We start from the raw sequence: 114,988 nt of genomic DNA, 5'->3' as shown, positions 1-114,988 counted from the left end.
GGCAAGGATGCTATTACAATAAAACTCAACCCAGAGGACGGCTTTAAGTTTCCATAAGGTCATGCACACAAACTTCCTGATGCAGTGCATAGCACAGAGAAGGTGACCCGTGACCAGGAAGCATTCTTTTCAAAGATCTCCTGACTCAGGCTGCAGGTGGCCAGGGTGGACGCTCCACCCGTCTCACACCCACTGCCTGCTTTACAGAGTCCCAGCATTGAGCTCCTCTTTTTCGCAGCTGGGGGAACAGATCTTAGAAGATGGGGGGGGGGGGTGCCCTGGGTACCACAGAATCTCCTGGTCCCCACGTCCACAGATTTTCTCCCTCAGTTTCCCCGCCACACCCAGCCATCCTGTGAGCCCCAGAGCCTGGAAGGCCGGGAGGGAGGGCTCAAAGGTCTGTAGGCAGGCTCCCAGACATCCCTGGGTGCAGAGAGAGAAGCATGGGAGAAGTGAATCCTGCTGCGGAGCCCCTCCTACGTCCCCACCCAAGCTGTTCCGTTGCTCCACTGGGACAAAAGCCAGTCACCCCGGAGAGACAGAGCAAGCCAGGCAGATGCCAGAGGGAGTGGAGCCAGTAGAAGGCCTGGGGACCTGGGGTGCTGGGGCATCCGGATCCCCCACCCAGATCCAGAGCCCCTGATAACTAACCTGGACGGGGCGAGGAGACATGAAGCTTGGGCTATCTGCCAGAGGAATGGGATTAAGGTGAGATTCAGGGGTCCAGTTGCCCAAAGAAAAGGGGGATTTCTGTGATGAAGAAAGAAGAGCTTGGATGAAGCCCCATCTCCACTCCCGGGTCCTCCCTCCCTTCAGGCCCGGAGCACAGCCAGTTCCCGGGCCTGTACCTCCTGTTGACCCCTAACTCCCAAGCCACCCTCCGGAACTCAGAGGAACAGCACTTGTGTGGCCCTGGCACTGAGAGAAAGAACCTGGGGGTCAGAGATCCGAGTCCAAGTTCTCTTCCCCCGGTTTGACCTCAGACAAGTGTCGGAACCTCTCCGGGCCTCTGGTTCCCCATCTGAACAATGTAAAGGGCAAATCAGATGGTTTCTGAGAAGAGGCATGGAGGGATTCTGCCCTCACTGTGGCCAGGCTGTGTGAGCAGAGCTGGAGGTCTTGCTAAGGATGCAGTGAAAGAGACATCAGAGGTAGGACGGCAGACAGGGTGCCCAGGCAGCCCCCCAGGGACAGGACCACGCCAAAAGGGGGTGTGGGACGAGGGAGACAGGAGAGATGGTGGCAAGAGCACAGTGATTGATTGGTACCGGAGCTTCATGGAAGGAGAGATGTGAAGGAGAATGCCGAGGTTCCTGGCGTGATGCTGGTGATAACACCCAGGAGGGAACCAGGGCTGGGGAGCCGGCTCTGGTAGGTGGCGTTCAGATTCAAATCTGGACTCGCTGTGTTTGATGCATGTCTGCAGCAGAGCCTGCAGGCAGCTAGATACGGGGTGGGGGGGGGGGCGTGTCCCAGGCAGTCCTCACCCCAACCCTGGAGAGGTCACAGCTCTTTTACTCTAAAGCCTGTAACCGCCACATCTAGGGGGTTTCCTTAACCCTCACGATGGTGAACGTCCATTCGCTGGGCACAGACCAGCTCTGTGTCCCCAGGGAAGCGTCTTCTGACACACCTCCCCCTCTTTCTGTCCTTTGAGGACTCTCCAGGGCAGCCTCTGGCCAGAGCAGGCAGCACGCTGGCTCATGTGGTCCCTTTCTGTCCCTTATTAGGCTGCAGGCATCTTGGTCACGCTTGGTCACACATCCCCAGGGCTAAACACGAGATCTGGAACAGAGAAGGCATCCACCAACGCAGGTTTATGGAATAAAGACATGAATGAGTGTCTGAGTGGTTGAATCTGTGAAAAAATATAGACCTGTGAGTGAGTGAGGGTCCAGGGCTAGCCTCATCGAGGTGACTGCCACCCCATTCATCTGCTGTGACAACGACCGGAAGTATCAGTGCTCTGCCTCAGTTTCTCTGACTTTCCCAACTGAGTCCATGGCGGGCACCCTCAATAGCCTCACAGGCCCAGCTCCACCCCAGGCCCTGAGCCCCTCCCAGCTAAGGTGGCAAGGACCTCCTTCCCTATTCCCCACCTCGGATATGGGCTGGGGTTTCCCTCTGCTTAGCCCCACCCCAGGCTCCACCCTGATCACACACTCTTCCTGGCAACTCTACTGGAAGCCCTAGTAAGGACCTGGATTTTAAAGCTCCTGGAGGCGTCTCACCCCAGATGGGTCCCACTCACTATTTGGAAATCCAGAGCTGACTCTTACCTGAATCACTCAGGGGCCCAGCTCCACCCAGCCCCACCTCCGGAGGCAGCTTCTCAGTCAGGCTGGAAAGCTCTGGAATCAACCCAACATCTCTTCAGATCCCCGTCCCCATTCCTCACAAGCGTTCAGTGTGACCTGAGGCAGCGAACTGCCCTTCCTGGGCCCCAGTTTCCCCATCTTTAAAACAGAGTTCACAATTCCATTCTTGTAAGAGTTATTATACCTTACAAGACTCTTGCTCCTTGGAAGGAAAAACAAACTTTAGACAGTGTATTAAAAAAGCAGAGATGTCACTTTGCCAACAATAGTCAAAGCTATGGTTTTTCCAGTAGTCATGTACGGATGTGAGAGTTGGACCGTAAAGAAGGCTGACCACCAAAGAATTGATGCTTTTGAATGGTGGTGCTGGAAGACTCTTGAGAGCCCCTTGGACTGCAAGGAGATCAAACCAGTCAATCCTAAAGAAAGTCAACCCTGAATATTCATTGGAAGGACTGATGCTGAAATTCCAATACTTTGGCCACCTGATGTGAAGAGCCAACTCATTGGAAAAGACCCTGATGCTGGGAAAGATTGAAGGAAAAGGAGAAGAGGGTGACAGGGCATGAGATGGTTAGATGGCATCACTGGCTCAATGGACATGAATCTGAGTAAACTGTAGGAGATGGTGAAGGACAGGAAAACCTGGTGTGCTGCAGTCCATGAGGTCGCAGAGTCAGACACAATTCAGTAACTGAACAAAAAAGTTATTGTGAGGACAAAATACGATGATGTGCGTGATTCTGAGCAATATTATAGGCATGACCAACCTCCAGCAGGAACCAAATGTTAATTCATTACCTACTCTCCCTAACATTCCCTACCTGAGCAGGAGGGTTTCAGGCAAAACTCTCTGCCTCCTCTTTACCTGCTCAGTGCCAGGTTGGAGCTGGGCATCAGTGGAAATAATAATGATTGTTAATATTTCAAGTCTCTCCTTCGGGCCAGGCAGAGTACCACATATTTCACATGTGCTATCATGTGTCAATTTCCCAACAGCCCTACAAAAAAATGATGACCTTCGTTTCACAGGGAAAGAAACCAAGGCCCCAAAAGCTGACATGGCTTACCCAAGGTTGCACAACTAGTAAGCTGGTTAGGTTTCAAGACCCAATCCCAGCCAGTGTTTGGAGTCAGTTAAAAGAGAGAAATTGGATGGCACAGAGTCAGGGGGAGGCTAGGCGGTCCAATTTAAGCAGCAGAGTCCAGCTGAAAAGCTAAGAACTGAGAATCACAAAATGTTTTTACATTCCTCCCATCCAAATTCTCACAGCTGCTCCGAGAGGAAAATAGCATTATCCCCATAATGCAAAAGAGGAAACCGAGATGCAAAGATTTCCCTCGATCGTGTGGTGAGGCAGGCATGCTAAGAGGTTTTGGTGTAACGTCTCTTTCATAAGTATAACATCTCCCTAAGATCGATTCTCTACTTGTCCCCATGTTCATAAACAGGAAAACTGACTGCTAAAGGCCACGGACTAGTAGGTGGCAGAGCTGGAATCGAAGCCTCCCTGGTCTGTTTGCTGTCAGACTGACAAGGTAACTCCCTGCTGCACCCCATCCCTGGCTCTCTTGGACCCCAAGTCCTGAATCTTTAAAACAAACATCCCCATCCAGGCAGAGGCAGAGCCAAGAAGGCAGCTAAACAAGCAGGAGGTTGGTGAGCGGAGAGTCCTTAGGCTCTTCTGGGGAGTTTCCACTGCAGAGTCCACTGTCCTATGGACCTCACTTCTAGGCAGCTGACGCCATCTGATGAGTAATCTTCGAGGATCAGACATCAGCTCCTGGGATCTGGGGGCCCAACCACCTGTGATGGAAGAGCTGGAGGGGCTTGGAAAGAGCCGTTGTCTTGTGAAGGTACAATAAAGGCTCCCGAGGTTGCTGGGTTGCAAAGTGTCAGTCTCTGCATCCCCCTCCTTCTCCATCAGAACTGAAGAAGGAGGAGCAGTTTCCATGATCCCACTGTGGTAGTGAAATGCTCTCCTAACTGCTCAGAACCTTCAGTAGCTCTCACCGCCCCAGCCCTCGACCTGGCCATCAAGCCACAGCTGAGCAGCAGAATATAGAAAGAGCCCTGGAATGGAGGCCCAGAAGGTGTGGTCCCCGGGCAAGCCGCTCTTCTCCCTCCTGGACCCCAGTTTCCCAACTAAATAATTACTAAATAACCTTCCCTGGTGGTCCAGTGGTTAAGACTTCGCCTTCCAATGCAGGGAGTGTGGGTTCAAACCCCAGCTGGGGAGCTGGGACTGCACATACTTCACCACCGAAAAGCCAAAACATAAAGCAGAAGCCGTATTGGAACAAATTCAATAGAGACTTTTTAAAAATGGTCCACATTTGAACCACAATGGTTCAAAAAAAATTTTTTTTAATAAATAACTAAACATGTTGAATTAGATGGGCTGAAGGAGGGAAACGGGGTCTCAAGGTCAGGCGGCACTGGATATGGAATCCGGCTTCCATGTTCAATATTGCAGCCAGTCATGTATCATTTCTGAGACTCGGTTCCCTCATCTGGAAACAAGGGCCGTAACAATACCTATTTCCTGGGAGCACTGTGAAGATAAGACTACTCAGCTCAATCCCTGGCACTCGAGAGATCCTTGGTAAGTGATCATTACTGAAGGAATTATTATTAGTATTGTTGTCATCATTTGTTACTGTTCAGTCGCCCAGTCGTGTGTGACTCTTTGTGATGCCATGGACTACCACAGGCCAGGTTTCCCTGTCCTTCACCAACTCCCAGTGTTTGCTCAAACTCATGTCCGCTGAGTCAGTGATGCCATCCAACTATCTCATCCTCTGTCGTCCCCTTCTCCTCCTGCCCTCACTCTTCCCCAGCATCAGGGTCTTTTCCAATGAGTTGGCTCTTTGCATCAGGTGGTCAAAGTATTGGAGCTTCAGCATTATTAGTATTGGTATGAAATAATTAACAATAACTAATTTGATTCAATCAGTCTGCATGTGAAGAAAGCTTGTTCTGGACACCAGAAAGAATTTAAGAAAGAATGGTTGCAGGCAGATGCTCACCTAGGGTACATTTGGCTACCTACAGCAGAGCCCCAAACATGGAAGCTTAAAGACACAAATACAAAAAAAAAAAAAAGAGGATTTTTCTGGAATCTCCTAGTGTAGAGGTTAACTCACCCAGGCCCCTTGGCTGCTGGAGAATGCCATCAAAGGCCAGGCTCTGTCCATCTTTCTGTTCCATCACTCTCAGAATGTGTTGTGCCCTCCAGTCTGAGTTCCAGTTGAGTTCCATCAGCACCCTCTTCCCCAGAACTGTGCCACCTCACCCCCCTGGCAAAGGAGATGGGGAACTTGGGTTTGGGGGATTAGGCAGCAAGGGACCCTGAGTTGGAAATGGAGATTGGGCCCCCTGTGTCTGCCAGACTCAGAGGAGTCTCTTTCCGGTATGGGTTGTGGTTTCTGATGTGTGACTTCTCCGGAGAACCCAGGAACGGCTGTGTGCTGCCGACTCCGGAGGTGAGAAGACCTTGCTTGTCCCAGGAGAGGTTCAGAGAATTGAGAACCACAGCCGGTCAGATCCCGGAGCTGCCTGAGAGAAGGTCCAACCCAGCCCAGCTCAGTGTCAGACTCGGAGGCTCAGAGCAAGACAAGGGCTTGCCCAAACAGGCCGGGTGTCTTTTCCTCTGTGTCCTCTGGCCTCGCGTAAAATGACCAACCTGGGAACAAGTCATCTATGAAAGCAGTGCCCCCGTGCAAAGACACCTCTTCCTCTGAAGGTCTGCCTCCAATAAGCTGAAAATGCAGGGAGCAAGAATTCACACTTCCAAACAGCTCTTCAGGACTGTTTCATCCCTGGTGTGGAATGTGTGCTCCTGCCTTAGCACCTCGGTTAATGACCTACGGTCATTCGGCCACATGCAGTTTAGAAAAACATTTTCAGTTACATCATCTTCTCTTTTGATCCACACAGGAACCTTCTGACATAGATGGTTTAGCCCCTGAATAAATCAGGATTATTTCTATGACAAGTGACCCACACTCAACTCCAACGGATTTTTGGCAAAAGAAGAAGTGTTGGTTCCCAAGCTGAAAAACTGGGGACGGGTATGGCTGCATCCAGGTGTCAAGTTTCTCCTCTCTCTCTGTATATCCCTGTCTATCTCTCTCTCTTTCTTTCCTCTCTTTCTCATCCTTTTTTCCCACCTCTACTTGACTTCACTCTCAGGCAGATGCTCCCCAAATTCTGGGGCAGCTCCAGGCTTACACGGTCCTAGTGCCCCAATCCCAAATGAAAAGAGGATGTCTCTTTCCTGGATACTTCTGGTTGCTCCAGCTTAGCTCACATGCCCATCCCTGAACCAAGTACTGTGGGCAGGAGAATGGAATGTCCTCATTCTTACCGGCCAGTCCTAGAGCAGGTGCCCATGTGAACTGAGAAGGAGAGAGGGACGGTCCCCAGAAGGAAACTGGGTACAGAAGACGAGGGAAGGGAGGCAGGACAGGCAGAGGCAACTGATAGCCACCAGCTTTCCGCGTCCCCGTCTGCCAAATGAGGAAGCCCAGGCTCAGGGCAGTAAGTGGCTTTTACCTGAAACCTCAGAGCTGGTAGGAAGAGAGGCTCTCTTGCCTTTGGCCGTGAGCCTGGATGGAGAAAAGAAGGAAAGGTAATGGGGATGAAAAGTCCCCTGCCTTTCCGGAGCCTGACAGGCTACGGAGCCGCCCAGGCAGGGCGGGAAGAGCGTGTGCATGGGATGCTGGAATCCAAAGCTGCTTCTCGGTACTTCCTGACCAGGAAAGGATGTTTGTGTTTGCTGAACAACCAGAGCATGCCAGATATATCTGGGTACTTCGCAGACCATGTTTACCAGAGTTGAGGCTCACAGAGATGAAGCAACTTCGGTTGAAGTCACAAAGTCTTGGAATCACAGCGCTGGGACTCAATCCAGGTCAGGAACGACTCCAAAGCCAGTACTGCTTTCTTGAGTGGTTTCTCAACGGGGCGTTATTGATGTTTTGGGTAGGATTTTCCCCCACATAGGGCAGGAAGTTTAGCTGACTAATAGTAAGCTCAGTCATGGCAAAAAAAACAAAAATTGCTCAATGCATTTCGAACCTCCCGCCTCCCTCCAGGAGGTTACATCTGCCTCTGGCTGAGAACCATAACACCACACTGACCAAGCCTGGGGCTTTTCTGTCGCCTCAGGCCCAGACACAGAGAAAGTACTTAGTGAACGTCTGATGAATGAATGGATGAAATATTCTGGAGTCAAACAGGAGTAGGTATGAAACCCAGCTCTACCACTTCCTAGCCGTATGGTATTAAGCCAGTTACTTAATCCTTCTGTGCCTCAGTTTCCTCATGTGTAAGATGGGGGGAACACCAGCACCATCTTTATAGGGTTGTTATGAGGATTCAATGATTTAATTCTTATAAAATGCTTAGGTCATTGCCTGACATTCCAGTTCTGTAGTCAGTGTTTCTTAAATAAATGAACCCAATAAATGTAGCAATGAATGAATGACTATTGCTTGTACGCACACACACAATCAGGAGTATACAATGTGCAAACACTTGCACATTTGTTATCTCATTTGATTATCTCCCTTACATTTTACAGATGAAAAACCTCACTCAAGAGTTGAGGTGATTTGGCTCAGATCTCCCAGTTGTTCAATCACAGCTCCAGAATTTCAAACTCTGGCTTCTCTGACTTTTCCATCCCCTGCAAATACGTGGCATTTTTATGCCACAAATGATGCGTGAGGGCTCTTCCAAGGGCCTGGACAGGAGGGACCGTCCTGATTCCCTGGCTATAAAGAGCCAGTTTCTCATCCATCCTACCTAGGGCTCTCTCATGGGGCTTCCCTTGCTCTGTGGAGTGTGTGTATATGTGTGTGTGCGCGCGCATGTGCGCACGTGTATGTGAGTTACCAAGGGGTTGGGGATTGAGGAGGCCCAGACATGGGGCCAGGACCACAGGGCCACAAGAAAGAGCTGAGTGGTGAGTGAGGACTGGCCAGCTGCCTGCCCACAGGCCCCCACTCTCTGAGGAGAGGAGCAGTAGCTCAGGGGACACCTCGGAGCCCCCAAACCTAAGGCCTTAGGACAAGAATTGGGGTCTCCCAGGGATTCTGGCACTCAGCACACAGGACTAGACTCCCTGCTCTGTGATTCCTTTCAGTTTCACAGCATCCATCCCACAAACCCTCATGAGATGGCATCTTGGCCAACCTCCAGACGGTCGGCTGGAGACTTCCACTTTTAGGGAGCTCTCAGACGATGGGTGAGCTTCAGAAGAGTAGGAAACAGAGGATGCGGTATTCCTGGGGACACACACACACTTGGGCACACACATTCATGTAATGAGATTCCCCTCTTTCCAGGCCAAGATTTAAGTCACAGCTGCAGTGAGCCTCTACAACACTGGGAGTGTAGAGCGGTAGAAAGACAGAGAAACACTGAGATGGCCCACGCCTCAGCCCCCTCCCCTCATCAGGTCTCTCCTTGCTGGTATCTCAATCCACCTTCCTTCCCTGGCAGCATAACTTAAGATTATGCCAGCTCTAGACTCCTCCTCACTCCTGTCCACTTGGACTTTTCAACTTTCTTATCCAGACCAACCCAACCTATTTCAGCTCAACCCACCTCAGTTGTCCTAAATTCAACTTGTCCACCCAACTCAACTTCTTCCCACCTAAGCCACCCAAATCCAGCCCAGCCCAATGCAACCAAACTCCGCTCCACTCAGCCCCAAGCAACACATCTTGGCTTACTTGACTAATTTCCATTCAAGGAACATCAGCTCAACTCACGGCCACTCAGCCAAATCGGGCTCCATTCAATCCAACCAAACTAAATTTTGTTCAGCAAACCCACCCTAGCACGACATAACACAACTCTATTCCACCCAAACCAAACTCAATACACTCAACCCAACTCAACACAATTCAGCTCAACTAAACCCATCCCTACCCAGCTCTGTTCTCCTTTTGCTTTTCCTCCTTCTGCCCAACACTAAATACTTGCTTCCCAATCCTGCCCCTTTGCCAGATTCCCTATCCTTCCCCAAATAGTGAGACACCGAGTTAATACCTAAACTAAAAAGAAGATGGGCAACCTTTCCTTTGGATTTCCCACCTCCTTTCTTTCCACCCAACCCTAACCATGTCCCCCCTGGTAACAACCTTCATTCACCTCTGATTCCCCACCGCTTGCCCTTACTCTTTTGTAAAAGCCTAAGGCCACGAAGCCTCAGAGACCTCAGCCTACGAGGCCTCTCATCTCTGCACACACTACCCCCAGGGAGGTGGGGTCTGGGGGACATTTAGATCAGGCAGCCGGGAGGGTCCCAGCCCCAGAGGAAATTTGGGGGACCACCAGACATGAGCACCTTGTGGGCAAAAGGATCTGGCTTTTGCAGAGCTCCAGGGAGCAGAAGTCTCTGTGACTGGCTTCCCTGCCACGTCCACCTGGCCCTCTTTCCGCTCCTGGAAGGCCCTGCCTTCCTGTCCCTGCCTTACCGCTCAGTCCCCGCTCATCTCTGTATCTCTTGCTCTCTCCTGGTCCTTATCTCTGTCATCTCTATCTTGGACGCTCTCTTCCTCTTTTACTCTCTCTGTGGTTAATCTTCTTCTTGCTGACCCTCCTCCCATCTCTGTCTCTATTTCTGGTACAATCAGCTTCATGTTAGACGCTCTGGCTGGGGAGGTAACTTCTCCCTCCATCCCCTCTGCCTCTTTCTGATGGAGAAACCTATAGTCACCCTGGGGCTGCCTGGGAACCCCTCCCCGGGGCTGCCTGGGAACCCCTCCTGCTGCTGAGTCAGGCCTGAGGCCACCTGCACATGCGCTGAATCTGCTTCCCTCAGAAGGAAGGAAAGCACAACTCTACACCCTAGAACCTAGAAGGGGCTTTAGGCCCATCTTTCCATTTTATGGATGGGGAAACTGAGCCCTGGAGGCTGCAGGGGCAAAGCCTAAGATCATTCAGAGGGAACAGAGTGAGAACGAGGCCCTCCTGGGCTGGAGACCCCAGACTCTGAACCTACAGGAAGAAGGCAGGGAGGCCAGACTGGCTGAGAGGTGGGTGGGAGAACAGTTGCCTCCACCCTGGAAGTTGTCTCCAGGACCGAGAGAATTTTGTCCCTTCCCAGAGCATCTCAGAGCGGTGCCTCCCTGTCTGTCTGTTTGTCTAACACTTAGGAAAGTGTATTCCCTAAGTGGGGTGGGGAAGAAAGGAGACAAGAGGCAACCTGGGTGCCCCTCTGGTGAGGGTCACTTACTCCTGACCCTGACCTTTCCCACCTCTTGAGGTCGGGACCCAGCCCGGCAAAAAAGCACAATTCTGAAAGAATGATGGGGAAGGCGTCATGGGCCCAGGGGAGAGGAGGAAGCCGGGCTTTGGCCTCCAGCAACAGAGCCTCAGCCTGTGAGGGTCAGCGCCAGGGGATGACCAGGGGTTTCAGCCAGACCAAACCTAGAATCCAGCCACTGGGCCCTTGGCCAGGCACAGCTCCCCCAAACCACCCTGGTCCCGGGGAAGGGTGAGCATGCAGGCCCAGCGCCAGGAGGGCATTTCTCCCTGCCCCCACCCCCGCCCCCAGCCCCTCCAGCCTCCTGGTCAGCTCAGGCTTGAGCAGGAACCAGACCAGGCCTGGCAAGCGAGCGGGCCCTGCCCCAGCCCAGAAGGGAGGCCCCAGCTCTCTCCTCCTTGGCTGGGACCGGCTGCACCTCTAACTGCTCTGAGATGCTCTCTCAGCACCTCTGAGTTCCTGGGCAGGTGCCAGCCCGCCTTCCTCGGAATTCTAGGCTGTCTGAAAATAGCAAGAAGAGGGGACTGTGGTCTGTGTGGTGGGCAGAGAGAAGCCAGACGGGCCGGGATGGGGGCAGGGTGAGATTCTAGGACAGGCACAGACGCCTCCAGGACTGGCGCTGACCTGATCTCAAGTACCCTCCACCCCCTCACATAAGCCCCGCCTTCCTGCTTTTCTGTAGAAAGGGCCCAGCCCTTTCCACTGAACAGATCCGGAGACCCAGAGGGGAAGCAGGGGGCCCTGAAAACACGGAGCAGAAGCTGGGGCTCCTGCCCTCAGACCCCCACTCTGTCCCCAGCAAGCTCTTGGGGTGGAGTTCGGGTTGGGCTCCGAGCTGCCTCGTCGGCACAAGAGGCCCAGTTCAGGGGGTTCTCCCCTCGCTTGAACTGTCATAACCCCTCCCTCCCTCTGCCTTTGCCTGGGCTGGCTCTTCCTTCCTCTTTTCCCCAGCACCCCTCTCCCCACCCTGGGCCCCACAGAGCTGGGGGTGGGGGAACAGAGGGCGAATCTGAGGCCCTGCTGAGCCTCAGGGCAGGCCAGGTCCCCAGGAGCGAGCTCGCCGAGCTGACCTCACGCCCTCCCACCCACCAGGCAGTCTGCATCTTGGATGGTCCTGGGACACTGTGACACTGAAGTCAGCTTCGCGAGCTCCCCGCTGGCTCTGCCGTCTCAGGATCTCGTGGCGTGAGTTGCTTCCTCTGCCCAATGGGCCTCTTGCAGGCAGACCAGCTGCCACCGCCTCCCCTGGCTGGGGGGCCCGTGTGGGTGCCCTGTTATCTCTACCTTCAGTTGATCTTTGTCGGTATCCTTTCCCTGTAAGAAACCACAACCGTGAGTATCAGAGCTTTCAGTGAGTTGTGTGAGTCTTGGTAGGGAATGACCAGACCTAAAGGCACCTCCCGGACTTGCCGTTGGTGGCAGAAGTGATTCAGCAGAAGTGAGGCGGCCTCGGGTGCGGACTGTGCCCTTTGACCTTGTAGTTGGCCCCAGCTTCCTGCAGCTTCACCCACTGACTCCTCACCGTAGCCCTCTGACAGAGGTCCTGTCACCGGGGAGGCTGTTTTACAGACTGGGAAACTAAGTCACCTGACCAAGGGTGCACAGTTGGCGAATGAGAAGCAGGTGAGATTTGAGAGCCGACAGCCAAGCCCTGGGGGCTCAGTCAGTAAAGAATCTGCCTGCAGTGCAGGAGACCGGGGTTCGATCCTTGGGTCGGGAAGATCCCCCGGTGAGGGGAATGGAAACCCACTCTAGTATTCTTGTCTGGAGAATCCCATGGACAGAGGAGCCTAGTAGGCTACAATCCATGTGGTTGAAAGAGTCACACACGACTGAGCAACTAATACACACACACAGCCAAGCTCTGGTGGCTCAGTCAGTAAAGAATCTGCCTGCAATGCAGGATATCGGGGTTTGATCCCCGGATGGGGAAGATCCCCTGGAAAAGGAAATGGCAAACTGTTCCAGTATTCTTGCCTGGGAAATCCCACGGACAGAAAAGCCTGGAGGGCTACAGTCCATGGAGTCACAAAGAATCGGACACGACTTAGAGACTAAACAACAATGAAAATTGCAGCATTAATGATCCTGGAGTCCCCAAGAGGTTAATGCTCCAGAACAGGGCTGACCCTGCCCCATGACACAGGGTCCCTCCTCTAGACCAGGACTGCTGCTAACTCCAGAGCCAAGTGGCTCCCGCCCCTACCTCAGAGTTGCCACAAGGTGGCAGCAGAGGCCGTCTTTTCCCAGGAAGTCTGTCTAGCGAAGGAAGAGGGCAACCTCTGCTGGGGATGATGACTCACTGGGGAGACCTGGGGAAATGGGCCCTGGGCCTTGTCCAGCAGGCTATGAACCTGAATTCCTGCAGGTACAAACAGCCCTGATCTAGGAGGCAGGAATCCTGGGTCCTAATACCGCCTGTGACCCACACCTGCTCCTCTCTGAGGCTCAGGTTTCTCGTCTATAGAGTCCAAGCCCTTCAAGAGAGCCAGAAGCTGACAGAGGTACTTCTAACCTCCTCTCTGGCTTTCTACCCCTAATAGATGAGGCTCTTAAATATATCTGCAGAGGCAACATCTTTTTTTTTTTTAAACAAACAAAATCCTAAGTGCTCTTTACCCATCCCATGAACAGAGGACAGATTTATCCTGATCTGCTCTAGTTGGGGTGGAGGTTGGGGACCCTTACCAAATCACACAGAGGATCATCCAGGCCCCTCACCCTGGCAATCGAGGCCCTTTGCTCCCTCCTCTTCTGATGTCTTCCTTCACTACTCTGCCTTCTCCCCCCTGCTCTGTGGGATCCTACTGTACGAAGGATCAGGACTGGCTACATAATTTGCAGGGGCCAGTGCAAAATGAAATAGTGGGCCCCTCATTCAAAAATTGTTTAAAACTTCACAACAGTGACAGAAGAGCATTAAAGCAAGCACAGGTCACACATCCACGGAGCCACTCACGCAGTCTGTGCACGGTGCTAGGTGTCTGAAATCCAGCCAGCCGGTGCCCAAATGGGGGCTTGGTCTGCCAAGGAGATAGTCACCTTTTTCTTCACACAAGGGTACTTTCTGCTGTCAAGCTGGAGTCCAGCAAGGCTGCATCCTCCCAGAAGGGAGTGCCTTTTCCAAAGTCACACAAAGGTACCGTATTGGCCAGTAGCCACTCTGCCCAAATCCTCTGAGATTCATGACCCTGGCATGTGAAATGTGCTCCTGGACTGCTTGTCGAACCAGAAGATGGACACAGGACACTGGAGGACAGAGATGAGAGCAAAGCCTGGCAAACAACTGTGGCCGATTAATGTTTGATGAATGAATAAATGAATGACTCAGTGAACGCTGAAGACCAGACATATATCTAAGTAACAGCAATGTAGAATTATGAAGCTAAAAGAGACTGAGAAGTCATCACATCTCAGGGTTTCAAACTATAGGGTTCTTCAAAGGTGTGAGTGAGTGAGTCAGAGCTGCTCAGTTGTGTCCGAGTCTTTGTGACCCCATGGACTGTAGCCCATCAGGCTCCTCTGTCCATGGGATTCTCCAGGCAAGAATACTGGAGTGGGTTGCCATTCCCTTCTCCAGGGGATCTTCCCGTCCCAGGGATTGAACCCGGGTCTCCCACATGGCAGGCAGATTCTTTACCATCTGAGCCACCAGGAAAGCCCTTCAAAGGTGCAGAGGACTGCAGAGCTGTGCTGGGGACAAGAGAAGGGCAGATGGCGAAAGCCAGGCACTCAGGGGTCAGGCCCCCTTCCCGCCTTCCACCCTGTTAGGTCTCACATTCCGGGCTCCTATGAAAGCTGTTGTTTGAAGACTTCTGCTGGCTCAGGAAAAGGCAAGAGACTTACCTATTGTCATACAACAGAGGCTGGAGAGAGGAGGGAAAAGAAGAGGGGTCAGAGATGTGAGGTCAGAAGTCACCTGGGAGCTCCCAGCTGAGAGGCTGAGACAGTCAGTACAGGCAGGAGCATCAACTTCCGAAAGTGGAGCTTTGCTAGGATGCACCACATCTTGGGTCACAAATCAAGTTTCAGTAAATAAGAAAATTGAAATCCATATCAAGCATCTTTTCTGACCACACCACTATGAGACAAGATATCAATTACAGGGGGAAAAAAAAAAAAAACCTGTAAAAAATACAAACACATGGAGATTAAACAATACATTTCTAACTAACAAACAAGCTACTGCAGAAATTAAAAAGGAAATTTAAAAATTCCTAGAAACAAATGATGATGAAATCATGATGAGTCAAAACCTATGAAATGCAGCAAAAGCAGTTCTAAGAGGGAAGTTTATAGCAATACAATCCTACCTCAAGAAACAAAAGAAAAATATCGAATAGACAACCTAACTTTACACCTAAAACAACTGGAAAAAAGAACAGAAACACTCCAAAGTTAGTAGAAGGAAAGAAATCATAAAGATCACAGCAGAAATATATGAAAAAGAAATGAAGGAAACAATAGTAAAGATTAGTACAACTAAAAGCTGATTTTTTGAGAAGACAAAGAAATTGACAAACCATTAGAAACTGGAGTTTTGTACCAGAAAAGTGAGATTAAAACCCAGACACACAAGCTCAGAGTGGAGATTCAAGGTTGAGTTCCAAGCTCAGAGGCCAAAGGGAAGGGTTCAATTCACTGATTTTATTTACTGAGCACCTACTATGCCCCAGGCCAAGTTCCTGGCCCCAGAACACCACAGTGAACAAGACAAAGTCCCTTCCCTCAACAGGGCTCAGGTTTGGGATTAGGGGGTGGGAAGTGGAGAAGAAATAAACATTATTATAAGAAAACATAGAAACCCACCAGGTCGAGAGAGATAACGTGATAGGAAGAAAATTCGACAGAGTGACACAGACTGCCTGTAAGCGAGCTAGTTCTTATAGGGTGGTCAGGGAGGGCCTCCCTGAGGAGGTGACATTTGAGCTGAGCTCTGAATGAGCCGGGCCTGCTTGGGGTGAGGGGGTGGAGTTGCGGAGTCGCCGGCCTGGAGAGCCTGCAGATCCACGCTTGGAAGTCGGGCGGGCTGGGCAGGAAGTCTGGCCCCCTGTAACCATATCCCCAGGAAGGAGGAAGCCAGGAAGGCGCTTTCAGCAGTCGTATTCATCAAGGCCGGCTGCACTAACCCCCAGGCAGCACCAGGGGCTGCTCGGGGCCCCTATCCACCTTCAGCCGCCTGGGGAGGAGGCAGCGAGGGGGGTGGGGAGGGAGAGCAGCCTTCAGTGGGCCCTGGATTCTCTTCCAGACAATAAATGCTTCCAGGTTCCTGGGGAGCATTCCATGGGTCACAGCCGCATCTGATCTCAATTACCCCCGGTGTAGGGTTCCCGGGCTGGGCGGGGGTGGGAGCGGAGTGAGGGCTGCTTCTCCGTAATCAGAATCTCCTGGCCCAGGGGGTGAAGGCACCCCATGACAGGTCCCCCAGATTCCAGCACTCAGGGACCGGGTTCTCCTCTGGCTGTTGGGTGAAAGGTCTCTGCATCTGAGGCATTTTGCTGTGTGACCTGGTGCAAGTCACTTAACCTCTCTGGGCCCCTTTTTGAAACAGTGAGGATTCCACCTTTTCCTTCAAAGGCTAGAGTACAGCCCTGGCCTTGGGGGCAAACCTCAGCGCTGTGGGCTGGGCTGGGCTAGAATGGGGTGGGGTTATGTTGATGTTCAGTCACTCACTCATGTCGGACTCTTTGCGACCCTGATGGACTGCAGCACGCCGGGCTTCCCTGTCCTTCACCATCTCCTGGAGTTTGCTCAAATTCGTGTCCACGGAATCGATGATGCCATCCAACCATCTCATCCTCTCTCGCCCCCTTCTCCTTCTGCCTTCAATCTTTCCCAGCATCAGGGTCTTTTCTGCCTTGATTAAATCTTAACCCTCCTGCAAATACAGCCCCACCCAAGAGTATGGTGGCAGAGTCACAGGGATTAATATCTCCTAAAGGCTCAGTGGTAAAGAACCTGACAGCAATGCAGGAGACACAGGATGGATCCTTGGGTCGGGAAGATCCCCTGGAGAAGAGACTGGCAGCCCACTCCAGTATTCTTGCCTGGGAAATCCCATGAACAGAGGAGCCTGGCAGGCTACAGTCCATGGGGCTGCAAAGAGTCCTACAGGACTGAGCACGCAAAACAGACCAGGGACAAGCCCTTCTCCCCCTCCCTCAACCTGCTTATGCAAGACACTTTCAACCTGCTTGTGCAAGACTCTTCACCTCTTCACCCTGCAGTTCACTTCAGCCCACCTCCGGGGGGATCTGAGGATCAAACGAGAAACAAGTGGAAAGCCGCTTTGAAAAGAGCCACACCAGTAACCCTGCTCGTTTGATCGATTTTAAGATGGACAACAATCACAAAAACGACTACCCTTCCAAGCGCCAGAAGAAGGATCCTTTACTTGCATAAATGCGGTTGGATGCTATTTCTGTGATGATCTTGAGCTAGTCTCCGCCCGACCCCGCCAGGCCTCAGTTTCCCCACCCATAACATAACACCCATAACCAAGTTCCATCCTGAAGAGGGTCTTTGGAGGCGTTTGTCGTGGGCAGCGCCTTTTGCACAAAGGGGTGTCGCTCAAGCTACACTGGTGGGTGATCTTTAGTAGATAAAACATTCCCCCTGCAGCCCGGATTTCACCGCCTCCCTTGGGTTCCCGAGGGACTGTGGCGCAGGGCTAGGTTTTCGGTGGGACGAGCAGACTGGAGGGGACAGAGGGCGGGGGCGGGACGCAGGGAGCGCCTGGGTTGCTACGGAGGTGGTCTTCCGGGGGCTTTATTTGCTTTTACACTCGAGGAAACGCAAGCTCGGGAGGCGGCGAGCCGGGATTCGAACCCGCGGACGGCGGGCCGCAGGGGCGGGGCGCATCCCCTGGAGCGGATGCAGGGGTCAGCGGAGCGCGGGGCCGCGCTTCCTCCGGCCGCCCGGGCCGCTGGCCGGCCGGCCGCTCGGCAGGCGCTGCTTTGTCCTTTTATGTCCGCGCGGGGCCGGGAACTCCCTGCCCCGGGCCGCGGCCGGCGAACAATGCGCCGTTTCCTGCCGCCCGGTCCGCCGCGGCCCCGCGCCCGCTCCCCGCCCCGCGGCCGCCGGGAAGTGAGCCGGAGCCCCGCCGGCCGCGCCGGTACAGTGGGTCGCGCCCCGGGAGACGGCTGGGGCCTTGGGAGGGGCCGCGGGCGGGGGCGCAGGCGGCAGCCGGTGGGCGTCCGTCCCTTCCCGGCGCACGGAGCACACGGCTGGCGCAGGTGGGTCGGGTCCCCGCGTGCTCAGAGGCCCGGGCGCGCGGGGCACCCGGGGACCCTCTGAATCCCGCACAGTCCCGCAGCCAGCTGCCCGCGCGTCTCCAACGCCCCCGGCCCGCACTGGGCGCTGCGATTCAGCAGGGAGCAAAACCAGAGACGCCCCGGGCTCCTGCAGCTAACGGTGCAGCCAGGGGGAAAGCACTGAGCATCACACATCACTGAATTATTAATATATTGTGCATTTAAAAGTGACGTACAGACACTACTATGTATAAAATAGATAACCACTGAGCACCCATTGAATAGCACAGGGAACTCTAGTCAGTGCTCTGTGATGACCTAAATGAGAAGGAAATCCAAAAAAGAGTGGATGTATACATACCTATAGCTCATTCACTTTGCTGTAAGCAGAAAACTAACACAATATTGTAAAGCAACTATACTCTGATTAAAAAAAATTTTTTTGAAATGATACTTTTTTTGGAGAAAATAGAGACTGGCATGGGAAACTGGCTCTCTTTTAAATGGGTGGTTATAGATGTTTCTGGAGTAGGAAATAGCAACCCACTCCAGTATTCTTGCCTGTAAAGTCCTAAGGACAGAGGAGCCTGGAGGGCTACAGTCCATGGGGTTGCAAAAGAGTCAGACACGACCAAGCAACTAAACAAAAAAAACATAGATGTTTGGACTTCCTGGTACCTCAGCTGGTAAAGAATCCGCCTGCAATGCAGGAGACCCCAGTTTGATTCCTGGGTTGAAAAGATCCCCTAGAGAGGGTATAGCCTTCCCACTCCAGTATTCTTGGGCTTCCCTGGTGGCTGGGGAAATCTCCTGGGAGAAGGCATGGCAACCCACTCTAGGATACTGGCCTGGAGAACCCCATGGACAGAGAAGCCTGGCGGGCTACAGTCCACGGGGTGGCAAAGAGTCAGACATGACTGAGCGGCTAAGCACAGCATAGATGTTTAGCTGAGAAGCTGACATTTGCGCATAGATACACTGAATATGAGTCATAAACAGACATATACATCTCGAAAGAATATGCAATATATCCCATCTGTGCATCACCCACATGCATGCACTGTTTACATCGATGAGCCTATATACCCCCATGCATAATACATAATATGTGTATACAATACTTTACATACATGTGCACCTATGAGACCACATAGGATGCCGTGTATCTATACAGTATGAGTGTCCTCTACACCATATTTGTATGTATATGTATCACCTCTCTGCACACATATTTGCCTCCATGCCTCAACCCAGATATCCATCATTACTGTATTTACATATATTCTTCAGCTCCCCAGTACAAGGTCTGGTGTACAAGTACAGGCTCATATATATCACATACCTTAAGTATGTGATTTTTCTAATTTCATAAGCCACCTGTCAATATAATGCATCATAACACATCAGAGCCAACTCATTGGAAAAGACCCTGATGCTGGGAAAGATTGAGGGCAGGAAGAGAAGGGTGCAACAGGGGACGAGATGGTTGGATGGCATCACCGACTCAATGGAGATGAGTTTGAGCAAGCTCTGGGAGATGGTGAAGGAAGGGAAGCCTGGCATGCTGCAGTCCATGCGATTTGGACATGACTGAGCAACTGAACAGCAACACTTTATTTACATCTCTTGTGTTCATTAAGTAAAATATATCACATGTGTATATACCTCAGTATGTATATTGTAAACCTTGGAGTAAATGGAGCCCTGCACTAACTCCTCCCACAAACACACCTACACAATTCTCTCCCACACAAATATACTGTATCCATACTTCCGCATATTGCCTTGTACCTGTTTATACATCCCATACACATGTATCAATGTGCAAATAGTAGCAATAATACTTACAGAATACTTACTATGTGCCAGATAGAGTGCTAGGTGCTTTACTTGGATTGAAGTGAAGTTGCTCAGTCATGTCCAACTCCTTGCAACCCCATGGACTGTACCCTGCCAGGCTCCTCCGTCCATGGGATTTTCCAGGCAAGAATACTGAAGTAGGTTGCCATTTCCTTCTCCAGGGGATCTTCCCTACCCAGGGATCGAACCTGGGTCTCCTGCATTGCAGGTAGACTCTATTGTCTGAGCCACCAGGGAATTACTTGGATTATCTTAATGATAACCATGCAAAGTAGTTATTATCTGTCTAACCCAGTCGTTAAAAGCTCTCACTGCAGTCAGATTGCCTGAATTTGAATCCTGGCTTCACCATCATTTAACCTCTGAGAGCTTCCATTTTCTCATCTGTAAAATAGGGACATTAGTTATAATTACTTTTAGGGTTATTGTGAAAAGTCCAATAAGATAATATTAATAATTCATGAAAATTACAGTACCAGGCACATAGTAAGTGCTCAGTGAAAGTTCGCTGTGTTTATTATTATCCATTTTACAGATGAGAAAAGTCAGGCTCTGAGAGGTTAAATGAGTTGCTTGAGAGCACATAATCTGTAAGTGGAGGAGGCAGGCTTGGAGCACAGGTCTGTGTGGTCACACAGTTCAAGTTCAGGCCCTCAAAGTATTCATCATTCTTGCCCCCATATCACACAGTGGGGACAGGTAACATAGCAGGCACACACACCACACAGTCTCCATCTGCTCCTACTTTTTTTTTTTATTTTCAGAGATTGATTTGTCTTTTTTCTTTGTTCCTTTCTTTTTCCATTTTGTCTGCACTGGGCCTTCATTGCAGCCTGCGGGCTCAGGAGTCGAGGCACATGGGTTTAGTTGCCCTGTGGCCTGTGAGATCTTAGTTCCCCCACCAGGGATCAAACCTGTGTCCCCTGCGTTGGAAGGCAGATTCTTAACCACTGGATCACCAGGGATGTCCAGCTCCAACTTTTAATACATGTCACACAGCTCCCGGTGTGTATCTGTCACACAGATGTAAATTCATTCAACAGTTATATATAATCAACATCTATTCACCTAGCCAGGCACCCAGCTAGTGCCGAGGGGCCAGCAGTCAGCATGGTGAACTTGATTCCTGTTTTCACAGCACTTATAGCCCAGGACCTACAACTGTGAACACACACCACATGTAACCTGTGTACCCACAGCCCTGCCACGCGCACAGGTCCACATGGGTAATCCCGTACATATGGCCCCATGTACGAGTCCCCCACACACCTCTATGCTGGAGGAGCTGCATATACTCCACCTAGCACATGCATCATTTACTCGGACTCAGGACATCCATACTACATGTTCCGTATCCACCTCACACATGAGGTCATTCACACATGGCTGGTGTGCACACCCTCCTTAACTTGTGTCCAGGTATTATACACACCCGGCTTGTGTCGCTCAGGTAGGTACCTGTTCCTCTTTCTGCCCCACATGGGCAGCTTGGGAGGCCCAAGGCCCGTCCCTCTAAGTGGGACTGGAGGGGTGGAGGTCAGGGATGCAGGGCTTGGACCCCCATTGCAGAGGAGGAAAGGTGGCCCCTGGCTTCACGGCCGGCGGCCAGGAAATTATAGTCGACACCAAACCAAAGCGGCCCCTTCTCAGGCCAGGTAATCAGGCCTTTCCCGGATTCGGCCTGACAGCTTAAATGTTCTAATTCCGCTGCCAGGGGGCCCAGCTCCCCACTCCGGCCGCGGCTCAGGCCCCGGCCCTCCACGGTAATTGGACCCATGTTTTCATTACCCTGAGATTAGACAGGTCCCCTCCGGGGCTGGGGGGGATGCCTGCAGCTGCAGGGGAACCATCCCCGGCACGAACGCATTTACCTGATTATGGAGTTTATTTTATAGCAATTGTCCAGAGTGCTGGAGGCCTCGTTCCCCCACCCCCCACCCCACCCCCGCCTCCCGCTCCCCTGGCTCCAGAGGCCTCTACCGACCCCTGGACAAGTGGTTTCTGCCTAATGTACTGCCACCTCCCCCGACCCTTCAATCCTGGAGGCTCCCCCCCAGAGAGATCTCCCTGCATTGACTGGGTCCCTTAAAAAAAAATCATTTGTGAAGTTTGGAGGAAGACAGGGAGGTAAGAACATTCCAAGAATCTTCTCCTGGGGTGCATATAGGGGTGGAATCCTCCCTCCAGAGCTGTTTCATTTATTCATTCAACAAACACATTTTCAGCTTCTGTGTTAGTGTCAGTGCCATTGGTGGGTGAGGGGGTTCGTTCATTCACACAAAGTGGATGCCAGAGAAGAATGTGCACATGGTCATGCCTTCCCAGAGATCTCAGTCTAGACAGGGAGACCGGCAATTCTCCCAGCGTATGATTTCTGCTTAGGTGAGGCTGTGACATGTACAGGATGAAACAGTTAAGACAGGGAGCCTGGCACGGAGGCATTTGAAACAGAAATCACAGCAAGTGCAACAGCCTGTGGCAAGAGAGAGAGAACCTGATGTGTCTGAGGAACTGAAAAAAGTTGATGAAGCTAAAAGTTCAGGGTGTGCAGGGTCAGCCCAGAGACTGGAGTTAGAGTTCCCATCACAAAGCGAAAGTCACTCAGTCGTGTCCGACTCTTTGTGACCCCATGAACTATAAAGTCCATGGAATTCTCCAGGCCAGAATACTGGAGTGGGTAGCCCTTCCCTTCTCCAGGAGGTCTTTCCAACCCAGGGATCGAACCCAGGTCTCCCGTATTGCAGGTGGATTCTTTACCAGCTGATCCACAAGGGAAGCCCAAGAATACTGGAGTGGGTAGCCTATCCCTTCTCCAGCGGATCGCCCTAAGCCAGGAATCCAACCGGTGTCTCCTGCATTGCAGGCGGATTCTTTACCAACTGAGCTATCCAGGAAGCCCTCCCATCACAAAGAGCCTCCCTCAAAATTGCTTCCATTTTACCCTAAGGACCTGCGAGCCACAGGAGGGTTTGGGGCAGAAGACGGAGCTACTGTGCAGCACGTGTGAGCCCTCACTGTGTGTGGCTCTGAACACCTTGTGTGTAGTTAACTCATCTTATCCACACGTCAGCCCCATGTGGGTACATACTCCAGGCCCACAATCCTGTCTCCACAATTCTATAAGCTTCAGTGACCAAAAGGTCTTACAGACACTTGGTGACCTGAACTAAAGAGACACTATTTTGGTCTTCATTTCACTACCTGGTATGACTATTCATACACTTTGTTGGGGAAAAAATGTGAATGAGTTTGATTATGAGCAATGCCCCCAGGGACTTCCCTGCTGGTCCAATGGCTAAGACTCCCTGTTCCCAATGCAGAAGGCCTGGGTTCGATCCCTGGTCAGGGAACTAGATCTTGCATGCTGCAACTAAGACCCAGCACAGCCAGATAAATAAATAAAAATATTTTTTTAAAAAATGCGCCAGGCCCCATGGGGAGGTTGTACAATATACAGGGTGTATTGCATAATAGACTTTAGTATCAGACACGCTCTGACAGCATTCAACTTGATAGGTTTTTAGGTAAGGGATTCTGGGCTTCTAGTATAATCTTTATTTTACAGATGAGGAAACTATAGAACTAGGTTAAGTATTCAAGAGCACCCAGCAAGACAGAGTCTGACCACTGCAGTACATACCTTGTCTTTTGGCTTTTGATGTTCTAAATCGGGGGTCTGGGCCTGCTCCAGGGGTTAGGGGCCCCTGAGGTGATGGTCAGGAGCTGACATTGTTCAGCACTCGTTCTGACCTCGGTGGCACCCAGCCGAGTGCCCACAGACACTGTTATCCCATTTCACAGGTGGAGAAAGTAAGGATCAGAAAGGGGAGTCGAACATGGGGCTCAGGTCTGGAGTGGCCAGAAACCCACCGTTCCCACTCTCTGGGGACTGGCAAGAGGAGGCACAAGCTGGGCCAGGTGGGACTGAGGATATGGGCCCCAGTAAGAAGCAGATCCTCGTCAGGAGCCCCAGGCTGTCAGGCACAGAGTCCCTGTGCTCTGGTGTGACCCCAGGGACACCCCCACCCCCAGAGCTGCCTCAGCCTGACTTCTGGGCCGTGACTCTGCCTCCGTGCCCAGCTCGCTCCAGGAGGCCCTCTCTGGCAGGCGGATTCTTTACCACTGAGCCACCGGGGAAGCCCTCTGCCCCGACACTTACACTTGGCTGCCTGTTTATCACTGACTCTCAGCAAGTGCCTATCCTCTGACCATGCCCCCCACCACCACCTGAGACTTCTCTGGGATTTTGCACTTTGCATCCGTCCTGAGCTCATGGCTCCCCGGCCCCTCTCCAGGACCTCTCACCTCCACGCCCTTTCCTGTGCCCTTCCTGACACCTGGCAATCCTTCCCCCAGCCCCCCTTGTACAGGTTTCGATTTTACGATTCATCTGTTATTTCTGCATTCATTTATCCATAACAAATGCTTTACCATGCATTTACTCTGTATCCAGCCCTGGGCCAGGTACTTTCACAGAAGTTACCAACCCTCATGCCAGCTTTCCAAGGGCAAGAGTGTTATCTGCATTTTATGGAGGAAGAAAATGGGGCTCAGAGAGGTTAAGTCACTTGCCTGAGACAACCCGGCTAGCAAGGGGCAGAGCTAGGATTTGGCGCCAACCCGCCAGCCTCTGGAACCCAGCCTTCTCCTCTCTGTCCTGCGGGTGCTGAGGCATGGAGTCAGAAAGCAGGGCCATCAGAGGAAAGCAGGCCTCTGTGCCTGGGTGAGAGACAGGTGAATTGGAAACGGAGAGGAGGTGGCAAGGCGGGTGTAGACCAGATTTCCACAGGGGTGGGGGGACCAGGTTCATTCTACCAGAAGGACCTGGAGGCAAGATGAGCAGTCGTGGAGTTGCCATGGAGGGGAGCCGGACACAGACAGCAGCTGAAAGATGGGGGTCTGGATAGAATGACCCCCATCTGCTTGGGGAGTCAGCGAGAGCCTTCTTTAACACTGCTGCCCCCACCTCCCAGCCCTGCCCCCCCCCTCAACCCCGCCCCCCCACCCCCCCCAGCCCGCCAAGCAGCAGGAGACAGCCCTGTGATGCAAGAGAGATGACTGCTTTCCTACCATCCTTGCCCTGGAGAGAAAATGAATGGCCCAATGCTGGCCACTGCAGAAGGTTCCAAAAAGTTCAGAAACCAACTCCCACCCCAGACCTCTTCCAGCAGCCACAGCTCTAAGGGAGACAGCCCCAGGGACTCTCAGATCTAACAACCCCAGCAGCTGAGAGCAAGGAGCAGATGCAACCTGGCAAAAGGACCAAGCAGCCAGGGGCAGAGAGATGGGGAGCAGGGCTGGGGCAGAGAGAGAAAGGGGAGGAAGGGATCCAGAGACAGAGGGACAGACTCAAGGCTGAAGACAGAGAAAGCTGGCGGGGTGGGGGTGGGGTGGGGGGAATGCACACAGAGATGCAAACAGAAAGAGGAGCCCGGGGAGGCTGAAAAACAGCAAAGAGCAAACACACAGGCAGTGAGAGACAGATCCATTCAGCTGGAGAAGAAGGCGCCTCTATCACTGTGCACAGAAGGACAGGATGACCAGGAATGGCCCTCAGGGGCAGCCAGAGCGGACAGGAAAGCAGCCTTGGACTGCATCTGGAGGCTCTGGCTTCACGCTGTGTGGCCTTCTGCCCTACCTTCCCCTCTCTGGACCACAGTGGTCCCAGCAGTCACATGGGCGCCATATGGGGCTCCTCTACTTCCATCCAGATTCCTGGATCTTTCTAACCCCGATCTGGGAAGCTGAGGGCAGTGAGCGGCAGGGGCCTGAGCCTAGGGCTGCTGTAGCACTGTGGCTCTGGTTCTGTCCATTTCAAGGTTCATGATGAAGACTGCAGCTGATGGGACAGAAACTTGTGAATCCACCTGCTTCTCTCTGGGCCCCTGAACCCCACATTCCCCGTGCCATGTCTGTGTACAAAGGAGCTTTGAAAAAGGACCTGCCTGGAGGAAGTAAGGTTTGAGAAGCACAGACCTCTGTCCTGGCAGACCCTCAGGGTCAAACTTTCCCTTCCCTTCCTGGTTCTTCCCCCCAAGAGAGGTCCACAGCTGTTAGCCTTGGGTCCCCTGACCACACACAGTTTACTCCCTACGTTACCCTCCAACCTTCTGCCTGGTAGTGAGTCCAGGCCTGGACATTGACCGATGACAGCCACTAGGAACATCTGGAGGACCGCTGGGAGGAGACACTGCAGGAGGTTAGAAGCCAGCCCGAAACAAGGGGCCGCAGCAGAGCACAGTCCCCACTGCGGACTCGCGGGTGTCGGGGGCCGAGGGAGCAGAAGGAGAGGTGGGCCCAGAGCACTGGGTGAGGTCCATCCGTCAGCGAGGAGCCGAGTAAGCCTGACCAGGCTGGCAGCAGGTAGGGAGCTCTTTGGCCCAAGGAGAGAACAAGCATAGGCTATGAGATGCGTCCCCAGTTGGGTGGTAGAAAGGATTCAGTTGCAGGATAAAGGAGAGCCTGGGAGCTTTCCAAGGCCCAGTTCTGAGAATACCCTGCCCCCCAGCCAAAAAAGGAGACATCAAGAAAGTGCTGCAAGGGCCACTGCCCCAGGCTCCCAACTTTCCTGTCTGCCTTCTATAGACTTTTGTTGTTCATCCACACAGCCATAGCTGGAGCCCTCCAGGAGAAATGACATGATGACTGATAATAACACTATTAATAATAACAATAACAGCAGCAGCCTTCCTTGGGTCAGAGCTAACATTTACCAGGAATGCACTGTTAAGGTCCTGCTAGTTGTAAAAAAAAATATATTGTAACAGGTCCATACCAGTTGTCAAGTAGCCACCAGGCATCCTGAGTGCACCCCTCCCCACCCCGCCGCCTGGCCTGAAACTCCACATTCCATTTTCTGTCCGGTTCTGAGCATCCCTGGGCCTCAGCTTACCTGCAAGAACATCATCTGAAGGGGGTGTGCCTCCTAGACCTCAGCACGCCCCCTCCTCCCAGGCCCCTCTCCGGAACCTGAGGGCCACCCCCCCAACCGTGGCTCCCTCCCGGACTGGTGCGAATGCCCGCCTCCTCCGGGGCCCCTCTCCGCGGCAGCAAACCCAGCTCATTTGCATGTGGATCGTGCCTGCCACCATGGGTGCTGGGGTCAATTGAAACTCAAGAAAAGAGAAGAAATTTATGCAAAACTGTTGATTGCATTTGTATGTAATGAAATCATCCAATATTCATCTGACTATAGAATCTAATCTGAGAAGAGAACTGAAGGACATGAGTGTCACTGCAAAACCGTAATGAGCCACTGTAGTGATTAAAAAAGCTCTTGAGCCTTCTGAAAATCCAGGCAGAAATAGCGTCTAATCAACTCTGAATATAGGAGGCGAGATTGGGCTGGCGCGTTGCGCACGGCCCGCCGCGGGGCTGGGGGTGCGCGGTAAACCCTGGCGGCCGTGGTCTGTGGGTGCCAGTCGCCCGGCCACAATCAGCCAAGTCCTCGGTGCACAAAGCAATCGCCGCCTCTCGCCTTGCAGAAGGAGCCCAATCATCACTGTTGTGAAGAGCAGCTCCAGGCTTCCGCATCCACCTCAAGACCTTGGCCAAAGGCCTTTTTTGGGTTCCTTTTGCTCCCACCCTGGGAGGCAGGGAGGGTTTGGGAATCTGGGACTGTCATGCCTGGACACACCTAGGGCCCAGCCAGCCCAAGGAAGGCAGAGGCTCTGTGTTTGGCACTGAAATGTCGCCTCCTCCAGGCAGCATTCCCTGACTACCCCTTGGAAACTGGCAACCCCTTCATCAAACCTAAACACACAGGGCTCTTCCCTTTTCCCTGCTTTGTTTTCTTTCATAGCACTTAGCTCTACCTGGTCTTCTGTTACTTCTTTATCTCTCTAACTTTTCCCTTTCTCAAGTAGGCTGAAAGCTCCATGAGGGCAGGGGCTTTGTGGCTGTTTGTTCAACACTGTGAGGGTGTGGGTGACAACCATGCCTGACACATAGTAGCTGCTCAACAAATATTTGTCACATGAATAAATCAATTTCAAAGGAGCCAAATCTATTTATTCAATCATTCAGCAAATACTTACTGAGTATTTGGCACTTACAGTTACTGGCACTTACAGCATGTGTCTGGCTTTGTTCTGGCACTAAGCCTGTATTGGTGAATAAGACTGCCCACTTGGAGCTCATGTCTGGGCAGAAAACAAGCACTGAGGATGCTATGTATAATCAATTGGGATGGTACAGTCCTAGGGACAGACTGCTGGCTGTGAAGAACAGCCAGCGGAGGTATGAAGCCCATCTGGGGAGGTCAGGGGAGGCTGCCTGGAAGCGGTGACATGAGGTTGAGATCTAAAGGATGTATAGGAGTTAGCCAGGCAAGGTAGGGTCTGGAGTGCTCCCAGGCAGGGGGAATGGCATGTCTCTGATGTGACAGGCACATATAGGCACCTAACAGAAGTCACAACCAGAGGTGGCTGGAGCCAGAACCAAGGAGAGCCTGCTGTGAGATAGACAGATGGTCCAAGTTAAACCTTGCAGTTAAGATCTGGGGGTGAGAATCTGGGGCTTTTCCTTGGAGGCAATAGGGAGCTGTGAAGGGGAGCAGTATGATTTGCATTTTGAAGGGTTCACCATATAGACAATGGGTCAGAGGAGCCTCCACCATAATGAAAGAACGAAGGAGGTGATTCAGTTATCCAGGCAATGGGGAGCTACAGGGCTCTTGAACTGAGCCACAATGGCAAAGGCTGGTTTAAGATGATTAATCTGGTTTTTAAAAAGTATTTATTTATTTGGTGGCATTGGGTCTTAGCTGCAGCACAAACAATCTCTATTGCTTCATGTGGGATCTTTCATTGTGGTGCGTGGGATCTTAAGTTTCCTCTTCAAGGATTGAACCCGCATCCTCTGAATTGCAAGGCAGATTTTTAACCACTGGACCACCAGGAAAGTTCCACAGGAAGGGAAACCTGGTGGGAGGCAGAAATCAGCCTGGCGGTCATCCATTCATCCATCCATCCATCCATCCATCCATCCATCCATCCATCCATCCATCCATCCATCCATTCATTCATGTACGTGCATGCATGCCAAGTCATGTCAGTCGTGTCTGACTCTTTGCAACCATATGGACTGTAGCCCGCCAGGCTCCTCTGTCCAAGGGATTCTCCAGGCAAGAATACTGGAGTGGATTGCCATGCCCTTCTCCAGGGGATCTTCCTGGCCCAGGGATCAAACCCACATCCCTTATGTCTCCTACACTGACAGGTGGGTTCTTTACCACTAGTGCCACAAGGGAAGTCCATTCATTCATGTATTCCACATTTAACAGATATCTCTGTGTGGACAACAAACTCCACATTCTAATTTATTGTTTCCAGTCTGCTCCAGGTTTGGCTACCAAGTTAACTATTACTAAAATGGACTCTAAAGTTGGGGGTCAATAGATTCTGAGAACCCACAGGACTCTTTGGGTCATCAGTCACTTGCCTAATTTGGGCCTTAAATTCCTGGTCACTACCAAGAGGGAACCGAGCAAGATGGTCTCCAAGGCCCCTCCCTGCTCCCCAGACCCTACAGTTTTATGTCCCCTGAAGACATAATGACATGGCCAAGCCCCAGCGGATGAAAAATCCTGCTAAATGGTAGACTGCCATGGGCAATCTGCGGCTGGGGGATGGGTAAGCGGTCAGGAACTCTGGGGTCAAATCCCAGCTCTGGCACTCACTTGTTATGCTGTTAATGGATGAGTTCTTCCCCCTCCCGGCCTCAGTATTCCACTTCCCCCTTTTGTACAACGAGGGAGCTGCCTGGAAGGAAGGAGACCTCTGCATCCCCGACACCCAGACCTGAGACTGGGGGCCCAGCACAGCCATCCTGTGACCTGGAGGCCTCCCCTGTAAAACGGGGGCTACTGTGAGAGTTAAATTAGCTAATATGGCTTGGCATAGAGGAGTCGCTCAGTAAATGGCACGGCTGTGACAGATGGAATCACATCTGCCCGGATGGGTGGGCCAGGGCTGGCGGCCTTCCTGCCAGCTCTCCAACAGCTCCATTGTACCAGCAATTTTGAGATTCACTGGCTGGAAATGGGGGGAAGTTTAGTGAGTAGGTTTGGGTAGAAGGAGCCACATGCCTCTCTGCTTCAGTGGGGGCATGGGAGTGGGGACTCTGTTGTAACTCTAGCTTGTTAGCAGTGTCACCACTAACAACCGGTTGATGATGGTGGGGTGATTTTCTGGTCACAGTAGACAAGTTCACCTCTCTTCTTTCCTGAATATATATATGTATACATGTATAAGCCACCCCACACTGTAGGGAGAATCCTAGTTCCCCAACCAGGGATTGAACCTGTGCTCCCTGCAGTGGAAGCACAGAGTCCTAACCACTGGACCGCCAGGGAGGTCCCCTGAATATTTCTGAATGGCAGCTGCTCCCCTCCCTAGATCCCCATTCTGGAAGCCACGCTTTGCCTTTCAGGACCCACCTCCCAACCCCCAACACTGATCATGTGCTGGATCTGAGACATGAACAGAGCTTGGTGGTTTGCCTCCTTCAGTGATGTGAAGGAGGGTGAGGTTCAGACTCACAGATACCCCGGGTTTCGTGGAAGCCCCATGTGGAAGACTGTCCGTGGGAAACACAGTCACAAAGGGAAACACAAGAGGGGAAGCACTGAGAGCCTTGAGAGCCTGGCATGGGGAGAGGGGCGGGGAGACAACATCTGACTGGAGGGTAGGTTCCCAGAGCACTGAGCTGGGTCTGGATGATAACTAGTATGTCTCTGTCTAAAAAAAAAACAAAAACTTAAAGTACAGAAAGAAAAAAAAAGGCAGAAAAGGTAACAACCACTTCTATTTTTACAACCCCAAGTTACCATACTGTCGAGTTTTCAGCTGTATTTATACATGGAAGATGACGTGAGGTACCCTTTAAGCCACCCCCCTACCTACCCCACCCCCAAGTAGCAATCTACTGTTATGAATTTAGGAAGTCTCCCTTCACAACCCTCTCTTTAAAAATACAATTTTATAATGCAAAATAAAGACAAGCATAATTTTAAAAAGAAATGCTTTGTGTTTGAGTCATGCTAATTTACATGAATGGTGTCACACTGTTCATATGACCCCGTGGGCTTTCTCCACTGCCTATTATATGTCAAGGGGGCCCTATGCTTACGGAAATACATGGCCCTGATTCACTGTACTGGATGGATGCACCACATTTATTTATCCCTGGAATGGGTAGGGTTTCCATGGATGCAGATAATCAAGGGGTAACATTTGAGGTAGAGAGAGCAAGAGCGTCAAAAACACGGGGATAGAGAGGCTGCGGCTCCATCTGAGGGCTGGCAGGGGTCCAGGGTGGGGGAGCACAGGGCATATAGGGTGGTGGGGGGCTGGGGGAGGCCCCACGTCTCAGGCCCCAGGCCAGGAATCTGCAGTTGGCATGCTGGACATCTGGGACAGTAGGGACAGCCCCGCCCTCCCTTAGAACCACCGGCTCTGGCCCCACAATAATTCCACTAATCCACTCTCCAAGTCCTCCCTGGGGAGGCCTCTGTTACTCTTTCCATTAATTGTCTCATTAATGACCCACTGAAGTCAAGTACCCATTGTTCTCCAGGGCAGGGGCAGCCTCGCTGGCTTTCTCCCCCCGGGGGATTTGTAAACGTCTTTCCTTCCCCTGCTTTCCTTTGGCAGGCGAGCTTATCTGTCCCCGCAGCCTGGCCCGGGGCTGCTGCGGCCTCTTCCTTCACCCACACCCAGTGCTGCAGGCCTGGGCCCCCACCTGCAAGGCCGCCTGCCGGCCCCCTCTCCTCTCTGTCTGCCTCACTCAGCCTCCATCTGGGTATTTGTCTCTTTCCATTTTTTTCTTTTTCTTTAAACTGTCACTATTTCTCTCCCCGGATTTCTGTCGCTTTCTCTCTTTGTATTTCTCTAGCTCCCTGTGTCTCTGTCTCTCTTCTCTTTTGGAATACCTGTTAACTGTCTCGCTGTCACCATCAGCTGCTGTCTCTGGGACCATCTCCTGCTTCTACCTGCTGATCCCCTGCGCTTGTGCATGTGTGCATGCTAGTATCTCTTTGTCTCTCTGATTCTGCCTCCCTCCCTCTCTCCCTCTGGCCCTGCGTGCATCTCTGTCTCCCTCTCTGCCTCTGTCTCCCTCTCTCCTCTCTCTGACTCACCTCTCCCTGCCTGCCCCTCCTCCCTCGTGGGACTCTGAACCCTGATGATTGACTATTGTCCTGTTCCAACCCCTGCCTCACCGTCACTGCTTGTTCACCCACCGGGTCCCTGACACCCACACAGGTCAAACCGCCCGCTTCGCTTCTCTCCCTGGTTACAGCTCTGGCTTTGTGGGGATGACAGCCCTGGGGATATCAGCTCTAAGAGTAGGTGAGGTCCTACGACTCCCACTCTTTGAGATTCAAGCATCTGTACAGTTAGAAAAAATGGAGGGGACCAACAGAAGGTGACCAACTTTTTATTTTTCTAAATGAGGATTTTTTTTTTTAGAATCACCAACTTCTTATCGTTCCATTAGAGAAAGAATATGTTAACACCAATAACAGAAGTAGGAAGAGCAAGATGTTAAGAATTCAGTCTTTTAGTTAATTGTGTGGAAACGATTGCTACATTGCTTTTATTTCCCCCCAAATGGGTGAACATGTCAGGGAGCAGCAGGGATTCTCTGGCCATGTTTAAAACCGCTGATCCTGTCTAAGCCTCTCCTTGGGACTCTTGGGGAGGTGGAGGAACCTTTATTGAGGACACATGTTAGTCACTCAGTCATGTCCTACTCTTTGCGACCCTATGGACTGTAGCCTGCCAGGCTCCTCTGTCCGTGGAATTCTCCAGGCCAGAATACTGGAGTGGGTTGCCATGCCCTTCTTTGGAAAGCACAAAACTGGGACAGGACCTGTGCGTTCTCTCTGGCCACTTCAGCACCACACAAGGCCTTTCCAGCCCCTCTGGTCTCTTAGTTAAAATAACGTATTGAGGGACTTCCCTGGCAATCTGGTGGTTGAGAATCTGCCTTCCAATGCAAGGGACGCAGGTTTGATCCCTGGTCAAGGAACAAATACCCCATATGACGTGGGTGGGGGAGCTGAGCCTGAGTGCCACGACTATTGAACCTACTGCAACTAGAGAAGCCTAGTGCTGCAACAGAGATACCATGCGCTGCAGCTAAGATCTGACGCAACCAAAATAATTGACTGATTGATTTTAAAAAATAACGTATTGAGGCAGCCTAGCTAGGGGTCAGACACCAGACTCCCTGTGTTCCAAGTCTCCCTCTGGTCTGCCTCTTGGAACAAGTAAGTTCACCTGTCTGTGCTTGCTTCCTCTTTCTTAAAACGAGCAAAATAATAGTTTATCGAGTTGCCTGGTACACAGCAAAGACCCAGGATTTGTTGTTGTTCTCGTCAGCAAAGAGGGGGTGACTTTAGCCGAGGCTGGAGCCTGGAGGGGAGAGAAACCGCGTGTGCCCGGCCGCTGAGGGCAGTTGAGAGACCACATCCGGGGCAGGAGTCAGCCTGTGGAGAAGCCACTGTGCTGCAGCCTTTCGGGGCTTGGCTTCCCCAGTGGCTCAGGTGGTGTAGAATCCGCTTTCAATGCAGGAGACCTGGGTTTGATCCCTGGATTGGGAAGATCCCCTGGAGGAGAATTCCATGGACAGAGGAGCCCGGCGGGCTACAGTCCACAGGGTCAGACATGACTGAGTGACTAAGCGAGCACACACACACATACACACACACACCCCAGGGAGACCACTTTGGAGTTCAGAGGGCCAAGGGCAGCCTGGAATTAGGGAAGAAACCTTTCCCCCTTTTCCTCCCCACCCAACATGCCCAGGCAGCCCAAGTCCACGATCCAGCACTCTTACCACCAAAGCTGACATTCCAGTAGGAATACAGAAGCTCCCCCGCCCCCCAAGTGGCATTCCTGGTCACAGGTGTCAGCAAAGGGGCCTCGGTGGGAGGGGAGTATGGTGGGTACCAGTGACCGTGGACACTCGGGAGGAAGCCGCTAGGAGATGTCCAGAAACTTCCAAGGCTGACTCCGTGGATGAGGCTGGAGATCTGAGCAAGCAGGTGAGAGTGATGAGAGAAAGTCTGGGTTACGATGCAAAGGGACTTCATTTGTATTCACGTCCTGGCAGGTCCGTTACAACTGGCCACCTGCTCTGCGCCCAGCACCATGTCAGTCAGGGGGCCAAAGGTTAAAAAGCACGGGGCTTCCTTTCAAGGGACTTACCCAGGGCTCATCTAATGGCAGTGTCACTCTGCCCCTGAGGGCCAGAGACCCCAGCAAAGCCAGGCGGGGACACGTGCCACATCTGTTCCCAGAAAGGAAAGCAGAGTCAGAAATGACAGGACTTATGACTGGATGAACGGGGTGAGGGAGGCGGAGCCCAGGTGGCTGCCGGTGTCCTGGCTTGGCACCTGAGTGGAGGTGATGCCATTCCAAGAGGAAATGCAGGAGGGGAGCAGGCATGGGGGGCACGAGCAATCCAGATGGGGCCGTGGAGTTGCGGTGCATGAGGAACATTCAAGTGAGATGCTACCTACACACATGTAGGGCTAGGGCTGAGGAGGAACAGGTAGATAAACACATGGGTTTGGGACTTCTCTGATGGTCCAGGGGTTAAGAATCCGCCTTGCTGTTGATGTATGGCAGAAAGGAAACCAATATTGTAAAGCAATTATCCTTCAATTAAAAGTAAATAGATTTAAAAAAAAAATCTGTCTTGCAAAGCAGGGGACATGGGTTCAACCCCTGGTCAGGGAACTAAGATCTCACATACCACTAAGCAACTAAGTCCACACACCACAACAAAAGATTCTGTACAACACAAGTTAAGACCCGAGGCAGCCAAATGAATTAAAAAAAAAATTTTTTTTTTTAAAGAAATGAATAGGTTAGTGTAAGGAAGGACATGGGACCATGGCTTTTGAAGGCTAGATAGAAATTCTGCCTACTGGCTGGGGCAGGGATTTAAAGGAGCACACACCAGGCAAAGAAAATAGCCCAAGAAAAGACAGGGAGGTAGAAGAAAGCAGCAAAAAATTTCAGAAAAGCTATCATTCCACTCAGCGTAAGCACTGGCTGCCGTAGCAGGGAAGCTGTGGGTCGTGTGTCACAGCTAAAGAGAGGGACTGCAGAAGTTACTGGATGCCGGGGAGAAAGAGTTTGACCATAATTCAGCAGCCAACGAGGAGTCATTAAAGGTTTGGGGAAAGAAGAATGAAAGGATAAAGGCTACGTTTCAGGTTGATCTGACCTAACAGTACAGGATGGATTAAAACAGAGACCAGAAGAGAGGAAGAGAAGAGACAAGGATCGTCACTCATTTGTTCATTCAACAAATGGTAACTTCCTCTCTGCAGAAGCAACCCTTCTCCGTCTAATGCTAAGGGTTTCAACACCAAACCAGCTTTTGTTAACACTGCACAGAAAGAAAAAAAAGTAAGTGGGTTCTACTAAACCTAACAGTATTATCAATAAATATAAATGAGTTTAAGTCATCTATTGAAAGGAATCTCATACATACAGACAATAGAACATTTTTCAGCATTAAAAAGGAAAGCTATTCTGACACACGCTACATTATGCTAAGTGAAATAAGCTAGTCACAACAAGACAAATGCTGTGTGATTCCATTTATATGAGGTACTTAGCGCAGTTAAATTCACAGAGACAGAAAGTAAATGGTGGCTGCCAGGGGCTGGGAGAGGGAGGGATGGGAGTTGTTTAAGGGGCTGAGTTTCAGTTCTACAAGGTGAAGAGTTTTGGAAACTGGTTGCACAGCCATGTGAAGGTACTTGACACTCCTAACTCTATATTTAAGAATGGTTAAGATGGCAAACTTTATGCAATGTGTGTTTCACTACAATGAAAAATAAAGACAAAAACTTAAGAGTTTTGGAAGGGTTCACAGGACAAAATCTAACTCTATAAAAGACATACACCTAGAACACTGATTCAAAAAGCCTAAAAATAAATGGACGGGAAAGATACACCAAGCAAATGTAAACAAAAAGAATGCAAGGGCTGCGATCTTGATCTATGACAAGATAGAATTCAGACTCCTGGCACTGAATGAGACGGAGAAGGTGTGACTCAAGCCATCTCTGCAGCAAACAACACACCAGCACTTTCACAGAGCAGAAATTACAGGAAATGCAGAGAGAAATAGAAATGCTAGTAACAGGAGACTGAAACACACCACTTTCAGTCCAACTCTCATCAAAATACAGAAAACATAAACAATGTAATCTATGAAATATATTTTCCATATATATATGGATATATATAGATATATATATATCCATGTATAATGTCCATTTCAAAACTTGCACCCATAAAAATAGAGAATGTACCTGTTTACACACATAATGAAAACTGACCCTTATTAGAGCAAAAGAACTTGCAAAGCTTCGCCCAGTGGTTCCAATGGGATAAAGGATGTATTGATAGAACTTTGAAAACGAAAAAGCACTGAGCCAAATATTAGTTACTGATGCTGTCAATACTATTACTGTGGTTATTATCAGCATTCATTTCTGGGTGGTCTTTCCGCTCGCTCCCTGATTCTCCCATAGGTTCTAGAGGAGGAATAAATATGTAATCTTGACTGTCTCCATAAGAGCTACCATTTCTTCACTGTTGTCTATGTGCCAGCCACCGGACTGTTCTGCATGCAGCCCTTTGCTAGAAAGAGTTTTCTAATCATTTTATAAAAGTGAGCTCTCTGCTTCCCTCATATCACCCTCAGGGCCCAGAAACTGCTGGGCGCATTCTGAGTCAGTACTTAACGAACACTTAAAAAACTGAAGCGCATTGATCAGGGGCCCCACTTAAAAGTTAGATCCGAGTCTCAAACTTCACTCCAGCACTTACTATTAAGAGCTGTGTGTAGCCTTTCTGAACCTTGGTTTTCTAATATGTAATCCCAGATAGGAGTCTTACCTACACCCACTAGGGCTGTTCGGACACTTAAATGTAGTAACACATGTAAAGTTTTCAGCATGTACCTGGTTTACCGGAGGGATTTAATAAATGGTAGTCTGAGGCTGACTAGGGCCTCAAAAGAGATCAATTTAGATGAGGGGTTCTTTTTTCTCAAAATAAATAAATAAATAGAAACATCTTCCAATGCAGTTGAAATTATTTTTTAAAATACCATGGGAGTGATGATAAGTTATATTACATCCTTATTATGGAATACTGTAAGGCAATGAAAAAGGGGCTAGAGGGCCATGATATGTTGAGTTTAAAAAAAAAAAGTCCAGTTTCAGAACAGAAACAGAATGGTGCACATCCCTGTTTTTCAAAAAATCACACACACATAGGGAAAGGTCTGGAAGTACATACATCTAATTGTTAAAGGGGAGTATGCAATTCAGGATTTGTAAGAGATGCTTAACTTTTTACCTTCCAGTTTCTTCTGTAATTTCTAACACACACACATACACATACACAAGAAGAAAAAATAAACATATAAAGAAGTTCCCAAATTCTCTTTGGCCTGTATTTTTCATGGGACTTTGAAAGCCGTTGAACTGAGTAGAGGACGTGGTTAATTTTTCTGGCAAGTGTCAGAATTTCCATACCTGGGTTTTCTTTGTGAAAGAGAGACTCGAGAAGGGAGGATGAATGGCTCCAGCATTGCTCACTCCTCAGCACATCCACACAGGTAGTTTCCCTCTCGTCCCTGCCACCACGGCAGGCCTGACATGCAGGGTAGCAGAGAAACCCTTTGATAAATGTCAACCGAAATAGAGCAATCAGCTGAAAGCCATTTGCTGAGCCGTCTGACTGCCCTGGGCTCGAGGTTTTCCTTTATTCATTTATCATGATATACGGCTTTGGCCAACATACACACAGGAGAGAAATTGTTGACATGTGGAACCCAAGTACAGAAAATCTTTCATTTTCCCCCCCGTCTGTTCACCAAATAAGTTTTTGTTTATTTAAAGACTACAGAGGATTTGGCTGTTAAGAACCAAATGCCTTTGGAGTGGAGTTACAACATAATTTATCATTTCCTCTGTTTATTAAAAAATCCTGCATCTTTGAGCAGCATATTTGTAGTGAGTGGGGGATTTCGGCCACTCACGAAAGACTGTTGCAAAGCCCCTGCCATGTGGCTTACCCCCTAAAAAATATCTCCCTTGATTGCTGTTTCTTTCCCTGTCCCTCCCCCTGGCTGACTTCTGACCGTGCAATGGTTACTCGGGGCTGGTGAATGCAGCTGGACTGAGGACAGGTAAGCAGGGCTGGAGACTGTGTTCCCTTCTTTCGTCTTTGACCTAACTCTGACCTTGAATCCCACTGGCTGTTGTGCAGCGTGTTCTGCCAGTACAAGCAGAGGGAGAAGCGCAACCTTTATTACCTCTCACAGGGGACAGAGTCTGAGGGGAAGCAAACAGCAGAGAGAATGTGGATGCTACTTGGCAGGAATGTACAGGCCCTGCTGCCTCCAGAGAGGGTTCTGTTCTAAAGGCAGACATCTGGCAGAACTAGAATAGACCTTCTACTTTCCAGCCAAGAGACCATAGACAGCAACACAGTCCAGTGACCATGCACCTCTCAAAGACAGGGGCCGTGTCTCCCCCTCTTTGCAGTCCCAGCACGGAGCATAGTACCTGGAGCAAAGTGGGCGCTCCACCGTTTGTGAAGGCAGCAGGATGCGGTGGGCAGAGCACAGGACTCAGAGATCAGGCCTCACTGTGACGCCCAGGTCTGCCCGTTGGTAGCTGTGTAATCCCGGGCAAGAGACTGAACCTCTCTGTAAAATGAGGCTGACAATGAAACCCTCTAACACTTTGGGCAAATTATCTGATATCGTCATGTCTTAGTTTTCCTACTTGCAAAATGGGGATAATCTACATCTTGTGAGTTTACTGTGAGGATTAAAAAGATTACCTAGAAGCGTTATGAATCTAGCTCATGACGGCTAGATTATGAATGAATGACTGAATAAATGAACAAACAAAGGGAAAAGAATTACTGGGGGGACAACATAACTTAACCTAGTACACAAAGATGTGCCACAATAAACAACTTGTCCATCAGTAACAGACAGGCCCTGGGGACAGAGATCTCATTACTGAATAAATGCTGAGGACAGAGGCAAGGGTGAAAAATGACAGAAGAACCGTGTTCAGAGTGCAAAGAAAGGAAAAGCAGCCAGCATTTGTTGAGCAGCTTCTATGTGCCATTCATTCACAACACACTGAATACTCACTATGTTCCAGACATTATGCCAACGTGTAAGGAAACTAAAAATATACAGACTAATTATCAAAAAGAATATTAAGGTTCAGATAAAAAAAAGCAGTGGACAGTGCTAGGAGAGCCAACAACAGGCATCCTAGGTTGGGGTAGGGGGAAAGGACATGCTATCCAAGCTGAGACCCAAGGGTGAACAGGACCGGCCAGCAAGGAGTGGGAGGATGGTAAGGGAAAAGAGCAAGAGCACTGTTCTGGATGCTTTACACACTGTCCTCGGAGATCATGAATCCAGACCGATCCCATCGTTTCCTTTGTGCTTGTTATTCTTTCCAATTTATTTAGGTTTTACTGTTTGGCGAAAATGGGCCTCTAGCAAAGGTATCCAACATGGGTGAAGGCTCACACTGGCTCAAGCAGAGTTCAAAAGTGGGGACAGGGCCTGACTAATTGTCTGAAAAGGAGGCTCCCGAGATGAGGAGCAGACAGTGGCAAGCCTGCCAATGGTCCTGACAGCTTGGTGACGTCACGGTCAAGACAAATCGCCCAAGTGAAGGCCTTCTGTCAGCAACAGAGTGTCTCTAAGGACCACCCATGCCAGAAGGGCCAGAGCAGATACGGTGGTCAGAGGACAGGAGGAAGAGAACAAACAGTGTCCCACTGGAGGGCGGTCAGTCACCAGGACTGACAGCTGCGAGGTGACAACCTTCCGTATGGATGGAATAGAGAAGTGCCGATTTGCCACCCGTGTGGATGGAATAAAGACGTGCCGATCTGCCACCCGTGGGATCCACTGGGAACTGGGCTCTGGAGCACTGCTGCCCCTGCTGGGCTTTCATCCAAGGAGTTCTTTGGTTTTCACGGCCAGATGCCTGTCTAGCTCTGCAACTGTGTCGTCGGCCATTTGGCTGATCTGCAGAAAAACAAAATGAGACAACCTGGTAACTGGGGCTGAGAAGTGGAGGGGGAGAAATGTTTTGGAACTGTGAAGGTTATCTGGGAAATAATAATGGTGACAAAAGCTCATGTGAATTGCATCCCAGCCAGGCACTGAACTAAGAACTTTGTATACATGCTCTTACTGATTCTGGACAGAAGAAATAGACACCATGAGACAGTGTTATGTCCCCATTTCACAGATGAGGAAACTGAGGCAGTTAAAATCATTTGTTCAGGATCCATAGCTGTAAAGTAGCAATGACAAGAATTTAATCCTGGGTAGTCTGACTGCAGAGGCCCCAAACAGTTAACAATTATAACAGTACAGAGAAGTCAGTCTAATCTGTCCCTTAATGAAACTCTATAATTTCCTACACTTCAGACACTCTGCTATATAAGGCCCTCATACCAATTGATAAGGAGAATATTAAGATCCCAATAAACAAGCAGAAAAAAAAAAATCTTGAAAAAAGATGAAGTACATCTGGTTAACAAACATGGAAAATTCAATAGACACTGAAGAAATGCAAATTAAACCAAGATATAATTTTGTTATCACAGTTAACAAAATTTGATGTTGCGGTTTTTAATTATAATAGTCAATACCAGAGCTGTGGTGAAATGGATGAACTCACATATCATGGATAGGAATTCAAATTGATGCAAGTGTTCATATCATTTTTAACCCCAAATTCTCTCAACTGGGAAATTATCACATGAATAGAATCTGAGAAAATGTCCTTAAGGTCTACATACGAAGATATTTATCAAAGCTTATAATCAAAAATAAGAAAATTTTAAATGATAGTATATGTAATTGAATACATATAGTCATTAAAAAGGGTTAAGACTGTCTACTTCTCATGGAGAGGGTAAAAATACAAATAACATTCCAGTATACATTTCTGACATGTCTGTTTTATAACAAGCATGGATTGCTTTTGTAATCAGAGAAAAAGAAATAATGTTTCAAGATATTATTTATAACATCATGGAAACATGCCCATGTTACCCTTGAATTCAAGAAAAAAGAGAATACAAAATGTGTATATACATAGTAGAAATGATCTCAAATATATTTAAAATATGCATATTTTTAAAAACTGGAAGAAAACGTGTCAAAATATTACTAGTGATTATCTTTTAGTGATGGGAAGACAGGAAATGTATTATTCATGTTGGTATCTGTCACATTCAGCATAAAACTTAGTCCATAGCAAGAGCTCAGGAAATATTTCCTAAATGAATAATTATTAGTTTTCTGTGCTTTTCTGTATCCTCCACATTTTCTGTAGGAAACATAAACTCCCTCTAAGAACGAAAAAAGAAACAGTACAACTGAGTGAGTGTTGCAAGCCTGCAGTCCCATGTCTAAGAGGCCTCAGGCAGGAAGCTCTGAAGGCGGCAGTGTGGTCCCCAGTTCTGTGTGCTCAGCGCAGCGGCTGTTTGACATCTTTATTTGCAGACCACAGGCCTTGGCCAGGAACCGGGAAATAAATGCCCTGGAAAGGATAGCAACTAAAAAGGATTTGGAGCAATTGGTCCCAGGCAGGGAGACAGCCAGACTCTTGCCATAGCAACAGCTGCACATTTTGGAGGAGGGGAGAGCAAAGCTCTGGGGCTGCCGGGCACTCCGAACAGGACCAGCTCCCAGTGCCTGCCTGGGATCCTCACTCAGCTGGCACAAGCCCCCGAGAGGCTTCCTGTGCCCCCACCCCAAGCAGCTCCTGTGGTGCCCAGCAGCACTCCGGCACCCGCATGCTGGTAGCCTGAGACAGCCAGGAACGAGGGCTGCAAGGCTCCTCGGGAAAGATGGCGTCTGAGGACAGAGACTGGGACTAAGGGGCGGAAGGGTACCTGGAGGAACCGGCTGGTAACATGGTTCTGGCTTCAGTTCTCAGTGGGGTGACAGGATGCCAGTCATTTCTCCACCCTGAGTCTCAGTTTCCTTATCTCTCCAATGGGGATGTGAGTCCCTCCCTCAGAAAGGAATTGTGAGGGTTAAATAAGATCATGAATATGCAAGTATGTTTAAACTGGTTATTTGCTATGCAAATATTGCTTGTGTTACTCTGATTTTTACTATCACTTTCTGACTTCTTTTTAAATTAATCAATTAATGAAAATATTTACTAACTCTCTGCCATATTACAGGCACAGAGTGCCCTTGGGGACAGTCCACCTTCAAGTTCTTTTCCATCTTAAAATAACAATGATTAACAACAAGGATACAAACAACATCATCTATTTACTAAGGGCCAAACACTGGGCTAAAAACTTTACATGCATCACTTCACATCATGTTCAAAATACAGAAAATACTATTATTATCTCCCTTTGTTGTTGTTCAGTCGCTCAGTCCTGTCCCATTCTTTGCAACCTGATGGACTGCAGCACACCAGGCTTCCCTGTCCTTCACCACATCTCGAAACTTGCTCAAACTCATGCCCATTGAGTCAGTGATGCCATCCAACCATCTCGTCCTCTGTTGCCCACTTCTCCTCCCACCTTCAATCTTTCCCAGCATCAGGCTCTTTTCCAATGAGTCGGCTCTTCCCATCAGGTGGCCAAAGTATTGCAGCTTCAGCATCAGTCCTTCCAATGAATATTCAGGACTGATTACCTTTAGGATTGACTGGTTTGATCTCCTTTTAATATTATTTCACCTGATAGTTGCACAACAGTTCACACTACGCAGAAGTGTTTTGTCCTCTGTGACTTCATTCAGATCCAACAACCTCACATACCTATACCATAAGGCAGATGGGACAGATACTATCTCCATTTTACAGGATAGTAGACCACGGCATGGGATTTTAACTGACCTGCCCAAGATCACATAAAAAGTCAGTGATGTGACTGAGCCAAGAACTCACCCACCCTGGACTGCCAGTGTGGTGCTCCTACTCCCCTCAGGGAGCCCACAGCACCTGGCCTAGCCCTTCTTCAGTCAAAGGAGGCTGTGCTGGACTCATTAAAACCATCCATCCCCATCCCACAGTGAAAGTCACAAGGTTGGGAGAGGAGCAGGATGGACAAATAGGACAAATGACTACTGAAGACCAGCCAGCACACTAGCTGCTTTTAAGTATTCTGTGTCATTTGGTCCTCTTGCCAAATCCTGTGAGACAGGCATTACTGTTTCCCCTTTACAGATGAAGAAACAGGCGCAGGAAGGTGAAGCCATTTGCTGACCTTAAAAGCGGAGACATGAAAGAGCTAGGATTTGAACTCAGGCCAGTCTCCACAGCAGGAGCTCTTTCTATTAGGACCCGCTGCCTCATGAAGATGATAACATCATCAGTGCCATCACTGTCATGGTCATGACTGTCATCAACACTGGCTCCTTATACGTTCAGGACAATGAGAGGCGGAGACTGAAAAGGGGGATGGTAAGAGCCCACCAGACACCCGTAGGGCAGACCTGGGGAGCAGAGCTCAGCACACCCGCAGTGCCGTGGGGTGTGTCTCCCGCCCACTGCCGTGCTCAGCCCAGCCTACCTGCCTGCCTGCCGGCACAGGAGCCCTTCACCCCACGAGCACCCAGCTTCACTTCAGAATGGCTGTGTCTCAGGAAAAGGGAGCAGTGAAAGGATCTTGGCTAGGTTTACTGGGGGTTTCTGCCAAGTGCTTTAATGTTCAGCAGACCCACTTGTAGCAAACTGAAGCAAAGGTGAAACAGCAGGCTGGCAGATGTCAAGAGTCCCAAGTGGGAAGACTCTGGTCCTTCTTCAGCAGAGCTGGCCTGGGTTGGGGGTTGGGAAGGCTGTGGGGGAAGCGATAGGGGTCAGACATGACTGCGTGGAGAGAACATACCACTGAACCCTTTTATTCTTGTATACAAAAGACGAAACACTTTTATAATACAGCTTTTTAAAAAAATCTGACCGCAAAAGAATTTTGGAAAAAAATTTTAAAAAGAAATTTCACTAAGAAAAAAATTACAATTGTTCATAATCCAAGTGACCACCATTAATATTTTGAAGTAAATAAGCTGCCAAACTTTTCACATACATGAAACTTAATAAAAGTGTTTTTGCATCTTACCTTAAAAAGAAAACTCACTGTGGCTGCAAAGTGTTTTTATGTCTATATAAAGAGTCCAGTGAATGGATGTAAAACAAGCTATTTTCCTACTATCAGAAATTTAGACAGTTTTCAGGTTGTTTTTTTCTCTTCCAGCTGCGCCACGCGGCATGTGTGATCTTAGTTCCCTGACCAGGGATGGAACTTTTGTCCCCTGCAGGGGAAGCATGGAGCCCTAACCACTGGACCGCCAGGGAATTCTCCCCAGCTTTCATACATAATACATCAATGGACAACTCTGTAGATAAGATTCTTGATAACTTATTTTGGATAAATCCCTAAGTTGATAAATCAGAAATACATAGGTATATTATCATCTAGAAAGGTTTATGGATTTATAGAAAGAATAAATCTTTTCTGTGGAATGTGGAAGTAAAAGCAATACTTCCAAGGTAAGCAACACTTTAAGTTCACATCAAAAATGCTAGGTTCAAATGTCAAGGATTAGAAAAGGCCAAGAATTTTTAAAATACACATATTCTAAACACCCTGCTAGTGATTTAGACAGTACAAAACAAGAACCTTAAAAATATGCATTTCCCTTGTGCTATAATTCCACACATGAGACTCTATCCTAGGGAAGTCATCTCAACAAAGATCTATGTATAAAAACATTCACTGCAACCTTATTTATAATAACAAAAAAGTTTAAACAAACTAAATGTCCAAAAAGAGGGCTTATGAAAGTGAATTACAGTATAACCACAAGATGGACTATTTTGCAACCATCAGAGTGTGGCTGTTTTTACAAAGAGTTTTTTAAGAAGAAAATGCTAATAATCTTAATGCTAAACAGAAAATAAAAAACTGGATAGAAAGTTGTTTGATCATTTTAAAAACTATGTAGTTAAGTTCCCAAGTTTCCCTGGCAGTCCAGAGGTTAAGACTCGGCACTGCCAATGTAGGGGGTGTGGGTTTGATCCCTGGTCAGGGAACTAAGATATCACATGCTGATCAGCAGGGTCAAACAACTGAAAAATAAATATAACAAATAAAGGATATATTAATAAATAAACTACCAAATATTTTTTAAAAACTAAGTAGTTAAAAAAGGGGGAAAAGGAGAAATATCCCCAAATCCAGGACTATAGGGTGAATTTTCCCCATTTTTAAAGTCTTCTGAAATCTCTACATTTTCTACAATGAACCTACACTGCTTTGATAATCAGAAACAAAATTTAAAAATACATTATAAAAGCTTTTTGATAAAGCAGAAATTAGTTCCTGTCTTGCTTAAACAAATTAATAAATAACAATAAATAAGCACACCCAAAACTCCAGATTGATGCCTTCTATTGGGGAAACAAGAAAAAAATGAAGTGTGCACATGACTCTCTCCTGAATATTTTCTTACCCAAACTTTTAACCATATGACAATAATTAAAGTTATTAACAACAATGGTTAAGAGCTAACATTTAAGTGATAATATCTTAAATAATAAAGATTAATGCACTGGATGTATCATGTAATACTACATATAGCATGACCTTTTTTCTTGTAATATTCCATATATGTTTACAGAGATAACCTGAAGGCCTACACCGAAAATGTGAGGGGAGTGCAAAAGGGTTAAAGGAGGGGTCAATGTGTATGGTGATGGATGGAAACTAAACTTCTGGTGATGAACATACTGTAGTGTATACAGAAGTTGAAAAAGAATGTTGTAGAATAATGTATACATGAAATATACAGTGTTATAAATTAACATTATTTGAATAATATTTTTTCTTAAAGTACAAGAAGACATTTTAAAAAAACAAGTGCAGGTTATGTGATCGTTCTTCCTTTTCCAAGGAGCATGGGCTCTAGTCCCTGAGGCAGAGGCCCAGACTTGCTGAGAGAGTGCCTGAAGGGCATCAGAGGTTACAGGCTCACCACCGGAAAGCAACGAAAAGGCCAAGTGTCTGCTACAGTGATGAAATCCCCTGGGAGATGGATAAGGAGCTGGCCCAGCTGGACTCTTACAAGGCCTAGTGAGTGCTCAGAAGAGGCCAGGCAAGTCTACGAGTCTCTGTGAGCCAATGCAGAGAAAAAGGAGGCCACAGGGCGGGCAGGAGGCGAACCCTGAGGGGCTCAATGTCAGATGCTCGCACTGTGCTTCCAGCATCCCCAGCGCATCCCTTCACAGCGGGAATTCCAAGCCCCTTTTCACAGAAGAAACAGGCTCCAAGAACTTGCCCAAGGTCCCGTGACAGTGAGTGTAGAACCCCTCGCTAACCCGGTGCCACGACAGGGGTGCACTGCCATGCTTCCGCGTCACTACCTCTGCCGTGTTTCCTTGTCTGGGGAGCCTTCCAAAAATACACATTCCTGCGCAGACCTACTCAATCAGAAAACGTAGGAGGCCCAGACATTCATCTAAAATTCTTCCCTGAGTAACTGTTGGGCCTGCTCTATGACTAGCATTCTGTTAGTCTAAGAGGAAGGAATAGTCAATTGAAGGGGTCCTCATGACCCCCTAATGACTCTCCTGGCCTCCCCATCTTCCCTCTTTATGCCCTATCCTGCCCACACTCCTGTTCAATCTTCGTAACATAATGCTTTTATTGTGGATGATGGAGGCTTTGGGAAAGCCCCTTATAATGCTTATAAGCTAAACATTCTGTCTCCCCAATACTGGTAAATCATTTTTCTGTCTTTTTTTTTTTTTTTTTTTAATCTTTCTCTCTTAATTACACGGGTATCACACAAGTTCAGGCCATCATCATTTCCTGGCTGGATTCCTGCAGCAGCCTCCCAACTTCCAGTTATGCCCCTTACAATCTGGTTTCCACCCAGCCACCACAGTCAACCTTCAAACACAAGTGTGATGCTCTGCTGAAAAATAATGCTCTGAAAAAATAATCATTCAAGGGAGTCACTGCATCAGAATCACCTGGGGAGCATTTTAAAATGCAGAACCCTAGGCCCCACCCCTGACTCGCTGACTGAATCTCTGGGAGCAGGGGCCCCATATAACCATATTTTTATTAGCTCCTCAAGTGACTCTAATGCCGCGACAGATTAGATTATTGCTCAAGAAGTATTTACCCCGTCCCCCAGACCTCCATGAACATATATACTTCCCTTCCACAGTGATACTGGGTTTGGCACATGAGATTTGCCTGGCCAGTGGAATGTGAAAAGAGCAGGTGCTTAAAATGTACTTGAGTAGCTTACGCTCTTGCCATCTGCTGTTGCCGTGAAAAGATGCCCTGGGAAGCTTGTTGACTCCAGAAGATTGAGAGAGATGTAGAGCTGACTTTAAGCCCCAAGATCTGAGAAGGTGCATGCTAAGTCACTTCAGTTGTGTCCGACTCTGTGCGATGCTATGGACTGTAGCTCGCCAGCTGTCCATGGGATTCTCCAGGCAAGAATACTGGAGTGTGTTGCCATTTCCTTCTCCAGGGGATCTCCCCGACCCAGGGCTCAAACCTGCATCTCTTACATCTCCTGCATTGGCAGGCGGGTTCTTTACCACTAGAGCCACCTGGGAAGTCCCGATGGCTGAGCCACATCGAGCTCAGCCTAGAAGAGCTACCTCCCAGCTGACCCACAGAGACAGGAATAAGAAAATGCTTGAAATACACATCACTGAATTTCGAGGTAGTATGTTATGCAGCATCAGTGTGGCCACGAATGACCAATAAAGATGCAGAGCCAACACGGGAACCTCTGGACATGTTAAAGTTCAAACTCCTCAGCCTGGTACAGGAGACCCGCAACGAGCTGGCCACTGTCACCTCTGTCCTTTCCCTATGTCATCCTGGGTCCAAGACACAGTCATCTCACTGAACAGTGCCCTTTTCCATCACCACACCTTTGTACATGCTGTTACCCGTTCCCCTTCGTCTCCATTTCGCTCCAGTCGCTCCTTTAAGACTTGTTCAAGTGCCCTCACTCAGCACACTAAAAACAGGGCCAGGTCCTCACTTCTCAGCACCCAGACAACCACGCACAGACAGGAGAGCCCTGGAGTACAGGCCCTGAGAACAGTCTGCTGGTTTGGGTCCTACGGCTACCACTGACCAGCAGGGTGACCTTGGGCAAGTGACCTCCCTCCTGTGAACCTCAGTTTCCTCACCACCCACCCACCTCACTTTGCAGTGACAGGGATAAATTAAGTGTTGTAAAGTGCTCAGGTGAGAGCCTGGAACACAGTAAGGTCAGCAGCTTCCTCTCCCCTCCTCTGTATTCCCAGGGTCCAGCACAGGGCCAGGCCCAGGATAGACTCGGCCAATGCCAATCATGTCAGTGAAAGAACTGGGGGTACTCTGCTTTCGTTTTCTTCACTTCAGATGTGAACAATGATTTTCTGGGTCAGATATGTAAATATGACATCTGTTGGCAACAGTACCTGTTTCTCTATGAGCCTAATGGTGTCCTCAGAGGCCTTGTCCTTTGATTTCTTCACCTTATTTATTGCGTTGGTACGAACCTTCCGTAAAGAGTCTTTGGCCTTGTTCGTGTTCTGTTTAGCCAGCTTCACCAGCATTTCTCTGTGCTCCCGGGTTACTCTGATAAAAGACAAAAAAAAAAGTTCAATAAAATCATCCCATGTACGAACTGCCTGCCAAGAATTCAACATCACTTTATGCACTAGCTCAGCAGTTTGTAACAGTACTCTCCGTCGGTAGAAGATCTTCACATTCCTGACACACGCCCAGGAGGATGCTCAGGGTCAAGGAAGGTTCCTGGTGAGATAACTGAGGACAGCCAGTAAGCGTGCTGCTTAAAATCATGAGCCAGAGAGTCTAGGCAGCCCTGAAGTTAAATCCTGGCCATGCCTCTTACTGGATGCATAACTGACTTCCCTTCCTCAGGGTTCCCATCTGTATAATGGGATTGTCAGTACCTGACTTAAAGGGGTGGTGTGAAGATTATAGGATGGTCTGTGTAACTTGTTTAACATTGACCCTGGCACATTTTAAAACAAAGCAACTATCAGCTGTAATTCCACCCCTTTCTCCCCGACTAAAGAATAAAATGCCAATGAATGAGATGCTACAGAAACAGCATCATCTCTATACCTCTAAATCATCCAAAACAAATAAGTAGTAACCTTCAGAATCTTAACTATTATTATGACAAATTACTTGTGAATCACTTTAGCACTGACCCAGACACAACACATGAGAATACTGTACCATTTAACTTCCTTAAAGTACCCATGAGAGTGTCTGGCATATTAAACATGCTTAATAAATGTCAGTTATTTTAACTACTAATGTCCTTATCATAATAACAACCGTGAGCACACTGAAGGCCTATTATAAATCCCTGGGGCAGGCACTCTAGAACTTTTTGTAAGCTGGCCCTTACAATTGTATGAAGCAGTGATTATTCCTATTTTACACTTAATCATCGCAAAAGCCAACATGTTTGTCCTGTCTTGGCTTCTTGCTCGTGCGCACACTACCACCTGTCAGGACCAGAATGCTGGTTGTACGCCAAGCGTGCCACGATGAAGGTGACAGACCTCTGTCCTGCTCTGAGGGAGCTTAGGTAGGCCGAGAACTAAGTAAAGAGACTTTTACAATAGAGCGTGTCTGTGTTTGGGGAGCAGTCAGTTGGGGGAGGGAAGACTTTCCTGAGGAAACAATATCTGAGTGTGGCTGTCATTAGGTTTGTTCACTGGTATTCTGATTCTTATTCCTTCCGGGAGGAATGCACTTCCTGTCCCCTCTGAAGTTTGGTGTGGCTGCACAACTTGCTTTGGCCAATGAGATGTGAGCAGAATGGGTGTCACCATTATGAGCTCGCATGCACCCTACCACATTTGTTCCTGCTGGCTGCAGTGCAAGTCGAGAGGGAACTTCCATCAGTTTGGGTCCCAGAGAGACAATGGTGAACGGTGCCCCACTTGGCATGAACAAGAAATGTTTCTGTTGTTTGAGCCATGGAAATTTGGGGGACTACTTGTTACCACAGTACTGCTCATCCTATCCTGACTAATAGCTCACAAGGATCTAAAGAATACATGCAAGTTGCCAGTATTGATAGGGATTTCCAGGAGGAAGAAAAAGCATGCACAAAGGCTTTAGGTTACCAGGAGATTGTGGTCATATGAAGAACCAAATGGAGCAGAGATAACAAAGAAGGGAGTAACAGGAAAAGAGGCTGGCAAGCCGTATCATAGAGGGTCTTTTAAGATCATAAACTCCATTTTAGGGATGGAAAAGTTTGGTATCTTACACAAAGCCAAACCTATGTTGGCCTGCTTCAAAAGCCAATGGTGTCAGTATGAACAAAGTCTCTGCCTCCTGAATTCTGAACTGGACATCACTGGCATATGGTTCCTGACCTTTAAGTCAACATGGTTCTGTCTTGTGAAGGATAATCCCAAATCCTGGGTATAAGTGTTCCATGTGAAACAGTGACAAATAGGAGTTACAGATTTAGTGGCATTTACCTAGTACTTTTTCTCTGATAGGATGAGAAAAAAATGAAAGAATTTTGAGACAGGACAAGCTGTGAAGATAAAGTGGACAGCTGAGTGATAAATAAATTCTTCTGGATCCAGCTATTTGAATTCACAAAAATTCTCAAATTCTCAAAATATTCTCAAAATGAATATAATCCTGACTCCTACCAGTATTAAACCCCTCAATGCTAGGTGAGTGCTTTATGCCCTCACTGAACCTCACAACTCATCAAACCAGATTCTAAAACCCCCATTTTCCAATGAGGAAACTGAGGTACACAGGCATTAAGTAACTAGCCTGTGGGCTTGAGTGACAGAATTGAGATTCAAATCCAGATCTTTGCAGGCTGCATTCTTCCCCCTACTCCAGGCTGCCTACCCTTGCAGTCTATTTCAAATAAATTATGTGCTGCTGCCATTACTTCTGCTTCCAGGCAGAAAGCTTTTTTCAAAGTCAGTAATATGAATCTTGGGACTGAAAAGGACAAAACCACCATGTCAGGAGTTTAGGGATTTGGATCAGATCTTGTTACTTTTATGGTTTTTAATTCATTGAACAAAAATCATGCTGACATGTTTAGGTCTCTTTTTTGTTCTGCCAAAGCATATGTCAGTATAAGGAAGGAACAGGAAAATTAAAACTTGATCCGCTGATTCAAAAAACTTAATCCTGCTGAAACACTAGGAGGGGCAGAAAATAAATGAATCTAAGTCTGTAAGAAACCTCTTAAACTTCTTTACAGAGAAGTATTTCAATCTAACATTTCACATATAATTTGAAATAGCTTGCTTTTTAGACAATCTTTAAAAAAATAAAAAAATGTATTTTACTACACTGTTATATTTTACATGGAGGAAAAAAAAAATCCCATGTTCAAAATTATACAAATTGGGACTCAAAAAATCTTGAGAGTAAATGGCTACATAAAGAAAACAAAATCATAATATATGTAATTTGGTCTTAATAAAGTATTTTTTTATATTTATTAATGAAAATGTGACACTATGACACTATTGTCACCAGTTTCCACATATTGTAGTATTTAATTATTGACATTGACAAAAATATGTCAGTTTCAGGATGCAAATACAGAGGCAATAATCTAAGAAAGTGGGGGGGGGTACAGTGAGGGTGTGGGGGGGTACAGTGAGGGTGTGGGGGGGTACAGTCAGGGTGCGGGGGAGAAGGGAGGAGAGGGAGGGGATGCCAGGCACAGGAAGTGCTGAGAGGAAGAGAGGCATCTGCATGCTGGTTCAGGGTGATGCTGAGCTGAACGAATCCAAAATACAAGATTGGAAGCAGTCAGGCTCGATTCTGAAGTGCAGTCAGACCTGTTTTATTCCTGTATCTGTCACTCAGAAGCTGACTGTCCTCGGGCAAGCTACTTAATCTCTCTCCACCTCAGTTTCTTCATCCCTGAAGTGAAGATAATGAAAACACCTTGTCCGGGGGGTTGGGAGAAGCAGACACGACGTATGTAAAGTACCAGTAAAGACAGCAGCATATAGTAGTAGCCTTGAATAAATGATAGCATCTATGAATGTTTTAATCAAACACACTTAATTACTTCCTCATGAAACTACGAGGGCACATCTGTTTTAGAAAAGAAACATACTCTATTATGGAAATATTGTAATGCCTTTCCAAACCAGTGATTAATACATCTGATCATCTCCATCTCGCATTCACGGGGTTCTGTGAGCTCAGGCTAGTTGTATTTCAGGCTCTGGGCTCAGTCAGTTGGTTCTGAGCACCGGCTCTGCACTTGGCCTGCATTCACTCATCAAGCATTGGCGGGAGCCCCAGTGCTCGCTGCCAGATCCCGGGCCGGGCTGAGGAGCGCCAGAGACGAGGGAGGCCTGGTCCAACTTCTCCATAGGCTCAGCCCAGCAGTGCAGACAGACTCATAACCACTGCTGAGGAAGAGCACTGCTGGGATGGAGAGACAGGCTTTCTGCAGGAGGAAGGAGGACGTGGAGAGCACAGCTCATCCTGCCGTGAGGTCTGGGAAGTGCCCTAGAGATGCATAGTGACTCACTGGCTGCAGAATAAAGGACAGGCCACTCCAGGCAGAAGCATGGTAGGAGATATGCTGGCAGGAAGGCGTGAGGCTGAAAAGGAGGCATCAAATTCGTTCTGAAGACCTGAGGTTTTCACATTCTTCTTTAGCCATAAAACTCTGGATTCAAAGAAAACCAAGGCAAACACCCCATTTATAAAAGAGAGAGAAACTGAGTTCTCTCCATTAATGAGGGGAAGGGCGCTAGCAGAGAGGAAGGTGCTCCATCCCGCCCTGACATCCCTCCACTTCTGCACCTGCCATGTACGGGCTGAGTAACCTTAGGCAAGTGATTTAAACTCTCTGAGCCCTGGTCCTCTCATCTGGAAATAGGGACTGGAAATAAACAAACAGAAAGCCCCAGCCTCTACCTTTCATAGTGCTTGTGAAGATAAGATAAGATAATATATGGAAAGTGAACAGTACAAAGCATGGTAGGAAATAAACAATCAGACAAGGTAAGCTGCCTTTGTGGCTACTGTTGTTCATGTTTGGTAACTATAGTGTGTATGTGCATGCTCAGTCATGTCTGACTTTTCGTGACCCCATGGACTACCGCCCACCAGGCATCTCTATCCATGGGATTTTCTAGGCAAGAATACTGGAGTGGGTTGCCATTTCCTCCTCCAGAGGATCTTCCCAACCCAGGGATGGAACCTGCATCTCCTGCATTGGCAGTTGAAGTCTTTACCACTGAGCCCCCACGGGAAGCCTGATGGTAACTACAGAAGTATCTTCAAATAATGAAGAGTTTATTCAAGTTTTTATCAAATGAGAAATGACAGGGCAAATAATCGAGGCTCCAGCAAGATGATTTTTTTGAGATCTGATTAGTAATTTAACATTTCATTTTCTGGTATTCATTCATTCACTTAGTTTACAGTTTCATTTAGCACCTATTTACTGGGCACCTGTTGTGTTCCATCCACTATGTCAGAGTGGGTTTACAGTCTGGCAAGGAAGGCAGTCATTAAACAAACATATACACAGTTAATCAATAAGTTACAGTGGTAAGAACCATGATAAAGACATGAAGAGCTCTATGAAAATAGTAAGCAGGGGGCCGACCACACTCTCCCGCGGGACTCCAGAAGAAAATGTGAAGATATTCATGTTAAGGGATATTTAAGTTCAGATGAGTAAGAGTGGAGAAGCTAGGCGAAGGTCATTCCCACCAGAGCAAATGGTCCAAGTAAAATAAAGGCCTTTTTCCAGGTGAGGAGGGTCCCGCTCTTGGGGAACTGAAAAAAGGCAGTGTGGCTGCAGCACAGAAAGCAGAGGAGAAGGACTATACCAGAGAGGAGGCTGGTGAGCCTGGCAAGGGCAAGACTAGCACGCAGGCCCTTCAATGCTGCATTCTGGCTTAGCAGATCCACTGACGGATGAATGGACATGTACACTGGGTAGAAACACACAGTGGAATATGATTCAGCCTTAAAAAGGCAAGAGAATTCTGCTATAACATGTATAAACCTTGAAAAAATTATGCTAAATGAAATAAGCTAGACGCAACAGAACAAATATTATATGATTCTACTTATATGATGTACCTGGTATAGTTAAATTCACAGACACAGGAAGTAACACAGAGATTACCAGGGACCTGGGGGATCTGGGAATGGGGACTATTGCTTTTAATGGGTATAAAGTTTCAGTTTCACAAGATGAAAAGAGTTCTGGAGATTGTACAGTAGTGTAAATGTACTTAATATCACTGAACTGTACATTTAAAAATAACTGAAATGGCAGATTTTTTTTTCCATTTATTTTTATTAGTTGGAGGCTAACTACTTTACAATATTGTAGTGGTTTTTACCATACATTGACATGAATCAGCCATGGATTTACATGTGTTCCCCATCCTGGACCCCCCTCCCACCTCCCTCCCCATCCTATCCCTCTGGGTCATCCCAGTGCACCAGCCCCGAGCACTTGTCTCATGCATCCAACCTGGACTGGCGATCTGTGAAACAGCAGATTTTTAAGGCAAGAATACTGGAGTGGATTGCCATTCCCTTCTCCAGAGGATCTTCCCGACCCAGGGATTGAACCCTGGTCTCCTGCACTGTAGGCAGATTCTTCACCACTTGAGCTATAGGGGAGTCCTATGTATATCTCACCACAATTAAAAAAAAAAAAAAAAAAAAAAAAGAGCAGACTGCTTCTAAGACCAACAGAGAATATCACAGATGTCTGAGCGAAGCAGAAGTGAGATCAGACTTGGATTTTGTGCAGAAACCAAGGTACCAACCAGTCTAAGCGTAAGGCAAGAGTCTGCCCAGAAGCCTCTTGGCAGACGGACAGAGAGCTCACGACTAGCCTGCAGCAGCCTCCCAGGTGACTGATGAAGAGAGCAGCCTTTTCCGCTGGGGTCAGAGATCCTCCCGGCTTAAGGCAGGGCTTCAGCTGAGCTGGCAGGGTCACACTTTGTTTGTACAAACCCCACCAGGCGGGTCTTCCAGGAACATCCTGGATGGGGGCCTTCCTGCAGAACTCCTTGAGTGTGTTCCCATGAACAATAAGCTGAGGGCCATGCCCCGCCAGCAACTCACACAGCAGATACTGAAATGATACTTCCAATGGCTTCAACGAGAACGGGACATGTGCAAAGACACTCACCAGGGGTACATCAGAGGGAGCTACGCTCGGCGTGGCAACTGTGGTAAAAACCAGTTATAAGATGTCAGACTTCAAAAGGCTCCTTGGTCACTTAGAGGGAACTTAAAAAGGGAGAAAGGATGTGCTTCAGAGCCAGGAAGACCTAAGCTGGCATCCCTGCTTTGCCACTTAATTGTTAGCTTCAGAACCGTGAGCATGCTGTTGGACTTCTCTAGACCCAGTCTCCTCGCATGTAGAGGAGGAGTAAGAATATTACTAAGAGGGCGGGAGCAAGGAGTACATGAGATGACGGTGGCATGGGCTCAGCACACCGCTGGTGTGCACACTCTCAGCACACCGCCGGTGTGCACACGCTCAGCACACGCAGCGCAGCCGCTTTCCCATTCCAACTGCAGAATCTCTGCGGCTGGGGGACCACAGGATGTGCGCAGTCGGGGAGAAAGCGGTCAGAGAGGACTGAGTCACTGAGCAGCTGGTGAGTGAGCTGCCGGGGGGCAGGATGGGAAGAGAGGAGAGTGGGCATGGGGGCCGCGGGAGACGGGAGCTGGGCGTCAGAGAAGCACGGGACAGGCTAAGGGAGAAGAAGGGAGACGCACTTCCAGGGAACAAACAGCCCACGTAAACACATCTCTGATGGCTCCACGGAGAGAACCCCTGATGCCCGCCTCCGCGATGGGCTGCCTCCCCACACAGCAGCATCAGCCCGCAATCAGCAGCAGTCGCAGGCCCTGTTTTATTGTTCGCTGGTGGGCGCTGCCCGATGCCGTGGGGCTGCTGGCCCTGAAGGAAATGTTTTTGTTTGTGTAGTACTGCCAGACTTCCTACACTCCTAGGGACACGATTCTCCCTCCCCTCTCTCCTAGCCAGCCCCCAATGCATACTGCACCCCGCCCACAGCTCACCAGCCAGTCTAACAGGCACTAATGTGTCTCATAAAGACATGCGGTGTCCTTCTAGCCCAAAGAAAATCGTACACACACTTTGGAAGGACTTCTACCATCAGCAGTACCATCGATTTTCTCTGGGGAAATATAACTAGGCACCTGCTTTCAAAGGCCTGTCCTGTGACTGAGGCTTGGCTTAGCAGATATGCCACCCTGAAATACAGCCCAGCAGGATGAAAAGAGGGAGGATTTGAGGTCAGGGGCCACAGCTCCACATTCCCAGATGAGTGATCAAGATGCAGTCACTCATTTTTTCCTTCCCTGTCACCCAAAGGTTGGAAACCCAAGTTCAGGGATTCATGGAGGTAACTCTCCCTTCTGCTCTCATGTACAGGATAACACAGCTGTGGTGGCCAAGGCTGACTGATTTCCACCTCCAGCTCTGCCACTTCGAGGCTGGGTAGCTGTGCACGATTAGCTTTTCCTCCCCAGATCACAAGGAAGCATTCACAAAAAACAGTCTCTGAAGCCACACAACCAGAGTTTGAGGCCCCAGATCTATCACTGCTTAGCCATATGGCCCTGGGCAAGTCATTTCACTCCTTTGCCTCAGTGTTCCCATCTGTCAAATGTGTATAATACCACTAAGTTAATGACACTGTTGCAAGGATTAAGAGAGTTACTAAATGTGCTAGCCACGGGGACATGCCCAATAAACACTATCTGTTGTTTTCTTACCTGTAAATGGGGGTGGGGTGGGAGGAGTAATAAAAATGTTATTATTCTTCCACAGTCAGGACCAAATGAGAGATGATGGTTGAAGAATTCTGCATACATGGGTACCGACCATTTTAAAAGCTGTTTGTCACATTAGTAATAAAAATAACAGTGAAGTTTCCTACTGAGAGATCAGAGCAAGTGGCTACAGGTCCAGGGTCTGAGAAAGATGCCCGTCCTTCCCCTCACTCACCATGTGACACTGGGCACAGACAACTCCCTTCCCCTGTGACCCGGCATCCTCAGGTGTGAGTAGGGGAAATAACACACCTACCTCTGAAGACTGTTATGAATGTCGTAGTTCATATACAAATAGCACCCGGGCACAGCAGCGGGCACCCTGGGCCATTACTGTCCTTACTACATCCTAGGTCCTGTCCCCCGAGCTAGGGATACAGCAAGGGACAGAACAGATGAAGCACCCCCAAGTCACACTCGAGTGAAGGAGAGAGAGAGGGCGCCTGCAACTCTGTAAGCCGACACTTAGGTGCTACGAAGAAAAGAAAGCAGGACCAGGAGAGAAGGTGGAGCCTTACTGTGAGGACAGTAGGGGCTCACCCATAACTGCTGCGCCCTCTGGCTGCAGTCCATCTGCTCCCCTTCTACCAGAGTAACAGTGACAAAAACTTGCCACGCTCTTTCCACGTGCCAGGCTCTGAGGGGACGCGTGAGGGGACGCTCACTGAGTGAACATTTGCATCAATCCTGTGATATTACTGGTCTTATTACCTGGTTTCTGAAGATTAGAAAAACGGAGGCTCAGACAGATCAAGTAACCTGCCCAAGGCCACACAGGTTCCTGGAAGACCTGGGATCTGAGCCCAGTGCAGCCTGACTCAAGAATCCCAGGCCCCCCTGCTGGGCTAGACAAACCTAAGCCACTCTTCTCACCAGCAGCAGTGACGCGGACACTCCTTCACCAAGACCTGCTTAGACGGAGTTCACTGCTACTCCTCCAGCTCCTCTCTGAGCCCAAACACAGTGGGGAGAAAGGAGGAGGGGGTCCCTAGAGGTCGGCCATGGCACGGTGATCTGACCTCGGGCGGCCAACTGCCGGGTCTTGTCAGCAGGCGCAGGACACAAAGAGTGGACAACAGAAGGGCGGGGGAGAAGGAACCTGTCCTTTCAGGCGCAGCTCCCGCATAGGTGTTGATGGCGCTTTCTGCTCAGCGCATGCTCCGCTCGATTCCTGACTGCACTTTCTGATGTGTTTCAAACGGAACATCTGTGCAAGGAGGGAGCTCCCATTCCACACACTCGGGGTCTGAACAGTAGAAGGCGCTCCTAAAGAGTCACAGGCTGGGAGAGGAGAAAGGGCGCATCCTATAACTGCACGGAGGCTCGCCAGGCCTGGAAGGGGAGACAAACAATGGACTGGACGTCCACCAGCCGAATAAAGGAATGAGCGGCCCTGCAGAGCAGCAATGCAAGCAGGCGGTGGGCACGAAAAGGGCCAGGGAAGCAGCTGCGGTTGCTCAAGTGTAGCTGATGGCTGCTCCCGCCCAAGTGAGGTCATTCAGGCGGTCTCTTCTGATTTTTTTTTTTCTTTCACCATCACTAAAGGTCTGTATGTGTGTGAGCTATGTGAGAAAAGGGTATTATCAATATGTCCAAGAATGTGCACATGAGACACAATCTCCCTGGTTCAAGAGCCACAGAGTGATACAGCAGCTAGCGAGAGGGGCTGCAGAGCGAGGAGGAGGGAGGAGGGTCCTGGTCAGCAGCCCGGAAAGCAAGGCGATAGCGCGGCAAGAACAGGGCCGTGGAGACAGACTCGATGTGAGCCGTGACCCTGCTGCTTACTGATCTGTGACCCTGAGCAAGTTACGTAACTTTCCGATCCCCAGTTTCCTCATCTGTGTTACACCCGTCTCAACATGGTGTTTCTCTGAATGCACAGAAACAATGAGATCACCATGAAAAGATGTACAGAAGGTTCTCTTGAGCCGAAAATAAATAAATAAGCAAGTTGTGGCACTGAAGATGGCAGAAACGTAATCTCACTTATGTAAACTAAATACGTGTGTGTGTGTGCACCTTTTAAAATCTGGTACGATATATATTAAACTTACCAACAAGTTACTTCAGGGAAGAATACTTGAGGAGCAATAAAAGAACTTTTTACTTTTCTGTAGGATTTGAATCTTTACATTAATGTGTACTATTTTTATAATTAAAGAGATGAAAGTCATATAGCTAATAAAAGTCTAGTATTCAGAACATATAAAGATTTCCTACACCTCAACATAAAAGTACAAACACAATTTAAAAATGAGCATAAGACCTGAATAGACGTTTTTCTAAAGATGTACAAATGGCAAACAGGCACACAAAAAAATACTCAACATCACTAACATCAGGGAAATGCAAGTCAAAACTACAATGAGACATTACTTCCTACCCACTTAGATGGTAATAATAACAATGACAACAACAACAAGTACTGGCAAAGAGATGGAGCAATTAGAGTCCTTCAATATTACTGAAAAGAATGTGAAATGTGCAGTCCCTGTGGAAAAGTTTGGCAGATTGTCAAAAAGTTAAAGTTATTACTTTAGCAATTGCTAAAGTTATGACTCTAGCAATTCCACTCATGTTTATACCCAAAAGAACTAAAAGCACACTCACAGCAGCATTATTCATAATAGCCAAAAAGTGGAAACAACTCAAATATTCCTCAGCCTGTGAATGGAAAAATAACATGTGGCATATCCACTCAGTGGAATATTATTTGGCAATAAAAAAGAATGAAGTACTGATATGTGCTACAACATGGATGAACCTTGAAAATATTATGCAAGTGAAAAAAGCAAGTCAGAAGAGACCACATACTGTGTGAATTCATTCATATGAAACATTCAGAATAGGGAAATCTATGGAGACAGACTGGTATTTGCCTAGAGCAATCCTTATGAGGGTGATTTGGGATAAAGTAGGGAGTGATTAGGCTCAGGGTATCTTTGTGAGGTGATGAAAATGTCCTAAAATGAATGTGGTGAAGCTTGCATAACTCTGACTATACTAAAAATCTCTGTAGTATACACTCTATGTGGGTGAATTAGACTGCAATAAAGCTGTTAAAAATGCTGCATGCCTACCTGGTTCTCGTCACTGAACAGTACTTGTCTCCCAGGTGGAAGGCTCAGGGGCAGATAGCATGCCTTGGTCTCCTCAGCTGGGGGACAGCAGTACTGTCAATTCTCATTGAGTGGATTTCTTTCCTTTCTTCACTGGTATCAGACCTGCATCATGAGCTAAAGACTCTCCTTGTCTACCTGCTCCTTCTCCCCTTTATCCTTTCATAAGAGTTTCTCCAAATACCCCTCCAGAAAAGTAAATTTTGCTACTACCCCATTTTACAGATGAGGAAACTGAGACTCAATGAGTTGAAATAACTAGCCTACGGTCACACAACTCATTTTACTGATTCTCTTCTTCAAGTTGTTCTGACCTTGGCTCCTCCAGGTATCAATTCCACTCTCCCTGGATACACAGCAGTTAACTCCTATTAACTCAGCCTGGGGACCCTGCCTCCCTGCCTTATGACCTTGCTCTCCCTACAAAAACTTGGGAATCATCCATGAGAGACTGTACATCAGCATAAGCTGCAAAAAAAAAAAAAACCAAACACTTCAGAAAGAAAATCCAGGCTAGGAGAACCACAACCCAGCGCTTTTAACTGTTACCTGGTGAAACTGCCTGGTCCAGTCGCAAGGAGAACTCTCCTCCATGCTGTCACCTTGGGATAAAGTCTGAGGGAGGAGCCTGGCCTAGGCATAACATTTATCACTGCTGTCAAGGTCAGGAGGAAAAGGAGAAGCCAACTGTGAGGACTCGGGAAGCAGTTCAGTGGGCAGGGGCTGTCAAGAAGAGTCGAAGCCCCTTGGCCTTTCTAGAAACACTAAGCAAGTCTCATACCACAGGCAGGACTAGTCATTGGATTTTCTTCTTTTGGATATACCTTCCAGGAGGTCTTGTTCACCATAATTCATATTCAAAGAACAAACCAAGTGCTCATTAACAATCAAACTACAGTGTTCCTGAGCAACTTAAATTTCAAGATAATTACAACATAATGACTCAACTCCTCCCACCCCTAAAAATGGAGGAAAAGACAGGGGAAAAAAAAAAAAAAGAACATGGGGCTGGGGGAGGGGGTTAGTGAGGAAGAAAGGGAAAGAGACTGTTAAAGACTAAAAGAGTAATCAGCAAACAGAAAGAAAGTATCATTGGTTTTGCTCCCAAATAATCAGAAAAGAATGTTTTCAATAACTCCTTAACCAGGAGAATTAGATAATAACAAATAGTATAAGAAAAGGGAATTAAAGTTTATGACACATAATATTCCATATAATATCCCATTACTCTTCAAAAAATCATAGAAATGATGCCCGTTCTACAAATAAGGAGGCTGAAGCTTCCAACAATTAAATGACTTGCCCAAGATCACTACAGTGGGCACGTTTCAGGGGCACTGTCGGCCAATGGTAGAGAGTCTCCTTTAACGGGCAATCTTTGCCCAGGAACATCCCATCAGTCCGGCAGAAGTCCTCAGAAATGCACTGCAGTGCGTCATCTTCTACGCAATCCTCCTTTTTTCCATTCTTCACCAGTGGCAGACCTGCACCCTCTTTCACAGGATTCTGCCCATAAATTTCTCGCACATATAATTCTGCCCTGGTGTCTGCTTTCAGAGGACCCAAGCAGATAAACCCAGAGAATGACAGAACAGGAACTCGAACCTACGTCTAAGCCCAAACCCCTTGTGCTTCCTTTCCTTTATACCCAGAGATTAACCGATAAATAAATCACGCTGTGAAATCCAACGACTGATTCTCAGGTTTTCTCTTCCGAGATCCATCAGCAACATTCAGTGCAGCTGATGCGTCCTTCCTCGAAGACACTTCCTTTGGTTTCCAGGATCCCACACTCCTCCAGAATTCTCTGGCCACTTATTCTGTCTCTTTGGCTGGTTCCTCCTCACCATCTTGACCCACAAACCTTGATGTGTACTGTGCAGGGCTGTTTCCAAACCCTTCTCTTCACTATCTACATTTATTCTCTAAAATAATCTCATTTAATCTCAAGGCTTCTTCTACATGTTCATGCCTCCCAGATGTCTCTCTCGAGCCACACCCGTTGTCTGAACTCTCAACTTACATAGCTAACAGCCTACTTGACCTCTCCACTTGGATGTCTATTAGTATTGCAAACTAAACACAGGATAAAACCTGGTCTTCTCTCACACCCAGTCTGTCCTCCCACATCTGCCCTATCTCAGTAAACGGCAACTCTGTCCTTCCAGTTGCTCAGGTCAAAAACCTTGAAGTCATCTTTGAGTTCTTTCTTCCAAATTTACAACCAAGCTGTCAGCAAATCCTGGTAGCTTTTCCTTAAAATATGCCCAGAATCTAACCACTTCTAACCAATCCCATTGCCATACTAGTCCAGGCACCGTACCGGGATTACTACAATAGCTCCCAACTGGTCCCTGTCACCCTCACCGTGAGACAGTGTAATTCTCAAAATGGCAGCCAGAACGATCCTTTCAAAACCTAAGTCAGATCATGTCCCTCCCTAGCTCAAAACCCTCCAATGACTTCCCATTTCACTCCAAACAGAAACCAAAATCTTTATAAGGGTCTACAAGAACTATGATGGCTAATTTTATTTATTTATTTTAATTTTTATTGGGGTATAGTTGATTTACAATGCTCTATTAGTTTCAGGTATACAACAGATGGTTAATTTTTTGCATCACAGTGGTCCCAGATAGTTGGTCAAACATTATGCTGAGTGTTTCTCTGAGGATGTCCTGGACGAGTGGAACATTCAAATCTTTAGGCTAAGTAAAGCTGACTGCCCTTCCTAGTGTGGGTGGGCCTTACTCAATCACTTGAAGACCTGCAAAAAACAAAAATAATACGGAATTCCCCTAAATAAGAAGGAATTCCTTCTGCCCAACTACCTTCCAACTGCAACAACGGTTTTTTACCCCCGCCTTTGACTCACACTGAAACGTCAGCACTTCCTGGGTCTCCAGCCCCTGGGCCTTCAGACTGGTAACCACACTGTCAGCTCTCCGGAGCCTCTGTCTCCCAAGACTGCAGATCTTGGGACCTGGTGGCATCGATAATCGCATGGGCCAATTCTTTATAATAAGTCTCTTTATATATAGACCCTTTGGTTCTGCTTCTCTGGAGAACACTGACTAGTAAAGACTTTACGTGATACTGGCCTCCCCACTTCACTCTGGTCTCAGCTCCGACTTCCCTCCCCTCCCGTGTTCTGCTACCACCACTGAGCACTCTTACTGTCTTACTATCTTACACCACCTCAAGGTCTTTGCACTTGCTGCTTCCTCTGCCTTAGTGCTGAATATAAGCATAGTCTGCTCTCTCATGTCCTCAGTTCTCTGCTAAATTATCACCTTTCCCCTGAAGCCTTCAGTGAATACACCACTTAAAACTGCACCAGCCCACTACCACCATCTATAATGTCCTTTATTGCTTTTCATTGCTTTATTTTTCTCCACAGAGAGAAAAATGTGGCCAGCTGACACACACATTGTATGTGTGTGTTACTGTCCATTTTCTCAGTGAAAAGTTAAAGTCACTCAATCGTGTCCGACTCTTTGCAACCCCATGGACTATACATTCCATGGAATTCTCCAGGCCAGAATACTGGAGTGGGAAGCCTTTCCCTTCTCCAGGAGATCTTCCCAACCCTGGGACAGAACCCAGTAGAGGTTCCACAAAGGCAGAGGTTGTGTCTGGCTTGCTCACTGCTATAAATCTCTATGTCTAGAACTATGCCTGACACATAGTAGGTGCTCAATAAATATCTGCTGAATAAATTTATAAATATCCTAGAAGTTTCATATTTCAGCATAATGATTTTATATGATCATAAGAGCAGTTAAGAGGTCACCTGGTGCCAGAGGAGGATAGGGACTGACTCGCAACGGGGCACTGGGAACTTTCAGGATGACTGAGCTGGTCTACAGGCTGACTAAGATAGTGGTTACAGGGACACATACATTTGTCAAAATTCATTATCATGTACACTTGAAATGGGTCCATTTTTTTGTATGAAAGATATACCTCAATATAGTTGACTAAAAAAAAAAAAAAAAAAAATCCCCAAATTGTTTATATTCCAGACTGCCTCCACACCAAAAAGTGGTGTACAAATTCACTTTTAGATTATGCATCCTGGTTTGAGCTCTGGCAATTATGCTCCACATGGTGTGGGCTGGTATATAATTAAACTTTAAAATACTAATTGCTGCCCCTTATTACAAAAAGAAAAAGTGCTCTCAGAGGTCCACAGATGTTAAGAATAGACTTTAAAATCAAGCAGACCCATATTTAAATCCTGCACAGCTCTATCTTTATTAGCTAGATGAACTTGAACAAGTTATTCAACCTCTCTTGGGCTTACTTAGCTCATGTACCAAAAAAAAAGGAAATAACAAAATGACCTAAATAATGTAGCATAAGGCCTAGAGTATAGTCTGCACTCAGTTAAGCAGTCACTTTGCTTAGTATTATTATCACCAAGCAGTGAGACAGGAGAGCCACTGAAATATCAATGGGGTTTCCTAAGAGAGTGACATCAAGTTTCGGTCTGTGGACCATTGGAGGGGTCACTCAGGTGTGTTGCAGATGTTCGCCTGGCCCTGAAGTGCCCATGTCTCCAGGAAGCTCAGCAATATGCAGCACACTAGTGCAAATAAGCACTGTCACAATCAAGGAGCAAAACCTACACCAAGGCGCCACACATTCTGTTCACATCTCCCCCAGTTACAGTCCCCCATCCACCACTTCCCACCTCTAGCAGAAGAACAGGAAGATCCTTAGAAGGTCATTACAATACTGTTAGCAAAAAGGAAAACAATTTAAACCACCAAGATATTCAACAACTGGCAACTATTTAGTGCTATAGATAACAGGCAAACACTATGCAACCCTTAAAAAGAGTAAGAAAGAACTCTCACCAGAGAGCAAATGACACATTAAGTTACAAAAGCAAAGTGCAGAAGAGTGTGTATAATATAATCCCATGTCATCACAAGAAAAATGGAGAAGGAGATTTAGACATGTATCTGAAGTTGCATAGAAAAAGTCTGGAACAAGGTGCTAAAAGTTGTGCTCTATGCCAGGGGAGTAGGGGGGAGAATGGATACATGTATATGTATGGCTGAGTCCCTGAAACGATCACAACATTGTTTTTTTATTATTAATTTATTTATTTTTACTTGGAGGGTAACTGCCTTACAATACTGTGTTGGTTTCTGCCATACATCAAAATGATTTAGCCATAGGTTTACATATGCCCCCTCCCTCTTGAACCCCGCTCCCAGCTCCCGCCCCACCTCATCCCTCCAGGTTGTCACAGAGCGCCAGGCTTGAGCTCCCTGCATCATGCAGCAGATTCCCACTGGCTATCTATTCTACATGTGGTAATACACATGTGTCAATGCTCCTCTCTCAGTGCCTCCCACCCTCCCCCCCAGTGGCCACAGGCTGCTCTCTACGACTGCATCTCCACCGCTGCCCTGCAAACAGGTTCATCAGCACCATCTCTCTAGATTCTATCACAACACTGTTGATTGGCTATACTCCAAAACAAAATTTAAAAATAAAAGTGGCCCCCTCTGGAGAACAGAATGGAAGTATTTTAATTTTCTATTTAATCCTACTTAAAGTAAAACCAATGCAGAAACTGACAAGAAATAATAAAAGAGGAGGACAATCCAGGAAGGAGGCAGCTTCACCGAGGAATGAGTCGACCCCAGGTACTTTAATCTCTTCGGTGAATTCATGATTCCTAACATTTTTTAAATTTTTTTAAATTTTTTTTATTTTTTGTCTTATTTAAAGTCAGAGATGAACTCAGTGCTCTCAAAGCAAAACAGCTTCATTCTACTTTGTGTGGTTTTCTCATCAATATTTGGTAAAACAACTAGTAAGAGAGTATTTGTTTGTTTGGGGGCATAAAGAAGATGTGAATGGGCTAGGGGCCTGACCAAAACAAACTCCTGCTCAAAACTTTTCAGGGTCCCTGATTAAGAAATGAAAAACTGACACACCAAAACAAGCTGCTACCAGGAGGCAAGAACAGGGGAAAAGGTAGTAAGTCAGTCTTGAGTTCCATCCTAGGCAGCCCTATGACAGTGGGCACTGATTCCTGGGAGTTTCGGGTCTCCTATCAGGCAAGTGGGCATAAGAACCATCTCCTGACCTCAGAGTGGTATTATGAGAATGCAGGGAGAAACCCTGAGGCATTCAGCACAGTATCTCCAGGCATTAAATCTGTAGTGTAGGTGGTTAATAAATAGGACCCAGAACTTGATGACATAAAGAACAAAAAGAGAAGAGACTACTTCAGCGAATCTTGATTAACAGGAATGTTCAAAGAATCCATCCAGTTGATTGACTTCTCTAAATGCAAGAAGACCAGCCAGAGAAGAAAACAAAAGCCATATACATTGTCAGTGGGGACGGATGTAACCCAGAGCCTGCGAGGCCCAAGGTCATCTTACTGAAGACAGCCAGGAGGAAAACTTGTACACAGTCACACACAGCTGGATTTGCAAAGGCCATAAAAAGAAAGCTTGGTGATAGGAACCACCCAGGCTCCAAGTCTGACCTGTTATTGCTTTAGGATTTATCTTCTGTCTTCTTCCCAAAAGGATCAGAGGCAGATTGTAGGAAGAGTCAGGTACTCAGCAGACTCATTTAAATAAGAATATGAGAATCAGAGGAGAGTATAGAGGGTGAGGTACCAGCTGAGATCCGTTGCAACTGAAAATAAAACTTAGCTCTGGGCATCCAGACTGAAGGCAGAAAAGCAAACCGGTAGACTGTCATTAGGGGAAGAATCAGATTCAACTGGGAAGATACATTTTTACAGAATTAAACTTGAAACGTTATCATCAGAAACCGATCCTGGGACTTCATGCATTTGATTACCTCCCACCTCCCAGACTCCTAAAATAAGCTTTAGTGTGCTGTTCTCCTCCTCACAGGTTTGCTGTGTGACCTGGAGCCAATGCCTCACCTCTGAGTGTCTCAGGTTCCCCCTCCTTTAAAGGGAGGGATGCACCTGCCTATTTACGAAAAGGAATGAAGGAATCTTTGTCAGCATTAACTGAGCGCTTACTAAACTTCAAAAGCCTTGTGTACATTATCTTACTGAAATCTCCCAACAACTATAAAAGGCAAGCCCTATAAATACGTTACAGATGAGCTCTCTGAGATTCAGAGAGGTAGAAACAGCTGATACTGTCACAAAGCTAAAAAGTAGAAGAATCAGAACTCCATTCCAGGTTTTCATGTTACCAAGGTGCAAATTTAACTGTTAGACTTTTGCACTTCTTTTGTGTATCTCAAGCACCTAACAGGTTCCTAGCATATAGTAGGTAATCAGCATTCTTGTTCCCTTCCTCACTCCTTTCTTTTCTCCTGAAGTAAAATTATGTATGTAAGGAAAATTGTATGTCTACTGAAATATTATTAGTATCTTATATTTATAGAGCTTCTTTTCCTCTAAGGAGATCACACTACTTAATTTGTTTTCTCTACTAATTTCACCAAAGATCTAGCTATCATTATGTATTATATCATTTATTTTACAAATGAGGAATTAGACGGCAACAATCTGCTAGGGTGATGTGCCCAGAGTCATATGGAAGTCACTGCCAGAACCAAATAAAAACCTTGGTCCTCTTTACATCTAAATCAGCCTTTATCCTCTCACATGACACAACCTCCATAATAAAGAACAGATCATTCATTTTTTATCTGGAAAACTACCAAACGAATAATTCAGTAAGGGGCCCCATGACCTTACCACCTTGTCAAAGGGAAGAAAGTATATAAAAAATGAGGTTTGCAGGAGCAGACGGTTTTGGTCCGTCAACTTTCTCTTGGATTACACCCATTAACCAACATAAAATACTGCAAAATATAATGTAACAGATCCCCATGTCTTTGGAAATTCAAGTTAAACTCACTGATCTTTCAAAACTTATATACAATGCACAAGGGCAGCCATTAACTCGAGTGCTGCAGAGATGCACATGACGTCAGCGAGTTCTTTGAAAGAAACACATGATCCACAGTTGGGCCACTCTAGAAGAATCCAAGTCAGCGACGAACACTTAGGGGCATCAATTCACAGCATCACAGCATTCTGGAGCTCCAGAAGGGACCTGGCAGGCCACTGAGAACAACGCCTTCATCTTGTACGTGAAGAACCCGAGGCTCGGGGTGGGGCTTTGCCAAGATTTCACAGACATGAGAGCAAGAACGAAAAAATTAAGCTGCTGACTATATCCATCCCACTTGCGAGTCATGCTTCTGATGGCCGTGAGTACACCTAGCACTTTCCAGAATTACCCACCTATACACTGAGCGCAGAAGAGCGAGCCTGAAATATGGTAACAGAAAAACTCAGAATTCAAATTCTGGCCATGTGATCTTGAGGAAGTCCCTTAACTTCTCTGAATTTTAACTTTTTTCATCTATAAACTGTAGGTAATAGTAAACTCCACAAGTAAGCTGCCAGTAATATAAACGAGGGGCCCGCACAGCCCTGAGTTACACAAAGGCCAACATTAGGTCCACATAAAACCCGAACACCCAGCACAGAGGCTGGCACATAATACATTTGTAGGAAATCTGCTAAGCGAATCAATGAACTAACCAAGCAAACAAGTACCGGACTTGAACTCAGGTCTATTTGCTTCTTACATAGCTCCCAATTCATACGATTTCAAAGCAGAGTGTTATTTCTGACTTACAGAGGCCATTTTCTGGCAAAAAAGCAGGAAAAAAAAAAAATCTCTGCAGGGAATTCCTTGGACTCTTCAATGTTGGTATTAATTCTTGATGCTAGCATAGGTACATCATGAGGCTCTAGAATCAACTAAACCTGAGCTTCAGCATAAGCTGTATGACCTCAAAGACACACATTCTCTGAGCCTGAATTTCCACACCTGGGAAAAAAATCTACTTTACAGAGGTTGTGTGACAAATGCAGCAATCTATATAAAGGAATACAGAATGATGTGTGGCACATGATGACAAGTTCACATTCCACTTCCCTTCTAGTTATTGGGAAGCTTCATTCATTCATTTCACTTAGATACCTGCTCTGATGTCACTTCCTTCTTGAACCTGCCTACCTACAAATAAAAGCCACAACACTCACTATCCCCTTAGCCTGCTTATTTTTCTTCATAGTTCTTACCATCCCCCGACATTACGTGTTTGTTTGTTTACTGTGCCTGTTGTTGTTCAGACACTAAGTTGTGTCAGACGTTGTGATCCCACGGACTGCAACACACTAGGCTTCCCTGTCCTCCACCATCTCCTGAAGTGGGCTCAAACTCATGTCCACTAAGTCAGTGATGCTATTCAACCATCTCACCCTCTGACGCCCCTTGCTCTTCCTGCCCTCAGTCTTTCCCAGCATCAGGAAATCTTTTCCAGTGAGTTGGCTCTTCCCATTGGGTAGCCAAGGTACTGGAGCTTCAGCTTCAGCATCAGTCCTTCCAATGAATATTCAGGGTTGATTTCCTTTAGGATTGACTGGATGGATCTCCCTGCAGTCCAATGGACTCTCAAGAGTCTTCTCCAGCACCACAATTCAAAACCATCCATTCTATGAGGCTCAGCCATCTTTATGGTCCAATTCTCATATCCACAGAGAACTACTGGAAAAACCATAGTTTTGACTATACAGACCTTTGTTGGCAAAGTGATATCTCTGCTATTTAACACATTGTTCAGGTTTGCCATAGCTTTCCTTCCAAGGAGCATGTGTCTTTTAAAATCATGACTGCAGTGACCATCCACAGTGATTCTGGAGCCCAAGAAAATAAAATCTGTCACTGGTCAAACCCAGGTCTCCTGCATTGTAGGCAGATTCTTTACCATCTGAGTCACGGGTTTCTTTACTGTGCCTACTTGACTATAAAATAAGCCCCAGGAGGGTGGGGACTTTCTCTTGTTGGTGCTATTTAATGTTCTATCTCAACAAACAGGAAACAGCCTGGCATGTAGTTAAGGCTTAATAAATATTTGTTGAGTGACTGAATGAATTCAACATTTACTTGGGGCTTGCTGGGCTTCCCAAGTGGCGCTAGTCGTAAAGAACCCACCTGCCAAAGCAGGAGATGTAAGAGACGTGGGTTCTATCCCTGGGTGAGGAAGATCCCCTGGAGGAGGGCATGGCAACCCACTCTAGTATTCTTGTCTCAAGAATCCCATGGACAGAGGAGCCTGGTGGGCTATGGCCCAGAGGGTCGCAGAGTTGGACACGACTGAAGCAACTTAGCACACACCAAGTCCTGGAATTAGGCTACTGCAGTGGCCTCCCAATGATACTCTCTGGGTCCACTCTGTCCCCCTACATTTCACCTGTTAATCAGCAGCCAGAGAGCTCCTGAAAAGTCAACATCAGATCACTCCTCTGCTGAAGGGCCTCCAATGGCTACCCACCATAACGACAGCACAGCCCACGCTACTCATCAGGGCCTGTAATGCCTAGAGCATGGGCCTCTCACCAATCCAACCCCCACACCACCACTGAGGCACAATGGCTTTCTCGTCATCAAATATGCCGAGGTCTTATTATTTCTTTTCTTTTTTAATTTCAAAATAAACATACACTTTATGCCTTTGAAACTCTTAAGTTCTATATATTTACATAACTAACAATATTCTGTTCTTTCTTATACCTAAAATTCTTCAACAAGTGAGGACTAGTGGGAAAATGACTCTTCCAGAAATCTGGGTTAGAGATTACAAGTGTCGAGGTCCTTTCAGACTCAGGGCCTTTGGACTGTCTGTTCCCTCTGCCAGGGAAGTTCTTCCCCTAGGCTGCCTTGTCCTCATCATTCAACTCTCAGCAGAAATGTGACCTCCTTGTGAAGCTGTCCCTGCCACCATCACTCTCAGCAAGTCACTCTCTATTGGAACACACTGTCCTTTCTTTGCTCACAGCATTTCATTATCTGGAATGACTTTATTTGAGTCCTATCTTCCCACCGGAATGTAAAATACATGAGGACAAGAACTCTGTCAGGCCTACTGCTGCATCTGAATCAATAAACTGGATCCCAAAAGATGCTGGAGCCGGCCAGGATGAGAGATACAGGTAAAGGACGCCATCAGGCTAACAGCATCATGGAGTGTTGGTTTTCTTCCAAAGAGAGCTGCCCCATTACATCAAAATATGTGAATGTCAGCCAGACTTACTTGGGAATGGGTACCCGAATTAGCGTCCCCTCCACTTCTGGGTTCAGATTCATTCCACTTTCTCTTATAGCCTTGATAGCTGCAGCTGTACACTGAAAACCAGATCAAAAGGTAAACAGAATTAGTAAATAATTATTACCAGATGCAAGCCCTCTGTCGATAACTGGCAACCCATCTTGGCAGAACATGGAAACATTTAGTTCTGTTACCAGTAAGATCAGGAAGTTACATTGGTGTAGAGTGCTTTGATCAAGCTGAATAGCAAACTATGTCCACTCCTGGTACCAGTGTATTGCAGGAGGGAAAAAAAAAGCATAGAGGAAAAAATAAAAAGAAAACAGCTCTGCTTCTTTGAAAAGATTTCAATGGTTTGAGGCAACGCAGATCAAAACCACAATAAATCCTCAAGGGAGGGGGGCTGGTCTGTGCAAAGATTGGTGTAAAGACAGCTGAAAGATTTTATACATTAAAAATTCCAGTTGACATTTTACACTCAAAATATACCAGTGCCGATTGGAATGAGTAAATAAATTTAACTCACTCGCATCTATGCTCATACCAACCTCACTCGTGTTTTGGCATGAGCAATGAATCTCTGCTGGTATGCGTGCCAAGAAAGGAAGTATGGAAGATCTCAGTTCAAATCCCCACTCTGCTAACCATGTGACCCTGGGCAACAAGCTTGACCTCTCTGAGCCTCCATGTAGTAATCTGAGACCCTGCAGTACTGTACCTCAGAAAGGATTAAATGAGCTAACATGAGCCATGCATCTTCCTCTGTGTCTGGGTGCCTGTAACACCTGGGCAAGGGGCGCTATTATATAAACATATTCAATAAAGATAACAATGCACAAACCCCCAAAGAATGATGAGCTGATGTCATCACTTAACCAATGCACTGCTGTCTTTTTTTTTTTTTTTTTTGTGCCTATACCATGAGGAATGTGGATGTCACATCTTAGTTCCCCTGAACAGGGATTGAACCCATGCCCCCTGCAGCGGAAGTGCAAAGTCTTAACCACGGGACTGCCATTAAAGTCCCTCTTTGTTTAAAAAAAATTTATTTCATTGAAATATAGCTCTTTTACAATGTTAACTTCTGCTGTACAGCAACATGACTCCGTTATACATAAAGATCTTCTTTCTCATGTTCTTCTCCACCACGGTTTCTCACAGAACACGGAGGATCATTCTCTGATGCACTGCTGTCCTGACGTCCATCAGGGTCTCTTCTGACACAGCCTTCTCTCTGTTTGGCAAGGTGGCATGCTGGTACACTGACGTCCCAAATTGCCTCATCTCAACCTTAAGCAACATTATAACCACACCTGGTTCACAATCCTACCGCATAAGAGAAGGCAGTGTGGAAAAGAGAACTCCATTGGCATGACAATGTGCCATTCATGAAAACAAGGCCCCTGATTTTCAAAAGAATTTTAGGTTTGACCAGAGCCAATCCACATCGCTCGGCTTCAAGGAGCCAATTCCCAGCCTTGAGTTCCTCCCTAGACTTTCCAGTTTAAATAAATGGGGTTTGTTGCACACCTATTTTATTTTTCCAGGTTGGGTTTTGTTTCAAGGGCGTGCCTAAAAAGCTCATCCATTTCATGGTAAAATGACCTGAATTCTACAGGGACATAAGATGTTATTGTTAGGTCAAAAAGACAAACCAGCATTCCACAAGAAGACAAATCATGCCCTTGGGCTACAGAATTTAACTCTGCAGCCACTGCTTAAAATGATAAATTCTTAAAATGTACCTCTGACCATAGACTACTGGAGCTGGAAGGGATCTCAGACAGAACCAGTACAGTCCCCTCCATCTGGTAAAGGTCACACCCCTACACAGAGACACAGTCCCTGAAAGTCAAGAGCAACAAGTGAAGACCTCGCTCATCACACTTCTGGCTACTGACAGTGTTAAGAGGAGGCTCAGCTCCTCAACTCTCCATCCAGTGACGTTACTTAGTCTCTATTACCTCCCAGATCCACTAGTTCAATGTATTCAGTAACTATGGCACAGGGAATTTGATTCTTTTTTTTAATAGCCAAAAAGAATTTGGAACTAGGTCTGGTGTATAAAGCATATGGCCAAGGTAAATAAAAGAGCTGGATAAAGAAATGAAATTTTCCTCTACAAGAGAACTACCAACTTCCTTAATAAAAATGAAACACAGATTTCTAAAGTTAAACATAAAGGGAGGGGCTTCCCTGGCAGTCCAGAGGTTTGGACTCTGCACTTCCAATGCAGGAGGCACAGTTTCTATCCCTGGTCGGGAGAACTAAGATCCCACATGCCTCTCTGCGTGGCCAAAATATAAATAAATAGACTAATTAATTAATTAAAAAACAAAAAAAAAATTTTTTAAGGGAGAATCACCACTTTGAAGGACTGACCTGATTTCAAGTCTCCTAACTTTTTCTGAAGCTTTTCATTGAGGGAAAGACTGGTAACTTGGCTGGACCACCCCACCACCACCACCACCACCTCCACTTTCCCTTCACAGTCTGACCCAAGTGTTGCCACACAGCCTTCCTAGGCAAGCATGGGAGCACCCACTGCTGCTTCCAAGCTAGGCAGGAGCTACAGCTCAATATTTACACCTTCCCTGTCCAAGGCTCAGTGCCAAGGATGCAGCGAGTGCTCAGTAAAAGCTTGCTGAATAAGTAGATTAATATGTATATTAAAGCACCAGCTCAAACCTGTTAGAAACATTCTTCATGTTTATACCTTCTCCCAAAAGCCTTATTTTGTACCATTTTATACCTGTTCTGTGTCCTTTTGCATGCAGAAAAAATGTGAACCAAGAGTGATTTCATTTGCAAAAAAAAAACCTACTGAAAGACGTAGTTCTTCTGAAATACTTTAAACATGTACATTTTAGTTTGATACGGAAGAATACAGAAACTCAGGGAATTATAGTCATTTTCCCAACATGACTTCTGACCTACTCATGGTTCAGACAAGAAGGCATGCATTTCTATCACATTTCCATCTCCTAGCCTTTACCCCTCACTGAAGAGATGCCCACCAGCGCCCCAGTGCAAACAGATGCTCTCCAATGGCAACAAGGACTCACTGCTTGTGGCTGCTTGGAGTACTGTGTTGAGAAAGATCACAGATCCCATGTGGTGTTAGGCAGGACCGAGCGCTGTGATCAATTAGCAATGTCTGCTATTACTGCGTGCGTACATGCTCACTCAGTAGTGTTTGACTCTTTGGGACCCCAGGGACTATAGCCTGCCACACTCCTCTGTCCATGGGATTTTTCAGGCAAGAATACTGGAGTGGGTTGCCTTTCCTCCTCCAGGGATTCTTAAACTAATAAATCCAATTCATTCATGTCTACACTCACATCTATATCTATGTGCATGTGTATGCTACAGGACAAAAGATGATGAAATTTTTGTAGACAGGTGAACAAGTCCTTGACAATCTGGGTTCAAGTCAACAGCTGATTTGCAGAGACTCAACAAAAATACTTGTGGAATTAAGGAACAGATGGTGAAAGGAGCACAGGATGTAGAGTCAAACAGACAGACATAAGCTCAAGTCCTGGCTGTAGGGCCACAGTATCAATCTGTGGAAGAATTCTACTTTTCTGAGCCTCAGATGCCTCCTCTAGAAAACGGACTTAAGTCTAACTTTAAAGAATAGCTGTGCTGATCACATGAAACAAAATACAAGAAAGCAATGCCTAGCAGCCCTGTAGACACTCAACACACCTTTCTTCCTTTCACAAGAGCAATAAAGGAGCCTGCAGAATTTTTTTTTTTTTTCATTTGCCTTACTCAAATCATGCTGTGGTCTGTTTTTGTTTTTTTTTTTTAAAAAACTCCCTTCTTTCCCATCATTAACTCTAGCTGCAGGCAAGTTTATGGAAGGTAGTAACTTGTGTGTATCATTTATCAAGCGGGACACATGCTAAACAAATGCAATGCAGTTTTCTGTCCTCAATGCATTTAAAAAGATTATGCATGTAAATCTGCATCATGTCTCTACGGCATGACCCAGAAATGCCCAGGTTTGAAAAGAAAGCCAGCCGCATGTGAAACAGAAAGGAAGTCTATAAACACAGAGAGGATTAGCTCAGCATTTTGAAGCTATAAACCTGGGCGCTCCATGGACAGCGTCGAAGCCAGAGGAAGGAAATGTTTAGTTAGAGCTGTTTGTTTAATATATACACCAGATGAGATAAAGGAATTCAAAAGACAATGTAACTCACACTTCCTCACTCTGTCCTTGTAAGAAGCCTCTCTACTAAGGTTAACTGTAGATGTGGTTTGTTTTTTTTTTTTTTTCCAAAACTCACAGAATTTCAACTTGGAGAAATGGCAAAGATGCCTTGCTTGGAAAATGAAGATATATTCCAATTTCCTAAGAAAAAATTAAGCTGTTAATACCTCCTCCTGCCTCCTAAGATGCTCTGGTGGCCAATCAGGTGCTTCTTCTGTGAATGCCATTTGCTATTTAATAACAGAAGTGGCTGGCTCTGAAAAGCAATCTGCCTGATGAGGTCTTCAAGCTGTGTAATTAGGAGGCTGTTCCCTAAATTGGCCCGCGGTGCCTGTGGGATCAGATGAACAAGGCGGAGAGGCCTCAGTGGTTCAGAGGGGCCAGAAGGGGAAAGAGCTAACAGTTCCCTTTCTGTCCATTTCTCTGCTCCTCAGGAACACCACGAATGAGTGCCTCCCTTCCATCAACCTAATGACAAGTATTCACCCATTTGAAGGAAATTTACTGGGTGCATCCATGTGTCAGGCATGGTGTTTGGTGCTGGACAGAATGAGCAAGTTGGATATGATTCCTACATTCCAAGCTTACGATCTAGTGAAAGGGAGATGGAAAACTAAGGTGTAGATTAGTGCATAACTACTAATAAGCACAATGAAGAAAAAGAACTGTGCTGTATAAAAGTGGTTAATATAGAGGAATAATTGAGATTTTGCGTAGACTAGGAAAGACTTCTCTGAGAAAGTAATATGAAAGCTGTGGTCCAAAATATGGATAGTAATTAGCCAGATGAGAGTGATCCAAGCAAAGGAAACAGCATATGCAAAGGCCCTGAGGATACTAAGGTTTGAGGAACTGAAAGGCTAGTGGGCAGAGCAGTGTGCAAGCGTGACAGCGGCAGGAGACTGGAGAGTCTGCAAGAGACAGGCAGGGGCCATTTCACACAAAGCCTTCTAGGCCACAGTCACCTTCTTCTCAAAGATTACTTGAAGCCACTGATAAACTCAGTGCCCGGGAGTGACATAATCCAATAGATATTAGTGTCTTTACAAGTTCACTCTCGCTAAAGTACGGAGAACACAACAGGGGAGAAGTGAGTAATACCCCCACAAATATGGGCACATCGGCTGCAAGAGCCCCCTGATTTGAAACAGTTTGTTCATAGCAAGGGCTTACTCTTATCTCTAACCCAGTTTTGTCAAATCCAGCAGGTTCAACTTTGGTCTCTGTCTTTGGGCTAGAATTACTGAAAGAGACCATGGGAATAGACAGAGACTTCAGATTCCTTCACCTCACGTGAAGAGATGAGGAAATGGAGACCCAGAGAGTGACGCAACCTACATAGACAGTTGGCAAGAGGTGGGACCAGATTCCAGGTCCTCAGGAGTCCCAATCCAGGTCACTTCTTACTGGATCAGTAAGGAAAAGCCGATTTATCTTCCCCAACCAGACTTAAAATCACAGCCTCCAGGTTGCAACGATCTAATGCAATCCACCTTCCAGCCCTGGAAGCACTGTGCTCTGGGCAATATTCTGCAATGGCCAGTTGAGTCTGAAAGGAATGTGAATTCCTGGAAGGTCTGCTCCAAATAGGGCTTCCCTGGTGGCTCAGACGGTAAAGAACTCACCTGGGTTGGGAAGATCCCCTGGAGGAGGGCATGGCAACCCACTCCAGTATCCCTGCCTGGAGAATCCCCGTGGACAGAGGAGCCTGGCAGGCAACAACAGTCCATGGGGTCACAAAGAGTCAGACACCACTGAGTGAGCAAGCACACACAGCACAGCGCTTCTCCAAATAACAGTGCAAAAGTCACAAACCAGTGGCCCACGGGCCAAACATGGCCCATCAATATATTTTGTCATAGACTTAAAACACACCAATAAAGGGAATTAGTTATCAACATTTAGCAAAGATCTTACATAGAAATTGGGGCTATTGGCTTCTTCTGTAAATAAAAATCTTAGTATCTGGTAGTATCTGATTACCAGGCCTACATTTCTGCCTGGGAAGGATCAGCAGCAACTGGGCAAAAGCTGCTCCTTTCAGACAGGGCACAGGTTCTACAGTTTACCCTTGCCCTTCCAATTACCCCACTGTCGCTATTGTTTGTCTTAGATGGGGCCTGTGTCAGTATTCAAATTACTTGCCTGGGCTCTATAGTGTTTGAGTAAAATAGAAAAGGAATTTAGAAACAGGAAGAGAGCTTTTCGTATCCTTAAATTCCCTTTGTTATACCTTGTCTGTTGTTTCACCCCAAAGTGAAGAGAATACTTCCTCCTGACTTGCTGTAGTCTCCTGCATTACAAGGGAGACCATGGAGAGGGAGCCCTTGAGCAAGGCCACCTTACCTCTGGGAAGCTGGCCATATTCACCAGTATCAGCTGTGGAGACTTCATGGAGATCTGGCTGATCTGGTTGAGAGCAAGCTTCCCATCGGCAGTCACCACAGTGATACTATCAAGGGATCCTAAAAGGAAAATTAAAGAAAGGGTCTTAGAATTCAGAAGGACTTTTAGTAACCTCGCATCTAAGTCTCTATCAATTCAGATTCAACTAATGTTTAGAGAAATATCAATAACCTCAGATATGCAGATGACACCACCCTTATGGCAGAAAGCGAAGAGGAACTAAAGAGCCTCTTGATGAAGGTGAAAGAGGAGAGTGAAAAAGCTGGCTTAAAACTCAACATTCAAAAAACAAAGATCATGGCACCTGGTCCCATCACTTCATGGCAAACAGACGGGGAAACACTGGAAACAGTGACAGACTTCATTTTCTTGGACTCCAGACTTTAAAGAAGCAGTGGTGTCGTGTGATGGGAAGAGCTTTGAAATGTTGACAAAACTAGGTTTAAATTCCTTACCAGCACCAGAGCAGCCAACGATCCTGATTTGCCTGGTCCTGCATGGTTTCCTGTGACACAGGACTTTGATAGCTGGAACTGGAAAGTGTTGCTCACCCTTCCAGCTATGTCACCACTTACTAACATGAAACCTCAGGCAAGTTCATCACAGTCATCTTCTCAGTACCTTGGTTTCCAACTCAATTAAAAAATACTTTACAGGACTAAAGTATAGATTACAACTCAATATAAATAAGCAAATATACAATAGACTCACACAAAAAATAAACATAAAAATAGGTACCTCTTACTAGCCCTTTTCACAACTAGTCTGTAACATTGTATCACTATATCCACTTTACACCAGAGAAGGAAACTTAGGGAAGTAAAATGAGCCAAATCACAGAGCTAACAAAAGGAAAACCCAGCAAGAACCCAGCCCCAACTCAGGTGTGCTTCCGACCAACTCCAATCAAGGCTCTTTCCCTTATCAGCGGAATTTAACTTGAGCTAACCCTTCAGAAATCTCCAGGGAGCTATTAAATTTAGATTCCTGGGCCCCACTCCCCAGAGATCCTGATTCTGTAGCGGCTCAGGAGCCTGTGATCTTGGGGGCACTTGTAGTTTTCTTTCAAGATGACCACATGATTCAGACATGCAGCCAGGTTTGGAACTGTTACCTCGTACCACCTCGATTTTGGCACTTAGACTCCCTTTAGGAACTAAAAAAAAAAAAAAAACAAAAAAACCCACCAATTATTACTACTTCACTGATACCCTGGATCTGATCTTTGTCTATATCTGAATTAGGGGAAACCTTGGGCAAAATTTTCTTGTCAAGAAGGCAAGTATATTGTTACAAGACAATATAAGGGGCATTACTCAAACTCCCTGATTTCCTATGCAAATGAGAACTAGAAGAAAACTTTACCATTCATTTTAAGAATCACTCGAGAATAGCTCATTCTGACACACCAAGTGTGAGAGAGAGAGAGAGAGAGTGTGTGTGTGTGTGTGTGTGTGTGTGTGTGTGTGTTTGGTGGGAAAGGTGTCAGTCTTTTCAACAAATTGGGAGTTGTCCTAGCAAATTGTTAGGCTAATGTAGTTCCACACTATGACCCTAAGATCTGATTTGAAGCACAGTATTCAACTCAATTCAATGCCATCACAAGCTAGAAGGCTGTTGACACCATTGGCTTCAGTCTGGAAAAGTCCATGATTCTGAAGACCAATGACCTGGGTTCAAATACCAACCCTGCCACTTCCTGAACTGTATGACTTTAGGAAGGTCTCCTGAACCATTTGGGCGTCTGTTTCCTGATTTCTAAATGGGGCATTAAAATCATACTTATCTCACTGGGTTGTTATGAGAGTTAAAAGAGTTTATGGAAAGCCCTTATACTGTCCTGGCATATACAAGGGCCCAATACATGCTATTATCATTATGTCTCAACTTTCTCCTATATTTTAACCAAACTAACCTACTTAGAGTTTCTTTAATAACAGTCCGTTCTCTCTTGCCTCAGGATCCTCAGCATATATTTTTCCTTCTACTAAGGATACCCTTCTATTCTCAGATAATTTCTGCTCACTCTTGAACACTCAGCTATGACTGCATCTAATCTCAGAAATCCTGTCTGACCTCTTAGGCTGGATTACAAATTCTTTATGAGCTCCAGGATCCTACACACAAATCTGTAATAATGATGACCCATCTTTACCAAACACTTTCTAGGGCAAGACATGGTTCTAAATGCTTTCTATACTTTATTTGCTTTTATTATCACAATAAACCTGTGAGACAGTTCCATCATTTTACAGATGTGGAAACTGGGGCACAGAAAATAACTGGTCCAAGGTCACAAGAGCCCTTAATGGGGCCTGAATTCAAACCTAGACCTGATCAACTCCAAAGTCATGGTCGTCACCACTCTGCTTTGCTATGTGGTTTTACACGTTGGTTTACTTGTCTATCCCTACACACTAGGATCTAGACTCTTGGAAGATGGGGACAATGTCTTTTCTCTCTGAATCTACAGCACCTATTAAACAGCACAGAATAAGTACTTAATAATACATTGATGAAGAAATAAATGTATGTATGAATGAATGAATGAGAGGACATGAATGAAGAAACAAATAAACCTGTATTTTAGACAACTATTAAAAGCAATCAATTCTGTCTTCAATCTTGGAGACAGAAATTGCTGGTAGACAGACAGAGGTATAAGGGGAAAAATGTCTGCTGGTTCAGGTAGTATTGAAAAGTATTGAAAGTATTGAAAAGTATTGAAAGTATTCCATATCATATGGAATAATGGAATATGGAATAATCTGGCAAAAAAAAAGTAAAATAAAATGAAAGACTGGCTAAGTTCAGCCTGTTTCACCCAGTCTCTTCATGGCCCCAAGTTCTACACAGAACGCTGTACAAACATAACCCTGAAGAGAAAGAAGCAAAGAGGAAATACCAGCGGGAGGCCTTTTGAAAATGGATCTTAATTCAGCCTTCCTGATTTGCCATAAGATCCTCTGCCACAGAAGTCCCAACATGGGCTTTTCACCATGCAATTGTGGTGGTTCCCATTCCCCAAATCCGTATCGACATAATGCATCAAATCCTTTTCCCTCAATCTGTCCCCAGCGAGCATCTCCCTCAGCCTCATTCCTGCCCCTCATTTTTGCAGAGGTTAACATTTAACAAATTACACTCCCAACCTCTTTCCAGGCCCATCATCTTTTTAAGTTCAACAAGAGTGGAGCTTGCTGGCCAATTTGAAGTATCACATTTCTCCCTGAGCTCCTCTCAAACTGCTCTCTGGTTTCGGCTGCAGAATGTTAACAGGCCAGAAAGCACAGGGGAGACAAAGCACTTTATCAGCTTCATACCTAAAATAATAAGCAAGTTTAAAATAAACAGTTGGGAGAGATTGAATGGCACGCTCTACTGTCAGCAAAGGCAGAAATGCCCCAGTCCAGGGTTGACAAATGATAGAATGGTCTTCTGGTTTCACACTGGATCTCATCTCTGATGTTTCTGCTGGTGTTTATAGATGGAGCTGTAGATTTTTCACTTGGTTTTCTTAAGAACAAGTTCATGAAATATTTTCTAGCTTTCTTATGAACTATCCCAACCAAGATGTGAGCGGGAGCAACCCAAGCTCCCACAGATATTTTCCGAGGGGGTCCCGGGCTTGACTCTAGGATGATGACAATTTCCAAAAGGCCAATTTAATAGCAATTGGATTTTTCCTGCCTGCCTGCACCATTAGCTGACAACTCACTTCTTCCATCACATCTGCAAACAGTTCTCCTAGACAGTTCTGACATTTCCCACTTAGAAAAGCCATTTTCAGGAAGTTATTAACCCAAACGGAATCTTCCTGGTCAAGCCCAGGGGTACAGAAATGCCTCAGGTGGGCATGTCTGCAGCCAGTTGGTCCCCAGTAAGGGATAAGAATGGCCAAATTGGACAAAAAATGGACAAATCAGACCAAAGATGTCAGTTACTATGAGACTAAATACCTACAAGTTTTTAGAATACAGTAATAATGAAAGTCCCATTTTCTGACAGTATGATTCCATGAGAGCAAAGATCATGCCTATTTTTGTTTACCGGGAACCAGCACAATGACCAGTTCATAGCAGACAAGTATGTGCTAAATGGATAAATGCAGTGTTAATACATGCTGGGCACTGTACCAGAATCATTACACATGTTACCTCACTTATTTTCATCCCCATCCCAAAGCTAGAAGGCGGGAATTAGACAAGGAAACTGAACACCAGAGAAGTAAAGTAACTGCCAGTGGTCACCAAATAATACGTGAAATCCAGTTCTGCCAAAGCAATGTTCTTGCCACTGTGCCCCTCTCCAAAACACAGGTTCACTCACTAACCTGGGGAGGTCCTTATATTGACAGTCTTATTGAAATTATCCTTGAGTGCTTCTATCACAGATTTCATTTCTTCATCCACTTCTTCCAAGTTGATGATATCCTCAACCAAGGCAGCGTTAAGATTCATTCTAGTTTGGGACTGTCCTTTCCCTTTGGCTAGAAAGTCAACATTCAATGAATTTAAAAGAAAAAACAAAAGCATAAATAGAGACAATAAACAATGAGTTAAGAAAAAGAGAGACACAGAAAATATATTAATTCATTTAAAAATGAATCCTAAAACAAGGCCATGCAAAGTATCTGATGGCTGGTACAGACAGAAAGAACAGCAGTAATTAGCAACATGAAATATCACCAGTGGTAGTGACAATGGCTTATATTTTAGAAAACCAACAATACTGAGAACTGAGTAAAATTCTAGTTTGTATCTAAACCATCATAGTGATGTTTCATAAGCATCTATAATATATATATGCATAGCTCACTCTCGTGAGTAATACAAATATTCTTGCATTCCATTATGTAGGGTGTGGGAAGACGGAAAAGAATAAAAACCTTTAAACAGTACTATCCTATACTTGTTTATTTATTAAATATTCAACATTTATTGAGATCATTCACAACAAGTTTCATTAAACATCTACAATAAGTTAGATCCTGTGCCATCTGTATACCATAATACAATTTGCAATGCAATTTCAAGTACATTCTTCTATTAGAATTCAAAGCAGCCCTCTGACATAGGAAGAACAGATTATTATTGTTCCCATTTTACAGATAAGGAATCTGAGGAACAGCTATTTAAATGTTTTGCCCAAAGTAACCAACCAGTAAGCAGCAGAGTGATTTTTTTTTTGAACATTTATTTGCTTGTGTCATCATCTTGCTTGAAAGCTCTGAAGTTAACAGGCTAACGGCTTAGAATTTTCAGAACTGATGAAAGAGCTGAATTTTCAGATTTAGAAACAGTTTCAAACAGGATAGTAAAAGCAAATTCATACCTAGACATTTTGTGAATGCAGAAAACCAAGGACAAAGAGGCTGGGAAAACAGCCAAAGAGAAAAGACAAATTACCCATAAAGGAACTTATGCTCATCAGTATCAGAAAGTTATATTAAGACTAATTCACAAAAATTCACAAAAATTCAAAAGCCCTAAGTTAATATTAGCAAACCAAATTCAGCAACATACAGATTATGGATCAAGCAATGTATATGCACATCACATATAAGAACAAGGAGGGCTTATACCAAGAATGGAACAGTGGTTTAATATCAGAAAAGGCTATTAATGTTGAGCCACCACATTCATAGATTGAAAAAATTTTTTAAATGCTCGCTCAATAAATGCAGCAAGAGCACCAATAAAAAAAATTAATACCCATTCAAAACAAAAACTCTTAGCAAAACAGGGAGAGAAGATACTTGCTTAAAAGAGAGACTACCAAAAAACAGAGCAAACATAATTCTTGATGTTAACACATAAGAAGTGTTCACTATAAAATCAGGACTAAAGCAAGATGACTACTATCAATAATCACTTTTATTCACATATAGCTGACTTACTTTGTTGTACGGCAGAAACTATCATAATATTGTAAAGCAATTATACTCCAATAAAAAATCACTTTTATTAGAATTATAATAGAATTCCTAGACAATGTAGTTGGAAGGAAAGGAGAGGAGGAGGGAAGAGGGATGGAGGAAGAGAAAAAAGGAATAAAAGGTATGTGGTATATAGATTGGGGAAAGCTATCTTTAAATATAGGTATTTTAATTATCTACATAGAAAATCCAAAAGAATACACAAACAACGGTTCTAATAAAAGAGTTCAGCAGAGTTGCAATATACAAAATCAATGTATAATTATCAAAAGTATTCCTATTCACCAGCAACTAAATAGAACACATAATTTCTAAAAGACATAAACTTAAAGCAATGACTCTTACAAAAAAATAATATAGAATATATTTTTTACCTTAAGGCAGGGGAAAATTTCTTAAACAGGAAAAAAAGAGCACTACTAATAAAAGAAAAAGATTGGCAAACTGGACTACATTAAAATTAAGAACTTCTGTTCATCAGGAAAAAAACACCATGAAAAGGTAATCATTATCAGCAATACATATATATGCAAAAGTCTTGTCTTTAGAATACATTAAAATTCTTAGAAGTCAATTTTTAAAAATCAGGTCAATTTTTTTTAATGGGCAAAAGACTGGAAACAAAGAAGATATCCAAATAACCAGTAAACAAATGAAAGGTGCTCACCATCACTATTCATCAGTGAAAAACAAATTAAAACCATAATGAGATATAACAGCACATTCATTAGAATGACTAAAATTAAAAAGGCTGACCATACCAAGTGTTCACAAGTAGATAGTGGGTAATTAGCAAATAAAAAGCTAAAACACCCTGGGGAGGACAGTAACCTGACATGACCACTCTGGAAAACTGTATGTTCTGAAACTGAACTGAAATTTATACATACATAACCCAAGGCTCAGTAATCCTTCCTCTTGGTACACATCCAGTAGAAAGGCAAACTTATGGGCACCCAAATGCAAGTTCACAGCAGCATTATTTATTTTAGCTCAAAACTGGAAGCAACTCAAATATCCATCGACTATAGAAAACATACATAAATCGTGGTACACACATTCATTGGGATACTATAAAAAAAATTAAAATGTACCAACAACTACTACAGACAACAACAAGGACAAATTTCACATGTAGGTTGTTATCAAAAGAAGCCAGGCATGGAAAGAATTCACTCTGAGTTCAAAAACGGCAAAACGAAATCTGTAGTGGTAAAGCCAAGAGAGGGGGCTGTCTTTTGAAGGGGGAGACCTGAAAAGGACAATAGCAAAGTTTCCAAAGTACAAGCGACGCTCTATATCTTAATCTGGGTGACAGTTACATAGCTGTGTTCACTTTGTGAAAATTCACTGAGTACTTACAATTTATGTACATACTTTTTCTGTATATATAACTCAAAAGTGGGCTTTAAAAAACATCATATACCAAAAAAAAAAAAAAAAACATCATATACCAAAGTGACAAAAAATGATGATAGTCTAGATATAAACCTAATTGAAGAACTGTGTAAGATCTGTATGGAGAAAACCTGACAATATGATTATAGATGTCACAGAGAAGAGAAAAGGCCAAGAAGAAGAAGAAGAAAAAAAAGCTAGTGTATTCTGAAGGGAAAGATCTGTACCACCAGATTTAAGACTTTATGACAGTGATTCAGGCATTAGGGAATTTAGTGCAGGGAGAGATGAGCAGTTCAACACATCAAGAGCTCAGAAACAAACCATATGTATGAAGAAACATAACATATGACAGAGGAGGCATTACAGGTCTGGGAGTCGAGTTTTCCCTCAATGAGGTTAACTTCCTTGGTGGTCCAGTGGTTAAGAGTCTACCTGTCAATGCAGGGGACACAGGTTTGATCCCCGGTCCAGGAAGATCCCGCGTGCCGAGGGGCAACTAAGCCTGTTCCCCACAAATACTGAGACCCTGCTCCCCAATAAGAGAAGCCTCTGCAATGAGAAGCCTGTGCCTCACACTAGAGAGGAGCCCCCAGTCGCCGCCAACTAGAGAAAACCCACTGGAGCAACAAGGACCTAGCACAGCCAAAAATGAATAGATTTTAAAATATTTTCCTTTTTGAAAAAATAAGTGAGGTTGACACACTTATTACTCATTTCAAAAAGAAATAATATTAGATTCCCTATCTCATATCATATTCAGAAATAAATTCCGTTACGGATTAAAGACCCAAATATGAAAAGTAAAAGCCTGCCAAATATTTAGGAGAAAATACGGAAGAAGAGATTGATGACTTTTGGATAGATGAGGGTATGTTAAATAAGACCAAAAAAGCACAAATGATAAAGGAAAGAACTGGAAAATATGACGGCATTAAAACTGATGTTCAATGAAAGACATTATCAAGTAAAAAGGCAAAGTAGATACCCGTAACATATACATATTGACAAAGGATCAGCATTCTTAATATAGAAAGAATCCAATAAATCTAAAGGAAAAAGTCAAACAACCAACTTTTTAAAGAGGCAACCCAAGAAGATAAAATCTGAATATGCAATTAAATATGAAAAGATGCTGCTTGCGGGCTGCAGCTACCATCTGGTCCACTAGACCACTGCAGTGCTGTGGGCACAGGGCCCCGGATTTCAGCTCTGCCACTAACTGGATATGATCATGGGCAAAGGTCTTACACATCAATCTCAGTTTCCTCACTTGCAAAATGGTGAGATACATAGTTCACTGGGTATTTAGAAGAATTTCTTCACTGGGTAATTATAATTCTTTCAATGGGTAATTTATCAGATCAAATTAAATTATTAAATGTACGTGAATTAAAAATATATATACAAAGCAACCTACAGATCAAAAGTTATTACCATTATCACTGTTAACTGAATATAAGTTTTCTATGCATTAATGCTTTTCTGGCAACTTGTTAATTTTCCTGTTAATAGGAAAGGAGAAGGTCTGCGTGAAACCATAAAAGAAAAGCAGTGGGAAAAAATATTCAGCAGCGTATTTCAAGCACCGTCCTTGCACGTGAATTCCCTGACCCACAACTGCAAGTGTTAACAGCAGGTCTGTTTGACAATGTTCTGTCACTCATTCATTCCTTCAACAAAACTTTTTAATATATACTATGTGTCAGGCCCTGTTAGCTCCTAAACAAAAAACATAGATTGAAAAGAAAAAAAAAAAGAGATGGGAGTTTTTCCTTACAGGGTCCAGTATGGAAGACATAACAAACAATAATCAATCCTACAATTAATTAATTAATGAGTGCTTTGCTAAGTACATCAAAGATAAAATAACAGTGTGCACAAGTGCATGTAACAAGGGAACTGACCCAGCCCAAGAGGTCAGGGAAGGCTTTCCTGAGGAAGCGACATTTAAGCTGAGACCTGAGTTATATCAAAGTCTCATTCTTGGATGACACAAGCCATTAAGATCATCCATCTAAATCCTCGGCTCTCATACGTCCTCACCCAACAAACTTCTGCTTTTAATTTTACTTCCAACACAGATCTTCCTGGGAGGAGAAAATACATTGATTCCTGTCCCAAGTATTCTGGCTTGCTTGGCACTTACACTTCTAATTCTAAATCTAAAACAAAACAGTCGTTTTCTGAGCTGTGGCAACATATGGGGCAGTATGGAAGTGAGAAAACAGACCCCCAGTTCTAATACCGTATCTGTCCCTGTGACCTTTCAAGCCTATCAACTGAACCACCTGAGACACCACTTCGTGAGGCACGGGGAGAAATTCAGAACATCTCTGAGATCCCTTCCAACTCTGATCATTCAAAGGGCTAAATATAAGACAGGGGCGAGGAGGTCACATCTCTACCTTTGGCTTTCTTGGTAGCAAAATGACGGACTGGTACGGCGGCATAGGCCATGTATTGCCCACGGTCATCCTGTCTTCCTCTCACTGTCTGCAGCGTGACTTCTGAAACAGGTCTGGTCAAGGCTGCAAGGGAGCTGCAAAGGGCAGGGTGGACCAAGCGGAAGCACCTTAAACCCAAGGCCATGACTGAAGACAATCCTTGTGAACATCCACTAAAAAGAACAAGACAAAAAGGAGATCTAAGTAAAACAGACTCTACTGTTAGTGCAACTTCAGAAAATAATCTGTACCAGTTAGCAAGCAAATCCTATCAGCAGAGCCTATCGATCCGTTTTGACCTCTGTGCTAGGTCAGGGGTTCCCAACCCGTACCAGTTCGTGGCCTGTTAGGAACTGGCGGCAGGGCAGGAGGTGGGCAGCAGGTGAGCCAGCAGAAGCTTCATCTATATTAACAGCCGCTCCCCAGCCCTCACATTGCCGCCTGAGCTCCGCCTCCTGTCCGATGAACTGCAGCGGTAGATTCTCACAGGAGCATAATAAATGTAATGCGCTTGAATTAACCTGAAACCAACCCCACCCCCTGCCCAGCTCCGGTCAGTGGGAAAACTGTCTTCCACGCAACCAGGCCCTGGTGCCAATAAAGGCTGGGGACCGCTGTACTAGATAACTTAAATACATTATCTCCAGCCCTCCTCCTAACAGCTGTACAAAGATGTATGATTAGCCCCATTTTATAGGACAAAGAAACTAAGGCTCACAGAGATTTAAATATCCAGCTCACAGTCTGTAGGACGCCAAATCGCCACGCTCTTTCCACTACAGCAAATGCCAATTAGTACACAGGGAAGAGAGTTAAGTAAATGCATAGCAGCCTAAATCCTTAATGATGGTAATTAAACCCTTACAGGAAAAAAAAGCACAAAATCTTGATAAAGTTACACTATAAAGAGTAACGGCAGAGCACTGGAAGAGAATTTTACATGAAATCATTTCAACAGGCATAAAATGACTGGAAAATTCACACAACAGCATTTAATTAAAATTTTCTTTGGTTCCTTATGCACTGATTACCAATTAGAATGCACTTTAATGTGAGTCTGAAGCATAGCTGAGGTTTGAGGTCTTCCATGTTATAGAACTAAAGCTCTGGAAAATGCCACCCTCCTCGGTGTTAACACAAGTTACACACGATCCTTCTGAGGTTTTTGACCGTGGAAAGACGCTAAAGCCTACAGCTACTCCTGCGATAGAACAACAGTTCTAGCTTACGGGCAAATCCGGGCCTTCCCCGTTGGCTCAGTGGTAAAGAATCCGCCTGCTAATGCAGGAGACACAACTTTGATCCCTGGTCTGGGAAGATCCCCTGGAGAAGGAAATGGCAACTCACTCCAGTATTCTTGCCTGGGAAATTCTATGGACAGAGAAACCTGCTGGGTTCCAGTCCATGAGGTTGCAAAGGCTCAGACACAACTGATCAACTAACATATATACACACTTTACAGTCTGAGTAAGAGCATGGGTTTTGCAGCCAGAAGATCTAGAATCCAAGCCCATCTCCACCACTACCCAAATGCCTCTGAACGTCACTGCACCTTGACTTCCTCAACTGTAATAAAATGGAGACAATTATAGTTATTTCTTAGGGTTGGGAAAAATAAATTAATGTAAGTAAAACACATGGCACAGTGTCTAACAGACAACAGGAGTCCCCCCTAAAGAGCATCTATTGACAGCTATCACCTTTCCTTTCAAAAACTTCCATGCCAGAGTCAGACACAACAAAGAAATCTTTCATGTCATTACTAAAGTACAAGGAAGCCAAGAGTCAGTCATATCTGGATATGAATTTCAACTCGTGGCTATTCATTTCACTTTCTGGGCATCATTTTCCTCATTTGTAAAGTGAGGAAAAAAAAAATCCTGTTTTAAAATAAAATGAAGTAATGAGTGTATTTAACAACCAAGTACAGTGCTGGGAATATGGCACCTGCTGTAATTATTACTTTTTTTTTTAAGTAAAGCAAATGAGTTGCACAAAGGCAAATAATTTCTCCTGATGGAATTTTTAATAGCAAGAGATGCTAGATTTCAATGATCGGTGTATGTCAGTAAAAACAGATCTATATAAAAAAATAAAAAATGTTTCCTCTTTTTAATCATTATCAATAGCTACTGTTAACAGAGGTCAGGCCCGGCCTGCTTGCTTTACCCATAGTATTCATTTAATCCTCTCAAAAATGCTACAAAGAAAAGTATAATAATCTCCTCTTTATAGATGTAGGAACTCAGGCTCTAAGAGATTGTCATTGACCAAGAGGCTGGAGCTAATACTTTGCTCTGTAGCAGCAGCACTGTTCGCAGATTTTGCCTCTAAGTGAGGTTTCTATATCTAGGTTTTTGCCTAATATAGCCAATGCCTAACCCATACTTATATCCAAATATGGCTGTATAATAAGGTGCTTTTTTTTTTTAATCTACAGGGTCTCAATCTGGCTGTTCCATTTAAGACAGGTTTCCTGGTGTTCCTGTTGCAGGTCATAATACCAATCCACAAAGCAACAGGAAATCAAAATGGGTTAGAAATAAACAACCTTTGACAGAAAACTCAACACCCAAAAGCGGACCCAGTACACGTGAACCGGAAGACGACTCTATAAATAAACCACATTGCTGAAATGCTTAAGACATAGATTTTAAACGGCACAGAAGTCAGGAAACTTCAAAGTGGAAATTCAATAAAGGCAGCCCCTTGGACTCTTTACCTTACGAATATTCATAGCAGCACTCAGTTCAGCACAGAAGTAAAGACAAGGAAAGGAATCACCATGCAAGCCCAAGTATTCTACAACAAAATTAACCTACAGTCGGAAAAAAATGCAGCAGGAAACATCTGACCTTTGGATGAAGTCTTGAACTGAAATGTCAGTTTGCCCACTTACTAGCAGTGTGAACTTGAGGAGATCAACCTCTCTGAGCTACAGTTTCCACTGCACCTTTTTCATGGTGATATTAATGAGCCTTTAAAAAGGTAATTATAACATAATGAAACAATAGCTTATAATTTTATAGTAATAACTATGTGCCAGAAACAGTTCTAAGTGCTGTATTGCATACATTAACTCATTTGAGCCTCATAATAACCCTAGGAGATAAGTACTTATTATTATACCCATTTTATGGATAAAAACACAGAGGCAAAGATAAACAATTTGCTCAAGATTTTAATCCAGGCACTTTTGCTCCACAGTCTGTGCTCTTAAGCACTATCCTATACTGTGTACATAAAACAGTGCAATTACTGGCATTATTTTTCAAACTGTTACATATTAAAAAAAAAAAAAAAACCTGAGGCATGTATTCTTTATCCAAAGCTGAGATTCTCAAAACTTGAATTTTCCCACTTTTCATAGAAGGTGCATTTTAACTTTGGAAAGAACTAGATGAGGAAGACAAAGTCCTGGTTTATCCACCATCCCAGCAACCCCTACAAATTCAGTTGTATATTAGTTTATAACATGTAGATTCTTATAATATGGTTGTGCACACACAGGTTCTTGTTGTATATAAAATACTTTCACATGTATTACCTGATTCCCACAATAACCAGGCAACATGATTCCCACAATAACCAGGCAACATTGTACAAATTGGTAAACTGGTCTTTCATTTCCTTGAATAATTTCCTGCACCAGGGTCTTCAAAAATACTGTTGAATCTGCTTGGAATGATATTCCCTCACCTCGTTAATGAACTTTTCTTTCAGACTTCAGCTGAAGCACCACTTCCTCAGAGGATGCCTTCCTTGGCTGTTTTCTCTAGCCCAACAGGTCAAATGTCCTATAACCCCCTTTCTTAGTACCATGTGCTTTTTCATGGCACTTACTTTAACAATATCAGTTAATATTTGTGTAATTATTTGATCGGGCATCCTTGGTGGCTCGGTGGTAAAGAATCCGCCTGCCAATGCAGGAAATGCAGGTTTAATCCCTGGGCTGGGAAGATCCCCCAGAGAAGGAAGTGGCAACCCCCTCCAGTATTCTTGCCTGGGCAATCCCATGGACAGAGGAACCTGGCGGGCCACAAGCCATGGAAGTCACAAGAGTCGGACATGACTTAGCGACTAAACAATAATTACGGGATCACTGTCTTATTCCCGCCATAAGAACTGACTATAAGTACTACAAGGATTAAACTATGGTTGTCTTGTTCAAGGCTGCATCCCCAGTCCCTGGCACAGTTCTGAACACAGGAGACACTGAATAAATGTGAAGACTACATGAGTGAAAGTCTAGATTGTCCTTCCTCAAAGTCATATTGCTAGCACCAAAACAGAAATCAAAGCCTCAGACAGTAGGTCCTGGGTTCCACTCCCCAACACTGCTTCCATGATCTCTTGGTTAGCCAGATTTTTCACTTAGAGATAAGAGGTCAAGTTCTTCTCTAAATTCAGCAACAAGTGAAGGCATTTACAGTATATGACTATAGGCAGGATCATGTCCCTGGCACAGCCAAAGGATGGGACACTTGAACAGGTGGAGAAACAGCTTTTGTCTAAGGAGGCCTGGTTTCTGATATACCTATCTCATTATTCCCTGCCCATCATCCTTTTTAGGTTCATAATTACAGTGAGTCCCCTACATACAAACTCTGTTCCGAATGTTTGTTCATAAGCCCGATTTTTTAGTAAGTCCAACAAAGTTAGCCTAGGTACCCACCTAACACAACTATATACTACTATACTGCAATAGGTTTATAATACATTCCCATCTTTGAAAGTTCACAACTTGAAGGTTTGTATGCAGGTAACTTACTGTACTTTGTATTCAAAAAGCATCCAGTGGAAGCTGACCTGAGACTTCTATTAAGTCATTTCTTCTACCCAGGTTTCCTTTCCTCAACTATAATACAGAGGATCAGACCAGGTTTTCATTCTAAGTACAAAGCTCCCCAAGATTCTGAGAATGCAATAGGGTGAGTGAAAGAAAAAATGCAACAAACTTAGAGACGACCTGGGAAAGAGCGCTGGTTCCAGCACTTCATAGGTATGTAACCTTAGATAGGTCAACATCTCTGGGCCCCAACCTCACCTGCAGATGACAATACTATTCATCAGGGTTAGAGGGGCGATTCAATGAGCCAAGAGTTGCAGAAGCACTTTATAAACACAAAAGGGCAATTGAAATGACAACTGTCTTGCCACCGGACAGCACAGAGTAATGGTTAAATGGTGAGACTTTTAAATTTGGGCGCCATCACTCAATCCGCCTGTAATGCGGGAGGCCTGGGTTCGATCCCGGGCTTGAGAAGATCCCCTGGAGCAGGGAAAGACTACCCACTCCAGTATTTTGGCCTGGAGAATTCCATGGACTGTATAGTCCGTACAGTCCGTGGGGTCGCAAAGAGTCGGACACGACTGGGCGACTTTCACTTTCACTTCACTCATAGCGACACGACCCTGATTTTATTTCTCCGAGTTTCCATTTCTCCAGCATACCGGATTTAAAAAAAAAAAAAAAAAACCTATTCCCACAAGATTGTTCTGAAAATTAAATGTCCCTGCCAGTTAGCAGGCTACTAAATAGCTGCTGCTATTTAGTAAGCCCGGCTCTCATTCTGAAGGTCCCTAGGTGATGAAATGAGCCCCGCCCCCAACCCGTGAGACTCGCTCGGATCGACAGGTCCCGCCCTCAGCCGTAAAGGTCAAGCCGGATTTTAATGGAACGCGTCGGGGACCGTGTTTAGGCCCCCTTAATGTATCCCAGAGATCCCTGAGTAGAGGTCTCCGGGACCCGGACCCCGCGCGCGCCTCCAGGCCGTGCTGAGGCCACTCACCAACTAGCGCCCAGGTTACTAGGAAAAGACTCGCGCGACCACTGCGACGGCTGCGGCAGCGGCGGCGCGGGCGTCGTGACGTCATGGGGCGGCGCAGGCGTAGTGCGTCACGGGCGGCCTGGCAGCTTGCGGCGTTGAGGCGTATACGCCTTGAGAGGGCCGTCGGGCCGCGGAGTCGGGACCTGCTACGGGGGCATGAACAGAGGGGACGACGCCGAGATCGCGAGGTGAGTCTGGCCGGGGCAAGGCCCCGGCACGTAAGCGCCAGCCACGCGAGGGGTTCCCTAGAGGAGGCTGCGGTAACGAGACTGCTTTTCAGGCCCCGCCCCGGATTGTCCCGCCGCTGGCCCGGAAATAACAAGCCGAGTAATGACCCACCGCATCTGGGAATTTCGGGCGAGGAATTGGGAAGCAGGGATTCCAGGCTTGAGCCCACCGTTACCATTAGCTTTTTAAGTACAAGCGCCTTTGCTTCTCTGCTCTTTAGTTTCCCCAGATGACTGTTCGTGGCTTCCAGGATAGTTGTAGGTCAGCGTGGTGCGGAGCAGGGGCGGGGGACTAGGGGAGGTAGGTGAAAAAGCGTTTTGTGAACTCTTAATATAAGAGGTTGTCGCCATTACAAACCCAAAGGATTTTGATTGTCGTATGCCATCCTGATCGCTTACCATACTTAACCGTTCCTAGGAAAGTCCTGTGCTGAGCTGTCACGTATGTTGTCATATTTAAACCTCGTAAAAAACTCTTAAGTTAGGGATAATTCTGCCCCTTGTAGGAAGAAAGAAGAATCTGAGGCTCCGAGTGGAGAAGTGGCTTGCTTCATTCATTCATTCGGTAGCTACTGAGCATCAGCCAGGAGCCAGGCAATGTGCTGAGTGCCGGAGATGGAATCCTCAAAATAGGCAAGGCCCTGCCCTCTAGTAGCTTACATTCTAGTGAGGGAAGGGAAAAGTGAAACAGTGTATTTCACATGTAACTAGTATTGAAAGAACAAGGTAGTTGTCATAGAGACTAACAAGATGCTCTGCTCTATGAGGGAAAACTTTTCTAAGGGGGGTACATTTATGGGGTGATCATGACTTACTAAAGTCACAGAATAACTGGGTGCAAAAGCCAGGATTTGAGTGCCTATCTTTTGGCCCTATATCCTGCACTCTTCCCACTAAAAATGGTTGCCTGGTGTGATATTAACCCCTGTTGGTATTGTTCCTGTTTTTAGACATGAGAATATCAGAAGGTTCTATTATTCAAGTTTCATCTCAAATGTCATCTCCCATAGAGGTCTTCCCTTTCCGCTAATTCTAAAGTAGTCCTTTCCTAGTCTCCTTGTCAAATCCCCCTGTGTGTTGGAGCACTTAGCACAAGTTACATCTTGACTACTTATTTTGCTTTTGTCTTATCCTGCTCCTCTTTCAAATATAAGCATCTAGAGGGCTTTGTCCCTAGTACCAAGGCACTGCCTGGAAAATAGAGGGTCTGTAAAAAATTTTTTTGAATGAATGATCTGTAAGAAAGGAAAAGGAAAGCAGGGAGAAGACAAAATGTTTCTCCTCTCCAGTTTTCACACCTGGGACTCTATTTATGCCTGTTTTACCTTTCTCCGAGGAAGGAACAAGAACTGTGGCCTGTTCATTTCTATGTTTTCATAGCCGAGGGTTTAGCAGTTAGTAGTGACTTGACAGACAGAACAGAACGGATTGAACATGTGAGTGAGAGAAGAAGAAAAATACCCTCACGTGTAGGTGTATGTGTGTGTTAGTCATGTCCAGCTCCTTTAAGACCCCATGGACTGTAGCCCACCATGCTCCTCTGTCCATGAAATTCTCCAGGCAAGAATACTGGAGCGGGTTGCCATTCCCTTCTCCAGGGGATCTTCCTGACCCTGGGATCAAACTCCAGGTGTCTCATATTACAGATGGATTCTTTACCATCTGAGCCACCAGGGAACCCCTGTGTGGGGGTAGATAGACACATTTAACAAACAATTACCTGAAGGTTACTGTGGACTTACTGTGTGCTAGCCTGTATAAGCTGTACTGAGATAAAAGGTAATGGCAATGTTTGATATGTCAGCTGCTGTTACTAAGATGCAGCACTGATCTCAGAGGCACTCCTGTTTTATATGACACATTTTCTCTAGCAGGGAGTTCTAAAGTCTGACACAACCTGCCATCTTCCCAGTCCTTTTATTTTTTCTTTCTCTGCCACATTATACATTAAAGCTTGATTTTACATCTGTGGTCTCATTTTTGGTCTTCTCAAGAGTTCTTAAGTTATAAGCAGGACAAGGTGTATTATGTAGAGATGAGGAGACTGAAGCTAAGAGAGAAGTGGCTTCCAATGGAAAAGCCAAAAATTGAAACCTGGCTTTCTGAGCTCAAGGTTCTTGCTCTTTCCATTACTGTCTCCATCATAACCCTCATCCTCCTTTTGTGACTGTGTGATGAGACATTTCAGGAACTAAACGTGGTAATAATTTAAGGTAAAATTAATTGAATGTTTGTCTAAGTGCCATGCCATGTTCTTAATGTTCTTGGTGTACCACCTCAGTGAATTGGCACAGCTCTTAATTATCCCAATTTTACAGATGAGGAAACTTAGACATCAAGCGGCTAAAAAACTTGCCCAAGGTTGCAGAACTAGTAAATGGGGGGACTGGAGTAACTAAGGAGAAAGTTAGTCTCTTCTTCCCAGTGTCTCCCAAAATATGAAACATTATAAGAGCTAATTGATTACTTACTGTTGTTCTTCCATACCCATACTCTTAAGTGTCAGAAAGACTCTCTTTCTGGTGGTTTCCAAGGCTTATTTTGGGTGACAGTTGTTGAGCTGGTGTATCATGTAGTAACAGAGACTTTGGCCCCCTGCCCAGTCAACCTCTGGCTTCAGAAGAGAAAAACTCATTTCTGCACACAGAACCACGCCTCTTTCACCTAAAATGAAAGCTTTTGCTCTCTAGCTGCTGGAGGAGCTGTCCCAAGGGAACTGGTGCTGGGGCCCTGGTTGTGAAATAACTGAGGGCTTTGAAGGGCTGCCCAGGACGTGCCCTCCTTGAGTAAATGTTTGTTGAATTGAGTTTGAAGCCTCATGTTCACAAAGCATTGCTCCTTTCCTGTCTGAATGTTCACGTTTCCTTTAGTATTTCATAGGGATTGATGGAAGCAGAAACCAAAACTCTTCCCCTGGAGAATGCATCCATCCTTTCAGAGGGCTCCCTACAGGAAGGGCACCGGTTATGGATTGGCAACTTGGACCCCAAAATCACAGAGTAAGTCTAAGATATTTTAACTCATTGCCTACAGAATTGGGATGCTCATGGTGATGATGTTCAGAAGAATTTTCAAGGGCTATTGCATATATTTTGACCCTGATAGTTATGTTTTAATTATCTTTAAAGGGAATGTGATGCTGTTTTAGCCTGTTAACTTGTCATTTTTCTTACATTTGGACTCTTCTACTGCAAAGGCACAAACTTGAATACCCTTTAAACCATATATTACTTCTTTTTCCTGCTTGCCTAAAGATGTTCTCTTAGTTTCAACTATTTTGAATCTTTGTACCCAGTGACGAGGAAGTTATATCCTAAAACCAGCCATGGGCGTACTTTGGTCACCTCAAATGAAGGAACAAGCAGAAATCTCAGTATTTTCACAAAAAGGCAGAGAGATACAATTTGACTCTTAATTCATGTTAAGCAGCCATGGAACCAAGGAAATTCATTAGGGATCTTAGAAATACCCCAGTCCCTTTGGTGTTCATTCATTCATTCATTGAATGATTTGAGTGCCCACTGTGTGCCAAGTGCCATCCTAGGCAATTTTCAAAGTTTTTAAATCTGAGGAGCCACGGCTTGTTAAAGTACAGAACCTATTTGTAGAAGAAAAGCTCGAGAGCTACTCTGATTAAAGGGAGGACAAGGTGCTCCCAGTGCCTTTTGACAACAGCCACCCTTTCTTGGGCAGTCACTTACAGGGCTCCGTGGACAACTCTTGAAAAACCTCTGATCTGTTCCATCTCTTTTATCCCACAGCATGATGAAACTGAGGCCCAAGAAACAGAAGTGCCTTGTCCATGGTGACAAAACTGATTGACTTGTTTCAACTCCCCACTCTTTCCATTGTAGATATTGTAGTGGAAAGGAGTCTCTTAGCAGAGAGAATTGAGAGATTTTTCCTTAAGTAGGGACTGGTGGTGGTTGGTGGCAGGAGATCAAAGGGTAAGTGGATTGAGCTGTACAGGGTCAGTGCTTAAAGCAAGCATGAGGTATATCCTCAGTGCTGGAAGTCACTTCCTTGGGAATGGTGTTAAAAGCATAGGGAGAAGAGACAAGGAGTTGTCTCTGCTTGTTTGAGTCTGGGGGTCAGGGGAGGTGTATAACAGGGTTGGGATTATGAGAGAGGAAAGAGATGTAAACTGATGCATAAAGATAATGACAGTGTTCGGTTTCTTAAACCTGCTCAAGCTCAAATTGGTTCAGTGTAGGTGTTGTCAGGTCCCTCTAGGAAATATGATGGTATTTAAGATGTGTTGCCCCCTAATTATGGTACCTTGGTCACCAGGGCCCTTCAATACAGACTGTGCATTTATTTTGGCTCTCTTTATGGCTTGCAGCCTTGAGGATGAGTGTGTGAACCTGCCCAAGCTCTCAGTTAATGAGGAAATTAAACAGAGAAGCCGTTTCCATCATCTAAAACCCAAGCTGTGAGAGGACGCTCCCAAGAGTGGTTTCCATTCCCACCTCTGCTTGTCTGAATGGAAATCTGGAGCGTGGAAACAATGTCCATTGTTTTGGCTGCGATTCCCTGTAATGATACTCTAGTTCTAATTGTATCCTGCTGCTTGTCAGGAAGGTTCAAATGGGCAACTACCACCTCAGTTTATGTCATAAGTGGGAGTATATGAGTGTTTTCTTTAGTAGGAGCATGAACAGGAACACTGCATCAAAAACTCTTCCCCTGATATCTCTGCTCTTTTTATATCCATTATTCAAGAGATCAAGGACCAGACAACAAATCAGGGCCTTGCTGGCTTCTCTTGTGGCTTCCTACCTCTGTATCACCAGAGATCATTTCTACTATCTTTCATCTATGGATTCCTTATCTTAAAACATTTTCTCAATTAAACAAACTGATCTGTTAAAATTTCTTCTTAAAGATGTAACTACCAGTTGTAACTTATCAAATGCTTAGTGTTGCTTCATTGGGTTTACTTAATTACATCAAAGAAACCTAACATGGTAGTAAGGTAGGTCTTATCTTGTAGAAATACGTGATTTTCTTCCAAGTTTTTGAAGTACGTAAACTTCCAGATCCTGTTCCTTTCAAGGTGGGTGATTTTGGACCTAGCCTAATTATTAAAGTACAGTCATTCCCAAACATTGAAGAATGTTGAAACTTGTGTGAGCATGTGGTACCCATCTTATAGTTCAGTCTCTGAAAATATTATTTGAATCCAAATCTCTAAAAATTCTAACGACTCTCGACAATTTTTCAAAGCAGCCTCCAGTTTTTGTAATTAATGGGACACCACCACAGGTCTGTCCTAGTTCCTGCTGTTTTCCCTCTTGACAGACCCTTCTTATCTCTCTCTCCTACACAAGTCCCTACTCTGTCTCATCCCTCTTCCTTCTATCATATACACTGACTTGAATATCCCTCCTACACAAATGTTCTCTCACTTCTTGTTAGAAGACAAGTGATGCTATGTATTTACTGTTATGAGTGGTTGGCAGTTAAAGCAAAAAACCTTTTCCACTCAAGTTTTTCAAAGTTTACTTTGTAATAATTCTGTTTATCCTGCATATGTGTGCCCGGTATTATTTTGCGTCCTGTTCAGGTTACAGTAGGATGTCCATCAGCCTCTTCTCAATAGAAGGTGCATTGCTGACTGACTGAGCACTCTGACATTCTGTTTGCACTGTAGCCACAATACCGACCGCTTTAGGAGCTCGTCCACGCCAGCAGTGTCCGTGTGACGATCTGGACTTACGGGAATGATGACACACTCTTAGTTTTGGAGGTAGCAGGTTGCATGCCTCTGTTCTTTCCACTCCATTCTGATTCCTCTCAACTATACTATGTCTGATCGTTCTTAACCTGTAAAGTGAGAGTGAGGCTGTTCAACTGAATGATCTGAAAATGTCTCCCAGCTCTAATATTTCATTAGTTTCTCTTATTTAAGCTTGTAGAAATCTTGTGATGCAAGTGGAACAGATAAATGTTTCCCTGTTTTGTAAGTAAAGAAAGGTTAGGAGTTGACTCAGTTCACTAAAGCAGTTAGTGATAGAACTAATTTCCCAGCACCTAATTTAGTTCGCTTTGCACAAATATTCCACCAGTCCACATAACTGGACACTCATAACCTAAAGCATCCTATTCTAAGTTTTTCAGTGTAAGGACTTCTTTTAAATGTTATGGGGCACAGTTTAACCGTAAGAGTAAAAATAACAACTTTAAACATCACTACTAGTGCCTTCAGTAGAGAAACTGAACAAGTTAGTCTTTAGACATTATCTATTTTCCATACCATGGTTTCTTCTGAAAGGGTTTATACTGCTTTCTTTTTCAAATACCAAACGTGCTGTATAGAAAGCCAAATTAATAGCCACTGCATTATGCATAAGAAGTATGAAAGAACAAAGACAGCTGAAATTGTAAAAGAAAGAACATTCCTGATGGAGGGTGTATCATAAAAGAATACCAGTAGTGGGTGAGGAGAACATCAGGAAGACCTTTTTGACTAAGACCTTTTGTTAGTCATTCATATTCAACTCTTTGCAACCCCATGGACTATATATAGCCCGCCAGGCTGCTCTGACCATGGAATTCTCCAGGCAAGAATACTGGGGTGGGTAGCTAACCATTCCCTTCTCCAGGGGATCATCCCAACCCAGGGATTGAACCTGGGTCTCCTGCATTGCAGTAGGCATTTTCTTTACCATCTGAGCCACTAGCAAAAGGGGAATTTGAATACTAAATGATAGTGAAAATAGTAGTTGGAGAGAGAGAATGCCATCAGATTGATACAGGATCTGTAAAATTTATTCAGACAAGTTTGAATTTCATGCATCAATGGAAGAGACTCATGTTGGTGTTTGGCAGGAGACTGACATCGTGAAAGAGATGTTTTAATAGGAAAATCAGACACCAGTGGTAGGATGAACAGGAGGGGCAAAAGCAAAGATGCTGATTAGCTACAGACCTTCTATTAATATCACCCAGATAGAGACTGTGACCTTGGAGACCAATGGGTGGAGTCTGAGAGATGAGGGAAGGGACTGAAGAGGAGCTAAGAGCTGAAGACGATCACATTGTTTCTTGCCTGAGAAATGGAAAAGAATCATGTCCACATTGGCCAGTGGAATAGCTGGAGAGGGGCATAGTTTGTGAGGAGGAAGAGGTCAGCCTGGGGTATATTAAGTAAACTTAAAAGCAGAGGAGAGGCACCTGGGTGGAAGTGTCCTTCTGATGCAGACTTTCAGAGCTAAATGCGAGGGATCATAAGTTTACGAGCGTGTAAGAACCGTACTTCCCCCTAAACATACCCCTGATTATCTCAGCTCTTTCCTTATATTTCCTCTGTGACCCATGCTGCTTCTTATGGTTTGGTTTGCATGAAACAGCCTTTACTATTTGCTTATTCAAATTGGAAACAAAGTAAGACCATTTAATAACATAGGGCATAGACTATAGATACCCACCACATAATAATTTCTACAAGTTCGTAGTTTTCTGTAAAACAAATTGGGCATTAAAATCAATCTTCAGTGTCATTTCGTTGACTTCCCAGTACCTACAGCATTGCATTAAATTCCCTCACTTACATGTCTCTCACAACCTGTCCCCCTGCCTGCCTGTCAGCCTCCTCTCTTACTATATAAGAGCTCATACCCTCTGCCGTTGGATTGGTCTCTCTTGCTGTTGTGTCTTCGTGCGGGGTATTCTCTAACCACCACCTTCCCTGTGCAGCAGGTCCTCTCCATCTGTGTGCTCACATACCTGCCTCTGTGTGCAGGCTTCATGCTGTTTTAAAATTGTTTGACTATATATCTCTCTCCTCGAACCAGAATGTCAGGTCTTTGAAGACAGAGACCTAGCTGTGTCCATCTGGATAGTTAGTCCAAGTGCCTAGTACAGTTCTTGACACATTAGAGGTGTCTATCTTAATCCAATTCATACAGATTAATTCCCTCCGTGCCATCAGGCAGGAAGGCCATTTTAAAAACCCATTTCAGACAACACTAATTGCAGTGCAGAAGTATCTGTGGGGCTGGTGTACCAGTTCTTCAGCTCCTGAGGCTGCAGGGCCCACATTTCATTAAGTGAAACAGGGCTCTGATGAACAGCGGGCCCTCCTGTGCTCCGATAGCAGATGAAAGTGCTTGCAGATGTGAAAGCAAGAGTCTTCAGGCTTTTTTCACTATCAGAGCTTGCAGCCCCCATCTCCAGGAAGCAAAATAGTAAACACTTCATTCCTTTTGTTTCGGTGTTCCGATAATTTCAAGAAATTATCAAACAAGAAAAGAAATCCCGGAGAAGTTGAAAGACACGAACCTAAGCAGATGTTCCTGGAATCTTAAGGTCGCTCTTCTCGGGCAGAACGCATTTGTTAGCTTTTCAAAGAATAATCTGTCAGAGGTTTGTTGGTTTTTTTTTTTCCCTGAGTAAATTAAAATTCATTTCCTAGGAAATGCCGATCGCCTTACCTTCCTGCTATTAAGCAGAATGGAGCTAATGAAAAGATGACTAGCCCACAGTGGCCTTAGGTTGTTTGAAAAAAGAAACAGGTTTGACCCACCATTCATGGCAACTGGTGCTGCATTAAGGTTTGAATGGGTGTAGTAAATGGAAGATGCAGCTGTGAATGAAAGACCCTGAGAGATTCTCCCAGCCCATCTGTCTGTGCATTTGAGAGATTCACCCTTGCTGTAAGCATGTTCAGAAAATCAAATAAAACCAGAAATTTGCACTTTAGGTGTCTCCCTTGCCCCTAAAGAATCACCTCGTATATTCTCACTGGCAGTATCAAGGTATCGAGATGGGAATTAAGAATTTGGAAACTAGAGGGTTACAGTTCTTTTCTCTTTCAAAACAGGTCTAAAGACCAGATTAACATCCACAATATGCCTTGGGATCCTTGCATCCTGTCCCAAAATAAGACCTGTATTATGTCTTCCCTGCTCCACTGTGTCAGGCACCTGATCCAGGATAATGGGCTTGCTTATTGGTGTGCATTAGTCTCAAATTTAGTGTAGCTTATGATCCATTTCATATCTTTCTGCCTCCCAAAGGAGATTCTTACTCAAGAATAAAATCTTGATGAGTTTCTCCTAGAAAACAATGTGAATATAAATGCGGCTGTAACGACAGCTTTACTGACTCCCTGTGGGGTAGAATTCCCAGTAATAACAGATTTAGCATGTGGGCTGATACCTTTTTAGTATCACAGGGACAGCATTGTTTAGAGAAAGCCTTGACTCCATTTGAATAGCGCGGAGGATGCCAGGAGGAAGGCCAAAGGAAAAGGAAACGGGAGAGCGGTTGGTTTGTCTCACCCTCACATCAGATGACAGGAAGTCGGAATTGAGATTGGCCACAGCAACCTGTTAAGGCCACATCTGTTTGAATAACTTAAAAGCTCTATAGAAACCAAATAAGTTTTAGGGAAAGGAATCCAAGAAGAGGGTGAGGGGCAGAGTGGCAGTCGAGAGCTTGGGGTGTACCTCCTGCCAGGAGTAAATGTCTTCCTTGGCCATATATATTTTCTATTCGGCCACAGATGAATTGTGTTAAAGCAGCAGAGGTTGGGGAGTTACTCACAGTGGGATGATCTATAGGACCGGCCAGATTCCAGGCCTTCCCTGGTAGCTCAGCTGGTAAAGAATCCGCCTGCAGTGCAGGAGAACCCAGTTAGATTCCTGGATCGGGAAGATCTCCTGGAGAAGGGATAGGCTACCCACTCTAGTATTCCTGGGCTTTCCTGGTGGCTCAGACAGTAAAGAATCTGCCTGCAGTTTGGGAGACCTGTGTTGGATCCCTGGGTTGAGAAGATCCCCTGGAGGAGGGCATGGCAACCCACTCCAGTATTCTGGCCTGGAGGATTCCCATGGACAGAGGAACATGGCAGGCTACAGTCCATGGGGGCGCAAAGAATAGGATGCAACTGAGCGACTAGGCACAGGTTCCACTGCTCATGTGAGACTGGCCTCCATCATGTTGCAGTCTCACATGGTCCTGTCGTTCAGTTGCATCAGGGGTGGAAGCTCTTGGCCTCCATCATGTTGTGGTTCTACATGGTCCTTTCATTGAGTCGCATCAGAGGTAGAGACTCTCAAGCACTTATGGAACTGCCACTAGCTGTGGTTTGGTTTTTGGCAGAGTTTGTCTCAAGTGCAAGTAGGAACTCATGATTAACTGTGAGATCCAACGGGGAAGTCTTCGGAATTGTTTTCTTGTTTGTGTGTATGTGTAAGTGTTACTTTGTTTATTTTTGAGGTGGGGTTGGCTTTGGCTTTGGGAGTGTGTGTGTGTGTGTTTCTGATGGAGTTACAGTTATTCACAGATACTGTGTCATTGCCAAGAAATTAAAAATAAATAAATCAACACTATTTTTGAACTTTTCTCCTAAAAAAAAAAGAAAACAAATGGTGCTTGTGGGCCAGACAGCTGTTTTGTTAGGTGTGGTTTTTTTTGTTTGTTTGTTTGGTATTTTTGTGCTGGACAGACGCAGAGCCATGACAATTCTAGTTCCCATTCCAAATAGAGGCAAACAACTCTGGTTGCCAGATAAACTAGCGGTGCAGTTTGGAGGAGAGCCGGCAAGGAGGGGGAGGGGGGTGTGAGGTTTTTGTCCCTGGGGTAAATTATCTCCTGCTTTTATCTCACACTCAGGCTGTGTGGCCGACCAAACTCCCAGAGCGTCTCAGGGGCTGTTCTTTGTCCACAGATACCATCTCCTCAGGCTGCTGCAGAAGTTTGGCACGGTGAAGCAGTTCGACTTCCTCTTCCACAAGTCAGGTGCTCTGGAGGGACAGCCTCGAGGGTACTGTTTCGTCAACTTTGAGACTAAGCAGGTAACTGAACTTCTCCCCCTTTCCCAGTACGTATCCTCTCGTAGTTAATCTGCGCGTCTCTCCTGCTGCTAGAATAGCAGTTCCTTGTGGGCAGGAGCCGTGTCTGACTCACCCCCGTGTGCCGTGCTCTGAGTCCTAAAGGAGACCCTCAGTCAGCCACTGAGTTAGTGACCAGCTCTCAAAGTCTGCGCCTCACCGGCTGGCCGGCTGCAGCGGTTGACCTACTTTTCTGACCACATGCTTTGGGGTGCCCACATTAAGCACATGGATGGCCGCCTCCCTGTTCTCTTTTGTCTTCCTTTCATGGCTGGCCAACAGAGCCGCCTTTTCTTTCAGAGTTCGGCCCCGTGGTGCAGAAACCCTCCCTGGCTGTGGTGAGCCACCCACAAACTCTCTTTTATTTTGATTTCTTAAAAATGTATCCTCCTCCTCAACGTCTCAGAATAAATGTGGACAAGTTTGAATATATACAAAGAGAGCACCAGCTTCAACCGTGGTGTGTCCATGGAACTACTATTCAAATGTAGTCCTTATAGTGGACATGCGTTGATAAAGGACTTGAATTTGAATGTTACTAAATATAGAGACACTGTTTATAGTTCTGTGACTTTATTCGTCATGTGTGAGAATGTTGCCTAGTTTCTGTTTTTTAAATAATAATTGTATTCGGGTATTTTTCCTATAAAAGTAATACTTGTTTCTTACAGATGAAATATAGATAAATAATTCCATATATCAGTCTAAAACCCAGAAATAATCAGTTTTCAATATTTAGTTGTATATTTTTCTAGTCTCTTCTTTCTTCACATTCACACACACATACGCATAAAATGACAAAAACACATGTGCACAATTTCAAAGAACACATGTACAGCGTTTAACACACATATAGGATTGTGTATCCTATTTACCACTGAAAGTAAATTAAAATTTTTTCCATCATCTAATACATATCAGTATAACATTCTGTATCATATTGTGGTTTCACTGGTATAGCTGTAGATAGATGTAAAAATTCACTGATCTATAATACATTTTATTATTTAGACCTCAGTTTAAAAATTAACCAGCCTCATCTTTGATAACTGCATAATATTTTATTTTGTGAACATGTGATAAGTTACATATCTAACCTCCAAATGTGTAAGCAATGTGGTGAACATCTCTAGCTCTATGTGAATATTTACTGTATTCGTGGAAATGGAGTGGTGTCAACAAAGGCCACGAATTTTTTCCTTAATATGACTGCCAAATTGCCTTCAAGAAATAATGTGTCAGTATGTTCTGAGACTATCTGAGAATGTCATTTGTCCCTACCAGTGCTTTATTAACTTTGGGCAAGTCTAACTTATTTTGACCTCAGTTTTCATCTAAAAATGGAAATTAAAAATACACACTCTCCTTACCTTTTAGGAAGTTGAGTGAGTAGGTGAGGGTTCATATGAAAGCATATTTGGCATTTAATAATACTGTTGGATACATGAATTTTGGAACAAGTTAGAAAGATAGGAAATTATTTTTAAAACTATTTATCACCTGCTGGCATCTTGACTATTGATGCCCCAGAATTGATATTGTCATGTAAATTCTAGCTCACCAAGTGAAACTTAGAAGAAGAATAAAATATCTCCTCTGTCCCTCTAACTTTGTGTGCCATAGTGAGGCACAGATGCCAGTGAGTACCCGTAGTGGGTACTCAGATATCTGTTGAGTGTCATACTGGCAAGACCCAGAGGAATAAGAGAATCACCGGTAAAACCAGACTAGAATGTCTTATGCTGAGGCCTCGGACTCCCCTTGTTCCTCTTCCTGTTCCTTAACGGCCTCTTCACTCCCAGTAAATGTGGGTAACACTTGGCCAAATGCCTCCTGGATACAAATGGAGCAGAGGAGGCTTGGCAGGATGGAAAAGTACAGCCAGGCTTCCTGGGAATGTCCTCGAGTGCCTATTATCCAGCCTCAGGAATTCCTTTCAACCTCGTTGCTCCCGTATCTGATGGGGAAAGGGTCAGGGAACTTCTGGCTCTGAAAGCCAGGTGCAGAGATTGGCTCACACAGATACCTTGCTCATAGCCTCTTTGACTCACTCCTGCTTTTTCCGGCCTGGTTTCCTTCACTCCCATATCCTTTGAAGCCATTACTGTAGCTCACTTTGGATTCAGGGTGTATCAGCCCTAGTCCAGGATATAGTGTCAGAGTTCCTAGGAAGAGTACACTTTCTTGACATAGTAGGTGTTACTCTAACTTACAGAACTGTGTAGAAAGATATCACCCAGTAGAAACAACACTGTTAGTTGACATTGGTTGAGTGCATACCACGTGCTCCATTCTTTACATGTGCTCGTCTACTCCTCTGACCACTGCGGAACAAGCAGTATCCATATTTTGCAGGTGAAAAAGCTAATATTCAGAGAGATTAAATGAGCTGTTAAATATTATACTGTCAGTCAGTGGCAGAGGCAGGATTTAAATTTTTGTTTGACTGAGTTGACAAAGTCTCAGACCCTTTTTATTATTCTGCCTTTTTTTTCCCCCTTGTAATTCCTTTGCCACCTGTTTACCAAAACAGTAAGAAATTCAGCCATCAAAGCTAGTGAGGCATTTGAGTCTTCTACTGACATTAATCCCTTTCCTGAACAGGAAGCAGAACAGGCCATCCAGTGTCTCAATGGCAAGCTGGCCCTGTCTAAGAAGCTGGTGGTGCGCTGGGCACATGCTCAAGTGAAGGTGAGTCTCACAGGCTAGAAAGACCGCATCAGCTCGTCCTAAATGAGTCTTTCAAAAGACAGTTGTCCACTCGCCCATTTGCATCCCAGCCTCTGCACATCTGGAACAACCACACGCTGGTCTCTTCCTTGTATTCACCATGTGTGTTGCCAGATTTTTCTTTTGAGAAACATCTCAGGAGGGATTAAGTTCCTTTGCCATTTCCCTCCACATACCCACAGATTCTGTTTTTGATTGATTTTTCCATGTGACTGATGTGTCTACTCAGACCTCTATCATTTATTTATTTATTTTTTTGGTAGGGGTTGTCCTTTAGAGGAAAAAAATGTATTTATTTTTTAAATTAGTTGCTTTAGGCATTATTAGACTCTTCCCAGCCTCTCAGTTCTGTGGCAAGTTTGAATTGTTTATTCTAAATGCTTGAGAAATGGGTAGTTTGTAAGAGTGCTTCAAGCACTGGTATTTCCTTACTCGAGAGCTTTTGAGAATTATTGGGATTTGCAATGCCTGTATTGACTCCAAGGCCCAAGCAGTGGCGAATTGCCGTGTTCATCTCCTAGTTATTCTCTTGGGAAAATATGCTGGAAAAGCTACAACCATTAAAAAAGAAAAAAGAAGAATGGTATTCTGTTTCAGCCAGCACAGGTGAAGCATGCGTTTGCACTGGAGCAATCCACAAAGTTGATTCTCTTCCTCCTGCACTGTAGTCTTAACAGACCTGCCTGCAAAGGTTTGTGACAACCAGATTTGAAGCCTCAGTCTTTATAAATGACCATAATGTTTGATCAGAGACTCCACCCAGCAAGCTCACCAGTAAACAGTCACCGAAATAAAGACATTTGAGTTTAGTTTCGAAGCTCAAAAACAGATCTCAGACACTTTGGATCTTTATGAGTATTTCAGGTAATCACAGAGCCTTCTCAATTTACAACAAGGAGAATTTCTAAATGCTTTTTTATTCAAAAGAAAATCAAGTCTCATTTGCCAGACTGGCTGTCATCTTCTCATCCTGCATCTCATTGAAAAGACATGCAGGAGAAATAAATCATCTTTCATTCTGTCTTTCATTTGAGAATCTCTGTGCCCTGCATGTATTTCTGACCAGAGACTCCTGATTGCTCTTTAACATTGTATTTACCTTTTAAAAGAAGTATATAATTATCTGACATCAAATAAACTGCACTTTTCCTGGAGAATGTTTCTGTATCAGGGCTGAAAGCCGTTACTACTTCTCTTCTCCACATAAACCTGTGAAGAGTTGACTGTTATGGTTATAACTTTGCAGCAATCGAGCAAAACTTTAAAGTGCTTGAAATAAAGTGAAATAACTGTTGGGAGAACTGATATGTGACAGAATCAGAATGTGAGAGGGCATTCCTGCTGTGTAGCTGTACTATCTGTGAATTTAAAGGTTGAAATTCTTTCTCCACCAAATAAGGAGGATTAGTGGGTAGATGAGAAGCCTCATCTAAATTTCTTTTTCTAAGTTTATAACCTTTATGCTAAGCTGTCTGGACTCCTGCGTTAATTCTGAATGCAAAGCAGACCTAAGATTGTCTAGAAATAATCTAACAATGGGCTTCCCTGGTGGCTCAGTGGTACAGAATCTACCTGCCAATGCAGAAGACTCGGATTTGATTCCCTGGGTCGGGAAGATCCCCTGGAGGAGGAAATGGCAACCCTCTCCAGTATTCTTGCCTGGGGACAACCCATGGACAGAGGAGCGTGGTAGGCTATAGTCCATGTGGTCACAAAGAGTCAGACATGACTGAGAGACCTGAACACACATGCTATCAAACGATGCACTGGTGAGATTAGGGTTTCTGAACACATGCATTACAGTAAAGGGCTGGTTTCTGCCTGGGTGGGGTAATTTGCCTTTTTTCTTACTTTCAGAGATACGATCATAACAAGAATGATAAGATCCTTCCAATTAGTCTTGAGCCGTCCTCAAGCACTGAGCCTGCGCAGTCTAACCTAAGGTAAGAAGGTGTCCTGTAGGGAGACACAAGTATTGCACGAGCTGGAGCCATCTCTTCATTCTGGCGCTAGAAACCCTTCAGACCCTTTAGAGCGGAGTCTACTAACTTTTGGCATGCTGAGAGATGTCCAGTTAGTCTCCAGAATGTATACATGTCACCTCCTTCCATACCCCCAAGAGTGTGTACCAGCTATTTACACAGTTCATACACACACAAGAGGCTGGGTATACCTACCACATACCAGCTATTATACTTGGCACTGGGAACACAGAGGTAAATCAGATACAGTCCTTGCTATAAAACAAGCATTTTAATAAGACCTTGATTATCTTCAACATTTGTCATTATACACTAATTCCTCCCCAACTATGAGTTCCTTTATACAGAATTTGGGTTTGCAGCACTTTAATTTTATCTACCATTTCAGCAAATGTAACAGTTTTGGTTCCAACATGTACAAATTGTCAGTTACTTCCTTGGAGTTAATTCAAAACAGAAGGAGTTGAGGGTTGAGTAAAGAAGGGGACGTTAGGGGTGAGCAGCAGTAGAGGGCTGACTTTGCACGTAGCCTAGGGAGAGATGTTAACAGGAACAAAAGCTGGGATTTGTGGGGCTTACTGCGAAGCAGGCTCTGTGCTAAACACTTCACATGCTGTATGTCACTGAAGTATAAGAATTCTGGTGAAAGTACTTTTGTATTCACTTTATAAAGGAAGAAACTGAACTTTAAGGAGGTATCTTGGCCAACATCACGCAGGTCAAAAATAGCAGAGTACAGATTCAAAGCCAGGTTTACTGAACTTGAGAATTCAGTCTTTCAGTTACTGCTTCCAAGAAGCTCCAGGCTGTCAGTGCAGGACTGCAGTTCTAACACCTGCTCCAAGAAAGGGCAAGACGTGTGAAAGAGCACCAGCCTCTCATATGCATCCAAAGTCAACACGTCATAGAGTCAGGAAAGTGATACCTGTTTGGATATAGGGCTAGGGGAAAAAAAATAAAACTTTTCTGTATATTATCTGCACCAAACAGAAGAGATTTACAAGCATCTCATTAAACTGCAAGGAAGGGTGATCCTGAAATGTTTCCAGGAGTGATAAAATTGATGAAGTTAATTTTATAGTTACCAATTTGTCTAATATCATTGATATTTTCTTAATTTTGTGCTGCTTTATTTTGTACTCCCCCAATTTTCTTAAATTAATAACTTCAATAAGTTCACTAGGAGCTTATTTCAGCTTTCCTATTTTCCCCTTAAGATTAAACCTCCTCAGTTACTATGGTTTCATGAAGGTTTTCATAAATCTTAACTCCTCTTGGGAACAGATGACTGCATTGATGCTTGGTGATCTCCACGGTACTGTGAATGTGTCTTTCATTTTTTTCACTCTTTGTTCTTTTTACTAAATAATCTAGCCTGGTGTTTTCCATTTATCTTTTAATCCAGAGAATCTCAGCTTATGTGTTTTGATTAACATCTATGCCTAATTAGAAAAGGTTGTTTTCCCTGGGACTCATACAGAACAAATGGCTGGCTGTTAATTTTCCATTAATGGAAAAGGTGTGGATTGCATCTCAGTGAGACCTCAGGGTTCTTTTTTATGGCAACTAAGTTTTTAAATTTTACGTTGCCCACGTAAAATCTTGAGTACGTGCAGATGTATGCTTTTTGAGGATTTCCTAAAGGCTATGTATACGTTTCCCTCCCAAGTTTCTATCCCTGAGTGTAGACTGTTGACAGCGTCAAAGTGGAAACTAAAGGAAGCCATAAGCCAAAAAATACTCTAGTTGAGTGTGTTGCATGCTGACCTAGGGATAGTGGTGTGCTTGATCGGAAGAAAATTCTTCATAGCTTCTGGAGTGTCTCCTCTCCCCTCCTCTCTAATACATGGCTACTCAGCTCCCAGCCTAATGAAGAGGATAAAGCAAGGGCTTTGATGATAAACTGGGCTTGAATCCTGGCTCCACGGTTTGTTAGCTGTGTGAACCTTGGGTGAATCACTACCCCTCTGCATTTGTTTATCTATAAAAAATGGTCAGTATAGTCAAAAGTTAACAGTTTTTCCAGTAGTCATATGTGAGAGTTGAACCATAAAGAAGGCTGAGCACCAAAGAGTTGACATTTTTGAACTGTGGTGCTGGAGAAGACTCTTGAGAGTCCCTTGGACTGCACGGAGATCCAACCAGTCCATCCTAAAGGAAATCAACCCTGAATATTCATTGGAAGGACTGATGGTGTAGCTGAAGCTCCAGTACTTTGGCCACCTGATGGGAAGAACTGACTCACTGGAAAAGACCCTGATGCTGGGGAAAATTTGAGGGCAAGAGGAGAAGGGGTCGATAGAAGATGAGATGGTTGGATAGCATCACTGACTCAGTGGACATGAGTTTGATCAAACTCAGGGAGATAATGATGGAGAGAGAAGTCTGGTGTGCTGAAGTTCATGGGGTCGTAGAGTCAGACACGACTTAGCGACTGAACAACAACAACAAAAATGTGGTTGATAACCCTTGAAATATTGTTGCAAAGGATTAGAAACAGTATAAGTAAAATGCTGGGCACACTTCCTGGCTCATTGTAAGTGCTCTGTAAATGATAGCCTAAACACACATTTGTCAGTAAAAAGGGACTTCGTAGGATTTCCGGGATGTTTTTTCCATTATTATTCAGTGATTCAGAAGGTGGTACTGTATAAGAAAGAGTTCATAGTATGGCTCTGGAGTCCAGCTGTATTCAAATCTCAGCTCTGCCACTTACTAGCTATGGGCACTAACCTTTCTATGCCTTTTTTTCTTTGTCTGCATCTGCAAAATGAAGACTATAACCTACATGAATTATTTCTTCCATTTTTTTATTGTGGTAAAATAATATAGCATTTACGCATAATATAGTATTTACCATCTTAACCATTTTTAAGTGTACAGTTCAGTGGTATTAAGTACATTCATAAAGTACATTCATAATCACCACCATCCATCTCCATAATTCTTTCCCTATCGTAAAACTGAAGCTCTATACCCATTAAACAATCATTCCCCATTCCCACCTCCCCCAAGTTCCTGGCAACTGTCATTCCACTTTCTGTCTCTGATTTTGACTGCTCTCTCAAGTATTTCATGTAAGTAGAATCATACAATATTTGTCTTTTTTGTGACTGGTTTGTTTCACTTAGCATGGAGTCCTCCAGGTTCTTCCATATTGTAGCATATGTGTATAGCACATTTTGCTTATCTATTCTTACTTCAGTGGACACTTGGGTTGCTTCCACAGTTTATGTTGTAAATAATGCTACCATGAGCATGGGAGTACACATCTGTCTCTCAGACTCTGCTTTCAATCCCTATACAAATTATCTGAGTGCCTACTGTCTGCAGGTACTAAGGTACTGAACAGTGTTGGTGTCTGAGGTTTAAGTGTAACGGTATACAAAGTATTCCTAACAGTGTCTTACAGAAAAAGCTTAATAGATATTTCACCCTTGATCTCTTTCCTATAATAAGAACAATTATTTTTATGGGTTTTTTTTTTCCCCTCCTAAATAAAACTGTATTCCTTTTGTGGTTCTTATTTATTTATTTATTGGCTGCACCCAGCTGCCTGTGGGATTTTCCCTGATCAGGATTGAAACCTGGGCCACTGCAGTGAAAGCCTAGCATCCTAGCCACTAGGTCACCAGGGAAGTCCTGTTTTCTCTGAAATGTTTGTGTGTCTGTGTTTGAGTGTCTTGTTGCTTCTCTGATACGCCTGAGAGCCACAGAGAAGGTGAAGTACACAGGTGTCCCCTGAGTGCACGCAGGCCCACTCATGCTCTGCTGTCCTTTTTCCAGTGTCACTGCAAAGATCAAAGCCATCGAAGCAAAGCTGAAAATGATGGCAGAAAATCCTGATGCAGAGTATCCAGCAGCGCCTGTTCATTCCTACTTCAAGCCACCAGATAAAAAAAGGACTACTCCTTATTCTCGAACAGCTTGGAAATCTCGAAGATGATGGTTATGAATGACTGCTCTCCACACCTGAGACCCTCTGCCTTTGTACTTGTAGCTGTGAACAGTACTGCCTGACAGAACACAGTCACATGTTAGCGTTTGGTAACATAACATTTTTGGATGTCCTTCTTATGGATGTTTCTTCCCTGAAGTATGTGTGGAATTGAGCATCATCCAGAATAAATAGGATTTTATCCAAAACTGTGACTTGAATGCTGGGATGCTCTAGTTGGCTCGTTTGTTTGGATTTGTAACTCCAGAAACATTATATAGTGTGCCAGAAAGAAAGGCAAACACAAAGAACGTTATCATTCAAATCAGGAAACTTAATTTATTAAGAGCTGTCTTTAAAAAAAAAACAACACATTTTTCTGTGCTCAGTCTTTACAACATAAAGAAAAAGTAAAAAAACAAGGGAGGGAAGTAAGAAATTTTGAATCATGCTTGAAACTGCTGTTCCAGAATTTTCTATGGAAATCCCTCCAACTGGACTGAAAAGAAAAAGTTCTTGGCAAAAAGAGCTGGTTCTTTGAGCAAATGTTGTGGTAATCTGTTTAAGAATTATGCTTATTGTTTCAAAATCCCAATTAGGAAAACATGGTGTATATCTTTAAAAAGTGTTTGCGTCGACAAAACTGTAGACCAAAATTTAGCATTTTGTACCACAGCGGAAGTCCTGTTTGAAAATCCAACTTGTATTCTATCGTGATCATTTTTTTAAAAAATCTAAATAATCCTGCCTTCTATAATACCAAATGTCATTATTAGTGTGGGACTTTTAAAGTTGCATTTATTGCATGAGATTGTTTTTAATAGCATGAGAATGTTCTGTTTGGAATTATATCATGGTCAATCTAAATAGAAAAGCAGATATCTTTGAAAACTTAAACATTGCTATATTGATTCTCTATCAAACTTATACCTTTATTAATAATTGTGTAGGGGTCTGAGTAGAAGAAATTGTCTTGTGTGGGGTGCGATGGGGACACACAGTGGACACGGAAAGTCAGTGGGCAGACACTGCTCTGGCACCAAGATTGTAATGACCTCATGTTTTATGTGGTTTATAAAGGCTTGAAAGATTGCATGACTTTTAAACAATTCTTCACTTGTAGAACCTACTTCGCCTCAGATATTTTTTGCCACTTTGAACATTTTGAACATAACAACAGAGGAAGAAAAACAACCGATCTGAGAGTCTGTTCCTGTCAGCAGTGTTGGTTGGTCATTTTGGTGCTGGGTGGATAGACTGTTTCGCTGGGCAGCACCACTGCTTCTTTAGCATGTAAATCATTTGTTACTCAAGGTGCCACTCTTAGTGATTGCAACTGTTTACTGTCATTATTCCCAGCAAGAGGAGGCTCTCATTGTAGGAGTTTAAGTCTTCCTATGAGCAGAAATGAATTTAAGACATTTGAACCAAAACTTCAGCATAGCGAAGTGTTATAATTCACAGAAGTGGTTCAGAGAAATTCCTATCACCTCTCCCAAGGCAAAACTTTTCAGATATCTTTCAATGTTATTCTTCCTGCATTTATGAACTCAGTGTAAGATGCAAGTAACTCTCCTTCTGTTTGGGGGATAGTTCAGGGAGGTGGGAGCATTATCTCCCATTTTTCTGGTGACTTCTCTAAGAATATAGAATTCACCGTTTACCCTTGAGGTCCTCGAAGAGTTATGGTGGAATAGGACTTAATGCAAAATAAAATAGTCTTCTATTTTTAATAGGAACTTAGAAAATACCTAACTTTGGATTATCTAGAGTTGTTTCCTTTAGAAACCAGAGCTATTTATTTGTATTTAAAGCAATGTTTATTATTTGTACCGATTCTTACTCCTTTGTGTGAATAAATGCAAGACAGTGTCTGTGGTTGTGTCTTCTTTCGTCCATCTCCTGCACTAAAGACTGCAGCTTTCCGGGAGGCTTGTTCCTCCTGCGGCCATGGGCCAAGGTGTCCAGGCAAGGTGCTGTTTCTGAGTGCCTTCTCTGACCCCAGAGGCAGGTCTCTGCACCCTTTCTGCCTGCCTCCTGTTAGAGATGAGTAAAGAGACTAGCTGTTCTCA

The 114,988-nt window shown here is 45.3% G+C and overlaps 2 protein-coding genes across 3 annotated transcripts; one reads left to right on the top strand and one right to left on the bottom strand.

Moving 5' to 3' along the window:
* Positions 1-39,214: 39,214 nt before the first annotated feature.
* On the bottom strand, positions 39,215-93,306 carry MRRF (mitochondrial ribosome recycling factor). The gene is made up of 7 exons (XM_043469463.1): positions 93,164-93,306; positions 87,333-87,544; positions 81,922-82,077; positions 77,529-77,647; positions 70,946-71,037; positions 48,269-48,428; positions 39,215-39,819 (listed from the first exon to the last, which is right to left on the bottom strand). Exons 2-7 carry the CDS (start codon positions 87,514-87,516, stop codon positions 39,742-39,744), a joined length of 789 nt encoding a protein of 262 aa, XP_043325398.1. The 5' UTR covers positions 87,517-87,544; positions 93,164-93,306; the 3' UTR covers positions 39,215-39,741.
* RBM18 (RNA binding motif protein 18) lies at positions 93,253-114,788 on the top strand. Of its 2 annotated transcripts, XM_043469466.1 has the most exons (6): positions 93,253-93,390; positions 96,300-96,428; positions 104,105-104,231; positions 106,872-106,958; positions 108,855-108,940; positions 112,766-114,788. In XM_043469466.1, exons 2-6 carry the CDS (start codon positions 96,316-96,318, stop codon positions 112,923-112,925), a joined length of 573 nt encoding a protein of 190 aa, XP_043325401.1. In that variant the 5' UTR covers positions 93,253-93,390; positions 96,300-96,315; the 3' UTR covers positions 112,926-114,788. The 2 variants fall into 2 exon arrangements, with proteins under 2 accessions (XP_043325401.1, XP_043325402.1); XM_043469467.1 differs by lacking the exon at positions 106,872-106,958.
* The last annotated feature ends 200 nt before the right edge of the window (positions 114,789-114,988 follow it).

The sequence above is a fragment of the Cervus canadensis genome, chromosome 5 (assembly GCF_019320065.1).
Source record: "Cervus canadensis isolate Bull #8, Minnesota chromosome 5, ASM1932006v1, whole genome shotgun sequence".
In the NCBI taxonomy this organism is placed as follows: Eukaryota; Metazoa; Chordata; class Mammalia; order Artiodactyla; family Cervidae; genus Cervus; species Cervus canadensis.
The sequence above is the reverse complement of the archived record's forward strand: the minus strand, read 5'-3'. Positions and strand labels throughout refer to the sequence as shown.

Excerpts from the sequence above, each read along its gene's own strand:
- MRRF (XM_043469463.1), bottom strand. The coding sequence starts at position 87,516 with ATGGCCTTGGGTTTAAGGTGCTTCCGCTTGGTCCACCCTGCCCTTTGC. Across the intron at positions 77,648-81,921 it reads CAATATAAGGACCTCCCCAG|GATCCCTTGATAGTATCACT; the intron begins GTTAGTGAGTGA and ends TTTTCCTTTTAG. Across the intron at positions 48,429-70,945 it reads ATTCGGGTACCCATTCCCAA|AGTAACCCGGGAGCACAGAG; the intron begins GTAAGTCTGGCT and ends GTCTTTTATCAG.
- RBM18 (XM_043469466.1), top strand. The coding sequence starts at position 96,316 with ATGGAAGCAGAAACCAAAACTCTTCCCCTGGAGAATGCATCCATCCTT. Across the intron at positions 96,429-104,104 it reads TTGGACCCCAAAATCACAGA|ATACCATCTCCTCAGGCTGC; the intron begins GTAAGTCTAAGA and ends CTTTGTCCACAG. Across the intron at positions 104,232-106,871 it reads TCAACTTTGAGACTAAGCAG|GAAGCAGAACAGGCCATCCA; the intron begins GTAACTGAACTT and ends TTTCCTGAACAG.